This window comes from Nycticebus coucang, chromosome 9 (genome assembly GCF_027406575.1).
Source record: "Nycticebus coucang isolate mNycCou1 chromosome 9, mNycCou1.pri, whole genome shotgun sequence".
In the NCBI taxonomy this organism is placed as follows: domain Eukaryota; kingdom Metazoa; phylum Chordata; class Mammalia; order Primates; family Lorisidae; genus Nycticebus; species Nycticebus coucang.
Genome location: NC_069788.1, coordinates 76616315 through 76760493, shown reverse-complemented (window position 1 = coordinate 76760493; position 144179 = coordinate 76616315). Strand labels below are relative to the sequence as shown.

At 42.0% G+C, this 144179-nt stretch overlaps 3 protein-coding genes, 2 non-coding genes and 2 pseudogenes across 6 annotated transcripts; 4 read left to right on the top strand and 3 right to left on the bottom strand.

Moving 5' to 3' along the window:
* Positions 1-15231: 15231 nt before the first annotated feature.
* LOC128594748 (tRNA-splicing endonuclease subunit Sen15-like) lies at positions 15232-20459 on the bottom strand (annotated as a pseudogene).
* A 1490-nt stretch (positions 20460-21949) lies between these two features.
* On the top strand, positions 21950-24336 carry LOC128594203 (vacuolar protein sorting-associated protein 35-like; annotated as a pseudogene).
* A 15041-nt stretch (positions 24337-39377) lies between these two features.
* Positions 39378-85599, top strand: RIPK1 (receptor interacting serine/threonine kinase 1). Of its 2 annotated transcripts, none has more exons than XM_053602290.1 (11): positions 39378-39477; positions 50984-51193; positions 52336-52492; positions 54704-54841; positions 56693-56921; positions 60366-60512; positions 66610-66686; positions 74640-74730; positions 75811-76380; positions 80579-80725; positions 82879-85599. In XM_053602290.1, the coding sequence occupies exons 2-11, from the start codon at positions 51042-51044 to the stop codon at positions 83163-83165; spliced, it is 1995 nt and encodes a 664-aa protein (XP_053458265.1). In that variant the 5' UTR covers positions 39378-39477; positions 50984-51041; the 3' UTR covers positions 83166-85599. The 2 variants fall into 2 exon arrangements, with proteins under 2 accessions (XP_053458265.1, XP_053458266.1); XM_053602291.1 differs by lacking the exon at positions 39378-39477 and adding an exon at positions 42150-42472.
* LOC128595266 (small nucleolar RNA U13) lies at positions 69883-69986 on the top strand. The gene has a single exon (XR_008382903.1). It is a non-coding gene; the product is annotated as a small nucleolar RNA U13 (small nucleolar RNA).
* Positions 85600-88700: 3101 nt separating the features above from the next.
* Positions 88701-122273, top strand: BPHL (biphenyl hydrolase like). Its single transcript, XM_053601864.1, has 7 exons — positions 88701-88938; positions 100502-100605; positions 103832-103998; positions 105313-105466; positions 108486-108617; positions 111536-111659; positions 121959-122273. The coding sequence occupies exons 1-7, from the start codon at positions 88841-88843 to the stop codon at positions 122044-122046; spliced, it is 867 nt and encodes a 288-aa protein (XP_053457839.1). The 5' UTR covers positions 88701-88840; the 3' UTR covers positions 122047-122273.
* Positions 114684-114788, bottom strand: LOC128595265 (small nucleolar RNA U13). Its single transcript, XR_008382902.1, has one exon. It is a non-coding gene; the product is annotated as a small nucleolar RNA U13 (small nucleolar RNA).
* An 821-nt stretch (positions 122274-123094) lies between the features above and the next one.
* LOC128593649 (tubulin beta-2A chain) lies at positions 123095-126990 on the bottom strand. Its single transcript, XM_053601863.1, has 4 exons — positions 126850-126990; positions 125519-125627; positions 125064-125174; positions 123095-124346 (listed from the first exon to the last, which is right to left on the bottom strand). The coding sequence occupies exons 1-4, from the start codon at positions 126904-126906 to the stop codon at positions 123286-123288; spliced, it is 1338 nt and encodes a 445-aa protein (XP_053457838.1). The 5' UTR covers positions 126907-126990; the 3' UTR covers positions 123095-123285.
* Between the last annotated feature and the right edge of the window lie 17189 nt (positions 126991-144179).

Sequence of the window (144179 nt, the reverse complement as noted above, 5' to 3'; positions counted from 1 at the left end):
CCAGCATCATTTTCTAATTAGAACACTAAGGAGTATAGGCATGGGTGGCATATTTCTTAAACTGATCAAAGCTATCTATGACAAACCCACAGCTAATATTTTACTGAATGGAGTAAAACTGAAAGCTTTTCCTCTTAGAACTGGAACAAGATAAGGTTGTCCTCTGTCACCATTACTATTCAACATAGTCCTGGAAGTTCTAGCCAATACAATTAGAAAAGACAAGAAAATAAAGGGCATCCGAATGGGAGCAGAGGAGGTCAAACTCTCCCTTTTTGCTGATGATATTATCTTATATTAGAGAACCCTAAAGACTCATCCATAAGACTCTTGGAAGTCATCAAAAAATACAGTAATGTCTCAGGATATAAAATCAATGTCCACAAGTCAGTTGCCTTTGTATATGCCAAGAACAGCCAAGATGAGAAGCTAATTAAGGACACAACTCCCTTTACCATAGCCCCAAAGAAAATGAAATACTTAGGAATATACCTAACAAAAGAGGTGAAGGACCTCCATAAAGAAAATTATGAAACCCTATAAAAGGATATAGCACAGGACATTAACAAATAGAAGAACAGTCTACGGCCATACCACCCTGAACGCGCCCGATCTCGTCTGATCTCGGAAGCTAAGCAGGGTCGGGCCTGGTTAGTACTTGGATGGGAGAACAAATAGAAGAACATACCATGCTCATGGCCGGGAAGAATCAACATTGTTTAAATGTCTACACTTCCCAGAGCAATTTACTGATTCAACGCCATCCCTATTAAAATGCCAACATCCTACTTTAAAGTCTTGGAAAAAATGATTCTGCATTTTTTATGGAACCATAAAAAACCCCCGTATAGCTAAGATAGTTCTTAGTAGTAAAAACAAAGCTGGTATGGTGATACCAGATTTTAGGCTGATTACAAGGCCACACTGGTCAAGACACTGATACTGGTACAAAAAAAGAGAAATAGACATTTGGAATCGAATAGAAAACCAGGAAATGAAACCAACAACTTACAGTCACCTAATCTTTGATAAAGCAAACAAGAGCATCCACTGGGGGAAAGACTCCCTATTGAATAAATGGTGTTGGGAGAACTGGATATCCACATGTAAAAGACTGAAACTGGACCCACACCTTTCCCCACTCACAAAAATTGATTCAAGATGGATAAAGGAATTAAATTTAAGGTATGAAACAATAAAAATCTTCAAAGAAAGCATAGGAAAAACACTGGAAGATACTGGCCTGGGGAAAGACTTCATGAAGAAGACTGCCATGGCAATTGCAACAACAACAAAAATAAACAAATGGGACTTCATTAAACTGAAAAGCTTCTGTACAGCTAAGGAGACAACAACAAAAACAAATAGACAACCTACACAATGGGAAAGGATATTTGCATATTTTCAATCAGAGAAAAGCTTGATAACTAGGATCTATAGAGAATTCAATTTAATCCACATGAAAAAAGCCAACAACCCCATATATCAAAGGGCAAGAGACATGAATAGAACCCTCTCTAAAGAAGACAGACAGATAGCTAACAAACATATGAAAAAATTTTCATCCCTATCTTTTAGAGAAATGCAAATAAAACCACACTGAGATACCATTTAACCCCAGCAAGAATGGCCCACATCACAAAATCTCAAAACTGCAGATGTTGGCATGGATGTGGAGAGAAGGGAACACTTTTACACTGCTGGTGGGACTGCAAACTAGTACAACCTTTTTGGAAGGACGTATAGAGAAACCTCAAAGCACTCAAGCTAGACCTCCCATTTGATCCTGCAATCCCATTACTGGGCATCTACCCAGAAGGAAAAAAATACTTTTATCATAAGGACACTTGCACTAGACTATTTATTGCAGCTCAATTTACAATCGCCAAAATGTGGAAACAGCCTAAATGCCCACCAACCCAGGAATGGATTAACAAACTGTGGTATATGTACACCATGGAATACTATTCAGCCATTAAAAAAGTGGAGACTTTACATCCTTTGAATTAACCTGGATGGAAATGGAAGGCATTATTCTTAGTAAAGCATCACAAGAATGGAGAAGCATGGGAGCCACGATCGGCACCTTCCCAGACCTCTAGAAGAGCTGCGCCCGCCTGTACTCCAGTAAGAGCGGCACTGGGACCAACTACCCCCCCACTGGGCCTCCCCACCAGCCACACAACCCCACATCCTCCCTCCCATACTCTCCCTGCCTCCACACACGCTTGCTCACCTGCCCAGGGACTCTGGTAATTGCCTGCCCTCCAGAGCCCTCCTTGCATCTGCATGGAGCCCTTCTCCTGGCCAGAGACTGCTGGAGCCTTGGGCCCTCTGTGCCAAAGTCACTGGGTGCCAGGCACTCCCAGACCGTGTGCACCACCTCCTGCCCTGTTGCTAGATCCGGTCGCACACCTGAGAGTCTCCCACAACCAGAACTCCCTGGCTGGGGCAGCCCCAGAGGAGCTACACAGGGTCACTCCCTACAAAGATCCAGCAACAATAGAGGGATCCTGCTGGGGTCTAATCTTGGAGAGACATCTCCCCAACTCTAAGGATGGCCAGAAGTAACGGTGAAAAACAATCATGAGGAAAAATCAACGGAAAAACTCTGGCAATATGAATAATCAGAGTAGATCAACTCCCTCAAGGAACAATGGGGCAGACACAGCACAAGATCCCATGCAAAAACAAATAGCTAAGATGTCAGAAATCGAATTCAGAATCTGGGTAGCAAATAAGATCAAATTAGAATTCCAAGCAGTAACCCAAAAGATGTCTGAAGAATTCAACGAATTCAAAGACCAAATGACCAAAGATTTTGACACACTGAGACAAGAAGTTGCAGCCCTCAAAGATCTGAGAAACACAGTAGAATTCCTCAGTAGGGAATGGAGCAAGCAGAAGAAAGGATTTTTGCAATTGAAGACAAAGCTTTCAAATGCTCCCAAACTATCAAAGAGGAAGAGAAATGAAGGGCAAAAACAGATCACTGTCTCAGAGAGCTCTGGGATAATTCGAAGAAAACCAATATTCGTCTTATAGGGATCCCCCAAAGCGACGAAGTGGCTTCACAAGGCACAGAGTCTCTTCTCCATGAGATTATGAAAGAGAACTTTCCAGACATGCCAGGAGATTCTGAAATTCAGATAGCAGAGAGTTTCAGAACTCCAGCATGACTCAACCCAAATAAGACATCCCCCAGACACATCATAATCAATTTCACTAAAGTTAATATGAAGGAGAAAATTCTGAAAGCAGCCAGACGAAAGAAAACCATTACCTACAAGGGGAAGAATATTAGAATGACTGCAGATCTCTCTGCTGAAACCTTTCAAGCTAGAAGAGGATGGTCATCGACTTTTAATCTCCTAAAACAAAATAACTTTCAACCCATTTCCTGTACCCAACTAAACTGAGTTTCATTTATGATGGAGAAATTAAATACTTTAATGACATTCACATGTTGAAGAAATTTGCCACAACTAAACCAGCTCTCCAGGATATTCTCAGACCTATCCTCCATAAAGACCAGTGTAATCCTCCACCACAAAAGTAAACCCACCCAGAAAATTTTGATCAAATTCCAACTTCCACAGTCGTAAAAGGATTAAAAATGTCCACCAGACTCTTGAAAGGCTAATCAATATCTCAGTTAATGTGAATGGTTTAAATTGTTCTCTAAAGAGGCACAGGTTGGTTGACTACATACAAAAACTCAAAAATATCTGCTGCATACAAGAATCTCATCTTACATTAAATGACAAATATAGACTCAAGGTGAAGGGATGGTTATCTATACTACAGGCAAATAAAAAAGCAGAAAAAAGCAGGCATTGCAATCCTATTCGCAGATGCAATAGGCTTTAAACCAACCAAAATAAGGAAGGATAAGAATGGACACTTCATATTTGTTAAAGGTAATACTCAATATGATGAGATTTCAATTATTATTTATGCACCCAACCAGAACACACCTCAATTTATAAGAGAAACTCTAACAGACATGAGCAACTTGATTTCCTTCAGTTCCATAGTAGTTAGAGATTGTAACACCCCTTTAACAGTGCTGGATAGATCCTCAAAAAAAAGCTAAGCAAAGAAATTTTAGATTTAAGCTTAACCATTCAACATATAGACTTATGAGACATCTACAGAACATTTCATCCCAACAAAAAGAAAACACATTCTTCTCATCAGCCCATGGAACATACTCCAAAATCAACCACATCCTGGGCCACAAATCGAACCTCACCAAATTTAAAAAAATAGAAATTATTCCTTGCATCTTCTCAGACCATCATGGAATAAAAGTTGAACTCAATAACAACAGGAATCTGCATACCCATTCAAGTTATTTTATGGAAGCGAAATAACCTTATGCTCAAGGATAGATGGGTTATAGACAAGGTTAAGAAGGAAATCATCAAATTTTTGGAACAGAACAACAATGAAAACAAGAATACTGGGATACTGCAAAGGCAGTCCTAAGAGAGAAATTTATAGCACTGCAAGCCTTCCTCAAGCAAATGGAAAGAGAGGAGTTAATAACTTAACGGGACATCTCAAGCAACTAGGGAAGGAAGAACATTCCAACCCCAAACCCAGCAGAAGAAAAGAAATAACCAAAATCAGAGCAGAATTAAATGAAGTTGAAAAGAAAAGAATTATACAAAAGATCAATAAATCCAAAAGTTGGTTTTTTGAAAAGATCAATAAAATAGATAAACCTTTGGCCAAAGTAACCAGGAAAAAAAAAAAAAAAGTAAAAACTCTAATTTCATCAGTCAGAAATGGTAAAGATGAAATAACAGCAGACCCCTCAGAAATTCAAAAAATCTTTAATGAATATTACAAGAAGCTTTACTCTCAGAAATATGAAAATCTGAAAGAAATTGACCAATTCTTGGAAGTACGCCACCTACCAAGACTTAGCCAGAATAAAGTGGAAATTTTGAACAGGCCTATATCAAGTTCTGAAATAGCATCAACTATACAAAATCTCCCTAAAAAGAAAAGCCCAGGACCAGATGGCTTTACGTCAGAATTCTACCAAACCTTTAAAGAGAACTAGTACCTATATTACTAAACCTCTTCCAAAATACAGAAAAAGAAGGAATATGACCCAACATATTCTATGAAGCAAACATCACCTTGATCCCTAAACTAGGGAAAGACCCAACAAGTAAAGAAAATTATAGACCAATATCATGAATGAATACTGATGCAAAAATACTCAATAAGATCCTAACAAACAGAATCCAACAATACATCAAAAAAATTATACACATGACCAAGTGGGATTTATCCCAGGCTCTCAAGGCTGGTTCAATATACATAAATCTATAAATGTAATTCAGCACATAAACAAACTAAAAAACAAAGACCATATGATTCTCTCAATTGATGCAGAAAAAGTTTTGATAATATCCAACATCCCTTCATATACAGAACACTTAAGAAAATTGGTATAAAAGGGACATTTCTTAAATTAATAGAGGCCATCTACAGCAAAACCACAGCCAATATCATACTGAATGGATCTAAATTGTAATCATTTCCACTTGGATGAGGAACCAGTCAAGGTTGCCCATTGTCTCCATTGCTCTTTAACATTGTAATGTAAGTTTTGGCCATTGCAATTAGGGAAGAAAAGGCAATCAAGAGTATCCACATAGGGTCAGAAGAGATCAAACTTTCACTCTTCGCAGATGACGTGATCATATATCTGGAAAACACTAGGGATTCTAGTACAAAACTTTTAGAAGTGATCAAGAAATACAGCAATGTCTCAGGCTACAAAATCAACACCCATAAATCTGTAGCCTTTGTATATACCAACAATAGCCAAGCCGAAAAAAAAAAGTCAAGGACTCTATTCCTTTCACAGTAGTGCCAAAGAAGATGAAATATTTGGAAGTTTATCTAACAAAGGACATGAAAGATTTCTATAAAGAGAACTATGAAACTTTAAGAAAAGAAATAGCTGAAGATGTTAACAAATGGAAAAACATACCATGCTCATGGCTGGGAATAATCAACATAGTTAAAATGTCTATACTACCCAAAGCAACATATGATTTTAATGCAATTCCTATCAAAGCTCCATTGTCATATTTTAAAGATCTTGAAAAAATAATACTTTGTTTAGATAGAAGCAGAAAGAACCTCGAATAGCCAAAACATTACTCAGAAATAAAAACAAAGCAAGAGGAATCATGCTACCAGACCTGAGATTGTATTACAAATTGATAGTGGTCAAAACAGCATGGTACTGGCACAAAAACAGAGAAGTAGATGTCTGGAACAGAATAGAGAACCAAGAGATGAATCTAGCTACTTACCAATATTTGATCTTTGACAAGCCAATTAAAAACATTCAGTGGGGAAAAGATTCCCTATTTAACAAATGGTGCTGGGTAAACTGGCTGGCGATCTGTAAAAGACTGAAACTGGACCCACGTCTTTCACGATTAACTAAGATAGACTCTCACTGGATAAAAGACTTAAACTTAAGACATGAAACTATAAAAATACTTGAAGAAAGTGCAGGGAAAACTCTTGGAGGAATCGGCCTGGGTGAATATTTTATGAGGAGGACTCCCCAGGCAATTGAAGCAGTATCAAAAATACACTACTGGGACCTGATCAAATTAAAATCTTCTGCACAGCCAAGAACATAGTAAGTAAAGCAAGCAGAAAGCCCTCAGAATGGGAGAAAATATTTGCAGGTTATACATCTGATAAAGGTTTAATAACCAGAATCCACAGAAAACTCAAACGTATTAGCAAGAAAAGAACAAGTGATCCCATCTCAGGGTGGGCAAAGGACTTGAAGAGAAACTTCTCTGTAGAAGACAGATGCACGATCTACAGACATATGAAAAAAAGCTCATCATCCTTAATCATCAGAGAAATGCAAATCAAAACTACTTTGAGATATCATCTAACCCCAGTAAGAGTAGCCCACATAACAAAATCCTAAAACCAGAAATGTTGGCATGGATGTGGAGAAAAGGGCATACTTCTACACTGCTCGTGAGAACGCACACTAATACATTCCTTCTGGAAGGATGTTTGGAGAATACTTAGAGATCTAAAAATAGACCTGCCATTCGATCCTATAATTCCTTTACTAGGTATATACCCAGAAGACCAAAGAGCATAATATAACAAAGACATCTGTACCAGAATGTTTACTGTAGCCCAATTCATAATTGCTAAGTCATGGAAGAAGCTCAAGTGCCCATCGACCCATGAATGGACCAGCAAATTGTGGTACATATATACCATGGAATATTATGCAGCCTTATAGAAAGATGGAGACTTTACCCCTTTCATGTTTACATGGATGGAGCTGGAACATATTCTTCTTAGCAAAGTATCTCAGGAATGGAAGAAAAAGTATCCAATGTACTCATTCCTACTATGAAGCTAAATTATAGCTTTCACATGAAGGCTATAACCCAACTATAGCACAAAACTATGGGGAAAGGGCCAAGGAAGGGGAAGGGAGGGGGGAGGTTATGGTCGATGGAGGGTAATGGGTGGGGCCACACCTACAGTGCATCTTAGAATGGGTACAGGCGAACCTTACTAAATGCAGAATACAAATGCCTACATAGAATAAGAAAATGCCATGAAGGCTATGTTGAAGAGTTTGATGAGAATATTTCAGATTGTATATGAAACCAGCAAATTGTACCCCTTGATTGCACAAATGCACACATCTATAATTTAACAATAAAAAAAAAAGAATGGAGAAGCATGAATCGTTTGTTCTCAATTTTGATATGAGAACAATTAAAGACAATTAAGGTCACGGTGGGGGTGGGATAAGGGGAGACCAGAGAGAGAAAGAAGGAGGGTGGGTTGGGGAAAGGAAGAGCAAAGAGACGGAAGGAAGGAGGGGGATGGGGCCTTGGTGTTTGCCACACCTTTTGGGGGCAAGACAAAATTGTAAGAGGGATTTTACTAACAAATGCAATCAGTGTAACCTGGTTTATTGTACCCTCAATGAATCCCCAACAACAAAAAAAAAGAAAAAAGGTACAAGCAGAGGCGGAGCAAGATGGTGGCCAAGTAACGGCTTCCTTGCATCTGGGCACCGTGAGTCTGGGGAGATAGGACTCCAGGCATCTCTGGCTGGTGGGATCTGCCTATCATCACCCCTGCGAGGATACAGGGAGTCAGCGAGAGACTTCTGGACCCCAAGAGGAGAACTAAAACAGTGGAAAACCGGCAAGTGGTCGTGTGTGTTCAATCCGTCTAAACTGGCTCGCAACTGTAAGTTCAGTAGCAGTGAGACTGCAAACCAGAAAGGCCTTACCTGTGAACTGTTTTGGTGTGTTTGGACTTGGCACTCAGTTGAACTGCCTTGGGGAGAGCCTGAGCGGGATGTGGAGAACTTTGGCTGTTGTCTAGGGCCCCAGTCTGAGCTGCTGAGCCAGACGGAGCTAATAGTGTTTGGCTGTGGGTCACAGGGAGCCATTGTGAGCGATCTGCCCCGGCAAGCTCCGCCCTCAGGGTCCCAGAGCTCGAATTGGGTGGGAGCTGGTAACCCAGCTAGGAAGTAGCCTAAGGGCGGGGTCTGAGCTGCCATGCAGTCCTAACCCTCAGGGGCAGAGTGAGACCAGTTTTGGCACACTGGGTAAGTGGATAGCCACTTCAGCAGTGATTCCAGAGACAAGCACTCTTCTGGGAAGCTGCTCAGCAAGTGAACAAGTTCAAAGTGCCTTTTAAGTGGGCTGAAGAGAGATTTAGGGTGTCTACCTGCTGGGGTTTGAGAAATCAGCAGCCTCCAGTCGTATCAGAACTGTGATTAACATCTCATACCCCAGAAGACCGCATGTTGCCCAGACAATATTCAATAACATATACATACCTCTTTGTTTCTGGTTGTGTGTGTGTGTGTTTTTTTTTTTTTTTTTTTTGGTTTGGTTGTTTTTTTTGTTTATTTTGATGTTGTTTTGTCTTTTAAGTTCAACCTTTTCCATACAGATCCTTTTTCTTTCTCAATTTTTCTAGTTTAATTATAATTTCCCATTGCTGTCTTTTTCAATAATTAGAACTTCATTTTTGCTAGTGTTTCTACCACTATTATTTGGTTTTTCACCCAATAATATCCCGTAAAGTTTTCTGTTTGCTTGTTTTGGTTTGATTTATAGCATTTTTGTCTTTCCTCTCTACTTGGTGGAGGTGGGGTACTGTGTCTGATCAGGTTAGCAAAGAGCTGCTGACCTCAAGGGAACCACCCAACTGGGCACCCCAAGAAGGTGGTTTTTTTTTAAGGTTGTGTCAAAATATCCTACTGTACACCTATATTGCTCTGTCTCCCTCTTTCTGTGCCTCTCTTCTTTTTGTCAATATTCCTTTTACGCACCCGCTCTCCTTTCTCTATTTTTCTTTGTTTTTCTTATCACTCGGTCCTCCTTTCTTTCATCCCTTTTTTGCTCTTCAAGCTTCTCACACTTCTGGTCCTGTAACCTTTAGCCCACAGGCACGAGAACTTAAAGAGCAGGAGGAAGTGAAAAGAAAATTAGGGCAAGGAAACGGATAAAAGAAATCACTCATGAGGAAGAATCAGCAGAAAACTCCAGGCAACATGAAGAACCAGTCCAGAACATCCCCGCCAAGGGACCATGAGGTAGCTACTACAGATGATTCCACCTATAAAGAAATGTTAGGAATGACAGAAATGGAATTTAGAATACACATGATGAAAACAATGAAAGAAATGATGGAAACAATGAAGGAAATTGCTAATAAAGTAGAAAATAACCCAAAGGAAATCCAAAAACAGAATCAAATAAGAGATGAACGATATGAAGAATATAAAAAGGATATAGCACAGCTGAAGGAACTGAAACAGTCAATTAGGAAACTTAAAGATGGAATGGAAAGTATCAGCAACAGGTTAGACCATGCAGAAGAAAGAATTTCAGAGGTAGAAGACAAAGTTCTTGAGATAACTCAGATAGTAAAAAAGGCAGAAACGAAGAGAGAGAAAGCAGAACGTTCACTGTCAGAATTATGGGACTTTATGAAGCGTTCCAACATACGAGTTATAGGAATTCCAGAAGGGGAAGAAGAATGCCCCAGAGGAATGGAAGCCATACTAGAGAATATTATAAAAGAAAATTTCCCAAATATCACCAAAGATTCTGACACACTGCTTTCAGAGGGCTATCGGACCCCAGGTCGCCTCAACTCTAACCGAGCTTCTCCAAGACACATTGTGATGAACCTGTCCAAAGTCAAGACAAAAGAAAAGATTCTGCAAGCTGCCAGGAGTAAGTGCCAGTTGACCTACAGGGGCAAATCCATCAGAGTGACCGCAGACTTCTCTAATGAAACTTTCCAAGCAAGAAGACAATGGTCATCTACCTTTAATCTACTTAAACAGAACAATTTCCAGCCCAGAATTCTGTACCCTGATAAGCTAAGCTTCAAAATTCACGGAGAAATCAAATCACTTACGGATATACAAACATTGAGGAAATTCGCCACAACAAGACCAGCTCTATAGGAAATACTTCAACCTGTTCTGCACACTGACCACCACAATGGATCAGCAGCAAAGTAAGAACTCAGAAATTAAAGGACAGAACCTAACCTCCACACTGATGCAAAAAATTAAACTAAGCAATGGACTCTCACCAAATAAGACGAATAGAATACTACCACACTTATCAATTATCTCAATAAATGTGAATGGCTTGAATTCTCCACTGAAGAGACATAGATTGGCTGACTGGATTAAAAAACACAAGCCATCTATTTGCTGTCTGCAAGAAACACACCTGGCTTCAAAATACAAATTAAAGCTCCAAGTCAATGGTTGGAAGACAATTTTTCAGGCAAATGGAATTCAGAAGAAAAGAGGAGTTGCAATCTTATTTTCAGATACATGTGGATTTAAAGCAACTAAAGTCAAAAAAGACAAAGATGGTCACTTTATATTGGTCAAGAGAAAAATACAACAAGAAGACATTTCAATTCTAAATATTTATGCACCCAATTTAAATGCTCCCAGATTCTTGAAACAGACCTTACTCAGTATGAGCAATATGATATCTGATAATACCATAATAACAGGGGACTTTAACACTCTTCTCTCAGATCTGGACAGATCCTCTAAACAGAAATTAAACAAAGATATAAGAGATTTCAATGAGACCCTAGAACAACTGTGCTTGATAGACGCATATAGAACACTCCACCCCAAAGATAAAGAATATACATTCTTCTCATCACCCCATGGAACATTCTCCAAAATTGATCATATCCTGGGACACAAAACAAATATCAACAGAATCAAAAGAATTGAAATTTTACCTTGTATCTTCTCAGACCATAAGGCACTAAAGGTGGAACTCAACTCTAACAAAAATGCTCGACCCCACCCAAAGGTATGGAAATTAAACAATCTTCTGTTGAATAACAGATGGGTGAAGGAAGAAAGAAAACAGGAAATCATTAACTTCCTTGAGCATAACAACACTGAAGACACAAGCTACCAAAACCTGTGGGATACTGCAAAAGCAGTTTTGAGAGGAAAATTCATCGCTTTAGATGCCTACATTTGAAAAACAGAAAGAGAGCGCATCAACAATCTCACAAGAGATCTTATGGAATTGGAAAAAGAAGAACAATCTAAGCCTAAACTCAGTAGAAGAAAAGAAATATCCAAAATCAAATCAGAGATCAATGAAATTGAAAACAAAAGAATCATTCAGAAAATTAATGAAACAAGGAGTTGGTTTTTTGAAAAAATAAATAAAATGGATAAACCATTGGCCAGACTAACGAGGAATAGAAAAGTAAAATCTCTAGTAACCTCAATCAGAAATGATAAAGGGGAAATAACAATTGATCCCACAGAGATACAAAAGATCATCTCTGAATACTACCAGAAACTCTATGCCCAGAAATTTGACAATCTGAAGGAAATGGATCAATATTTGGAATCACACCCTCTCCCTAGACTCAGCCAGGAAAAAATAGAGCTCCTGAACAGACCAATTTCAAGCACTGAGATCAAAGAAACAATAAAAAATCTTCCAAACAAAAAATGCCCTGGTCCAGATGGCTTCACTCCAGAATTCTATCAAACCTTCAAGGAAGAGCTTATTCCTGTACTGCAGAAATTATTCCAAAAAATTGAGGAAGAAGGAATCTTCCCCAACACATTCTATGAAGCAAACATCACCCTGATACCAAAACCAGGAAAAGACCCAAACAAAAAGGAGAATTTCAGACCAATCTCACTCATGAATATAGATGCAAAAATCCTCAACAAAATCCTGGCCAATAGATTACAGCTTATCATCAAAAAAGTCATTCATCATGATCAAGTAGGCTTCATCCCAGGGATGCAAGGCTGGTTTAACATACGCAAGTCTATAAACATTATCCACCATATTAACAGAGGCAAAAATAAAGATCACATGATCCTCTCAATAGATGCAGAAAAAGCATTTGATAAAATCCAGCATCCTTTTCTAATTAGAACACTGAAGAGTATAGGCATAGGTGGCACATTTCTAAAACTGATTGAAGCTATCTATGACAAACCCACAGCCAATATTTTACTGAATGGAGTAAATCTGAAAGCTTTTCCTCTTAGAACTGGAACCAGACAAGGTTGTCCTCTGTCACCTTTACTATTCAACGTAGTGCTGGAAGTTCTAGCCAATACAATTAGGCAAGACAAGGAAATAAAGGGAATCTACATGGGAGCAGAGGATGTCGAACTCTCCCTCTTTGCTGATGACATGATCTTATACTTAGAGAACCCCAAAGACTCAACCACAAGGCTCCTAGAAGTCATCAAAAAATACAGTAATGTTTCAGGATATAAAATCAATGTCCACAAGTCAGTAGCCTTTGTATACACCAATAACAGTCAAGATGAGAAGCTAATTAAGGACACAACTCCCTTCACCATAGTTTCAAAGAAAATGAAATACCTAGGAATATACCTAACGAAGGAGGTGAAGGACCTCTATAAAGAAAACTATGAAATCCTCAGAAAGGAAATAGCAGAGGATATTAACAAATGGAAGAATATACCATGCTCATGGATGGGAAGAATCAACATTGTTAAAATGTCTATACTTCCCAAAGCAATCTACCTATTCAATGCCATTCCTATCAAAATACCAACATCGTACTTTCAAGATTTGGAAAAAATGATTCTGCGTTTTGTATGGAACTGGAAAAAAACCTGTATAGCTAAGGCAGTTCTTAGAAGAAAAATAAAGCTGGGGGCATCAGCATACCAGATTTTAGTCTGTACTACAAAGCCATAGTGGTCAAGACAGCATGGTACTGGCACAAAGACAGAGACATAGACACTTGGAATCAAATTGAAAACCAAGAAATGAAACTAACATCTTACAACCACCTAATCTTCGATAAGCCAAACAAAAACATACCTTGGGGGAAAGACTCCCTATTCAATAAATGGTGTTGGGAGAACTGGATGTCTACATGTAAAAGACTGAAAGTGGACCCACACCTTTCCCCTCTCACAAAAATTGATTCAAAATGGATAAAGGACTTAAATTTAAGGTGTGAAACAATAAAAATCCTCAAAGAAAGCATAGGAAAAAACTGGAAGATATTGGCCTGGGGAAAGACTTCATGAAGAAGACTGCCATGGCGATTACAACAACAACAAAAATAAACAAATGGGACTTCATTAAACTGAAAAGCTTCTGTACGGCTAAGGAGACAATAACCAAAGCAAAGAGACAACCTACACAATGGGAAAGGATATTTGCATATTTTCAATCAGACAAAAGCTTGATAACTAGGATCTATAGAGAACTCAAATTAATCCACATGGAAAAAGCCAACAACCCCATATATCAATGGGCAAGAGACATGAATAGAATTTTCTCTAAAGATGACAGACGAATGGCTAACAAACACATGAAAAAATGTTCATCATCTCTATATATTAGAGAAATGCAAATCAAAACAACCCTGAGATATCATCTAACCCCAGTGAGAATGGCCCACATCACAAAATCTCAAAACTTCAGATGCTGTTCAGAATCATGGCTGTCTCTCACACAAAGTGTGCCAACCCACTGGGCCCACTATAAATTCAGCTTTCTTTCTATTGTCTTTATTTTCCTCATTCCCTCATCACTACTGAGCATTGGGACACTCACAGGTTGTGTGGGGTCTGGCTCCCTATGCTGAGATATAGAAATATTGGGTTAGTAAGGGAAGCAATGATGTGCTAGAACCCCAAGATGCCAGAGTCCAGGTGCTCTGTCTCCATGATGCTCACAGTGCAGCCAGCAACATGAATAAAGAGAATTCCTAACTAAAAAAAAAAAAAAAAAAAAAAAAAAAACTTCAGATGCTGGCATGGATGTGGAGAGAAGGGAACACTTTTACACTGCTGGTGGGACTGCAAACTAGTACAACCTTTCTGGAAGGAAGTTTGGAGAAACCTCAAAGCACTCAAGCTAGACTTCCCATTTGATCCTGCAATCCCATTACTGGGCATCTACCCAGAAGGAAAAAAATCCTTTTATCATAAGGACACTTGTACTAGACTGTTTATTGCAGCTCAATTTACAATCGCCAAAATGTGGAAACAGCCTAAATGCCCACCAACCCAGGAATCGATTAACAAGCTGTGGTATATGTACACCATGGAATACTATTCAGCCATTAAAAAAAATGGAGACTTTACATCCTTCGTATTAACCTGGATGGAAGTGGAAGACATTATTCTTAGTAAAGCATCACAAGAATGGAGAAGCATGAATCCTATGTACTCAATTCTGATATGAGGACAATTAATGACAATTAAGTTTATGGGGGGGAAAGCAGAAAGAGGGACGGAGGGAGAGGGGTGGGTCCTTGGTGTGTGTCATACTTTATGGGGGCAAGACATGATTGCAAGAGGGACTTTACCTAACAATTGCAATCAGTGTAACCTGGCTTATTGTACCCTCAATGTATCCCCAACAATAAAAAAAAAAAAAAAAGAAAGTTCTACAAGCAACTACTCTGTATTTTTGAAGAAAAAATTTCTTGTATCTGGGGAAGTTTTATTCTGAAGAAAAAAAATATTCTGGAATTGGAAAGTCAACCTTGACTAGTCAACCTGCACAATCTAAGTCAACGCTGACTAGTCATCTCTGGAATAAAAGATGAAGCAGGTGGATCAGTCTCAAATGCAATCTTGTATGAATAAAATATGCATCAGGAAGTAGAGAGGTCATCTTCTAAGGAAATATTCTGATGGTCTGGCAGCCTAAATCCATCAGTAAGTTTAGAATAGACTGTTGTAGAATCAGATTCCACTATGGCCAAAGTAAAAGACATCGGCAAATCAGGATCACCTTGCAATTTTCGTGATGCCTTCAGGATCTCTCTTATCCTGCTATGGTTGCAGGAAGCAGTAACAGAGGTTGGCGCTACAGTCTGTAACCCTGCCCTCCTGTCTCAGTGCCCACAAGGCAAATGAGCTGGGGTTCTGGTAATCCCACACAGTTCACTTCATGCCAACTTTTACTCTCCATAAGGTCCAGGTAAACCAAAAATGCTACATAAACTTGGCTGGAATCTCCTATAGCTAATTCCATCATTTCTAAATACTTAGGGTGGGAACCCATCCAGGCGTCCTTGGAGGCCCACGAGTGAGCGCCGCTACCACCACGAAGGCTGCCCGGCCCCAGCCCGCTGCAGCCGGGGACCGGCTCGGAATCACTGCCTTCTTCCCAGCTGGCAGGTGCGGCACGCCCAAACAAACATATTTTTAAGATGTAAGGAGATGCCCCCCTTTCTTGTGGAAGAGATAGGGCTAAATTCCCATACTATGTGACCAGGGTGTTGGGTGGATAAGTCTGCAATGCTATGAAATCTCCAATCTGTGTAGGAAGAAGCTATGTGACCAAAACGGAGCCCAAGCCAACCATGGCTTGACAGCTAACAGCAAAGCAAGAAGGCCTTGGTTTTAAAGGAATGTTCTGAAAGTCTCCTAAATTGCATGAAACTCCATTTTTTTCTGCCTCAGAAGATTAAGTGTTGTGTCAGTTCCTATCAGAAAGTAGAATCTCTACTTCCAAGAAGTCAGGTTATTTCAAGCCTGCTGCCATTGCCTTGTCATTTGTCTAACTCTGAAAGCAAACTTTTTTCCAAGAATTATCTCATGAGGACCTCTGTACTCCTGTTATACCCTGCAGAATATTTCATTATTTTATGTAAGTTTTTATCTCACTGATGACCCCAGCTTAGGCCCAACAGCACCATGAGGATGTTAGTAAACTCTTCATAAACCATTCTAGATAAAAGCAGCACAATTTCCACTTTGAATTGTTGGCTAAATAAATTTAAATCCCTTCTTTGCTCAATGCATGTAAAATATCACAAGTGTTTGCATACAAAGTAGATCCAATGAACGACTCAAAAAAAAAAAGAAAAAAGAAGACAGAGGAATGCCTAGCAAATATATGAAAAAATGCTCATCATCCCTAATTATTAGATAAATGCAAATTAAAACCACTCTGAGATATCACCTAACCCCAGCGAGAATGGCCTATATCACAAAATCTCAAAACTGCAGATGCTGGTGTGGATGTGGAGAGAAAGGAATACTTTTACACTGCTGGTGGGACTGCAAACTAATACAACTTTTTTGGAAGGAAGTATGGAGAAATATCAAAGATCTCAACATAGGCCTACCATTTGATCCTGCAATCCCATTACTGGGCACCTATCCAGAAGGAAAAAAACACTTTTATTATAAAGACACTTGTACTAGGCTATTTATCACAGCCCAATTTGCAATTGTCAAAATGTGGAAGCAACCTAAATATCCTTCAACCCAAGAATGGATTGGTAAGCTGTGGTACATGTGTACCATGGAATATTATTCAGCCATAAAAAATGGAGATTTTGAAGCATTTGTACTAACCTGGATAGAGGTGGAACACATTATTCTTAGTGAAGCATCACAGGAATAGAGAAGTATGAATCCTATGTATTCAACTTTGATATGAGGACAATTAGTGACAATTAATGACATGATGGGTCATGGGGGAAGGGGAGACCAGATAGAGAAGGAGGGAGGGGGTGAGGGAAAAGAAAAGAATAAAGAAAAGAAGATAGTGTCTAATTCTCACATAAATTGGATTTAATTTTGACCAAAGTGTATTACTTAAACATTAATTTTTAATTCAACTTGTTAATATGTTGTATAGGATATTGCATCCTCATTTATAAGTGACATATGTGTGTAATTTCCCCCTTATAATAATATATTTCTCCAATTTTAATATCAGATGTACCCAGATCAAGTGGAATGATTTTGAAGTATTTCTTCTTTTTCTATTGTCTATAAGATTTGGCATGATCTGTTGTTCAAAATTATCTTTTACTTTTATTTATAAATATTAGTTGTCTATTTTTTGAGACTTAAAAAATAAGAAGAAGAAGTTAACTGATGAATCCATACTGAATCTCAGAGTCAAAGCATTCTATAATAGACATACTCTTATTTGATAATGTGAATGTTACTTTCTTTGCATTATTATTATTATTGCTTAATATTTCAATATAGCAACTGTCTGATTCCTTTTCTGAATGTATTTATGTTCGTTCATTCTTTACGAGGTTTTTGTTTCTAGTCCTTATCTTAAACATTGTTATTGTTATTAAATTTTAAGCCTTTTTAATTTTGTGAAGGCAAAAAAATGGAAAACTAATAAACACATGTATATGTAAAAATAAAAGAAAAAGAAAAAAAGATTTGATTCTGGTATAGCTAAAGACACAAGTAAAGCAAAAAGACAACCTTCAGAACGAGAAAAGATATTTGCATATCTGAATATGACAAAAGGTTGTTAACTAGAATCTACAGAGAACTCAAATTAAACAACAAACGAGCAAACAAAGAAAAAAAAAGAGTAAACAGTCTCATCTACCACTGGGCAAGAGATATGAACAGAACCTTCTCTGAGGAAGACAGACAAATAGTTTACAAACATTTGAAAAAAATACTCATTGTCCCTGATCATCAGAGCAATGGAAATCAAAACCACCCTGAGATGTCACCTTAGCCCAGTGAAAATTGCCCATATCACGAACTCTGAAAGCTGCAGATGCTAGCATGGATTTGAGAAGGGAACACTTTTACATTGTTGGTGGGACTACAAACTAGTACAACCTGTTTGGAAGAAAGTATGGAAAATCCTTAAAGCACTCAAATTAGACCTCCCATTTTATCCTGCCATCCCTCTACTAGGCATCTACTCAGAAGAAAAAGAAATCATTTTATTATAAGGACATTTGAACTAGATTGTTTATTGCAGCTCAATTTACAATCACTAAAATGTGGAAACCTAAATGCCCATCAACCCAGGAATGGATTAACAAACTGTGGTATATGTATACCATGGGATATTCACCCATTAAAAAAGATGGAGACTTTACATCTTTTGTATTAACCTGGATGGTGTTGAAATGTATTTTTCTTAGTAAAGTATCACAAGAATGGAGAAACAAGAATCCAATGTACACGATACTAATAGGAAGCCAGTAGACAATTTAATGCATGCTGATGTAAGAGAAAAACTCAAATCAATTCAAGAGGAGGGGGGATAAGGGAGAGGGGAGAGGGTGGGGGATGGATGCGCTCCTACTTAATGGGCACAATGTTAGGGTGTATGGCACACCTCTTGGGGCCATGACACAATTATAATGTTTGTACAAGTGCAAACATTGTAACCTAATTCTTGGTTATCCTCAAATTAACATGAAACAATAATAATAAAAAAAGAATTGATTCTGAACATAGAAATTCAGCCAGAATTGGGAAGTGATAACATATTTTGTCCAATTTTTATCTCTGTGAAAATTGACTCATTGCATCCTTTTAGATGGAGTTGAGGACTGAAAACTTTGTACTGTGTTTTCTGCTGTATGGCAGATTATCACCTCCGTGTAGATAATAAATGCTAAGAAGAGTCCAGTATCTCAAGATCTGGCTATCCTGGAACTACTTCGTGAAGGATGGTGGAGGTGGAGGAGGGGTGGCATTATTTCTAGGAGGAGCATGAGTCTAGTTAGAAGGGAGATTGGCTAGTGGTTCTACCAACTGAAGTGAACAGTGAATTTCAGGTTTCTCTCACTACAGGAATCTGCCTTCTCTTTTTACTAATCCTTTCACCATAATGTGTTCCTGCCCTGATCAGAAATCAGAAAAGTTGTAGCTCCCTTAATTATAAGAAAAGTTTTATATTCTGGATATTTTGTCCTCACATGAAGAGGAGTTTGTTTCAGTTAACTGCTTTTTAATCCTTTCTTATCCTAAGGAGATGCAAGCTGAAGTATCCAGTGGTTTAGCAAATATGTGCATATGTGTGTAGAATAAGAGAAAGATAATGCAAATGTGACAAAGTGCTCACAATCATGAGTCTAAGTAGAGGGTACTCACTGTACTAGTCCTGCAACTTCTCTTTAGGTTTGAAATTTTTCAAACCTTTTGATTCCATTGATACATACAATAAGGATGAATTTCAGAAACATTTTTCTTTCTTTTTTTTTTTGTAGAGACAGAGTCTCACTGTACTGCCCTCGGGTAGAGTGCCATGGCGTCACACGGCTCACAGCAACCTCTAACTCTTGGGCTTACGTGATTCTCTTGCCTCAGCCTCCCGAGCAGCTGGGACTACAGGCACCCGCCACAACGCCCGGCTATTTTTTTGTTATAGTTTGGCCGGGGCTGGGTTTGAACCCGCCACCCTCGGCATATGGGGCCGGCGCCCTACTCACTGAGCCACAGGCGCCGCCCCAGAAACATTTTTCTAAGTCAAAGAAGCCAGACACAAAGAACTACATACCATAAAGGATTCTATTTATAGGGCATTATGGAAACAAATAAGCACAACAAACAGAAAAAGTCTAGTTATCAATTTTATAAATACTCTAGAAACCAACGGAAAAGTAGAAAGTCTAAGTAAAGAAATGGAAGATATAAAAAAAGAAACAAATGGAAATTTTAGAACTGAAAAATACAACAACCAAACTGAGTTTAAAATCTCAAACTCCAAACATAAAGTTAAAAAAATACATATCTAAATATATCATACCAAAACAAACAAAAATAAACATAAAGAAAAACCCTTGAAAACAACTGAAGAAAATATATGTATTACCTACAGGGGAACAACAATTGAAATGCTATAGATTTCTCCTCAGAAACCATTTATCTCAATAATAGCTAGACCTAGAGATAGAAAATCATCAAGGAGATGAAATAAGTGGAAGATATCAGCCAACTAGATGTTTCAAGCCAACTCGAAAAATCATCAGGGAGCTGAAATAACTGGAAAATACCATCAGCCAGCTAGATTATAACACTCCAGCCAACAATGGCAGAATACGCATTCTTTTCAAGCACAGGAGGAAAATTTACCAAGATAGACCATATTCTTTGTCATGACAAATTTAGAAAAATTGGAATCATACAATATATGCTCTTTGACCATAATAAAATTAAATCAGAAATCAATAAAAGAAAGACAATAGAAAAAATCACTACACACTTATAAATGATTTATGGGTCAAAGAGGAAGACTTAAGAGAAATAAAATATTTTTAACTGAGTGAAAATGCAAATACAACATGTAAAAATGTATGATCTCGTACATTTTTGCAACCAATGTAGTTGCAACAGCATTGCAACAAAAGCAATGCTACAGGGAAATTTATTGCATTAAAATGCTTACATTAAAAAAGAAGGAAAGTCTTGAATCAATAATATAAGCTTCCACCTTCAGAAACAGGAAAAAGTAGAGTAAAACACACCTGACATAGGCAGAGGGGAGGAAATAACAGGTAGTAGGAGGCAATGAAATTGAAAACAGAAAACGGTAGAGAAAATCAATGAAACTCTGAGGTGATTCTTTGAAAAAAATCAATGAAACTGCTAAATCTCTACAAATACTAATAAAGCAAGAAAAAGGAAAAGACACAAATTATCAATATTAGGAATTAAAGAAGGGATATAATTACAGATCTGGCATTAAAAAACTAATAAGCCAATAAAAAGAATACCATGAACATCTCTATGCATATACACTTCAGATGAAATGAACCAGGTCCTTGAAAATTACAAGCTTCTAAAACATGTCCAAGTTGAAAGAGACAATTTAAATTGTACTATGACTACTGAAGAAATTGAATGTATAGTTAAAAGCCTTCCCCTCCCCCCCCAAAAGACTCCAGGGGTATATAGTTTTACTGGTGAATTCTACAATTGTTTAAATTAGAAAAAAACATACATCTCATAAATCTCTTCCAGAAAATAGGAAAGGAACAGTTCCTTTTATTTTATGAGGCTAGCACTACCTTGATAGCAAAATCAAATATAGGATGAAAAAGAAAATTATGGACCACTGTATCTATAGAGCACTATACCACCATATGTTTTTGGACATAAATGCAGAAATCCTCAACAAAAAATTTGTAAATCAGATCCAGCAAAGTATAAAACAAATAATACATCATGGCATAAAGGAATTTATTCCAGAAATGCAAGTATGGTTCAATATTTGAATATCAATCAATGTAATCCACTATAGAAAAGGAAGAAAAACCATATGATTATATTAATTGAGGCAGAAAAAGCACTTGACAAAAATGTAATGTCCATTCATGGGAAAAAACAAAACCTCTCAGCAAGTTTGGAATAGAAAGAAACTTCCTCAATCTGATAATAAACACCAAAAAACCTTTAGCTAACACTATACTTTTCCCAAAAAATCAAGAAAAAGGCAAGGAGTCCATTTCAACTAGTCAGTGTACTGAAAAGGAAAAGAAATAAAATGCAGACAGACTGGAAAGAAAGGCACTGTTCCTATTTGCAGATTCTATGGTCGCCTATATAAAAGTTTTGGAGAGGCTCTGGGGAGTCGCCATGCCTACAACACAGCAGTCACCTCAGGATGAGCAGGAAAAGCTCTTGGATGAAGCTATCCAGGCTGTGAAGGTCCAATCATTCCAGACGAAGAGATGCTTGGATAAAAACAAGCTCATGGATGCTCTGAAACATGCTTCTAATATGCTTGGTGAATTCCAGACCTCCATGTTATCACCAAAGAGCTACTGTGAACTTTGTATGGCTGTTTCTGATGAGCTGCACTACTTAGAGGTCTACCTGACCAATGAGTTTGCTAAAGGAAGAAAAGTGGCAGATCTCTATGAACTTGTACAGTATGCTGGAAACATTATCCTAAGGTTTTATCTATTGATCACCATTGGAGTTGTGTATGTCAAGTCCTTTCCTCGGTCCAGGAAAGATACTTTGAAAGATTTGGTAGAAATGTGCTGTGGTGTGCAGCATCCCTTGAGGGGACTGTTTCTTCGGAATTATCTTCTTCAGTGTACCAGAAATGTCTTACCAGATGAAGGAGAGTCAACAGATGAAGAAACAACTGGTGCTATAAGTGATTCCATGGATTTTGTACTACTGAACTTTGCAGAAATGAACAAGCTATGGGTGCAAATGCAGCATGAGGGACATAGCCGAGATAGAGAAAAAAAAGAGAACGAGAAAGACTAGAGCTGAGAATTTGGCTGGGAACAAATTTGGTGCACCTCAGTCAGTTGAAGGTGTAAATGTAGAACGTTACAAACAGATTGTTTTGACTGGCATCTTGGAGCAAGTTGTGAATTGCAGAGATGCTCTGGCTCAAGAGTATCTCATGGAATGTATTATTCAGGTTTTTCCTGATGAATTCCACCTCCAGACTTTGAATCCTTTTCTTCAGGCCTGTGCTGAGTTACACCAAAATGTAAACGTGAAAAACATAATCATTGCTTTAATTGATAGATTAGCTTTATTTGCTCACCGTGAAGATGGACCTGGAATCCCAGCAGATGTTAAACTTTTTGACATATTTTCACAGCAGGTTGCTACAGTGATACAGTCTAGACAAGACATGCCTTCAGAGGATGTTGTATCTTTACAAGTCTCTCTCATTAATCTTGCCATGAAATGTTACCCTGATCATGTGGACTATGTTGATAAAGTTCTGGAAACAACAGTGGAGATATTTGATAAGCTCAACCTTGAACATATTGCTACCAGCAGTGCAGTTTCAAAGGAGCTCACCAGACTATTGAAGGTACCTGTTGACACTTACAACAATATTTTAACAGTCTTAAAATTAAAACATTTCCACCCACTCTTTGAGTACTTTGACTATGAGTCCAGAAAAAGCATGAGTTGTTATGTACTTAGCAATGTTCTGGATTATAACACAGAAATTGTCTCTCAAGACCAGGTGGATTCTATAATGAATTTGGTGTCCACGTTGATTCAAGATCAGCCAGTTCAGCCTGTAGAAGACCCTGATCCAGAAGACTTTGCTGATGAGCAGTTTTGTGGGCCAATTCATTCACCTTCTGAGATCTGAGGACGCTGAGCAGCAGTACTTGATTTTAAACACAGCACGAAAACATTTTGGAGCTGGTGGAAATCAATGGATTTGCTTCACGCTGCCACCTTTGGTATTTGCGGCATACCAGCTGGCTTTTCCATACAAAGAGAATTCTAAAATGGATGACAAATGGGAAAAGAAGTGCCAGAAGATTTTTTTAATTTGCTCACCAGACTATCAGTGCTTTGATCAAAGCAGAGTTGGCAGAATTACCCTTAAGAATTTTTCTTCAAGGAGCTCTAGCAGATGGAGAAATTGGCTTTGAAAATCATGAAACAGTAGCTTATGAATTTATGTCCCAGGCATTTTCTCTGAATGAAGATGAAATCAGTGATTCCAAAGCACAGCTGGCTGCCATCACCTTGATCATTGGTACTTTAGAAAGGATGAAGTGCTTCAGTGAAGAGAATCACGAGCCATTGAGGACTCAGTGTGCACTTGAGTGCTTCCAAACTGCTGAAGAAACTTGATCCGAGCCGTGCTGTGAGCACCTGTGCACATCTCTTCTGGTCTGGTAGAAACACAGACAAAAATGGAGAGGAGCTTCACAGAGGCAAGAGAGTAATGGAGTGCCTAAAGAAAGCTCTAAAAATAGCAGATCAGTGCATGGACCTCTCTCTAAAAAGGCAGCTTTTTATAGAAATTCTGAACAGATACATCTATTTTTATGAAAAGGAAAATGATGCGGTAACAATTCAGGTTTTAAATCAGCTTATCCAAAAATTAGAGAAGACCTCCCAAATCTTGAATCTAGTGAAGAAACAGAGCAGATTAACATTTTCATGATACACTAGAGCATTTGCGCTTGAGGTGGGAATCACCAGAATCTGAGGGGCCAATTTATGAAGGTCTCAACCTTTAAAAAGATAACAGCTCACCATACTACTTTCCATGTATATCCAGAAAGGGTTTTATTATACTAGGTTTCCCTTCCATAGATTGTGCCTTTCAGAAATGCTGAGGTGGGTTTCCTATTTCTTACCTGTGATGTGGCTTACCCAGCACCTCCAGACACTCACATGCAGGACCTTAATAAAGTCATTCACTTCGTAAGTGTCCAAGTCTTACCCAAGTAAGACTGATCACCCAAGTAACATGACTCACCTGCCATTTAAAATTCCTGTGATGTGTAAAAGCAAAAACAAAACCACTCAGCTACTAATGAAGCTCTCTTTCCTTTATTTTTCTGTTTTGTTTCATTACTGATTGTATGTTTTCTTCATTATTGGGAAGAATTCACCCAAAAGTGTCTGTCTCTTTGTTCTCTAGTCCAATTTGAGAATAATTTAGAGGAAAGGAATACTGTATGTGAAATTCAGCTTGGTCTTCTTCCTAATGCAGGATTAGGCCATGTGTAATATTTGCCCTGTAACCTGAACATATTAATGCATGTTTGAGAATTTTAAAGGACCATGGTCAAAATCAGTTGCTATATTTTGCATATTTGGATTCATCCTTTAGGAACTTATGTTAAACTCTGGACATATTTATCAAAATAATTTGATTCTAAATAGTATAAAATGGAAATGTGATTTTATATAATTTATGTATACCATTCATTACTGTGAATTTAGAGGGCAATGCATCACAATTATCATGATTTTTTTTTTTTGCACCAGTGAAACAATAAAGTTGCTCTTAACAATTAAAAAAAAAAATAACAGTTTTGGGCAGCGCCTGTGGCTCAAGGAGTAGGGTGCCGGTCCCATATGCCGGAGGTGGCGGGTTCAAACCTAGCCCCGGCCAAAAACCACAAAAAAAAAAAATAATAATAATAACAGTTTTGAAGGATTATACAAAAAAACCAACAAACCTTCTAGAATTAATAACAGAGTTTAGCGAGGTCACAAGATACAAAGTCAATGAACAAAGGCAAATTGTACTTTTATATATTAGCAATGTACAATTGGAAACCAGAATTAAAGTAATAAAATTCATAATAGGCTTTCAAATAAATAATCTCATAAAATGTACACATTTCTCTGAGCCGAAAGCTAAAAAAACAGCTGATAAAAGAAACTAAAGATCTAAATCAGTGGTTCTCAACCTTCCTAATGCTGTGGCCCTTTAATACAGTTCCTGTGGGCTACCACCTACAGGTTGAGAACAGCTGATCTAAATAAATGAAGAAATAAGCCATGGCTTAGAAGAATCAATATTGAAGAAATACAGTTAACAGCATCCTTTCTGATTCACATATGCAAGTTTCAACTTGCTTGGCTTACTGGTGTGCTGACAGGGCTTCATTTGGGTCCAACTGTGCAATTTTATGTTTGTCTTTTGTATCTCAAAACTTTCATAATGACCCACGTAGAAGCAAGATCAATGAAACAGAGTAGAAAGAGGAGCAACTGAAAGGAATAGATCCATGCAAATATAGCAACTCATTTTTTAGAGCCCTTTTAAAAATTAGACTTTCTTTTTTACAACAGCTTAAATTTATGTTTTAAAAACAGAGTATAGGGGCGGGGCCTGTGGCTCAGTCCGTAAGGCACCGGCCCCATATACTGAGGGTGGCGGGTTCAAACCCGGCCCCGGCTGAACTGCAACCAAAAAATAGCTGGGCGTTGTGGCGGGCGCCTGTAGTCCCAGCTACTTGGGAGGCTGAGGCAAGAGAATCACTTAAGCCCAGGAGTTGGAGGTTGCTGTGAGCTGTGTGAGGCCACGGCACCCTACCAAGGGCGATAAAGTGAAACTCTGTCTCTACAAAAAAAAAAAAAAAAGAGAGAGTATAGAGAATTTTTGATATACTATATACTCCCTCTTACAATTTTCCCCATGACTACCTTACTCTTCCTATAGTTAATAAACCAATATTGATACATTATTATTAACTAAAATCCATAGTTTATTCAGATTTCCTTGGTTTTTATGTAACGCCTTTTTTACAGTTAAAGGATTCCATTCATGATACCATATCACATTTGTTTGTCATATCTCCTTAGGCTTCTTCTATCTGTGACAATTTCTCAGAAATTCCTGGGTTTTGATGACTATGTGTCAGTTTTGAAGATCGCTGGTCATGTATATTTAAAATGTGGAATAACCCATGTAAATATACATGATCACTGGTCATGTATATTTAAAATGATAGGAATATCCCACATAGAAAGATTCAGATGTTCTGGATCTTTCTTGTCATTGGGGATATGAATTTTGGGTGGAGGATCACCGAGGTAAAGTGCCATTTTCATCACACCATGCCAAGGATGCGTATTTTATTAAAAGATATACTTCTATTGACATTGACCTTGATTAGCCAACTTAAATCATTATAAAGTTTCTCTTCTTTCTACACTGAATTCTTTGGAAGGAAGCCACTTTGCAAAGCCCACACTTAAGGAGTGGGAGTAATGCTGTCCCTCCTTTAGAGTAGAATGTCTACATAATTTATTTGGATTTTTTCTTTTTGAGACAGGGTCTCACTGTGCTGCCTGAGCTGGAGAGCAGTGTCATCATTACAGCTCACTAAAACCTTGAACTTCTGGGATGAAGCAATCTTTTTTTTTTTGCAGTTTTTGGTGGGGCTGGGTTTGAACCCACCACCTCAAGCATATGGGGCCCACACCCTACCCCTTTGAGCCACAAGCACTGCCCTGGAATGAAGCAATCTTTCTGCCTCAACTTCCTGAGTGGCTGTGACAACAGGCACTCCACCCCCACCCCCCACACACACCCAGCTAATTTTTCTATTTTTTGTAGAGATGGGGTCTTGTTATGCTGCTCAGGCTGATCTTGAACTTCTAGCCTTAAGGGATCCTCTCAGCTCAGACACCCAAAGTGCTAGGATTACAGGCATGGCCCACCACACCTGCCCTGGAATTCTTCTTCATAGGAGATTGGTCTTTTCTCTCCCATTTATTTATTTATTCATTAAATCAATCAAACAATCATTTATTGACATCAATATGGATTCATGGATATTTATTTTACACTTTAGTTTACAATTCCATGCTACTTTATTCATTTTTTTGTTTAAAATGTCAAAGCTTTGGCCATTGGGAATCTTTTCAGTTGGCTCCTGTGTTCCTTTGACTTACCACCATCCATGTGGAGTTTTGTTTTTGGTGTTCTTCGGCTTTTTCTTTTTTGAGCACTCTTTCTTACTTTTTGGTACTCCAAGATGCTCCAGGCTTATTCTATATTTTTCTTGCCCCGTTTCTGGAGTCAGTCATTTCTCTAAGAAGTCCTGGTTCCTTTTATTGGAGAATGGTGTTAGAAACCCAGATCTGGAGTCTAAGTGTGCTTTTTGCTACTATATTGTCATTTTTTCCCAGACTTTTTCAACTGGTAGAGCAAAGAAATATATGTGTGTATACCAACCCATTCATATACACATATCTCTAAATATTTCTATATGGACTCATCTGTAGATATATTTGGTTTTTTTTCTTACTTTGTTAGCAGTTATTATTATCTTGTTACAAAATACATATTGGGTAATATCCTCTGTGCCTAAGGACTCAATACCTCGGCCCACGGATCCCATCCACCTGAGGTCCTGCCACCACACTATCAGAAGCCTGTATTTTAGGTTCTTATTGATGTCTCCAACTCTACTCCCTTCTATATGGATCATTCTAGCCCCCTCCTCTTGCTTATCTATAAATTCCCACTCCAATGATAAGAAAGAAACTCGGCCTCCACTATGCGCTATGTATTTTTTTTTTTTTTTTTTGTAGAGACAGAGTCTCACTTTATGGCCCTCGGTAGAGTGCCGTGGCCTCACACAGCTCACAGCAACCTCCAACTCCTGGGCTTAAGCGATTCTCTTGCCTCAGCCTCCCGAGTAGCTGGGACTACAGGCGCTCGCCGCGCTATGTATTTTTTAATGACATTATACATGTATAGCAGTATCAGAAATGTTAACTTGTGCCCAACTTTAACAGCTTGTTATTAAAGATAGAACAACTTTATCAACTAAAGCACAATATTTATATGCAGCTCCTTTTGTCTTTAGCCACATATCCTCCACTCATTTCTGAAGTTACTTAGATCAGCACGCTTTCCTCTATCCCCTTCAGTACAGTTGTTTCATACATTTGTAATGGTTAGAGTCTCTTGTCACAGTCTACGCTTTTTTTTTTTCTGGGACTTCAGAACTCCTAAACCATGATTTAAAAATTTGCCTACATTAAGGTTCATTCTACATGTAGTAAAGTTCTATAGGTTTTAACAAATGAATAATGTTATATGTCTACCATTACACTATTACAGAGAATAGTTTTTGCCATACTAAAATTCCCTGGCACTCCATCTCAACCCAAATTCCTTAGCAACCACTGATCTTTTTACTATCTCTATAGTTTTGCCTCTTCCATGTGATGTAATTGTAGCCTTTTCTGAATGGCTTTTTTTTAACTTGGTAATTTGCTTTTAAGGTTCCTTCATGTCTTTTCAAGGCTTGATAGATCATTTCTTCTTATCACTGAAAAATGTACTATTACAAAATGTACTACAGTTCATCCACTCACCTAGTGAAGCTCATCTTGGTTGCTTCCAGTTTTTTCTTGTTGTTGTTTTTGCTTTTAAAAGACAGAGTCTTGTGCCCCATGCCAGAGCAAACTGGCCCTGAACCATTGCCTGGCTTCTACTCAAAGGCTGCTAGCACTGAAGTGGGTTGTACAGTGGAAAGAAGAAGAAAAAAAAAAGAACCCCCCCCCCCCAAAAAAAAAGAGTTTCATTTTGTTGCTCTAGGCTAGAGTACCCTAGGGTCATTACTTGTAGCAAGTCTGAATTCCTGGGCTCAAGCGATACTCTTGCTTCAGTCTTGCAAGTCACTGGGACTACAGGTGCCCCCCACCATGCCTGTCTAGTTTTTGTATTTTTAGTAGAGACAGGATCTCCCTCTTGCTCAGGCTAGTCTCGAACTCCTGAACTCAAGCAATCCACTTGCCTAGGCCTTCCAGAGTACTAGGATAACAGGTGTGAGCCACTATTCTCGGCTGGTTGCCTCCAGTTTTTGGCAATTATGAATGAAGTTTCTATAAACATTCATGGGTGGGTGTTTGTGTAGATATGTTTTTGACTCATTTGGGTACCAAAAAATGTTGCTGGATTACAGGTAACACTATGTGTTTAGCTTTGTAAGAAACTGGCAAACTGTTTTCCAAAGTGGCTGTACCATATTACCCTCCTACCAGTCATTACTGAGAGTTCTCTTTTCCCCCACATTATCACCAGAATTGGTGTTAGGGTTTTTTCAACCATTCTAATAGGTGTGTAGTGATGAGTACAATTAGTAAACAACTCATTGTTTTAATTTGTAATTCCCTACTGACAAATGATGTTGAGAACCTTTTCATATGCTTATTTACAACCTGCACATCTTCTTTGGTGAGTTGTCTGTTCTGAAGGCTTACCCATTTTTTTAGTTGGACCATTTGTTTATTTGTTGACTTTTACGAGTTTATTTTTGTATATTTGAAATATAAATCTTTTATCAGATATGTACTTTGCAACTATTTTCTCCCAGTCGGGTGGCGCCTGTGGCTCAGTCGGTAGGGCGCCGGCCCCATATACCGAGGGTGGCGGGTTCAAACCCGGCCCCGGCTGAACTGCAACCAAAAAATAGCCGGGCGTTGTGGCGGGCGCCTGTGGTCCCAGCTACTCGGGAGGCTGAGGCAAGAGAATCGCTTAAGCCCAGGAGTTGGAGGTTGCTCTGAGCTGTGTGAGGCCACGGCACTCTACCGAGGGCCATAAAGTGAGACTCTGTCTCTAAAAAAAAAAAGAACAACAAAAAAAAAATAAATAAAAAATATATATATATATTTTCTCCCAGTCTGTGAAATATCTTTTCAATCTCCTAATAGCGTCTTTCTAGAGCAGAAGATTTTCCTTTCAATAATCTAATTTATCAATTTTTCTGTCATGGATCATACTTTTTTTTTTTTTGAGACAGAGTCTCACTTTGTCACCCTCAGTAGAATACCTTGACGTCACAGCGCACAGCAACCTCAAACTCTTGGCTTCAAATGATTTTCTTACCTCAGCCTCCCAAGTAGCTGGGACTACAGGAGTCTGCCTCTCTAAAAATAGTCCAATGTTATCTCTCCCTGATTCAGGCTGGTCTGGAACTTGTCAGCTTAGGCAATTCACCCACCTCCACTGCCAGAGTGCTAGGATTAACAGATATGAGCCACGGCGCCTGACCTGGATCATACTTTTGGTGTTGTATCTAAAAACTTACTGCCTCTGAGTGAAGGCTTTCTTAAATAAATAAATAATAAATAATAAAAACTAATTGTTAAACTCAAGATCTCCTATGTTTTCTCTAGAAGTTTCATAGTTTCAAATTTTGAATGATTTGATTCAAATCATTTTGAAAATTGATCATTTTCAAATCATTGATTTGAAAATTATGATTAATTTTGAATTAATTTTTTGTGAAATATATATGGCCTGTGTCTAGATTCATTCTCATTTCTTTTCTCTTTCCCTCCCTTCCTTCTTCTTCTTCTTTTTTTTGCATATGGATGCCCATTTGCTCCTGTGCAGTTTGTTGAAGACTATCCTTTCTCTATTAAATTGCCTTTTCTCCTTTGTCCAAAGATCAGTTCACTATGTTTTTGTGAACATTTCTGGAAGCTCTATTTATCTGTGTGTCTTTTCTTTCACCAAAATTATACTCTCTTAATCTTTGTAGTAAGTTTTGAAGTCAGATAATGCCAATCATTCAGCTTTGTTCTCCAGTATTGTGTTGACTATTCTGAGTTTTTTAGAATCAGTTTCTCAATAGCCGCAAAATAGCTTGATGGGATTTTCATCTTAATAATAAATAGTCTTCCAATCCATGAATACAGAATCTCTACTTATTTAGATCTACTTTAATTCCTTTCATTAGCCTTTTGCAGTTTTCCACATACAGATCCTTAGATACATGTATTTCATTAGATTTATACCTATTTTTTATGTTAATGTAAATGGTATTGTGTTTTAAATTTCAAATTTCAATTTTTCATTGCTGGTATGAAGGAGAGTAATTGACTTAGGTATATTAACTCTGTGTCCTGCAACCTTGCTGTAATCATGAATTACTCCCAGGAAGGTCCTTTTTTTTTTCCTCTGCTGTTTTGTTCTTTAAAAACCAATTCTTTGAAATTTTCTATACAGAGAATTATGTCATCTGGAAACAAAGATTTATTTCTCTCTTTCCAATCTGTATGCTTTTTATTATATTTCCTGTTCTTGTTTTATTGCACTAGCTACGATTTCCAGTACCATTTTGAATAGGAGTAGTGAAAAAGGATGTACCTTGTTCTTTCTTTTATGAGAAAATCATCATCTGGTTTCTCACCATTGATTATGATGTTAGCTGCAGGATTTTATAAATTTCCTTAATCAAAATGAGGAAGTTTCCTTCAATCCCTAGTTGGCCAAGAATTTATTATAAATGAGTGCTAGATTTTCTCAAATGTTTTTTCTGTTGTTTTCACTTGTTTTTTCTGTCAATTGATATGATCAAGTGATTTTTCTTCTTTAGCCTATTGATAGGGTAGATTACATGTATTGATTTTCAAATGTGAACTGGCATTGTATACCTGGAATAAATTTCACTTGATCCTGGCATAATGCACAAGTTTACAATTTCTCTTGTTATTATTTTTATTGTTACTATTATTCTATATAACAACATATGTACGTTATTATTATTATGATTTTTTTTTTTTTAAGAGACAGCGTCTCACTATGTAGCCCAAGCTGGTCTCAAACCCCTGGTCTCAAGTGATTCTCCTGCCTCAGCCTCCAAAATTCCTAGGATTACAAGCCTAAGCCACCACACCCAGCCTGGTTTTCTTTGTGTATATTTGTGTTAGGTTAGGCAGGTAGTTGGACATGAGCAGGATGGATGGTGGATACAGTTAGGCTATTTTTGACTGGCTTGGGTCAGGTTGACCTGAGCTATTGTGGGGATGGGGCTAATAGAGACCTTGCAGGTGGGTTATTCTGGGGGACTGATTAATATCCTAGGGATTTTCTGACATGGACAGATAGACACGAGTTGTTAGGAGAACATGTCATGGAAACAGAGTTGATCAAGACTATGGGAAGTTCTAAGAAGCAACTGGTACCTCTTAAAAGTTGTGTATAAAATCTGAGCACTGAGATTTTCATGTCTGCGGTTGCTAGAAAGGGGCCTGGCTTACTATCCATGCCATTAAAATAAACTTTTTCTTTCTTGCTGAAACTTTACTTGGTCTTGCTCTCTTCAACTACTTTGGCAACTACCTTGAACCGTCACTGCACCACCCTAACATTTGTGTGTGTGTGTGTGTGTGTGTGTGTGTGTGTGTGTGTGTGTGTGTTTGGTAATAGCCATTTTAATGGGTGTTAAAGTGGTATTACATGGTGATTTTTTTTTTCGTTGAGACAGAGCCTCAAGCTGTCCCCCTGGGTTAGAGTGCCGTGCCATCACATTTCACAGCAATCTCCAACTCCTGGGCTTAACCGAGTCTTCTGCCTCTGCCTCCCAAGTAGCTGGGACCACAAGCACCCACCACAATGCCTGGCTATTTTTTGGTTGCAGCCATCATTGTTGTTTGGCGGGCCTGGGCTGGATTCGAACCCACCAGCTCAGGTTTATTAGCCACTTGAGCCACAGGCGCCAAGCCTTACATGGTGATTTTGATTTGCATTTCCCTAATGACTAATGATGTTGAATATCTTTTCATGTGTTAACTGGCCGTTTCTGTATCTTCTTTGGAGAAGTTTTCTGTTTTTTTTTTGTAGAGATAGAGTCTCACTTTTATGGCCCTCGGTAGAGTGCCGTGGCATCACACAGCTTACAGCAACCTCCAACTCCTGGGCTTAAGCAATTCTCTTGCCTCAGCCTCTCAAGTAGCTGGGACTACAGGCACCCGCCACAACGCCCAGCTATTTTTTGGTTGCAGTTCAGCCGGGGCCAGATTTGAACCCGCCACCCACGGTATATGGGGCCGGTGCCTTACTGACTGAGCCACAGGCGCTGCCCTCTGTTTTGTTGTTGAATGGTAAGAGTGCTCTCCCTCCTCCCCATACATAATAGAACCTCCATTGTTGATCATCTCCCTACATCAATGTAATTTTCATAGACCAGATCTATACCACATGTACTCTTCTACTGAGTATATTGATATATTGACCATCTCTGTAAATTGTATCTTGCCCACTTGGATTATGCCTCACAATATTAATTTACCCTCTATAATTAGACCAATTAAGTCCACTCTACACCAATGGGTAAAAGGTGTGGCCTTTGCCTATTAGTTGTATTATTTTTCCATTATGAAAAGTTCCTTTTTCCTGTCTTATTTATTACTATCTGTTAGATTAGGCCTAATGTCCTATTGTTTATTATGTGTAGCAGACTTTTTCAATGTGAAGGACTGGTCTGATTTGTAGGTAAATGCTACAATTACTGAAATTTTTTACAGTTAATAGGGACATGATGGCCCAAAGGAAAGAACTAAAAGATCTGACATTGAAGGAAAAGGTTATCGTCTACATTTTCCGGAAAGCAATAGCCAAAGAAAGATGGCAGAACATGTTGGTGTTATCAAGACCACAGTTAGCAACATCCAGAAATGTAAACACGATTTCCTAGAGAGATATGATTAGGAAAGTGAAGACCTACAGTGAAAAGGAGGAAAATTTCCCTAGATTAAGTGAATGAAACCACATTAAGCTGGTTCAAACAAATGAGGCCAATTAACACCTAAATTTCTGGCTGAGGATCAAGAAATTGCTAAAACATTCGTACAGCAATTCAGGGTGGCAGATTTCCAAGAATCATATGGTTGTCTTAAGAAATTTAAACTGTGATATGAGATCTCTCAGAAACTGTTGCATGGTGAATCTAATGAAGTTCCAGTACAAGTTGTGGAAAAAAAGTTCCTGGATTTCACCAGAGGCTTCAAAGATGACATCTTTAATGCTGATGAGCGTGGACTCTTTTTCAAGGAGTTGCCTGATAAAGGGTGACAAACGTAAGAGCAGAAAACTTTCCAAAGGAGCCTCCTCATAAAGGGTGACAAATATAAGAGCAGAAAATTCTCCAAAGAACCTTTCACAGTTCTCAACCAGAGGGAAACTAAAGTCCTTGGCGACTTTATAAATTGGCAAAGTCAAGCACATTCAAGACTGTTAAGCCCAAAGATCTCCCTGTCTCTTGGAGATCAAACAAATGCACATGGATGACTGATGCTTTATTTGAGGGGTGGGTAGAAGGTATTGACCAATAAATGAAAAAGAAATGGTCTATTCTACTGACAGTTGACAACTGTCCTGGCTACCAGCAAGTGAATCATCTTCCAGATGTGACAATGAAATTTCTGCCTCCATACATGACTTCAAAAATCCAACCTCTTGACCAAGGCATCATCAAAACATTTAAAGTGCACCACCATGCCCAGCTCCTACAGTGCGTAATTACTAAAACACAAACCCACAGTCTGCTTGTGGGAGTATCATCTATTGCATCAGTTAATGCTCTGGATCTTGTCATCTGGATCAGTTCTGCTTAGAATAAAGTTACAGAAATGATGTAAAAGTGTTTCAAGAAAGTTGGATTTGTCAAAACTAAAGAGCATGATGTTTTGGTCCCATTAGACAGTCCATCTCCCACGGCAGAATATGAAGAAGTAGACTTTGAAGGTTTGGCTGCAATGGATGATGAGGTGGCAACCTGCAATGAAACCTACCCAGAAGCAATTTTCCAAGTAATATTCACCGAAGTACAGACCAGTATAAAAGTGCACAAAGGAGCTAATGAAGTGGAAGAAACGAGGATGACAGTCTGGTGGGGACCACAGGCACTGAGATGAGGAATTGCCCTGGAGGTGATGGGTTGCAATGGGGAGTTATTGCATGGGCAAGGTCCAGGGAAGATTCCCGGGGCTGCAATTGTGAGTGGAGCTGGGAAGGGGGAGTGGGATTAACCCTGTAATGGGGGTGGGGTCTTGTAAGTGGGATAAGCAGTGTTTGCCAAAACCCTCAGGTGAATTTGAAATGAGTACACGATGGCCAGAGATGGAGGCTGTGAGGGGGAGTGAGGTTGAGGCCAGAGCAGGGTGGGTGGCCATGGAGTAGCCATTTCAGTTTCAATAGGAGGGCTCATGGTTAGGGCCAGGGGAGCTTCAAGGGAGTAGTCAAGGAATCAAGACAGTGCTCTCCTCTCAGAATGCCGTGTGTGTGTGTGCGTGTGCGTGTTTTCCCAAGGCTTTCTTGTAGTTCGGTTTGCATTTTCATGAGCACCAGCTCATCAGTGTGGAGTGGCTGCAGGGAGACCAGAGGCTCTGGAGGAAGTCTGGATGGCCCAGACTAGACACAGGACCAGAAGTGCACAGTCTGGAGAGTGACTTGGAGGTAGAAGGTAGGCCTTGGTGATGGGGAGGGGAGGGGTAGGGGGACAAGGGAGAGATGGCAAGGAGTCAGGAAGGTCTCCCGGAGTCTCAGGGGAACAGCTGGGGGAGTGAGGGTCTCATTTCCAAGGACACTGGGGACTGTGGCCTGGAGGTGGTGGCAGAGGTGTGCTGGGTTTTAGTTGTGTGGCCAGCAGACCTGTCTGCTTAAATTCATACTTTTTTCTCCACTGATTTCACAGGTAGTGCCTCCTTGTTCTTGCAGGCCTTATTGCCTCACTTTCTACTCTTTTTTTCTTGCCCTTCTATTCCAGTACCCTACAGGGGAGAGTCCTCTGTGCACAGTGTACTCACAGGGCTTTTGGTGGGACTAAAGAGTAAAGTTCCTGAACCCATGTTTCTGAATTAGCAAGAACATTGTAAACAAACCAAAAAACCTAAAACAACACACAATTGTTTCAGCCCCACTTCTGGTGTTTGAAGATGACATGATGTCTGGAGGATAGCAAAGTTTGGAACTCTGATTTCAACCCTGGGCTTGGGCTGTCCATCTGGGAGGGAGGGTGCTCAGCAGGAAAGCTGACTGGTTCTCCCCAGCTGGCCAGGGCCTACTGAGCAGCCACTGGGGGGGTGAGAGCTCCTTGCCTCATAGCTATCTATGTTTGAATCTGATTTAGCATCTCGCTATCTTTTGTGTATCAGGTGAAAAATAGGGAGGCCACAGTCTGGTGTCCAGTTGAAAATTTCACAAGGACTCTTCATAAAACGCAGGCAAAACAGCATATCTCTAGACCAGGATAGAAAACATAGGGTTTTATGAGTCTGGAATTCCTCCTTCTCAGATGGGTGGAGCTGGTCCTTACCGGAAAAGGATCAGAGTTCACTGATTATCACTGTCCTGTGTCAGTGCATGGTCCAAGTACCGTTTCTGTACTCCCTGCATCCGTCTGGCAGATGAGTTGGTTCTGTTTTTGGCCGGGGCTGGGTTTAAACCTGCCACCTCCAGCATATGGGGTCAGCACCCTACTCCTTTGAGCCACAGGTGCCACCCTGAGTAGAGGACGTTTTTAAAGACACAGAAAACTTCAGGTGTTTCCTCTGTTCTATATTCCCCACTCTCAGTTTACTTTCTATATCACAGGAGGAGGGCAACGCTGTTTCCAGTACTTCCACAGAATTGGAGCGCTATTTTAGGTGGAAGGTTTACACATGTGTGTACATATCATTGTAACACTGTGGGAATATATTTACAAGGTGAAATAGTAAAAAACAACTGTGCCAGTGAGGAGTGACAAAATGGACAGTTGTCTTGGACACAATGTCTATATTTTATTTTTTTGAGACAGAGTGAGACTCTGTAGTTGAGTGCAGTGGTGTCATAGCTCACAGCAACCTCAAACTCTTGGGCTCAAGTGGTCCCCTTACCTCAGCCTCCCAAGTAGCTGGGACTATAGGAGCCTACCACATCCAGCTACTTTTCCTATTTTTAGTAGAGACAGCCTTGCACTGCTCAAGTTGGTCTGGAACTCCTGAGCTTAAGGGATCCACCTGCCTCACTCAGCCTCCCAGAGTATAGGTGTGAGCCACTGCATCCTGCCTGCCATTACCATTTTAAAGATCTCTGTCAAGACAACCCTTCACATAACGTGTTTTATGCTCCCATAAGCATTTCCTCTGCCTTGGCCATGGTCCTCCTAGGGGCAAAGAGAAAGCCTGTGGTCAGGTAAGCTGGCCCCATTGCCCAGGAGGGAGGAATGGCCTGCAACATGTGTTCAATCACCAGCTTCACACTCCAGAAGTGCTGAGGGAACAGGACGGCCCTGGTGCCTGTGTGTGTACACACCAGTTCAGGGAGGTAGGATCAAAAGGGGAAGAAAGTGCAAAGGGGAAAGGAGATGAAGAATTTGCCCCACTGAGATATTTTTTTGTAGGGAGAGTTTCCTCAGTTAATAACTTGGATAAGACTGTCAAAATTTTGTCCTTGTATTTTATCTATGTTTAGGAAATGTTACTGGAAATGATTTGAAACATAAGATCAATTTTTTTGCAGAAAGACACTTTGTAACTGCAAATATTAATTGGTGAGGAAGGCTACTACCTGTTTCAAGCCATTTCTTTCTTTTTTTTTTTTTTTGAGACAGAGCCTCGAGCTGTTGCCCTGGGTAGAGTGCTGTCGCATCACAGCTCACAGCAACCTCCAACTTCTGGGCTTAAGCAATTCTCTTGCCTCAGCCTCCCAAGTAGCTGGGACTACAGGCGCCTGCCACAATGCCCGGCTATTTTTTGGTTGTAGTTGTCATTGTTGTTTGGCAGGCCTGGGCTGCCTCCAGCAATGGTGTATGTGGCTGGCGCCTCAGCCACTTGAAGTACAGGCACCAAGCCTGTTTCAAGCCATTTCTATACTGACATATCTTCCTTGCTAGGTGAGGGTATAAACAGAAGTATGAAAAGAAGAGTGCAAAGGCATGCTCTTCCTTACAGGTAAAGACTGTAAATGAGCTGATTAGCTTAACATACATCCAGTGAACCTCTGGAAATGATTCAGAATCAGTATCTGTCCCCAGGGGCTTCTAAAGAGGAGAGGAAACACATGCCTGAGATGAAACCTAAAAGCTGTGGCATCTCTGAGCTTGGACCCCTGAACATACGTTCACTGTAGCAGTGTTACTCAGTGCTGTTCTTTGTATGACTGGGGTATCTCACAGAGGAAGAGGAAATCTGGACACAAATCGATGCAGAGGGATGGCCACGAGAAGTCAAGCAAGAAGGTGGCCAGTTATAATTCAGGGAGGGAGGACAGGAACAGATTTTTTCGTCACAGCCTTCAGAAGAAGACAACCCTGCTGACACCTTGAGCCTCAGTCTGAGCGTGGAGCTGGCACAACGAGGGGAGTGGGAGACCGGGAGGGCGGTTCCTGATGACGTCAGGAACTGCTGCACCACCTCCCTGAAGTCGTCCCTGCCTGTGAACGGCAGGACGTCCTGCCGTCTGACTTAAGTGTCTGCCTCCAGCACCGCGGCCGACAGACCTGTGGATGGAGAAGGGCTCAAGGACCAGGAGCGAGGACTGCATCCGGGTCCAGGACTAGTACTAATGTATGGGGGGGAGGGAGCTAGAACAAACACTTTGGTTCTAACGAAATCTCTCATATACACAAGACAAGAAGCGTGGAATACAGACTCCAGTGATCTTCCGGTCTGTCACTCTACCTTCGCTTCCAGGGAGTGGAAATCACCAGGGCTCCGGGGCTTTCTTCTCCTCCTTCTGTCCTACTTCCTGTTTCTTAGTACTGCGGGCTTCCGGCCTGCTTTCCTTTGGAGGTCAGTTTCAGGAGAATTTCCCTTTCAGAATTCGGTCTCGCAGTCCCCCAGGACACTGTGGGCTACGAGCCTTTTTTTCCGCTTTAGAACTCTCCGGTCGGAATCTGGTTGCAGAGGAAGTTCACACTGCGCTGCGGGCACCGTCTGCCGCCCCTCCCCCGCTCCGCCCAAGACTACCCCCGTCCTCCGGCCACGCCCACCCGGGTGTCGGTGACGCAGGCGTGGCACCGTACCGGATTACATAAAAGACCGCAATACAAGGAGAGAGCTAAGGAGCGCACTTGCTTGGTTGGCTCCTGAGTCTCTGAGCGCGGCAACCAAGGCAGCGGTGGTGTTGAACGAAGGTAGCTGATGGGGGCGACCCTGCGCAGGGTGGGGACCGGGGACTCGAGGTTTGAGCTTTAGCTCCCGCGGTTTGTTGCTGAGAGAAGGGACGAGGACAGAAGCGCAAGCCGCGCACCAGGAGAGCCCAAGCGGGAGGCGCCGTCTCAGGTGTAGAAATGGCCTTTATCGGGCGGTTGCTGGTCAGCGGGGCTGTGCCCTGGGAGCGCCCCAGAGCTGCGCGGCGCGATGCCCAGCGAGCCGCAGACGCTGTCCTTCCTCCTCCCGCCGCCGCTGAGCCGGCCTGGGTCCTCAGCCGGTGTCCGCGTCCCCACATACCGGCACTGTTTTCTCACCGCTTCTCTCTCAGGGATCTACAAAATGACGTCTGTCCAACCTCTTCTTTGTGTTTTTACAATCTCCAATTGCAAATTCGGGCACCTTTTACCTATTCTCATTTTTTCAATAATGCAGCTAACCCGATGGAACCCTTCCTTGTTCCTGAGCACCCTTCCAGGGCCTTGGCATCAGCGGTGCCAAGCACAATCCTTGCTTTCAGAACGTCCAGTCTGGTGGGGGAACACAGGCACTGAGATGAGGAATTGTAATGGGGGCGATGGGTCCTCTTAGGAGCTGTTTCGTGGACGGGGTTCTTCTGAGGCTGCAATTGCCAGTGGAACTAAGAAGGGGGAGGACGATTAACCCTGTGACAGGGGTGGGGACTTGGAAGTGAAATAAGCAGTGTTTGCCAAGGCTCTGAAGTGAATTTGAAATGGGTGCCAGGATGGCCAGAGGTGGAGAAGCCATTTCAGTAGGGTACCATCAAGCTCATCCTTAGGGTCAGGGGAGGGTCAAGGGGAGCAGTAAAAAGATTAAGACCCACTCCTCTCTTAGGAGGCTGTGTGTGTGTGTGTGTGTGTGTGTGTGTGTGTTGTCCCAAGGTGCTCCAGTGGTTCTGTCTGCATTTTCCTGGGCTGATTACCGGGGGAGTGGCTGCAGGGAGACCAGAGGCTCTGGAGGGAAGCTTGCCTGGCTCAGACAGGGTTAGGGCTGGAGAGAGACTTGGGGGCAGAAAGCAGGCCTTGGTGATGGGTGTGGGGGGACAAGGGAAAGATGGAAAGGAGTCAGGGAAGTCTCCCAGGGTCTCAGGCTAGCAGTTAGGGTAGTGAAGGTCTCATTTCCAAGGACACTGGGAACTGTGGCCTGGAGGTGGTGGCAGAAATCTGCTGGGTTTCAGGTGTGTGGCTAGCAGACCTGTCTGCTTTATTCACACTTTGGCCTCCACTAGCTTTACAGATAGTGCCTCCTTGTTCTTGCTGGTTTTACTGCCTAACTTTTTACTGTTCTTTTTTTGTCTTTCTGTTCTCATAGCCTATAAAGATGAGTCCCTTCTTTGCAGGCAGTCTTCTCTCATGCCTTTTGGTGGGCCTAGTGCTCTCAAATCTGTTTTGAAGTCAGCAAGGACATTAAAGAAAATGAAGCAACAACAGTTCATCTCAGCCCCACTTCCAGTGTTTGAAAGTGACATGGTATGCAGGATAGTGATGTGCAGGAACTCTTTTTATCTTTCCCATTAGAATGTAAGCTCTTTGAAGGGAGTGTACAGATTTGTGTGTTTGAGTCTTCAGTGCCTAGAGTAGTAATAGGTGCTCAGTAAATATTTACTGAAGGAATGAATTCCTTTTTGTACCACTCATATCTATCCCAGACACACTTTTTATTATTTTTTTTTTTTGAGAGTCTTATTTTGTTGCCCTCAGTAGAGTGCTATGGTGTCATAGCTCACAGTAATCTCAAACTCTTTGGGCTCAAGTGATTCTCTTGTGGCAGCCTCCCAAGTAGCTGGGACTACAGGCGCCCACAACGCTGGGCTATTTTTTGGAGATGGGGTTTTGCTTTTGCTCAGGCTGGTCTCAAACTTGTGAGCTCAATCTACCTGCTTCTGCCTCCCAGAGTGCTAGGATTACAGGTATGAGCCACTGCACCTGGCCCCAGATGTACTCCTATCTAGTACCTGTTTGGCATAAAGGAGATAGATTTGTTTAATGAATAGGTATCCCTTTATTCTCTTTTCATATGTCTAGATCTTTTTTAAAAGTAATCAATAGACGTTATGTTTTAGCGCTGTTTAAGTTTTACAGCAAAATTGAAGGGTAAGAATATATGCCCTCCTATACCTATCCTGTCCCCTAAAGCCTCCCCTACCACAAACATCCTGTACCAGTATGGTACATTTGTTAGAACTGATGAACTAATACAGATACCTTATTGTCAGTCGAAGTTCAGAGTGTATTTTAGGTTTCACTCTTTGTGTTGTACAATCTATATACCTTTGGCAAATGTATCAAGACATGTATCTACCATTGTTATATCACACTATACTGCCCTAAAAATCTCCTGTAATCCATCTATTCATCCCTTCCTCCCTATAACCACTCCCTGCCCTGCAACTACAAATCTTTTTACTGTCTCCATAGTTTGGTCTTCTCCAATATGCACATAGTTGGAATTATACATTACATTGTCTTTTCAGATTGGCTTTCCTCACTTAGAAACATACTCTTAAGATTCCACTATGAGATGCCCATGCTAACCCAGGAGCTCTGAATCCTCCCAGGTAACCCACCCAGTGCATTCTGCTTGGCCAAGCGGCCTTCCCTGCGCGGCAGAGGTTTCTGTTTCCTCTTTTCTTTAGGCCTGCCGATTCACCTGAAAACAAAAAACGCGCTCCTCTAGGTGCCAGGAGAGCTCCAGGATTAAAACCCAAGAGCGCGGCCCCGCAGGCGGCGGGGCGGGCGCTCTCACAGGCCTCCTCTCAGGCGGGAGCTAGGGGAGGAGGCAGAGCCAGCAGTCCACGCCCCCCAGCTGACAGCACTCCACGAAGACGTGCAGCCACCCGAACGGCCTCACGGAGCGTGGCTGTCGCGGTGGGCCTACGCCTTGGGGCGCCAGAGCACACCTCGTCCGAACGAAACCGAAGGACCGCGGTTGGACCGCAGGGTGACGGAACCCGGCGCGGTGAGCGGGCGGGCGCGGGGCGGCCACTCCCAAACCCAGATCCCGGTGACTTTCCTCGTCCGGGCTTGGGTGCCCTCCCCCAGCCCGTCCCGCGAGGCTGCCGCGGCGTCTGAGCAAATCCTAACTCTCCTACCACCGCTTCTTCCTTCACTCCGGCCTCGGGCCATCTGGCGCAGAAACGAAAGTAATTTGTGGGTGCGTCTGTGCCGAGGCCTAGCCGCCGCCAGGATCCCCGGCAGTCCGCTTCCCGGAAGCAGCGTGCGTGCGGGGGGCGGGGTCCGCGCCGTTTCCGGAAGTCGAGCTGCTGGCGGGAACCCTTGTGCCTTTTGTTGTGGAATATCTAGGCGCAAGTCCGGAGCGGGGCGAAGTCCTGCCCTCGATCCACGTCTGTGGTGTGACAGTGTAATAGACGCTTCGTTGCTAATGTCCTTGTTGTCTTGGCAGGGATGACCTGTCGTTTTTGCAGTATGTTATTAAGAAAAAAGTAGTGCTTGCTCTCGCCATAACAGAGTTACGTCCTGGAATGGCACTTTTTATCAATCCTTGGAAGTGGCTATTCAGTACTGCACTTGGGGCCGCAGCAGGTTGTGAAGAACATCAAAAGCATTCCCGCATGTTCTTAGATGTCACCTGGCAAATGGAAAAAGAGCAGTCAATAGAGCTGAAGGGATAAATGTCCTAACCCTAAGAGGCTTCTTTGGTTGTCGGTTGCATTTGCGTTTATGAAGTGCTACAGAGTCTCTCTTCAGGATATCAAAGAGGCTAGGCTGCGTCCTTTTCTCCTAAGCATTCGACAGAGTTTAATAAGAATGTGTAGAGGGGAGGATGTCTGGGATCATTTTTTTGTCTCTTGCTGATCATTTGTTTGTTCCTATGTCAGAGCTCTGGTTTGTCTTGGGCAATGCAATGCACGAGGCTATTCAAATGAAGGTCTTTATGTCTTTGGACCACTACTAATTCTTTCCTGATTTACACTTTAAGAAACCAAGGCATGTAGTGAACTTTGACATGTACAATGACGTATTAGGCATGTACATTTTGTGACTGCCAGGAAGGTGTATTGAGTAAGGAGGAAATTGTGATCAGTTATAAATGTGGCATACTGCAGTTATTTTTTTTGTTGTTGTTGTTAAAGAGACAGAATCTCACCTTATCGCCGTCGGTAGAGTGCTGTGGCATCACAGCTCACGACAACCTCCAACTCCTGGGCTTAGGCGATTCTCTTGCCTCAGCCTCCCAAGTAGCTGGGACCACCGGCGCCCGCCTGAACGCCCGGTTATTTTTGGTTTCAATTTGGCCGGGGCCCTACCCACTGAGCCACAGGCACCGCCTTACTGCCGCTGGTTTATAAGCCAAAAGTGAAGAGTAGGTTTGTTTTAAATGAAACCTGGAGTGTACCATCATTATTTGTACTGATAAAACAGCAAAAACAAATTCTTCATTTTCATTTTCCTCTATCTGAGGCAGTATGTTGAGCCCCAGAAATACATTGTACTTTCAGGGCTGTGAATTTGGCTGAGTATTAAGAAGAATTCTTGAAATACCAACATACAAACTGGACAAACTACTGTGTGGTGCTTGTTAATCCATATTATTAATCCATATTATTCCATGATATGAAATTTGAAAAATATGTATAACTTTCCATGCTTTGATTGGATGTTATATTTTGGCAAAAATAGTTGACTATATTATCTGTAGAATAATGATTTTGAACCATATATTTCCTGTTTTTAAAATTTTGTCCATTCCTCTTGTGTCTGATTGTTGCATACTCGTTTAATATAGATGAGTAAGGCTGTAAGCTTGGGTTTTTTCATCTGGATTTTTCCAAAGACAGAAAATGTTTGCTGTCTACAGAGATAGAATGTGTTAGTGAACTGAGAGTGAAAGTTTAAATGACAAAGGTTTGATTCCAGAATCTACCACCTTAGGTGAATCATTTAACTACAAATCTTAATTTCTTCATTTGTAAAATTTACAGATAAAGTTTACAGATCATAGTGTGTTCATGGAGGTGATAATACTTGTTTAAACTCTTTTTCAGTCTGTCTCTTGCTGAGCATTGGCTCCCTATTTTTTTTTTTTTTATGGCAAGCATGAAACAAAGTTTATTGAGAAGGAGAAAGCAAGGTTTATACAGTAAGTGCAAGGTATAGGCTTACAGAGCAAGACATGTTTTCCATAGTCAGCACATGGTTCCCCATTGTCACAATAAAGAAAAGGCCTATTGGCCCTTTTTTGCTCAGAGCTCTTGTTTATCTTGGCAAAGCATCCAGCTGCTATAATCAAAGAACCTTGAAGAAGTTCTTTAGTCACTTGGATACCTGAGTAAAATTGGATCTCCATTAGCAAGGAAGAAAGGGCAGTGACAGGTAGGCAACCAACATTTTCTATCACACTCTTGTTATGCATGGCCATCATGTAGAAATAGGAGCAAGTCAGTTAGAATATTGATGTAGACTTACCCTGCCTTAGAAAGTAATATGTGAAATTTCTTGGAATTTTTCATTAATTTCAGTAGGAAAAAAGTCACTTCCCTGACTCCTTGAGTTAATGTCCATTTATTCAAAAACATTAACAAATTCCATTAAAATGTATACAATTATGTATTAGTTGAAATTAGTTAATATAACAGGCCAGCATGCCTTCATTAATTACTCTGTATTATGGCTATATAACCTCCCTAAATTCAGTGTTTCTGTAGCTCTTGGGTATCCTTCACTAAACTACAAACAAAGGCCTTCCTAAGATACACATATTCAGTATATAAAGTTGAATTGTTCATGGGGGAAAAGAGTGAGGAAGAAGAGTAAAAAAAGAAATTATTAGAAACCGAATGATAAGATTAAGATCTTACTAAACTAGAATTGCAGGGTTATAAGAAGAACTGACTCTGGTCATGAACTGAGCTCACAAAGTCTGGCAGACCCACCTGGAGGCCTCCTTCCCCTAAGTTCCACTGCACACAGGAGGCACTGTGAGTCCTATTAGGTTTTGACAAATTCAACAAAGTTTAGGGGACGTGGCCTGGACTGAAGGAGAGATACCGAATAGAACTCGTCAGGGCATGTGTAGTTCTTTCCTATTTCCTTACTGTTAGCATTTAAAAAAAAATGTTATTAAACTTTCTTAAACAGCATTATTTTGATACTGCTAGACATATTTCAGAGTATGGGTGAGCCATAACTTACCCTCTCCTCTGTACTTGTTAATTATTTTGCATGCTTTTGCTGTTCTATATAATGTTACCAGGAACATCCTTGTGCATAATCTTTATCAGGATCTCTGATTTAATTCCTTAAAGAACTATTGAGTCAAGGAATTATTCCTTTCAAAAAATATAACTTTTTTTTTTTTTTTGTGGTTTTTGGCCGGGGCTGGGTTTGAACCCGCCACCTCCGGCATATGGGACTGGCGCCCTACTCCTTGAGCCACTTTTGAGACAGAGTGTCACTATGTCACCCTCTGTAGAGTGCTGTGGCGTCATAGGTCACAGCAACCTCAAACTCTTGGGCTTAAGCAATTCTCTTGCCTCAGCCTCCCAAGTAGCTGGGACTACAGGCACCCCCACAACACCTGGCTAGTTTTTTCTTGTTGCAGTTGTCATTGTTGTTTAGCTGGCCCAGGCTGGGTTTGAACCCACCAGCCTGGGCGTATGTGGCCGGCGTCCTACCCACTAAGCTACAGGCACCACCCCAAAAATATAATTTTTATAAACTGAATTTGTGTTTATTATAGAAAATTTGGAACATATAGTAAATGTGTAAAAAAGAAAATACAGATAACCCTACAATCTAGATATAATTGTTGTTAACATTTTGATGTCTTTCTCTGTGTCTGTTTTCTGTACATATATCTGTATCAGCATCTATGTCTATACACACAGATATATACATATAGGTATTTATTATTCTTACATATTTATTCCTTGAAAACACTTTTGAAAGGCTATATAATCTGTCATATGAATGTCCTGTAATTCATTTAAATACATCCTTTATTTTTAGACAGTCTAATTTAGTTCTTTTTAAAAAATAGTTATCCGTTTAATGATCAGCTGCCATATGTCAGGATCTGTTAGCCACTGGAGATAATACACAGGACAGTTTCCTGCCTTCTGTGAGCTTCATGAGAAACATTTCTCAAATTCCAGCTGTCTTAACTGTTTCGGGGGGGAACATACTTGGTACTGTGAAAATGTTTAATGGGAAGAGTTAGGATGGCCTCTCTCAAGAAATGACAGTTGGCTGAGACCAGAAGAGTGAGTACATCTAGTCAGGCGAGAGGTTGGGGGAAGAAGGTTCCCTAGGAGGGTGACAGCAGAAGGGTGGGACAAATTAGAACATGTGGTAGGGAAGACGTGATGTCGTGTGCTCCTGTGGATTTACAACAAATGGAAAAGGAGGATTAAAGTCAATGTTCTGTCTTTTATGCCTTCTGTCCTCCACTCACCCCCATCTCGAGTCAGTAGAGACCTGCTGAGCAGAGTGATGCCAGCTGCACACTGAGGCATTCTCAAAGCCTGGGTGGGTGGCTGGACCAACCAGAGCCATAAAGTAGGCAACAAAGACGTTTTCACAGAAAGGTATTTCTTTTTCTCATACAACCTAGCAGTTCTGTAAGGCTGTCATTATTTCATTTTGCAGATGAGGAAATGGAGGCTTAAGTAAGTTCCCTAAGGTTACAGGGCTAGTGAGTCACAGAGCTAGAGTTCATGTGCAGGAGAAGGCTCCCGTGCCCTGCCTTCTGTGCCTCCTCACCCTAGTCGCTCAGTTTTCATACCTTTACCCTGGCAGCCTCCTTCACCCCTCCCCCTGCTTCATCTCACGTTGCACTTCTTTCCAGAGGGCACTTCCTCTTGTTTGGCAACGTCTTCCATCATTGTCGGGAAGGTAGCCATAAAGGCTGCTACTCACCTGCCAGGCTGGGCCAGCCACAGCCTTTGGATGCTGTGTAGAGGCTGGTGCCCTGAGCAGTAGGCCACTGAACAAGACTACTTTAGGAACTCCCCTCTCCTCATGGTACTTTTTATTCTTTAAGTCCTTGCCCTCCAACATTTTATTATGACAACATCAAAGTGCAAAATGTGAAAGGTTTTCTAGTGAACTCCCCGACACCTCTCATCAGTATCATCTTACGCTCTTGCTTCATCACGTAGCCGTCCATCTCCTTCCCCGTGCGTCTGTCCATCACTCTGTCTGATGCGTTGATGCATGTCCAATGCTTACCTTTAACTAGGGTTCCATATGTTTACAGGTTTTTCTTTTGGTGTAAAATGTCCCTGCAATTAAGAGTACATTGGGGAATATCGACAAATGTAATGCACTCATACCACAGAGCATCACCAGCACCCCAGAAAGTTCCCTCCTGCCCCACCCCACTCACCTGTCACCTTGCCCATGGGCAGCCAGTATTCTTTTTCCAACACATTAGTTATGACTGTTCTGGAACTTAATGCAAATGGAGTTATATACTATATATTCTTTTGTATAGGGCTTCTTTCACTCAGTGCTATGTTTTTTGTATTTCATTCATGCTGTTTTGTGTATGAGTAATTCATTTTTATTCCTGAGTAGTATCCTCTTGTGTTAATACACCGGAGATTTATTTTTTTATTTTTTTATTTTTTTGTAGAGACAGAGTCTCACTTTATGGCCCTTGGTAAAGTGCCGTGGCCTCACACAGCTCACAGCAACCTCCAACTCCTGGGCTTAAGCGATTCTCTTGCTTCAGCCTCCCGAGTAGCTGGGACTACAGGCGCCCGCCACAACGCCCGGCTACGGAGATTTATTTTTCCTACCCATTCTCTTATTGATGGGCAATTGTTTCCAGTTTGGCACTGTTGTGAATAAAGTTCTATGAACAGGTACAAGTCTGTTTGGACACAGGTTTTCATTTCTCTAGGAACTGGAATTGCTGAGTCATATAAAGTATTTTTAATCTTATAAGCAAAGTATATGCATTATGACATGTAAGATATGTAGGTATTCTTTTGATGGCCTTTCAAATTTTGATGAGTACTTTATGCCCTGTCGAGTGTTATTTTTCACTGTATTGAGATTGAGGTATTTCTGGAATATAAAGCATCCATAGTTGCCCTTTTACCCTTCTACTTGAAACCCAGACATGCCCACTGATGTGTGAGTACACTGTCCCCCCCAGTATGTCCTTTTGGTATGCATGGAGTTTCTCTTTTGCTACAAAGCTCTTTGCTAGTCTTTTGTCCAAAATGATTATACCATTTTATACTCCTACCAAAAATGTGTGAGAATTCTGGTCGCTTCCCAGCTTTACCAGTGTTTGGTGCTGTTAGTTTTAAAACTTTTGAATATCCTGGTAGGTGTGTGGTGGTGTCTCATTGTGATTTCCCATGGATTTTTATTCTTTATTTTAGTTTGGGGAAAATGAATGAATGGAAGAAAAGAAGGGAAGAAGGATGAAGCAAATAGTTCTATTTTTTGAGATCTGACATCGCATACTTCAGAGTACTGATGGACAAGTTGTCTAAATTCTCAGCCTTTTTTTACATCTTCCTATTCCTCTTAGAGAATGCATTGCCCTTTTTATGTTCACATTCCCTTTTTTGTTCATAATTGTTGTAAACATTTATTTTCTAATGCTATTCAGTAGCTCATTTACCTGAAGTTCTTTGGTGCCTAGCACTGCCGTTTATTGTCTCTGCTGGCTATGGCTCATGGTAAATTTTTTCATTTGTGTTTTATAATTTTGGAAAGAGAAATCATGTTAAAGTAGGTTTTATTTATGAGAATCCTGGCTGGCCTGGCATTGTGTTTGCTTTAACCTTATAACCTCGGGATATCATCAGCCCATGACCATTTCCTATATAAAAGTTCTTAGTTTGGGTGGGAGGTCCTGGGCATCCTCTTTATGAGCTTCACTTCAAAGCTGAAATCTATCTGAAGACAGGTTCAAGGTTATGCATTTACATGGACTTTTTATTAATACTCCATGCCCAGTTTAAGGCAAATATGTTTGTTGGTAAGCTGCTTCTTTTCTGCTCATTCTTTCATGGAGGGGTAGCATATAGAGCAGTGCCAGGTTAAGTGGGGAGTCTTCATTCTAGCCCTCTTTTCTTTCTTTCTTTTTTTTTTTTGTGATTTTTGGCCAGGGCTGGGTTTGAACCTGCCACCTCCAGCATATGGGACCAGCACACTACTCCTTTGAGCCATAGGCTCCATCCTCCAGCCCTCTTTTCTTTTTTTTTTTACTTTATATTATATTTGTTTATTTATTTATTTATTTTTTTATTAAATCATAGCTGTGTATATTGATATGATCATGGGGCATCATACACTAACTTCAGAGACCGTTTGACACATTTTCATCACAATGGTTAACATAGCCTTCCTGGCATTATTATCTCAGTTACTGTGCCAAGACATTTACATTCCACATTTACCAAGTTTCGCATATACCCCTGTAAGATGCACCACAGGTGTAATCCCACCAATCCCCTTCCGTCTACCCACCATCTTTAATCATCAGAGAAATGCAAATCAAAACTACTTTGAGATATCATCTAACTCCAGTGAGACTAGTCTATATCACAAAATCTCAAGACCAGAGATGTTGGCGTGGATGTGGAAAAAAGGGAACACTTCTGCACTGCTGGTGGGAATGCAAATTAATACATTTCTTTTGGAAAGATATATGGAGAACACTTAGAGATCTAAAAATAGATCTGCCATTCAATCCTGTAATTCCTCTGCTGGGCATATACCCAGAAGACCAAAAATCACACCATAACAAAGATATTTGTACCAGAATGTTTATTGCAGCCCTATTCATAATTGCTAAGTCATGGAAAAAGCCCAAGTGCCCATCGATCCACGAATGGATTAATAAATTGTGGTATATGTACACCATGGAATATTATGCAGCCTTAAAGAAAGATGGAGACTTTACCTCTTTCATGTTTACATGGATGGAGCTGGAACATATTCTTCTTAGTAAAGTATCTCAAGAATGGAAGAAAATGTACCCAATGTACTCAGCCCTACTATGAAACTAATTTGGGGCTTTCACATGAAAGCTATAACCCAGCCCTCTTTTCTTAAATGCTCTGATCTCAGCTTCTGTCCCTGGCAAGGCATTAAGCCCTGACTTCTGGATGGCGAGATTGACAGTGCCCCACAGGGCTGCCACATGGGCCACTACTCACCTCTGGTGCTCTATTCTTTTTTTTTTTTTCTGTTCCTAGAATTCTTTTCTTTCCTGTTGTGCATTTGAATCGATGTTTGTATTGTGTTATCCACCACGTATAGGTTCTTTGTAGCAGGAGGGTTTTTAAGATTTTCTAATGTTCCATATTTCCAAAAATGACAAGTCTGAAGGAATAAAAAGCATAGTCTTCTGTGAGTCTTAGAAATATAAAAAGTGGCTCTTTTTAGAGTCTATTCTCAGAAAAACAAAGGCACACCAAGCATTTGGCGGAACTTTACAAAAGCATATGTTTTTGCCCTGAGAGAGCCTCTGTTTTCTTTACAGGGTACAGCTCTGAGAGGAAAAAAAAGTATAATTTTGAGCATTCAGAAGGCAACCAGACATGTCTTTGGATGACATTAAGATGAAATCCAGTGACTTCCTGAAGAAGGAAGATCTGGACAGCGGAGGTTTTGGGAAGGTGTCCTTGTGTATCCACAGAACCCATGGACTAGTGATAATGAAAAAGGTGTACACAGGGCCCAAGCGCACTGAGTGAGTTGGGAGCAGAGGTGGGTGGGCCTGCCTCTGAGCTGGCCCTGGAAAGTGGCTGTTGTGGAGGTGTGGGTCAGTGTGGGGATGAGACTGCTGGTGTTAGAATGAGACAGACCCTGGTGGGATGTCAGGGGTAACGATGATGCTCGTTATTATCACTGATGGGGATTCTGAGGCTGAATGAAAAGCTCATGGCTAATAAATAATGGAAAAGAAATGAAGAGGAAGAAAATTGAAAAAGACAAAAAGGTAAGGGTGGTGAGGGAGGCAGACAAGAAGTTGGGGAAGGTATCAGTGAAGACAGATTTATACGCTTCACTTTTTTTTTTTTTGGAGACAGAATCTCAAGCTGTCACCTTGGATAAAATGCCGTGGTGTCACAGCTCATAGCAATCTCCAACTCTTGGGCTTAAGCGATTCTCTTGCCTCAGCCTCCCAAGTAGCTGGGACTACAGGCGCCTGCCGCAACACTGGCTATTTTATTGTTGCAGTTGTCGTTGTTGTTGAGCTGGCCCTGGACGGGTTCAAACCCGCCAGCCTCTGTGCATGCAGCCGGCACCATTACTGCTGTGCTATGGACGCAGAGCCTCACTTCACATTTTTGGTGAGGACCAGTTCTAAGTGAAAAAAAGAAAAGAAAAGAAAGAAAGAAAGGCAGTTCGTTCCTGAGAAGTTCTAAAAATCTGTTTAAAGCCATCAGTGGAGTGATTGTACCTCTCTCCCTCCTTATCAGAATGGTTAGGAGAGAGGCTATGTTTTTTATTGTACTATCCAACACAATCTTTTTTAACTTTTAGAGACAGGATCTCACTCTATTGCCCACGCCGGAGTGCAGGGGTACAGTCATAGCTCATTGTAACCTCAAACTCCTGCAGGCTGTATTATTGCTATTCATGTACTTTTTCATTCATTCATCCTTTTGTTTAGTTTTCTTCAGCATTTAATCCTACTTATAGAGCAGGAGGGCTATAAAGATGAACAGGAAACCACTCTGCCTTCCAAGGCTCGTGTTGAGCCTGGAAGAGATCAGAACATACCCAGGAGTATGACTAAAGTATGTGCAGTATGATGCCTTGGAGACACAGGCAGGGCTCTGCGGTGCTGGGTCTGCGTGGCTCAGCATGGCTACTTTCTGCCCACAGGTACAATGAGTCCCTTCTTGAGGAGGGCAAGATGATGAACAGACTGAGGCATAGTCGGGTGGTGAAGCTCCTGGGCATCATCATTGAAGAAGGAAACTACTGCCTGGTCATGGAGTTTATGGAGAAGGGCAACCTGATGAGTGTTCTGAAATCTGAGGTACGGAGTCTCTGCTACATTCCTGTGCCCAGTGGGCAGGCCAGCTGTCTACTACACTGCCCCTGTGCTGTTCATTTGTGACTCGCTGCTATAAAATGATCCCTTTGTGAATTCACTGAGTAGTTTGGATTTTCTGAAGTCAGTCCCTTGTTAAATTTTCCTTGCATTTCACTGCCCTGAGGGTGGTATCCATTGTCTCATTCTTGTTGACAGTCCTCTGTATCACACACAATGTTGTCTTAGTACTGAGGTTGGCTATTTACCATACTCGTCAACCACTCTGCAATCCATGATCCAGAGCTAGTCCCTGTCTGCCTGAAGCACATCATCTAAAGTATGATACATGCACAGTGGATGACATTTAAATATGGGTTGATTGATGAAGGCATCTATACTGTAAATGACTGTGACAAATATGGATTAGTTGCATATAATAGACATGAATATAAGACAAGATAGAGTATCAGTGTTTGTAATTTGATACTGTTCCAGAAACTTTTAGGTTAAGTGTAGAACGTTAGTGGCAACAACATTGGATAAGATTTAAAGCAGGAATATAAAAATTGTTTTTTCTGCTCGTTTTATCTGCGTTCATCATACTATTGATTCCTTTAACACTCTTTAAAAAGTTTATGTGCCTATTAAGATGAAGAGCTCCTGGGGGTTTCTCAGGAATCAATAGCCAGTATGATTGAGGCAGGTAAAAGGAACAAATAGTGGTGTGGTGTGATGGTGCTTTGATAGATATACTCATTGTCAGCTGTGGAGTGCAGATGAGAGGTACCTACCCAGCCAAAATAGACAGGAGACAGTAGGTGTTTTTGAAGCAGAGAGTTAGGGAGTAAGTGTTCTAGGCAGAGAGAATGGCTTAGAGAGTCTGCTAAATTTGAGGAACTGTAGATCACTGGAGTTGGCCAGAGCAAAGATTATATGTGCAAAGTGGTGGATTATGACTGCCTTTATGGCAAATACTCCCCCTTTTCCACCTTCTCCTCACCCCACCATTGCCAAGTCAACAAACATCTCTTCTAGATACCTTCTGGGAAGAATAAGATTGATTGATTATAATGATTTTTGATCAGATTGCTTTCTTCTTCCGAACTAGCTAAGATCCACTGTTAGAATATGTGGGCATTTTGATTGGGAGAGAAGTCATTCAGACTTGGAGGCATCCTGCAGGATTGGCAGGGATCAGGTGCACCAGTTTGGGCTCAGCAAGAAGTCAGGAGGACCTGAAACAGAGAAGCAGAAAGGGGTTGGGAAGGGAACCAACTTTGCTTGCTTCAAATTTTTTCCTAAGTCCAAAGATATACCAAGGAAGAAGGGGAAAAAAAATCTTTTCTGCTATTTTCTGTACAGTGGAGATCAAGCTATTAATACTGTAGTTTACCTATGCTGTGTCCTAAATATGGCTTGAGGGATAGACTTGGGAATCTGACTTCTATCATTAAAATTGTTTTCCTATTAACCAATAACCAATATATAATACAGTTTTAGGAAACATCCTATTAAGTCTGGCTTTTCAGACTTAAACAAAACTAAAATTTAAACACTATAATAGAAACTGGAATTGTTTGTATTAATACTGATGTTCACATAACTAGAATAATTATTAGTACAAGGAGCCTGAGACTGTACAAAGATCTGAAGTAAATTCACTTCATCATATTTTTACCATCATGTTTATCCTAGATTAATTTTTACATGGCTGTAATCAGTATGAACATGTTCCTTTGTATTCTTTTTTCTATTAATATTATTTCACATGCTCATTTCTATGACATTTTTCACATATTCAAAATAAATATACCATTATATCATAATGAGTATACCACACAAAATGTTTGTTTGTGTATTTATTCATCCATTCATTCAACAAACATTCCAGGTACCATCCGAGGTACTAATGACACAATCCTAAATGATAAAAATCATGTATGTTTGTGTTCTTAAAGAGCTTGATTTTATAGCTTTTTATATGTTACCAGATTGGCATGGAATTTCTGTTTTTACAGTGACAAAATACAATGCACTTAGTCCCTAGAATGAAATCACTATTGTTTCACAATGACGGCAGTGCTCAGAGCATCTGTCCTGTCCTCAGGTTAGATCCGCCGCTGTATCCTAGTCTGGGATTTTTATTCCTGTGAATCAGTTGCTTTGGTTTATTTAATTACCTATCTGTTTCATAGACTTATATCCCCTTTTTAGATCAGTATCCCACTTTCTGTAAAAGGAAGGATAATTGTGGAGACCATTGAAGGAATGTGCTACTTACATGGAGAAGGTGTGATACACAAGGACCTGAAGCCTGAAAACATCCTGGTTGATAGTGACTTCCACATTAAGGTAAACCATAATCCATAGGCTTCTAGGAGGATGGCTAATGTTTGCTTTTAATTCTCCACTGTAAATTCATTCTCATAGATGGTAGGTGATGAAGACCTGGTTCAGCTTTTAACTGGTGTTGGTGATGCCAACAGGCTCTATCAAGTTTTAAAAGAAAAATGCATTCTTAATGAAGTTAGGAGGTAACGGTCAGGATCTAACTCTGGGGAGGAGTGGCATTGATTGGGGTAGAGAACCACTCTTTCCTAGAGTATGTTTTCCTCCTGTTGGACTTGAGATGGAAACATTCAAGACGTACCTTGTTCACCTTGGGATGGGCCATTTTCCTGAGCAAGACTCCCCTCCTTGGGAAATGCAGAGGCATGTAAAGGTGTGTACAGGAAACCTGAGAATTCAGATATGGCCTGAGAGATCAATACTGAGTTCTCCATGTCACCATCAAAAACCTCTATTTTGAAATTTGGCTGATTCGTGGTTATTATGTGTTGACTTCCATCTGCATTTAAAAAAATCACTTGATCTTAGCCAAAAGGCCAAGCAGCGATTGCACTTAAAAAATCAATTTTCTTTTCTTTTTTTTTTTTTTTTTATAGAGACAGAGTCTCACTGTACCACCCTCGGGTAAAGTGCCGTGGCGTCACACGGCTCACAGCAACCTCTAACTCTTGGGCTTACGCGATTCTCTTGCCTCAGCCTCCCGAGCAGCTGGGACTACAGGCGCCCGCCACAACGCCCGGCTATTTTTTGGTTGCAGTTTGGCCGGGGCTGGGTTTCTATTCATAAATCTCTTTTCATTGTAGTAAAAGGAATAAGGGAAAGGGATGTGTCTGTTGTTCATCCAAAGGCAACGTTTAACTAGGGGAATGTTACACCTGATTAGCTTTGGCAGCAGGAGAATATAAGCATGAGAATATGAAAGGGGAAGTGACATTAAGTGGAGAACTTGGCCTCCTGCTTACCCAGGTGTCCTTCTCTACAAAGAAGATTCTGCTTCTCTACTTTGTACTAATTTGGGACAGACTTTTTTCCTCTCTGTCTTTAAAGAAGGTTCTTTCTTTAAATCTTTAACTTATCTCTTATATTCTAGGTTAGAATTTGTGAATTTTAGATAACCATGTGCCAAAATGGATCCCCAAATGCTTGCTTGGATTCCTAGAGGCAGATGTGAAACTGCCAGCTTTGGTTTCTTCTTAACCGGATGTTTCTGGCATTTTGTTCTGCTTCCTCCATCTCTGTTCTATGTCTGACCTTGGTATTTTCCTCTCTGCTTTTTTGTCTGTTTTTCTCCTCCTTCCCATCCCATCTTCTCTTAGGTTCAGTCTACCAGCTCAAAACAAGCAGCACCACAGTCCTTTATCCTCTGTATGTCTTTGGGATCCTTGGAAATTCGCATCATGGGCCTCTGGACGCCATTTGGGGAAGTGGAAGGTGTAGTGCCTGGTCACCATCAGCTACATAAATCTGCAGAGAAGAAAGTACCATTCTTCCTCCTAGCCCCATAAATAGCTGAAAAACATACACAGAGTAAATGAGGGATTTAGATAAACATGCTTTATTGTTGTTGTTAACGCAAAAATATCTTCTGCTTTTCCCCTTCTCTATTGTTGTGTAAGAATTGAGATACCAGAGTTTCACATGACCATTTCTTTGGGGAAATTTTCCAGACAGCTGAGGAAACATAAAGTTTCTATGAGCCTATTCAGAAGTAGGTGTTTTCAACCTGCCCAATGCTGCCATTCCTGAAAATTCACTGTACCTGACAATATATTGTATGAGCCCAAAAGTTAAAGCCAAATCTAATTTGCTTATAGCCTTCACAGAACAATCCCATTGCCTTGGTCTCTTTTGCAGATAGCAGATCTTGGTGCTGCTTCTTTTAAGACGTGGAGCAGACTGACAAAAGAGGAGCACAATGAGCAGAAGAAAGTGAACAGCACCTGTAAGAAAAATGGAGGCACCCTCTTCTACATGGCCCCGGAGCACCTGAATGACATCAATGCAAAGCCCACAGAGAAGTCTGACGTGTACAGCTTTGCCATAGTGCTTTGGGCAATATTTGCAAATAAGGAGCCATATGAAAGTAAGACATATATAGAGAAGTGAGATTTGGGTACTAATTAACATTGTTACACGAAATAATGGACTTCAGTGAGATCAGTTAAGATGTATTAATTTCTTTTTTTTTTGGACAGAGTCCCACTCTGTTACCCCAGGCTAGAGTACTGTAGTATCGTAGCTCACAGCAACCTCAAACTCCTGGGTTCCAGTGAGCCTCCTGCCTCAGCCTCCCGAGTGCTGGGACCACAGTGCCTGCCACAATGCCTAGCTAATTTTTCCATTTTTAGTAGAGACATAGTCTCACTTTTGCTCAGGATGGTCTTGGACTCCTGACCTCAAGCAATCCTCCTACCTTGGCCTCTCAGAGTGCTATAATTACAGGCCTACTTGTTTATTTAATGTCAGTCTTACCCACTGACATGAGTTCCATGAGGACCAGGATCACATCTGATTTATTCACTACTGTCTTCTCAGTGTCTACATACGCAGTATCTGTAACATAATAGAGGCTCAGCAAATTTTTATTGAATGAATGAATTCTAGTTTAGCAATCAGAGATTACAAAATGAATAGAAGCCTCCGTTGTGCACTGAAGCCTGGGAGGAGGTGTGAAATTCCATAGATCTTCCTGGAGAGGAAGATTTGATTGTTTCTGCTGTTGAGGACTTAGCCTTTCACACTGCCATACATATGCTTCATACTTTAACTCATTCAATTACTCTCTCATTGAAGAGTTACATTTTTTGCAGTCTTGACTGTGGGCAATTTAGTCAATGTTGGAATTATAAAGATAAGTAAGTTGTAGCTTGTGCAGGAAAACTGGGACAGTCTTCAGTTTATTTAGTGCATAAACTAATAGACATTTTCTTTTGGTAATTATCACATTCTTTTTGGGTAATTAGCAACATCCATGGTTTAACAATCATTTCTTTGCAAATGCCTCTTAAAATCTCTGTCTCTGGTCCTGGCCCAGATATTCACTAGCCCAGATCCATCCCATGCAGCAGAGAAGCCTCCAAAACAGCATCCCCCAAACAAGTCCAGGTTCTCAACACTCTCCTTGCAGTTCAGCCCTCTTCACTCCTCTTTGTTGGATCAGAAATTGCATCTTCACCAAGTTGCCCAGCCAGGAGCCTTTACCATCTTTCAAGACTCAACCTTGCCCTTCCTCATCCACATTCACTCAAACTTCAAAACCTGTGAATTTAAGATATACACACACACACATATATACACGTGTGTGTGTGTATATATATATATATATATATGTATATGTACATCAAGATGCATCTTCAGACTTGGCACCTGTGGCTCAAGCGGCTAAGGTGGCAGCCACATACACCTGAGCTGGCGAGTTCAAATCCCGGTCCCACAAAACAACAGTGATGGCTGAACCAAAATATAGCCAGGCGTTGTGGCAGGCACCTGTGGTCTCAGCTTCTTGGGAGGTGGAGGCAGGAGAATCGCTTAAGCCCAGGAGTTTGAGGTTGCTGTGAACTGTGAGGGTGACAGCTTGAGGCTCTGTCTCAAAAAAAAAAAAAAAAAAAAAAAGTTGCATCTTCAACCTGTCCACCTCTCTCTGCCCTTCACTGGCCTCTGATTAATTCTGGACCCTCCTCATTTCTGTTTCAGGCTCCTCCAGAGGTCCACTGTCCCTGTGGCAGCCAAAATGACCATCCTAAAAAGCAAATGTGACCCTCTCACTCAGCTATTGAAAATCCTCTCTAGACTGCCCATGGCCTTCAGAATAAAGTTTAAATTCCCCAGGTGGAATATGAAGTCCTTCAGGACCTGTCCTTCATTCTCTAGCCTTATCCCTTCCCCTCCTCCCTTGTCAGTGCGTTACGCAGAGCGAGCGTGTGCCATACTGGAGGCATCATGATTTCTGTAACTTCCAGTCTATTCATACTCCCTGCCTGGAATCCTCCCCTCGAGTCCTCCTTCCCATTTTGGATCTGACCATTAGGCAAGTGGATATCTAGGCCAGGACCACAGACAGAGATTTAAAAGATATCTGCAAACAGATGCTCTTTACCTGCTAATTTTTCTGGACTCAATAAAGCGTTCACAGACCTTCCATTCTAGTCACAGCTATGTTACCAGAACCCCTGTACTTCTTCTTGAATAGCAATTATCACTTTTTATTTTATTTAATTTTATTTATTTATTTATTTTTGGAGACAGAATCTTAGTTTGCCGTCCTCAGTAGAGTGCTATGTCGTCATAGCTCACAGCAACCTCAAACTTTTGGGCTCAAGCGATTTTTTTGCCTCAGTCTCCTAAGGAGTTGGGACAACACTCAGGTTTCTCTTCAGATAGTATAAATCTTTCTCCTTTTACCAAGTAGCTGGGACTACAGGTGCCCACCACCATGCCCAGCTGTTTTTTTGAGACGAGGTCTTGCTCTGGCTCAGGCTGGTCTGGAACCTGTGAGCTCAGGCAATCCACCTTCCTCAGCCTTCCAAGTGCTAGGATTATAGGCATGTGCCACCATGCCCGGTCTCACTTTGTGTTTTAAATCACTCTCATTAAATTGAACTCCATAAAGGCAAGGGCTGTATATGTATTTGCCTTTGTATTAAAATCCAGGGCTCAGTGCCTATAGCTCAGCGGCTAGGGCATCAGCCACATACCACCAGGGCTGGCAGGTTCAAACCAGCCCGGGCCCGCCAAACAACAATGACAACTACAACAACAACAACAACAAATAGCCGGGCGTTGTGGTAGGTGCCTGTAGTCCTAGCTACTTGGGAGGCTGAGGCAAGAGAATCGTTTAAGCCTAAGAGTTTGAGGTTGCTATGAGCTGTGATGCCGCAGCACTCTACTGAGGGCGATATAGTGAGACTCTGTCTCAAAAAATAAAAATAAATAAAAATAAGCTGGGCGCTTAAGGCTCAAGTGGCTAAGGTGCCAGTCACATACACCTGAGCTGGTGGGTTCGAATCCAGCCCAGGCCTGGCAAACAACAAGGACGGCTACAACCAAAAAAATAGCCAGGTGTTGGGGGCAGGCGCCTGTAGTCCCAGCTAGTCGAGAAGCTGAGGCAAGAGAATCGCTTGAGCTCAGGAGTTGGAGGTTGCTGTGAGCTGTGATGCCACGACACTCTACTACCCATGGTGACAGCTTGAGGCTCTGTCTCAAAAAATAAAAGAAATAAAATCCAGGGCAAGCCATTGCCTTTACCCACATAATCCATTTGTCCTATCTACCAGCAGGTAGCCTTCTTAAGAAGTGAATTTTGTCTTTGATCTGCAGACATTTAAATGCTGTTTGATCATCTCTGCAATGGAAGATGTCAGCTCTTTGTCACAAAGCCATTCCTACCCTACGGAATGAGGCAGCTATACTGCAAGCACAGCCTAGGCAGAGACAGATTAGCAATCTCGTCCAAATTCTTTCACCTTCCTGTCTGGGAGAGGGCGGACCTGAAAGGAAGGCTCACCCTAGGCTCCTCTTTGCTTTCTAGATGCTCTCTGTGAGCAGCAGCTGATTGTGTGCATCCAGAAGGGGAACAGGCCAGACATAAGGGACATCAAGCACTGCCCACAGAAGGTCATCGGACTCATGGAGCTCTGCTGGGAAGCAAATCCGGAAGCTCGGCCGACATTTCCTGGTAATGACATTTTTCCTGACTTTGTAAGATGTAGCCTATGTGGTGATTTTTCTAGTAAGATATCAGGACCTTGGTTTGAGCCTTCAAAAAGCTGAGTTCCACTTTACTTGTAGATTCAAACTGATCTTGTGGATTTCAAATATTTCATTCAATGAAAAGATGCCATCTTTCTTAAAAGCATGAAGGCACATAGGCCTTCTTGTTCCTTTTTTTGTAATTAACTTTTAAAATTATGTTAACATACCCATACCATTAAATTTAACATTGTAACACTTTTTTAAGTGTATAGGTCTGTAGCATCGAGTACAGTCACACTATTGTGTGGCCATCACCACCACCCATCTTTGGGGCTTCCAAACTGAAACTCTGTCCTCGTTAACCAATAACTCCGCTCTCCTCTCCCCTAGCCCCTGCGCCCATTCTACTCCATCTGTCCCTGTGAATTTGGCTACCCTGGGTACCTCACATGGGTGGAATCATACAGTTTTCATCCTTTTGTGTCTTATTTCAATTACTGTAATGTCCTCAAAGTTCATCCATGTTGTATTATCTCTCTCTTTTTTTACTTTTATTAAGTCATATACACATAGGTATTATCTCTTTTTAAGGGTGAATAATATTCCACTGTGTAGATAGATCACTTGCTTTTATCCATTCATCTATCTATGGGCACTTGGGTTACTTCCACAAGCCTTCTCATTCCTTAGCTTCTGGTCCTTCTTTCCCCTCCCCTGGTTTAGCTAATATCTTTATTTTTTTGAGACAGAGAAATCTGAAAGAAATCAGGTGAGCAAAAAAGATATGGTAGGAAGGCACCAAGGAGCCTACAAAGTATTTTGCCCTTGTTTTTCTGCTATGAGAAATAGAAATGCCCTGCCCACCACTACCACCAAGGCATTAGAGTGGTGCTTTGATTTAATTGTGCATTTGCTTATGTGCTCAGTCAGCATTAATCTTCTCCTGCCTTAGTATCGTCTTTCATGCTTTTTTCACTTTCAAATATTAAAGTTCTCATTATAAGGCAATTGTAATAAATTCATATGCAATTATAAGAAATAATGCAAGGAAATCACATGGATTCTTTATTCGCATTCCCCTTGTGAAATCACAGTAAGATATTGATATCAATACTGTCAGATACAGAACATTTCCATCACCACAAGGATCCCCTGTGCTGCCCAAAGGGTAGCCTGTTGGTGTGAATGTCAGTGCTGCAGAAGGACAGCCTTGTAGCCTTCGCCGGTAAGCTTACTCCTGTAATGTTAAGAAATGAGGGCAAGAAACAGACTACACAGCATGGGATGGTGTGTAGCAAAGTTTTTTATTCGGGGATCTGATTTTATACACTTCTAGTCACGTACACACTTAATTTATCATCTGTTAGTTTTACCATTACTTCATTTTATTTATGTGAAATTAACTTGTAAGGAAATATCTTGTTATCACATCAATCACTTTTGTAGTAAACATTCTTTTCTAGACACTGACTAATCTCTTGGGCAGGTATCTAAATAAAAATCATAAGGAAGAAAGCAGCTACAGGGGAACAGAGTTAATAGAAGAGTACCTTCAAGTGTTCACTCAGTTTACTCAGCATGAAGTAACGGCTGTATCTCTCTTCAGGGCAGAGCATCTATAGACCTCTGACAATATGTTTTTAACATACGTCAACCCTCTGGCCCGTATCTCTGAGGAAGGGCAGCATGCCCTTTGGCCTCAGGCTTAACGGGGTGCACAACTTTAGAGAATTGGCTGGTGGAATTTTAACTCCAGGCAAGTTAACTCTGTGTGTGCCTCAGGGGGGCCCAGGTCCCTTAAGCCTCTGTAAGAAAAGCAAGCCGTTTTAAACTCACACTGAGTTCACTTTGTGTGCTTGATGTAGGATATGTTTATTTCTAAATATTATCCTACAGTAGACACACCCATGCCCCTTCTGACCCTACCCTACTCAACCCCAAACAACCACTAGGTACCTGGTTCTCTAGTTCTATAATTCTGATATTTCAAGAATGTTCCATAAATGGAATCATACAATATGTAACCTTTGGAGACTGGCTGTTTTCCTTTCAGCATGAGTCTCTGCAGATTTGTCTTGATTGTGGTTGTATAACAGTAATTCATTCCTTTTTATTGCCGTGCAATATTCCGTAGTATGAATGTACCACTTGGAACTAGCACTGCTGAAATATTCATGCACATGTTTTTGTGTGAATATAAGTCTTCATTTCTCTGAAATAAATACCCAAGAGTATAATAGCTAGGTTGTATGGTAGTTTCACATATAGTTTTGGTTTTTTTTTAAGAAATTGACAAAATTTGTCCAGAATGGATGTACCATTTTATATTCAGTGTGTGTGGGATCCAGTTTCTCTGCATCCTTGCCAGCATTTGGTACCTGGGCCACCCAATCTTCTGCCCAGCCAACTACAACTTTGGGTGTTCTTATTACCCTTTCCCTCAAATCTGGTAATTCATTCATAGAACCAGAACTCGCAACATTTACATGTGTTTCCCCTTTTATGGTAATACCCTGTTTTCCCTGAAAATAAGACAGTGTCTTATATTAAGGTGTGCTCCAAAGATGTGCTAGGTCTTATTTTCGGGGACGTCTTATCTTTCCTGTGAGTAGGTCTTATTTTCGGAGGATGTCTTATTTTCGAGGAAACAGGGTAGATACAACTCAGAAAGAGCCAACTGGAAGAGATACTTAAAACAAGGTACAGGAGGGTGTGTGTGTGCATAGCTTGAATGCCCCATACAGGCACTCCTCCCACCCAGGGCTTCTGTGTGTTTACCAACCTAGAAGCTTGCCAGACTCCTTTTAGGTAGGGTTTTTTTTTGTTTTGTTTTTGTTTTTGAGACAATCTCACTATGTCGCCCTCAGTAGAGTGCTGTGGCATCACAGCTCACAGCAACCTCCAACTCTTGGGCTTAATTCTCTTGCCTCAGCCTCCCAAGTAGCTGGGATTACAGGTGCCCACCACAACACCCCACTATTAGGTAGGGGTTTTTATGGAAGTTTGGTTATGTAGACATGACTGACTGAGTCAATGGCCATTGGTAAATGAACTTAATCTCTAGCCCCTCTCCCCTCCCTGGAGGTCAAGGGGTGGTGCTTCAACTTTCAACCTAATCAAGGTTTCTGATGAACAGCTCCCATCCTAAAGCTACCTAGCCAGGACCCCTCACCTCTACCCAAAAGACACTCTTATCATATTAAGATCGTAGCAACTGCCTGTCGTGAACCAAATTTGGGACAAAGATCAAATATTTACCTTTTATTATACAGTGTGTTTTCTTTCTTTCACCTTGATTTTCCAAGGTGTTTTCTTTTATTGATTCCTTTCTGTTTAAAGAACTTCCTTTACCCATTCTTTTAGGGTATGTCTGATGTCAAGAAAATATCTTAATTTTCCTCTGAGAAGATCTTATCTCTCCTTCATTTTGGAAAGATATTTTTTGCTGGGTGTAAGATTGTGTGTTTGAAGTTCTTTTCTTTCAGTACTTGAAAAGGATTGTGCCTCTGGCCTTTGTGGTTTCCATTGAGAAATCCTCTGTCATACTAATTTTTTTTTTTTTTTCCTTATAGGTAAGGCATTATTTTTCCCCAGCTGCTTTCAAGATTTTTTATTTGCCTTTATTTTTCAGAGGTTTAATTATTATTATTATTATTATTTTTTGGATTTTGGCCAGGGCTAGGTTTGAACCCGCCACCTCTCGCATATGGGACCGGCGCCCTACTCCTTGAGCCACAGGCACTGCCCCAGAGGTTTAATTATTATTTGTCTTGGTGTGGATTTCTTTGGGTTTATTTTGTTTAGGATTTGCTTAGCTTCTTGAATCCATAGGTTATGCCTCTTGCCGAATTTAGGAAACTTTCATTTATTATTTGTATGAGTACTTTTTTAGCCCCACTCTTTCTTCTCTCTTTCTATAATTCAGATGACATTAAAACCTAGATCTTTTGTTACAGTCTCCCCAGGTCCCTGAGGCTCTATACATTTTTTTCTCAGTTATTAATTTTCTCTCTTGTTCAGAATGGGACATTTCTATTATTGTCTTCCAGTTAACTCATTTTTCTCTGACCCTTCCATTCCACTGTTGAGTCTGTCTACTGAGCTTTTAATTTTGGTTATTGTACTTTTTTTAGCTCTAAAATGTATATCCTCTATTTGCTGAGACTTTTCTATTTTTTTATTTGTTTCAAGCAGGTGTATAATTGCTTATTGAACCATTTTTATCATGGCTGCTTTAAAATCTTTGGCAATCTTAACATGTGGTCACCTTGGTATTGGCAGCCATTGATTATAATTTTTTGTTCAGTTTGGGATTTTTCTGGTTCTTAGTATAATTTGTGTTTTTTTCTATTGAAACTTGTGCATTTCCGTACTATGTTTGGAATTCTGGATCTTCTTTAAGCCTTCTGTTTTAGCTGAACTTTTCTAACATTGCCCTGGCAAGAGAAGGGTGGCTGCCACCTTCTTAGTGCCAGGTAGATGTAGAAGATCAGGTTATGCACTTAGGCCCCATTCATACCCAAGTCGGAGGGCTCCTCTTCACTGCTGGTCACGGTGAGAGTTCTGGCAGAGTCTGTATAGACTTCCACTGAAGGATGTGCCTCATTGCCAGTGGACAGAGTTGAAAGTCCTGGCTCTCTACTAGGCCTCTTCTTACACTTCCCCAGTGGAGAGATGATGGGGTATCTTGTTACTGCTATGTGGAATGCAAGTTAAAGCTACCCTGTGGTCTGTTGATACCAGGGGAGTGGAAGGGCTCATCACCTGCTGGAAGGCAGGACAGTCTTGGCTTCCTGTTTGGCCTTCTCTGTCATTATCCTGGTGGGGTACTGGGGTGTCTTGTTAATATCATATGAGGTTGGAAACCTAAGCTCTCTACTTGGCCTTAGCTGGTGCAGGCATGGGTAGAGCCACACGTCTTTTTCTCTGCTTGTTGGCTAGAATAGAGTGGTTATTGACTAAGGTTTTCTCCCATCCAAGTATCAACCAGACCCTATCCTGCTTAGCTTCCAAGATTAGATGAAATTGGGTGCATTCAGGGTGTTATGGCTGTTGACTGACTAAAGGTTTTCTGTCTTCATAGGCTGCCCTTGCTTACTTCTTCGGCTAGAAAGAACGGGATTTTGATGGGGCTTTTTTCGTCTGTGCCTAATGATAGTTCCAGGTTTTCCTTTTCAACACCACATCTGGGAAATATGAAGCAAAGAGAAAATCCAGTGAACTCACTATCATTTGTTTCTTCAGATCCTGAGGTCTCCAGTTAGTCTGCCTTTTCTCCTTCTTTCAGAGTCTCTGTATGTTCATTTTATATATAATTTATCTAGAGTTTTTTATTGTACTCAGCAGAAGAAATAAGAAAAAGTATGTACACTCTGTCTTCCTGGAGCTAGAAGTTTTTCTTTTTTTTAAGGCTAATAGCTCTAACCCATTATACCAAATCCTTATTCTGAGTGTTCCATCCTATCATAAATTTGGTAACAGAGGGACATAAACATGGAGTTTACCTGCCCTTATTCACATGGAGGTTGACTCTCATAAGGTAGGGCTGGTAGGCCTTGTGCCACAACCAGAGAAACTATTATACGTGCTGTCAGGGCCAGGATTAGCCTATCCCTTGTTCTATCCTCCTGATTGTTAGTCTCATTAGTGTCTTTATTAGATTTGGAATTTAAATTTTTATTTTAATGCTTTACCCACTTCAGATTGCGGTAAGTAATGCAAAGACAGTAGCTTGTTAATATATATATATTTTTTGAGACAGAGTCTCACTAAGTCTCCCTGGATAGAGTGCTGTGGTATCACAGCTCACAGCAACCCCAAACTCTTGGGCTTAAGCGAATCTCTTGTCTCAGCCTCCCAAGTAGCTGGGACTACAGGCGCCCGCCACAATGCCTGGCTATTTTTTGGTTGTAGTTGTCATTGTTGTTTGTCAGGCCTGGCCTGGATTCGAACCCACCAGCTCTGGTGTATGTGGCTGGCGCCCTAGCTGCTGAGCTACAGTTGTGAGCCAGATTGTTAATATTTTAATTTTCTTTTAGCAAATAATTAAGAAACTTAATGGACAATTTTTTTTCATATAGGCATTGAAGAAATATTTAAGCCTTTTTATTTAAGTCAATTACAAGAAAAGGTAGAAGAGGATGTGAAGAGTTTAAAGGTAGGTAACGTAGCAGATGCTCAGACTACTAACATACTGAAACGTGTTTTATCAATCATGGAAAACAAAGCAATGTAATTTATTATCACGTTTAAGGTAAGCTAGCTTGGTGAATGCATAAAACAAAATGAGCAATGTAGGGAAATATCATTATATTGGCATACTGGGCTAATTTCTTCATCAAAATGGATGAAATGAGAGAAAATATATATAGTAACATGGAAACAACAGCACAAGATCACTGGGAAAAAAAATGGAAGTACTGTAAGTGGATCAGTCATTTTTAAGAATTCATGAAAGACAACAACAGAATTCTATCTGCCGAGACATGTAACAGGGAAAAAACAATACTCACCCAAAACATAATGCAGAGGAAGACATGCTAGAGACGTGATTCCTGTCTCAGCATACAGGAGTGACAGCACAATCACCAGGGACGCTGACAGGTAGAGTCATTTGGGAACTACCTTTATGTTATTTAGAAAAGTTGGCTTCTCCCCTAACCTCCCTTGTGCTAACTAACAGACGGCAGCAGCAACTGCCAAAGGCTGAAGTGGTAAATTGGTGTCTGGGGTCACAGGTGTGTAATCCCCGGTACCAACTAACTAACCAGGAGGAACACAGCCCCCCCGTTCCCCTTATACACTCTAGAATTGAGCTACTGCCATAACTCTTTCAGTAACATACCCCATAATCATGAAAGGGAGACTACAGTAAGTAAAACAGGCAAGCTGAGACTTTAAAATACAAAAGAAGGCCAGTGCAGTGGCTTACGCCTCTAATCCTACCACTGTGGGAGGCTGAGGTGGGTGGATCGCTTGAGCTCAGGAGTTCAAGACCAGACTGAGCAAGAGTAAAAGTCCGTCTCTACTAAAAATAGAAAAATTAGCTGGACTTAATGCTGGTAATCCTAGCACTCTGGGAAACCAAGGCTGGAGGATCCCTGAGCTCAGGAGTTCTAGACCAGCCAGATCAAGAGTGAGACCCTATCTCTACTAAAAATAGGAAAATTAGCAGGGTGTTATAGCACACACCCGTAGTCCCAGCTACTTGGGAGGCTAAGGCAAGAGGATCAGTTGAGCCCAAAAGTTGGAGGTTGCTGTGAGCTATGATGCTATGGCACTCTAGCTGGGCCAACAGAGTGAGACTCTGTCTCAAAAAAATAAAGAGAAAAAAATACAAAAGAAGAGAAGAATCAAGCAAGGTAGACACCAAGGCAAAAAAGCATTACCACAAATGATCAGGAATATTTCATAGTGCTAAAAGATTTAATTCATAAGAAAGGTATAAAAACTTTAAATATGAACATACCCTTAATAACAGGCCTCAACATATACACAGGAAAAGTTAAAATTCAAAGCGCAAAGCCAAATTCACAATCCACAGTCATAGTTAGAGATTTTAAGACAAATCTCCTTTTAATTGACACAAAAGACAAAATTGGTAAAGATATAGAAGACTTAAAGAACAGGATTAATATACTTGACCTTATGGAAACATATAAAACACTGCATTTAATTAGGACCGAATCCCTGCCATTAAAGGCTTTTCAAAAATTGAACTTGTACTGGGTTAAAAAACAAAACAAGGCTTTACCAACTTAAAGGGACCGTAATAGTATAAAGAATGTTCTCCGACTATATTTTAACTATGCTAGAAATTAATGAAAAAAATAATTAGAAAACCCCCATGTGGTTTTTCTAATTACTTTTACCTGGGTACAGTGGCTAACACCTGTGATCTGAATGACTTGGGAGGCTGAGGCAAGAGGATTGCTTGAGCCCAGAAGTTTGAGGCTACAGTGAGCTACGTCATACCACTGTATTCCAGCCTGGGCCGCAAAGCAAGACCCCATCTCTTTACGAAGGAGGGGAAGGAAAGTTGGTTGAAGTTAGGCAGGGCAGGGCAGAAGGTAAGGTTGGTTGAAGGAAGGTAGGTTTAAGGAAAGTTTGAGGAAGGTAAGGAAGGTGGAAAGAAAGAGGAGGGGAGGGGAGGAGCAGAGAGGAAGGGGAGAAGAGGAGAGGGGGCGGGAGAGGTGGGTAGGAGGGAGGGAGGAAAGAAGGAAGGAAGGAAGGTTTTAAATACCTCTTGGGTCAAAAAAAATCACAATAGAATTCAGAAATACTTTTAACTGAAGGCTAACAAAAAATCTGCATATTAAAAATTATAAAATGTATTTCGCAAAGGAGTACTTAGTAGTATAACCTTAAATACATATATTAGAATATTAAGGCTTAGAGCTATAGCTTAGTGGTTAGGGCGATGGCCATATACACTGGAGCCGGCAGGTTTGAACCTGGCCCGGGCCTGCTAAAACAACAATGAAAACTATAACAACAACAAAAAAATAGCCAGGCACATGGCGGGCAACTGTAGTCTCAGCTACTTGGGAGGCTGAGGCAAGAGAATCGCTTAAGCCCAAGGGTTTGAGGTTGCTGTGAGCTGTAACACCACAATACTCTAACCAGGGTGACATAGTGGGATTCTGTTTCAAAAAAAAAAAAAAAGAAAATTAATTAGCCAATCATTTATCTGAAGAAGATAGCAAAATAAATTTAGAGGAAGTAGAAGTAAATAATAAGGAAAAAAGCACAAAAACATAGAAAACAGCCAATAGAGAACTAAAAAAGCCAAATGTTGGTTCTCTGAAAAGGCTAAAATTGACTAATTGAGACTGACAGAAAAACAAAGACAAGATTGAAATAATGAATTAGGAGGTATTATTACAGGTCCTATAGACATCAAATGATAATAAGAAATATTAAGGGCTGGACACAGTGGCTCACACCTGTAATCCTAGCATGGAGGCTGAGGTGGGTGAATTGCTTGAGTTATGGAGTTCCAGACCAACCTGAGCAAAAGCAAGACCCTGTCTCTACTAAAAGTAGAAAAACCAACCAGGTGTTGTGGCAGGTGCCTGTCGTCCAAGCTACTCTGGAAGCTGAGGCAAGAGAATCATTTGTGCCCAAGAGTTTGAGGTTGCTGTGAGCTATGCCGCCATGGCACTCTACCCAGGGTGACAAAGTGAGACTGTCTCAAAAAAATAAGAAAAAAGAAGATATTAGGGACTTTTTGCTAATTAATTTTAAAACTTAGATAAAATGGAACAATTTCTAGAAAAAGTATAACTTAACAAAACTGACTCAGGAATAGAAACCTTAATTATTCCTGTAACTATGAAGAGAATCAGCGATCAATCTTTTTGTAGTTTATAAGCATGATGATTAGGTGTTTACATGTGTGTGTGAGACAGGCCTCCCTCAAATCTTGTTATAACACTGGCATATTACCCATCTGAGGTGAAAAGAAAAAAAAAAAAGAATCAGTGATCAAAAAATCTTTCCACAGAGAAAAATCTCACAACCAGATAGCTTATCAGTGATTTCTACCAAACACTCAATGAAGACATTATCCCAATCTTATGTATGTATTTGTCCAGATAACAGAAAAGAGAAAACTCCACCAAACTCATTTTGCGCTAGCATAATCTTAATTCCCAAAACTGGAAAAGAAGGTGCAAGAAAGGAAAATTATTGTTTAATAGTATAAATGTTATTTAACAATATAGACATAAAATCTTAATTAACAGTATATGTGTAAAAATCCTAAATAAAATACTATAAACAAACTGAGTCCATCAATGGACAAAAAACCAAGTTGGGTTTATTTCATTCAAGAACTCAAAGTTAGTTTAACTTTAGGAAAATTTGTCATTATAATTCATTCTATTATCTTATTAAATGAGAAACAAAATCTTTTCAAGAGATTCAAAAAAACTGTTGATAAAATGCAATATTTATTCATGATACAAAAGTATTAGCAACTCAGAAAACAATTTCTTATCTGATGATAAGGTATCATGAAACAACCACAGCAAATATTGTACTTACTAACAAAATGTTAACAGCTTTCCTTTGAGCTAATACATGAGACAAGGATACTTTGCACCCTCATTTCTGGTGAGCATAGCCACAGAATGGGAGAGGCAAGCTGCAACACACATGTAACTGATAAGGGACTTGGGTGCATACAGAAATCTCTTAATCAAAAAGAAAAAGAAGGGCAACCCAAATAAAACATGGACAGAATATTTGAATAGGTCCTTCCCCCCAAAGAATATTCAGACAGGCAATCAGGAAATGCAAATTAAAACCACAATGAGGTAATGTTTCTACAGATCGGTAAACATGGCAAAACATTTCTAAAGGACTTGAAATGTGTTTATGGATGGAAAGACTTGATACACTAATGCTGTCAGTTGTCTCCCAAATCATTTATAAATGGACTGCAATCTTAATTAAAAGCCCAATCACATTCTCTATGGAATTCAACAGGCTGATTCTTAAATTTGTATGAAATAAAAAATGTACAAAGATAGCCAAGAAAATTCTGAAGAAGGGCATTAGAACAATATGCTATGATGGTAAATTTAATGAAATAGGTTATAATAGAAAAGAAGAGTCTTTTGCAGGTTGGGCTCTCAGAAGCAGTCCCCAGTTGGAGATCTGGGTAGACAGAAGGAACAGGAAACAGAGATGGGCAGGGGACCTCAAAAGGCAGTCAAGCCTGACAGAGAGCATTGGCCACCTCACAGGTGGGAGAACTGAGCAAGTGTTGCCTCTGGGGTTTGTCCCTGGTCAGACTCTCAACGGCCAGGGCTTTTTATACTCTCCCCTTTCAATGACTGGGTGTGGCTGAAAGCTCACAGCTGCTGGCAGTTTGCTGACTCATCTCCTTCCTTGTAAGGCGGCAGCAAGGTCCTTTGACAGGAAGACTGGGAGACACCTCTGTGTTTACTACAAAGCTTAAAAGTGGTCCGTGTATGTTTCTTAAGCTACACACAGATTCACAAGGCAGAAAAAGATCAATGTGTTGGACCTCATGGAAATGAAAAGATGGTTGAAAAGGAGAAATTGTGTGTAGCGAAGTATTAATATCCAGAATATTTGATGTGGTACCTACAAATAAAAAACAAAAATGACCCAAAAGAAAAAAATTAGGCAAAGAACATAGACAATTTGAAAAAGAAACATATTGACCAAGAAATTTTTAAAAAGATATTTGGCCTTGCTAACAGAGTAAAGCAAAATGAATCAATAATAATTTTTCATCCGTTAGATTGATATTTTTGGAAGATTGGTAGTATCAAGTGTTGGTGAAAATGAAAAATAACAAGCAGTGTCGTGCAGTATTGGTGAGAGTATAAATTGGTGAAGTTCACTGAAATTTGAAGCATCTATTGAACTTAAAAGCATATAACTTTTGCTACAGTTATACTTTGAGTCTATTCACTTTTGTGCTTAAAGAAGTAGCTTAAGTTCTTTGCACCTTAGTATGTAAGAGTAAAAAATTGGGAACAACCCAGATGTCCATAAGTAGATGCCCTAAAGTATGACTCATTTAAGCCATAGAATACTACAGGGTGTCCCAAAGGTTACACACGGGGAAAATGGGAAATTGTAACTCAATATGCCTTTATTTACAAAATAGTCATTATGAAATTTTACAAATAGGTGGCCAACACATTTACCCTATGTTCCAAAATATGGAAGTTTTGAGAGCCAACCTGATATCACGGGTGGAAAATAGCACCTTTGCTTTCTGAAAGCTCACTGTACATAAACTGTTCCCTTCACAAAATTATTAAAAATGTTATATAAAATTATCTTCAGGCTATATGTATAAGGTGTATGCGAAATATAAATAAGGCAGGGTGTGGTGGTTCACACCTCTAATCCCAACACTTTGAGAGACTGAGGCAGGAGGATCGCTTGGGGCTTGGAGTTTGAGACCATCCTGGGCAACTTAACAAGACCCCATCTCTATTTAAATTAAAAAGAGAAAGGAAACAAATGAATTTCATGTTTAAACTTGGGTCTCATTCCCAAGATATCTCATTATGTATATGCACATATTCCAAAATAAAAAAATTGGAATCCAATATACTTCTAATCCAAAGCATTTCAGATAAAAGATATTACTTATTCATTCATCTGTTGATGGATGCTTGGGTTGTTTACATCTTTTGGCTGTTGTGAATAATGCTTCTACGAACATTGGTGTACCAATATCATTCCCTGTTTTTAATTTTTGGGGGTATATAGGAGTAGAGAAGTGCAAGATCATATGGTAATTCTATGTTTAACTTTTGAAGAGCCATCAAGCTTTTTGAAGAGCCAAAAAAACAGTTATTTTTTTATATAGCCATTCTAATGAATGTGCTGCAGTATCTCATGGTGGTTTTGACTTCCATTTCCCTGATGGCCAGTGGTGTTGAGGATCTTTTCATGTGCTTATTGGCCATTTGTATATCTTCTTTGGAGAAATGGCTATTCGAGTCCTTTACCCATTTTTGAATTGGATTGTATGTTTTTTGTGGTTAAAGTGTAGGAATTATTTCTGTATTTTACATATTCATCCTTTTCAGACCTATATGATTTACAATATTTTCCCATTATGTGGGTTGTCTTTTCACTCTGTTAGTAGTGTCCTTTGATGTACAGCAGGTTTTCATTTTGATGTAGTCCAGTTATTTTTTTTTTTTATTGTTGGGGATTCATTAAGGGTACAATAAGCCAGGTTACACTGATTGCAATTGTTAGGTAAAGTCCCTCTTGCAATCATGTCTTGTCCCCATAAACTGTGACGCACACCAAGGCCCTACCCCCCTCCCTCCTTCCCTCTTTGTTTCCCCCCCCATAACCATAATTGTCATTAATTGTCCTCATATCAAAATTGAGTACATAGGATTCATGCTTCTCCATTCTTGTGATGCTTTGCTAAGAATAATGTCTTCCACGTCCATCCAGGAGGAAGTCTCCATTTTTTTAATGGCTGAATAGTATTCCATGGTATACATACACCACAGCTTGTTAATCCATTCCTGGGTCGGTGGGCATTTAGGCTGTTTCCACATTTTGGCGATTGTAAATTGAGCTGCAATAAACAGTCTTGATAACTAGGATCTATAGAGAACTCAAATTAATCCACATGAAAAAAGCCAACAATCCCATATATCAATGGGCAAGAGACATGAATAGAACTTTCTCTAAAGACGACAGACGAATGGCTAACAAACACATGAAAAAATGTTCATCATCTCTATATATTAGAGAAATGCAAATCAAAACAACCCTGAGATATCATCTAACCCCAGTGAGAATGGCCGACATCACAAAATCTCAAAACTGCAGATGCTGGCATGGATGTGGAGAGAAGGGAACACTTTTACACTGCTGGTGGGACTGCAAACTAGTACAACCTTTCTGGAAGGAAGTATGGAGAAACCTCAAAGCACTCAAGCTAGACCTCCCATTTGATCCTGCAATCCCATTGCTGGGCATCTACCCAGAAGGAAAAAAATCCTTTTATCATAAGGACACTTGTAGTCCAGTTATTTTTGTTACTTGTGTTTTTAGTGTCATATCCAAGAAATCATTACCAAGACCAATGTAATAAAGATTTCTCCTTTTCTTCTAAGAGTTTTATAGTTTTAGCTCTTACATTAAGTCTTTAATCTATTTTGAGTTAATATTAATATATGTGTATGGTACAAAGTAAGGGTCCACCTTCATCTTTTTGAATGTGTATATTCAGTTTTCACCATTGAACAGTCTTGGCAGCCTTGCCAAAAGTCAGTGGACCACATATGGGAGAATTCATTTCTGGGCTCTTTATTCTGTTCTGTTAAATGTTGGTCTTTATGCCAGTACTACACCATTTTGATTTCTATAACTTTGTGGAAAGTTTTGAAATCAGGAACTTTGAGTCCAACTTTGTTCTCCTTTTTTTAGGATGCTTTTGGCTATTTGGGGGAAACTTTCTTTATATTTACCACTTGTAAGATCTGTATGAAATTTCTGCCTTCTGAAAAGAATTCTTCTCATTATAATTTTATGGAACTGAATATTTTCTGCTGTGTACTGAAGTATGTATTTATGCTCCTAATTATAGAAAGAGTATCCGGACCGAAATGAAGTTGTGAAGAGAATGGAGTCTCTCCAACTTGATTGTGTGGCACTACCTCCAAGCAGGTCAAATTCAGGTAACTTACACTATGGTCAACATCTATTTATTCGTTCATTTCTTTAGTGGACTTTTTTTTTTTTTTTTTTTTTAGAGACAGAGTCTCACTTTATCGCCCTGGGTAGAGTGCCGTGGTGTCACAGCTCACAGCAACCTCCAACTTCTGGGCTTAGGTGATTCTCTTGCCTCAGCCTCCCAAGTAGCTGGGACTACAGGCGCCCACAACACCTGGCTATTTTTTGTTGTAGTTTGGCCGGGGTCAGGTTTGAACCTCCACCCTCAGTATATGGAGCCGGTCTCGTACCCACTGAGCCACAGGCGCCACCCTTATTCATTTATTTCTTTAGCTCATTCATTTACTCTACTCTCTGAAAAACTATTCAGGACCATATGGAAACAGAAGAAATGGTCCTGTTCCGAAACCTGTTCATTGTCCTGAACACAAGAGGCTTAATATATCTGATAGGGAGAAAGTGTCGATTGAGGAGAAAGAAGGGGACACATGTGGGAGCAAAGTCCCTGAGGAGGTTGGAGGTGACGAGATTTGGAGCACAAGCAGAGAGGCCAGCCTCAGAGTCAAGCAGGGATACTTCTGTCATTACAATAAAAATAAAGATGGAGTATATGATATTGAAGCCACTATTAGCTATCTGGTCTGGGGCAAACTACTTAACCTTTTCTAAACCTCACCCATCAAATCATATAATTGCTCCCATTCTCAGAGGACTTTTAAAAAATGAGAGAATCCGTGGAAAGTGCTGAGAACAGACCAGCTGTGCTTCTTATTTTCTACCTGAATCACGGCCAAGGAGACAGCCTTCTTCTCTGCTCCAACTCAAGTCCCTTTCCTCCTTGGTCATCCCTGCGACACTCACCATTTTTTCTTTTTGCTTGTTATAATTTACCTAGTGCTCTCTCGCTGCCAGTTAGGGGTTCCTACTTGTTATCCACAAAGCTTGGCAGAAGAAGACCATCTCCTAAATGCTTTTTATTTGTCTCTTACTTATTGTCAGTATATTGATTCATGCTGGTGCTCAGGTTTTATTTTACTTTTTACTGTTTTATGAAACCTATTCCAACGTTGATCTTTCCTTCTCAGCCACAGAGCAACCCGGTTCCCTGCACAGTTCCCAGGGACTCGAGGTGGGTCCTGTGGAAGAGTCCTGGTTTGCTTCTTCCCTGGAGCACCAGCAAGAAGAGACCGTCCCCAGCCTGCAGAGTAAACTCCAGGAGGAAGCCAACTATCATCTTTATGGCAGTCGCATGGACAGGCAGACGAAACAGCAGCCGAAACCAAATGTGCCTTACAACAGAGAGGAGGAAAAGAGACGAAGGGTCTCCCATGACCCTTTTGCACGGCAAAGATCTTATGAGAATGTTCAGAATGCAGGGGTAAAAGGCCTTGCTTACTCCAGTGCACCCAGTCATGGTAATGCAATGCACCAGGCATCGGGGCTAACCAGCCAGCCCCAAGTACCATACTGGAACAATGGATTATATAATCTACATGGTTTTGGAACAAGACCATTGGATCCAGGAACAGTAGGTCCAAGATCTTGGTATGGGCCAAATTTAAACCATATATCTGGTCTATACAAGACTCCAGTGCCTGAGACCAACCTGCTAGGAAACACACCCACCATTCCAGTCACCTCCCTGCTGCCAACAGGTAAACAGACCTTTAATAGTGAAAACCTTACCTTTTAAAAATTTTTTCTAAAAACAAAGCATTTATCAGCTCTGTTGCAGACTATGAGTTATAATGGGGAAAAAGGGCAAGTTCAGAGTCTTTAGCTACCAGATGCATCTTGCCACTGTGGAATGAGCTCTGTGAGACCACTTGGCTGAGAATATTTCAGTATGGGTGTAGGATTCATGGCAGCTGCCCACAAGCTTTAGGTGACAGGTGCCCACCTTATGACTAGTGGGCATCTTCAACAGTAACCTGAATTGCATAGCAGTCCCATTGTACCTAATCTCTGGTAACCAGAAAGATGCCTGCTTGTAAGGCTTTATCTTGCTTGCTGTTTTTTGAAAGTAAGAACTAAATTTGGAAATTTTCACTTCTCATCTTATATAGGATGAAGACTGCCATTTGTGATAAAAAGATGTTCTTTCAATTTCCCTGTTTGTGTCAGGTGAAGTAAAAGCTAGGCAATAGTAGTTACTGACAGTCTAGAATGGAAGTAATTTAATTTCTAGCATCATTATTGAATATACTCACCAATACTATATTAACTACTTGAATGGTATCTATAAGGGTACTCGTCTATATCCTGGAAATCTTGAAATCAACTTGGATAGAGGCTAGATAGAGGAAGCTTTGAGAACTTAGTCACATTTTCTTTCAAAGAGGCCAAATTCTCTAAATTCTTCATAAGGAAACATTCTATATTCTGGATTTTTTTCTGTACTGTTTTTGATTTTTTTAAATTTAATTTTTTAAAAAATTTTTTAATAAATCATAAACACATAGATCATGTATACATTAATGCATTTATGGGGTACAATGTGCTGATTTCATATAGAATTAGGAACGCTTACATCACTCTCGTTAATATATACCTCATCTCATTTACTTACTGTGTTAAGACATTTATACTCTATACTATAGATCTGACATGTACCCTTGCATTGAAATTAGCTGAGTATAGGGGTGTGTGCATATATTTCTTCACTTTGATGAAGTAGCTCCCAGGAACATTACTTTTCATTCAGTGTGCTGCTATAAGTGAGGTTGGAAAAGGAAAGCTCATTGGACTGAGAGTTAGGAAATCAAGTTCTAGTCCTGTGTGTGCCCCTTGCTATCAGGGTGACTTTGCACATATTGTTTTGCCTCTCCAGAGTCGTTACCCTCAGTTATAAATGAAAACGTTACAACCAAAATGTGTATATTGCAAGCTCTCAGCTGTTTCTTTGTTTCTGTTGCTTTGTTTCACAACTTTTATGGTTTTCCCAGCAGTCAGATTTGGGTAGGAATGCAGCGGAAAGCACTGATTCAAAAACACAAGCTTCAGGGTAGAGAAAGATGGGGCAGAATCCTGGCTGGAGTCTTGAGCTGTCTGATCTAACTTCTGTGTAAGCCTGTGGTGAACACAGACTCAGTTAACATAGAGTCAGTGTAAGCTGGAGTCGGTGGGCTAGGAGGGCTAAGCGGGGTAAGGCAGTTCAACACCATGGCTGACAGCATACCCAGTAGTGTGCGATCCCAGGTAGCTGTCTGTTATCATTACTGAAACGAAGAACACTTACAAAGACAAAACCTTGAGAGTTGGAGTGCACCGTGGAGCCTGTTGCCAGGGATTCTTTAGTAGGATTCCAACGACCTCAGTTTCAGCAGCTTCATAAACCACCCAGAATAATACACAGATACTGAGTGTGTGCACCACCCATTTCTTACACCTTTCAGTAGAGAAGGCCCCTAGTTTTCTTCATCAGACAAAATGCAACAAAGTGAGTGTGGTATCTGGTTCACAGATGTGACTAAGTTCTCAAAGCTCCCTCTACCCAGCCTCTACCCAAGTTCATTTCAAGTGGGCTTTCTTGGGCCAAGTGTGCTGACCAGAGTTACCTAGAGTTACCTCCACCTTCTCTCTCCTACGGACACACCAAATATTCTTTTTTTTTTTTTTTTTTTTACAGTTATAATCTTTATTTTTTTTTATTAAATCATAGCTGTATACATTAATGTGATCATGGGGCACCATACACTGGTTTTATAGACCATTTGACACATTTTCATCACACTGGTTAACATAGCCTTCCTGACATTTTTTTAGTTATTGTGTTCCAAATATTCTTTAATGACAGAACTAACATCTGGCAAGTTCAACTCAGCATGGATGTCACTGAGCATGTGCCTTATACCAGGTCCTAGGCCAGCAAGTGCAAGGAATACAAAAACATGGGGTTTCTGCCCTCTCAGGACCTGTGTGCTCATAAAGAAGTCAGAGCAGCCTAGGGCACAGCACTGAGTCTAGGATTATGGTGCGGCTCATGGAAGGAGGTAGAATTTGTGCAGGGCTGTTTCTGTTGTTTTGTTTCACAACTTTTATGGTTTTCCAGCAGTCAGATTTGGGCAGGAAGGCAGCAGAAACTCACAAGTAGGGAGAACTGATGGGGAGAAGGCAGGCCAGGCAGAGGGAACAGCTTGCAAAGGCAGATCAGCATATTAATGCATCAGCAGGAAACCTGGCAGGATGTTGTCTCTAGAGTGAGAAAGAGGGAGGAGAGAGAAGAAGAGAAAAGAGAGAGAGAGAGTTTGAGGGAAAGTGGTGGCTGGATTTGAATACTGAGCTATGAGAGGTTTGGGTGTGGCCATCCACAGGAAGAGGACCTTAACAGACGTTCAGGAAGTAGGATCCTGCTGGGAAATGTGGCTGAGCCCTGGTGTGTTGTTCATCCACCTCTACTTTCTGATTTACGGGAGCCACTTTTTTTTAAATTGCAGTACAATACATATAACATAAAACTTACCATTTTAACCTTTTTTTTTTTTAAATTTAGAGACAGTCTCACTATGTCACCCTGGGTAGAGTACTCTGGTATCACAGCTCACAGCAACCTCAAACTCTTGGGCTTAAGAGCTTCTCTTGCGGGGCGGCGCCTGTGGCTCAGTCGGTAAGGCGCCGGCCCCATATACCGAGGGTGGCGGGTTCAAACCCGGCCCCGGCTGAACTGCAAAACCAAAAAATATCTGGGCGTTGTGGCGGGCGCCTGTAGTCCCAGCTACTTGGGAGGCTGGGGCAAGAGAATCGCTTAAGCCCAGGAGTTGGAGGTTGCTGTGAGCTGTGTGATGCCACGGCACTCTACCGAGGGCCATAAAGTGAGACTCTGTCTCTACAAAAAAAAAAAAAAAAGAGCTTCTCTTGCCTCAGCCTCCCAAGTAGCTAGGACTACAGGTGCCCGTCACAACATCTGGCTATTTTTAGAGACATGGTCACACTCTTGCTCAGGCTGGTCTCGAACCTGTGAGCTCAGGCAATCCACCTGCCTCATCCAGAGTGCTAGGATTACAGGCCTAAGCTGCCTCGCCGGGCCCAATTTTAACAATTTTTCAACACAGTCAGTGGCATTACTTACATTCACATGCAACCATTGCCACCATCCATCTCCAGGACTTTTTCATTTTCCCAAACTGAAACTCTTCCCATTAAATACCACGTCTCCATCCTCCTTCCTAGACCCTGACGCCATTCTACCTGCTTTCATTTTGAATCTGAGTTTATGAGGTACCTGATATGAGTGGAATCGTGTGGTAGTTGTCTTGTCACTGGCTTTCTTCATTTAGCACATGCCCTCAAGATTGATGCATGTTGTAGCATGTGACAGGATTACCTTGCTTTGTAAGGCTGAATCATATCCCATTGTGCTTATGTACCACATTTTGCTTGTCTGTTGATGGCCACTTGGGTCTGCCCTTTTTGCTATTTTGAATAATGCTATCATGAATGTAAATGTACAGATATTTCCTGAAGACTCTGCTTCCAGTTCTTTTGGGTATATACCCAGCAATGGGATTGCTGGATCATGCAGCAATTCTATTTTTAATTTTTTAGGACCCTCTATGCTGTTTTCTATAGCAGCTGCACCCTTCCGTGTTCCCACCAGTAGTACACAGGGTACCGTCTTCTCCACATCCTTGCAACACTAATTATTTTCTAATTTTTGGTAGTAGCCATTCTAATATAAGAGGTAAGTTAGCCACATTTTAAAGAAGGAAATTTTAAAGAGTGGATAATTAGGATAATTAATTTAATATTTATAGTAAAGCCCTGCTTTTTTTTTTTTTTTTACCATGCTGTATTTTTCTTCTTGCTTTTGCTCTACTTGTAGAAGTGCTTAGCGGTATGTTTCTCTCTATTCAGATGAGTCTATAAAATACACCGTATTGAATAGTACTGGCGTTCAGTTTGGAGCCTACAATTATATGGAGATTGGTGGAGTGGGTTCATCACTATCAGACAGCATGAACTTGAAAGAGGAGCCACCTTCTAAGTACCAACGTATCTTTGGTAAGTTGCCCCTGAAGGACCCAATGTGTAGCAACCTTGAACTTTCTTATTTGTTGAGAGGGATATGGTGGAATCTTAAAATTTCTCTGATGATTGTTTCTGAAAGTTTTTCCATGTGAAAACTTTCCCCATCAAAGGGGACTCTACAAAAGATAGAAGGCTATGCCCTCAACAGTACTTCTGTCATAAAAACAAGAGTGCTGTCTCTTATAGGGTTCTATAATACAGACCGCTAACGTTAACCCCAAAATACAGTATGGGAAGAGTAGTCACGAGGCCAAAACAATGTGATTAACCCTGGAATTGGCAATTTTTTTTCTATAGGGGCCAGGTAATAAGTATGTTAGGATTTGCTTGGCTTTGTGGTCTGTCTTGGAGCTACTCACCTTTGTCATTGTAGTGCGAAAGCAACCACAGACCACGGGTAATGAATGAGTATGGCCGTGTTCCAATAAAATTTATTTCAAAGCAGGCAGAGGGCCAGATTTGGCCCACAAGCCATAGCCTGCCAATCCCTGATCAAACCCATTTGAAGGATAGCCTTTAAAATATCTAGAACATCCCAGGGATGTTAAAAGCAAAAAGAATATCTAGAACAGAGAATCTGAACTGAGATTCTGAACTTTTGAGGAGCCACGGGTACTTGTGAGAATCTGATAAAATGCAGGAACCCTCTCCTAAAGAAATATTGGCAAAATTTGGCAAGTATCTTGGGAAATTCTTTGACTGCTGACATCCATTGGTAGCAACAGAGTTTGCATTATAGGGGGTAAGGAAAGAATGGGAGTTGGGCAGGGGGAAATGAGATGCCTTTTTCCTTCCTTTATTTTTCTTGGGTCTTGCTCTGTTACTCGGATGAAGTGCGATGGCACAATCGTAGCTCATTTGTAACTTCCAACTCCTGGGCTTAAGCCATCCTCCTACTTCAGCCTCCTGAGTAGGTGGGACTGCAGGCTCACACCACTATGCCTGACAAATTTTTATTATAACTGGGTTTTTTTGTTTTTTTTTTGGTTTGTTTGTTTTTTAGAGGAAGGGTCTCACTTCCTCTAAAAGGCCCAGGCTGATCTCCAATTCTTAGGCTCAAGCAATCCTCCTGCCTCAGCCTCCCTGAGTGCTGAGATCACAGGTGTGAGCCACCACTCCTGACTGTCTTTTTCTTTGTATTTAATTTACTGAGATAGACTGAGGATCAAGGAATATGGTCTGTTTGTTGTAATTGTTTATATTTGTATTTGTTTCTTTTTATTAATTATTTTTATGAAAGGCTAAGACTAGGGAACCAGTGGAAAGAGAGGTTATGACCATAGGTGAAGAGAGGGCATCTGGGGAGAAGGGAAGGGAAGGGATTGGTCCAAAAATGGACCTTAAAGAGTATAAATACCTCATCCCTTGAAAGACAGGGAAGGCTTGTAATTAAATGAGCTTATATTTGATGGTCTCAATTTCTCCAATTAAGAAAGTGAACTGTTGGGTGAGGTGGTTAGGAGTTGGAAGCCTTTGACTCTGGCCAGATGGAAGTGGAAAATATTCAAAGGCGCAAAAATGGTGTTTTTTTCCCTTTATATCTGGAGAGGTGTAAGATAAACAGGGCCACTGGCAAATTATGGAGCACCCAGCCTAGTAGCTATGTAGGGGTTTTGTTCCCAAAGCCATCTACTAGGAACAAGAACTGGTGCCCTATTCTAATTCACACACAGATTCCATGTGGGCTAGGAGGCTTGTGAAATGTCTTCCATTGAGTCAGCAGTTATATAATTAAGAAGTTATCTTTTTCGGGCGGCGCCTGTGGCTCAGTCGGTAAGGCGCCGGCCCCATATACTGAGGGTGGCGGGTTCAAACCCGGCCCCCGGCCAAACTGCAACCAAAAAATAGCCAGGCGTTGTGGCCGGCGCCTGTAGTCCCAGCTACTCGGGAGGCTGAGGCAAGAGAATCGCTTAAGCCCAGGAGTTGGAGGTTGCTGTGAGCTGTGTGAGGCCACGGCACTCTACTGAGGGCCATAAAGTGAGACTCTGTCTCTACAAAAAAAAAAAAAGAAGTTATCTTTTTCACTGTCTTCTAGTACTGTTCACTTAGGGTTTTCAGCAATTCAGGAAGCTAGAATGTTCATAGGGGTTAGAGATTGATAACTTTCTGTCTTTTCTATTTGACAGAGAATACCACTACTCTGACTGATAAACACCTGGAACCAGTCAGGGAAAATCTGGGAAAGCAATGGAAAAACTGTGCCCGTAAACTGGGCCTCACTCAATCTCAGATCGATGAAATTGACCATGACTATGAGCGAGATGGACTAAAAGAGAAGGTTTACCAGATGCTCCAAAAGTGGCTGATGAGGGAAGGCAGCAGGGGGGCCACAGTGGGAAAGCTGGCTTACGCACTTTTCCTATGTAATAGAACAGACATTCTGAGCCAGTTGATCTGTGTGAGCCAGAACTAATGCTGGAGTGGCATGGGCAGCAGAAGCAGACCCCTCATTTGGAGAATTACCCGTGGCCAATTTGCACTGCCTCAGAGAATTCAGAACTCTGTCCTCACTGAAATGGTCCTCTGTTTGCATAAATACTTTCTGCGTGTCATAGCTGGAGAAAGAAATCTGCATCAAACAATCCAGTTTTAGGAAAATACGAACCTCTTCATGTCCCAGCACTAATCAGAAGACCTTAATTGGGTTTAAATGAGTAGGAAGGTTATTTTCTTTCAGCTCAGCCCGTAACCTACAATTGTGCTAATCATTCAGTTTCCTAGAGTTTTATTTACGCAAGAAAAAAAAATTCAGAGTACATAAAATGAATCGAGTTTCTTATTATGTGCTCTTTTTTCTACACAGGCTCCTGCTACAACCAAAGTACTGTAAAATTCTAAGTCTTGTGCAGAATTTTTTGATATTATAACTGCAGTTCTTTAGGTTCTCAATGTCAGTATAAAGTGCTATGTCATTCACTACAGGCTTTAAGAATTACATGCAGTCTCCACTCTATTGTTATAAATTAATTTTTTAATTAATTGATTTACATTTAGTTAATTTGTAAATTAACTAAAGGGATTTTAAGGGATACTAAGGAGGGAGGAAGATGGGGAACCATCTGAATTTTTCAGGCAGTTGTTGTAAGGAATTGCTACTAATAGTGACTACTACAAAAATTCTTGATTGATTTTTTTAAAGTACTTTCCTAGCATTCTGATGCTTTCACTTAGTCTGGGTATGCTGAAGAGGGAACAGGTATGCAGGAAATGTTAATCTCTAAATGTCTGGGGATGACTAGAGCCTTGGGGATGATCGCTGTTGAGCTGCTTCCTCAGTTTATCCCAGTGTACTACAGTAACATTTTTACTTTTTTCTGTGTGCCATAAAGTCAAAAACATGGCCTCTGAATCTTCAGCATTTAATCTTGCAAAGCCAACCCAAAACCTGGGGGTTGATGAAGGAACTAGAAGAGTAGAAGACTAAAGCCAGGTGGGCCATCTGATGTCTCTGCTGGCACTTTACTAAACAGAAAGGGAATGGGCTGGGCATAGTGGTTCATGCCTGTTAATCCTAACACTCTGGGAAACGAAGGTTTTGCTGTATCCAAACAAACTCCTTGCTTGAGCTCAGGAGTTTGAAACCAGCCTGCGAGAGTGAGACTCCATTTCTACCTACAATAGAAAAACTAGCCAGGCATTGTGGTGGGCTCCTATAAATCCCAGCTACTCAGAGACTGAGTCAGGAGGATCACTTAAGCCCAAGAGTTTGAGGTTGCTATGAGCTATGATTCTGTGGCACTCTACCAAGGGCAACAAAGAGACCCTGTCTCAAGAAAAGGAATGGCTGTGTGCTTAGCTCCCTGAAGACAGGGCAAGAAGGATGCAGTCACAGTCTGGCTGTCAGCATGAACTCTGATGTCTTGGGTTGATAACAATATTGTTGGTTTTGACTCTGAATCCTCTGAAATCCAGTGGACACACACCCCTAAGGGAAATTGCAAAGGAATCTTTCTCAGCACTACTGGCACTTTAAGCCAGGTAATTCTTCCTTGTGGGGCTGTCTGCACCTTAAGATATCTAATGGCCTCTACCCATTAGATGTCAGTACTGTTCTCTTCCTCCCTCTCCTAATTGTGACAAAAATGTCTGTAGACAAGTGTTTTTTAACCTTTTTTTTATCTCATAGCACATTTGAACCTACAGTTTATCTTCTGTGGCATACTTAGGTTTAAGAGTAAAGAAAAGAACCTTGGACACATTACTTAACCTCTCTGTGCTTCAGTCTCCCTGTCTTGTACAGTGGGAATAAAACCTACCTCACAGGGTTGTTGTGGGGATTAATTGAGATAATGTCTGTAAAGTATTTAAGGTTCTTGAAGAAGGAGCTATATAAATACAAAATAATATTGCTGGGGAAAATAATAATTTTCCATAAATAAACCAACTATTGAAGATGGTTTATTTGTGGAGAAAAAAAAGAATATACTTACTGGGCTTTGAACATCTTTCAATAATTTAATTAATGATTCTTAAACATTTTCACGGGACACCCATTGAAAATCACTGCTCTGTACACTATCATGTGTTCCTTGAAAAGGCAAATTATCCTGGTGGAGAAGGGTACTACTGTAAAGTAACGATCCTCAGTTCTACCTGCATATATCCAGGCTAACTACTTAGCTGTCATACAGCGTTAGGTCATGCAGACTGAAAGGGGAATTGGAGGGGGAAAGGGTCCAGCTTTCACCAGAGGAGCCTGGGTACTTTCTTTTCTAAATGTGTCTCTTGTACCACCATCCCAATAGTGTTCTAACGTCTCTTAATCTCCAAAGAGATTAAATGATCAATGTTAAGAGATGAGAATGCACTTTTGTAAATAAACTTACAATAAAATTGTTTATTTCAACTCCAGGCCACCATTGTGACTCATTGTGATATGTGTGTTTGAAAAACTGAACAGTTTGAGATTCTCCACTGTGCCTCGACTGCTGAGTTTGCCATTTCCTATGCGTACTCCCCTTTCTCACTCCTGCTGATGACAAAGAGAAGAGAAGCTCCCAGATTATTTTGGCCCTCCTGATGAGGCCTGCAGCACAGCTGTCCTTTCCACGGTGGCTCTGAGGCCTTGCCTTCACCTCCCTATCCCTAACCACCATGCTTAACAAAGCCAAGTTTGCCTCAGAGTAGTGTAGGACCCTGCTATTCGTGGGCAGAAACCAAGTAAGCAGAATGACACAGAATAGAAAATGAGAAAAAAGACAATCCATACTGTGTTCCAAAAGATATTCACACCCACTTGTAGCCCCTACAGTCTTGATGGGCAGTTTTGACACTTGTCACTACATATGCTTTGGTCACACCCACTTGTAGCCCCTACGGTCTTGATGAGCAGTTTTGACACTTGTCGGTACATATGCTTTGGGTTTATCATGTGAAGTCGGAGCTTCAAGAATAAGAAAATATTTGAGATAATTTTTTTTTTTTTGAGACAACAGTTTCAAGCTATCAGTCGCCCTGGGTAAAGTGCCATGGCTTCATAGCTCACAGCAACCTCCAACTCTTGGGCTCAAGCGATCCACTTACCTCAGTTTTTCTATTTTTAGTAGAGAGGGGGGTCTCACTTTTTGCTCAGGCTGATCTCGAACTCATGAGTTCAAGCAATCCACCTGTCTCAGCCTCCTCAGAGTGCTGGGATTACAGGTGTCAGTCACCCTGCCCAGCCTGAGATAGTATTTTGACGTACGTTTTAATGTGTGTTACAAGGAAAAGGTTTTTCTCTAATAATAGTGTAAGGAGTATAATTATTCAAGATTTTAGAAGCAGCTGATTGCAAAGAATTCATAGGAGGCCTAATGCTACTACAGTGAGTTCTATAGTATATATAATTCAAATGCTGTGTTTTGAAATGAAGCAGGTTGAAATTCCTCCTTGCCACTCTTAAGCTGTATAACCTAGGGCTTGCTTCCTAACCTCTCTTAGCCTGTTTCCTCATCTGTAAATGAGAGGGGCAATAGCACATAAGGTTGGTGTGAAGATTAAATATGATACATCATAAAATGTCTTGCACAAAAATGGCAGTTACTTTTTTCACAGCACAAATTTTTTGCTACTCAGGAGGCTGAGGCAGGAGGATCGCTTGAGCCCAAGAGTTTGAGGTTGCAGTGATCCAGGCTGATGCTGAGGCACTCTAGCCTGGGCAACAGAGTGCGACTGTCAAAAAAAAGAAAAAAGATTTCTGAAAGTCAAATGATACTAAAATCAATTCAAACATTATATATTTCACTTTCCCTTCATGCAAGAATTACTGCGATAGATTTATGTTGAAAGTAGAATATAAACTATTTACACATTCACTATTTAGGAAAAATGTCTTTCTTATTCAAACTCCAATGTGTAAGGACAGGTAATAGAACTTCTATAGCTATAGCACTTAAAAGCACAGGACTATATGACACCAGAAGGTTCTCTTGGAAGAAAGATAATGCAATATGCAAAGAAGCTGTTGTCTTCAATAATCCAAGCCAAGGCTCCAACAGTAACCATGTACCTACTAGTTACTTGCAATAAAGATAAGGCACAATGGTAGCCAGACTTAAAGGGATAGTTGCTTTTTTGCTGCTGAGCTTCCAATTACAGATAACATCTATATCCTTTATAAACTTGAATTATATAGTAAAAAAAATTAATATGCTGGGTGTAGTGGCTCACACCTATAATCCTAGCACTCTGGGAAGCTAAAGTGGGAGTTGGAGACCACCCTGAGCAAGAGTGAAACCCCCTTCTCTACTAAAAATGGAAATCAGCCAGGTGTTGTGGAGGGTGCCTACAGTCCTGGCTACTCAGGAGGCTGAGGCAAGAGGATCACTTGAGCCCAAGAGTTTGAGGTTGCAGTGATCCAGGCTGATGCTGAGGCACTCTAGCCTGGGCAACAAAGTGACACTCTGTCAAAAAAACCAAAGAAATAATAATTGTGATAAAACACACAAAAACTTACCACTTAAGCCATTTTTAAGTGTGCAGTTCAGCGGCATGAAGTTCATTCACACTGTTGTGCAGCCATCTCCACCGTCCATCTCCGGAACTTTTTCATCTTCCCAATTTTAAAGTCCGTCCCCATTAAACACCAACTCCCCATTCTCTTCTCCCTTCCAGCAACTCTTACTCTACTTTTTGTCTCTATGATTTGACCACTTTAGATACCTCACGTGAGTGGAATCATTCAGTCTGATTTTGTGTCTGGATAACCAAAATGTGGTGTATCCATACAATGTACTATTATATAGCCTTAAAAAGGAAGGGAATTCTGACACATGCTACAACATGGATGAACTTGGAGAAAATTATCCTAAATGAAGTAGCCATTCATTTGTTGTTGGACATTTGTGTTGCTTCCACTCTTAGCTGTTGTGAATAATCCTGCTATGAACATGAGTGTGCAAATATTTCTTCAAGACACTGTTTTCAATTCTTTTGGGTATATACCCAGAATTGGAATTGCTGGATCATATGGTAATTTTATGTTTAATTTTTTGAGGAACCGCGGTACTGTTCACTACAGGGGCTACACCATTTTACATTCCCAGTAGCACTGCACAAAGGTTCCATTTTCTCCACATCTTTACCAACGCTAATTTCTGGGATTTCTGCTAGTAGCTATCCTAATGAGCATGAAGCGGTATAAAGAAAAAAATATATAGATCTCATCATCCCTAAGGAAAGGCACTTCATCCCACCGTTAGCAGCCAGCCAAAGCAGGAGTCTCCGCCTGTGGTTCCAGAGCCCCCAGCTGGACGCCCACCAGAGACAGCAGGATGGAGGGCGTCCTCGTCTCCTAGAATGGCCACGGTTACCGCAGCCATGGGCAGGAAAGGGGCGGTGTCCACTGTGACTACTACGTGGAAGCCAGAGCACCTAGAGAGGAAACTGCATGGGTGCCCGGCGCTTGCAGGACTGGCGAAATCGCGAGCGGGGTTTAGGCGGCTCCTAAGCAAGCTCTACGGGCGTGGGGCTTCCGGGCTGGCGGGCCCAGGGAGGGGCGTGGCCTCGAGGCAAGGCAGGCTGAGGGCGGGGCAGGGCTGGGCGGGTCAGGCCCAGGTCGGCTGCGGCGTACAGCGCAGGCGTGCCCTTGCGGCGGCTGGAACTCAGATCATGGCAGCTGCGCAGGGCTATAGAGGCGTGCTGCGGCTATCCCTGTCCACGCTGAAGCCTCGGATCCACATCTGGGCCGCGCCCGCGGCCGCGTTCGGGTAATGGCACCTGTCTCCTGTCGGGTAGCCTCTGCATCAGTGCACTTACGGGGCGGCAGGAGGGGCGTGCGCTGGCCGCAGGTTGGCTGGTCGGCGCGGGGAGGACCGTGGTCGTAGCCTGGGCCATCCTGTCCCTCCTTGTAATTAACTCTCATTTTACTGTTAAGGCGTAAGTCACGTGTCCCAAGTCTCCTGACTCTTATCTTTGTTTGTTAATTTCGAACTTTAATGTGCAAAAGAGTCATCTTGAGAACCTGTGAAAATTCAGACCTCTGGGCCTCGCTGTAAAGGATCTGTTGTAGGTGCGTTGAGAAGCTCGAAAAGCTGCTTCGTTTGCCCTCTCACCCTTCATTTCAGATAAAATAATTAACCACAAAAAAACTGAAATAGTCTCTGACCTGCTTCCTTGAAAGTGGGTACTGTTGGTTCCTAGAGGTGCTGAATGTAAATGTGGATGGAGCAGCGTGAAACTGCTTTGTTTTCTATACACATGCATGCATACACATATACACACACAAATGTACCTAAGGCATGTGTGCAATTAATGTTGATAGGTCGTTTCCATTGGTGACTAGGAAAAAAGTCAAACGCTAGGTAGGTGCCTGCCATTTAAAACTTTCTACTTGATCTACTGTGGAAACTTCTAGGTTGAGAACCAAATCTGGAAAGGATAAAGGGCAAATCCAACCATCTTTTAAATTTTCATATGCTTGACTAGCTCTTGAGTTTCATATCCCATTTATGTTCTTTTATTATTATTTTAGAATTATTATTAGATTTTCAAGACTATTTTGATAGATGGGAAAACATGTCAGTGGCTTCAGCTATGTAGATCAATAGTGGAAAATGCGCATTGTGGCCCAGCGAGGTGGCTCACGCCTGTCATCTTCATTTTTTTTTTTTCTTTTTTGTTGCAGTTTGGCCGGGGCCACCCTTGGCATATGGGGCCGATGTCCTACCCACTGAACCACAGGTGCCACCCACACCTGTATCTTAGCATTCTGGGAGGCTGAGGCTGGTGGATTGCTTGAACTCACATTTTTGAGACCAGCCTGAGCAAGAGCTAGACTCCTCCTCTAAAAATAGCCTGGCTGTTGAGGCAGGCACCTATAGTCCCAGCTACTCAGTATGGTGAGGCAAGAGGATTGCTTGAGCCCAAGAGTTTGAGGTTGCTGTGAGTTATGATGGCATAGCACTCTACAGAGGGCAACAAAGTGAGACTGTGTCTCAAAAAAAAAAAAAAAAAAGGCATTTTATCCTGTCTGCAGAAAGGCATTGAAATAAGGTAACAGGGATTATACCAATATCACAGTTTGGATAAGTTTGTTTAATGGTTGCAGGAAAGCCCCATCTTCCTAGCCTCACTACAGATCATTCTTCCTAAAACAGTTCTAAAAACGAGTTCCTCTGGATTTTGTACTGCCGTTTCATAAGTGCAACTGCAAGATGATATGACATGTAATCTGGGAAAATAAGCATGGGAATTGGTTAATGCTGAAACAAGGCCGCAGCCCAATGTAAGTAGGTAATAGCAAGTTACTCAACCCCTCTGAACCTCCTGCCTTGCAGTTTCTGTGAACTTTTGAAACACCAACATAAAAGGCCTGGGACATAATAAATACTGAGTAATTAGGTACAATTGGAATATCTAAATAATACATTATAAAAGTTATAAATTCATGTAAATAAAGCCCTGGGGGCAGTTAATACTTTATTGTGGCTAATAGCTACTTTGGAAAAAATAAAAGAAATAGCTGAACATATAATGCTACATTAGGACTTTAAAAGTAAGGGTGTGTCTTAGTAAGTAGCTCTCATTTTTGTCTCTGAGCAAAGTGCTGAAGAGCTGAGGCTCTAGGGTTGGCTTTGCAAATCACTAGCAGTGCCACTGGGGCAAATTCCCTGATCCTCAGTCTCTTCAGTGGTAAAATTAGGTTGAGCTTAATGTGGTCAACCTAACCTCAGAGCAAAATGAATGGGATAGGTAAAGCTCTAAATAGTGCTTGAAATAGAGTGTAACAGTTAGATTTAATTTAATTATTTGCTCTCACTCCTGCTCAGACTGGTCTCACTCCTGGACTCTAATCCTCCCAACTCAGCCTACCAGAGTGCCAGTGTGAGCCACCATGCCTGGCATCCACTCCAGAAATTCTGATGTAATGTGGCTTGAGCATCAGAGATTTGAGTTTGCCAAGTGATTCCTATCTAAGTTTGAGCCCCCTGATGAAATGGGAGGCAGGAAATGCTCTTTTAGAAAGGGCCGCAGGAGTAGCTGTGGAGACGGTGAAGGTACGATGAACTCGATGCCTTCCCCCTGCACCCCAGGGTCCCATCCCTCCCACCACTATTTCTCTTTCCTAATACTCGAAACACTGCCTAGTAGATGCTGGTAGCAGTCTATTCATCTGTCTTTCCTGCTAGCCTCCAAGCTACATGAGGGCATACCTTTAGTGCCCAGCACAAAGTAGGTGTTCAGGAAATATATGAATGAAAAGTATAGTAGAATTTTGGTGTTTTTGAAAGTAGACACTGGGGGTCTACCTAGAGTTATAGTCTCCCAGGAGTGTCCTGGGCAAGTGTGTGTTAAAATCTCCATAGGTGATTATAGGGCTCATACCTGCTTAGGAACACCTCGTTTAGAGAAGTGATTATTAGGAGGGAAGAGAGTGGTGGAAAAGACAAATTTATTTTTGTTCTTTAAATACTGGGGGGGATTTTGGTCTTGTATTTATGTGAAAATACATCAGTATTCAATAACTCTGTTTTCTTTAATATTTTTATTTTATTTTATTTTTTTTGAGACAGTCTCATTCTGTCACCTTGGGTAGAGCACCATGGCTTCATAGCTCACAGCAACTCCAAACTCTAGGGCTCAAACAATCCTTCAGCCTCCCAAGTAGCCGGGACTACAGGTGCACACCACAATCCTGGCTCAGTTTTTTTTTTTTTTTTTGAGACAGAGCCTCAAGCCCTCACCCTGGGTAGAGTGCCATGGCATCACAGATCACAGCAACCTCCAACTCCTAGGCTCAAGCAAGTCTCCTGCCTCCGCCTCCCAAGTAGCTAGGACCACAGGCGCCTGCCACAATGCCTGGCTATTATTTGAATGCAGCCATCATTGTTGTTTGGCAGCCCGGGCTGGATTCAAACCCGCTAGCTCAGGTGTATGTGGCTGGCGCCTTAGCTGCTTGAGCCACAGGCGCTAAGCTCCCGGCTCAGTTTTTTTTTTTTTTTTTAACTTTGTTTATTTATTTATTTTTTGTAGAGACAGAGTCTCACTTTATGGCCCTCGGTACAGTGCCATGGTATCACACAGCTCACAGCAACCTCCAACTCCTGGGCTTAAGCAATTCTCTTGCCTCAGCCTCCCGAGCAGTTGGGACCACAGGCACCCGCCACAATGCCCAGCTATTTTTTGGTTGCAGTTCAGCCGGGGCCGGGTTTGAACCCACCACCCTTGGTATATGGGGCCGGCGCCCTACCGACTGAGCCACAGGTGCCGCCCTATTTATTTACTTTTTATTGTTAAATCATAGCTGTGTACATTTGTGCAATCAAGGGGTACAATGTGCTGGTTTCATACACAATCTGAAATATTCCCTTCAAACTGTTCAACATAGCCTTCATGGCATTTTCTTAGTTATTGTATGTAGACGTTTGTATTCTGCATTTAGTAGGTTTTGCCTGTACCCATTCTAAGATGCACAGTAGGTGTGGTCCCAGCCATTACCCTCCCTTCACTCTGACTTCCCCCCTCCCTTCCCCTTCCTTGGCCCTTTCCCCATATTCTTGTGCTATAGTTGGGTTATAGCCTTCATATGAAAGCTATAAATTAGCTCCATAGTAGGGCTGAGTACATTGGATACTTTTTCTTCCATTCTTGAGATACTTTGCTAAGAAGAATATGTTCCAGCTCTATCCATGTAAGCATGAAAGAGGTAAAGTCTCCATCTTTCCTTAAGTCCGCATAATATTCCGTGGTATACATGTACCACAATTGCTAGTCCATTCATGGGTCGATGAGCACTTGAGCTTCTTCCATGACTTAGCAATTATGAATTGGGCTGCAATAAACATTCTAGTACAGATGTCTTTGTTATATTGTGATTTTTGGTCTTCTGGGTATATACCTAGTAAAGGACTTATAGGATCGAATGGCAGGTCTATTTTTAGATCTCTAAGTGTTCTCTAAACATCCTTCCAGAAGGAACATATTAGTGTGCATTCCCACCAGCAGTGTAGAAGTGTGCCCTTTTCTCCACATCCACGCCAACATCTCTGGTTTGGGGATTTTGTTATGTGGGCTACTCTTGCTGGGGTTAGGTGATATCTCGAAGTAGTTTTGATTTGCATTTCTCTGATGATTAAGCTTTTTTTCATGTGTCTGTAGATCGTGTGTCTGTCTTTAGAGAAGTTTCTCTTCAAGTCCTTTGCCCACGCTGAGATGGGATCACTAGTTCTTTTCTTGCTAATACGTTTGAGTTCTCTGTAGATTCTGGTTATTAAACCTTTATTGGAGGTATAACCTGCAAATATTTTTTCCATTCTGAGGGCTGTTTGCTTGCTTTACTTTCTATGTTCTTGGCTGTGCAGAAGCTTTTTAGTTTGATCAGGTCCCAGTAATGTATTTTTTTTTACTGCTTCAATTTCCTGGGGAGTCCTCCTCATAAAATATTCACCTAGGCCAATTCCTTCAAGAGTTTTCCCTGCACTTTCTTCAAGTATTTTTATAGTTTCATGTCTTAAGTTTAAATCTTTTATCCAGTGAGAGTCTATCTTAGTTAATCATGAAAGGTGTGGGTCCAGTTTCAGTCTTTTACAGATCGCCAGCCAGTTCACTGAGCACCATTTGTTAAATAGGGAATCTTTTCCCCACTGAATGTTTTTAATTGGCTTGTCAAAGATCAAATAACGGTAAGTAGCTGGATTCATCTCTTGGTTCTCTATTCTGTTCCAGACATCTACTTCTCTGCTTTTGTGCCAATACCATGTTGTTTTGATCACTATCGATTTACAATACAGTCTCAGGTCTGGTAGCGTGATTCCTCCTGCTTTGTTTTTATTGCTCAGTAATGTTTTGGATATTCAAGGTTTTTTTCTGATTCCATATAAAACCAAGTATTATTTTTTTCAAGATCTTTAAAATATGACAATGGAGCTTTGATAGGAATTGCATTAAAATTATATATTGCTTTGGGTAGTATGGACATTTTAACGATGTTGATTCTTCTCAGCCATGAGCATGGTATGTTTTTCCATTTGTTAACATCTTCAGCTATTTCTTTTCTTAAAGTTTCATGGTTCTCTTTATAGAGATCTTTCACGTCTTTTGTTAGATGAATTCCCAGATATTTCATCTTCTTTGGCACTACTGTGAAAGGAATAGAGTCCTTGACTGTTTTTTCGGCCTGGCTGTTGTTGGTATATATAAAGGCTACAGATTTATGGGTGTTGATTTTGTAGCCTGAGACATTGCTGTATTCCTTGATCACTTCTAAAAGTTGTGTAGTGGTGTTTTCCAGATATACGATCATGTCATCTGCAAAGAGTGAAAGTTTGATCTCTTCTGACCCTATGTGGATACCCTTGATCACCTTTTCTTCCCTAATTGCAATGGCTAAAACTTCCATGACAATGTTAAAGAGCAATGGAGACAATGGGCAACCTTCCCTGGTTCCTGATCTAAGTGGAAATGTTTCAATTTAACTCCGTTCAATACAATATTTGCTGTGGGTTTGCTGTAGATGGCCTCTATTAGTTTAAGAAATGTCCCTTCTATGCTAATTTTCTTAAGTGTTCTGATCATGAAGTGATGCTGGATATTATCAAAAGCGTTATCTGCATCAATTGAGAGAATTATATGGTCTTTATTTTTTAGTTTGTTGTGCTGAATTACATTTATAGATTTACATATATTGAACCAGCCTTGAGAGCCTGGGATAAATCCCCCTTGGACATGGTGTATAATTTTTTTGATGTGTTGTTGGATTCTGTTTGTTAGGATCTTATTGAGTATTTTTGAGTCAATATTCATTAGTGACATTGGTCTATAATTTTCTTTTCTTGTTGGGTCTTTCCCTGGTTTGGTTGTTTGTTTCGTAGAATGTGTTGGGTAGTATTTCTTCTTTTTCTGTATTTTGGAGGAGGTTTAGTAATATAGGTACTAGTTCTTCTTTAAAGGTTTGGTAGAATTCTGATGTAAAGCCATCTGGTCCTGGGCTTTTCTTTTTAGGGAGATTTTGTATAGTTTATGCTATTTCAGAACTTGATATAGGCCTGTTCAACATTTCCACTTTGTTCTAGCTAAGTCTTGGTAGGGGGCGTACTTCCAAGTATTGGTCGATTTCTTTCAGATTTTCATATTTCTGAGAGTAAAGTTTCTTGTAATATTCATTAAGGATTTTTGAATTTCTGAGTGGTCTGTTGTTATTTCATCGTTACCATTTCTGATTGATGAAATTAGAGATTTTACTCTTTTTTTCCTGGTTATGTTGGCCAAAGGTTTATCTATTTCATTGATCTTTCGAATTTGGATAAAGCAACTTTTGGATTTATTGAGCTGTTGTATAATTCTTTTGTTTTCAATTTCATTGAATTCTGCTCTGATTTTGGTTATTTCTTTTCTTCTGCTGGGTTTGGGATTGGAATGTTCTTCCTTCTCCAGTTGCTTGAGATGTCCCGTTAAGTTATTAACTTCCTCTCTTTCTGTTTTCTTGAGGAAGGCTTGCAGTGCTATAAATTTCCCTCTTAGGACTGCCTTTGCAGTATCCCAGAGGTTCTGATAATTCTTGTTTTCATTGTTGTTCTGTTCCAAAAATTTGGCGATTTCCTTCTTAATCTCGTCTATAACCCATCTATCCTTCAGCATAAGGTTATTTAGCTTCCATGTTCTTGTATGGGTATGCAGATTCCTGTTGTTATTGAGTTCAACTTTTATTCCATGATGGTCTGAGAAGATGCAAAGAATAATTTCTTTTTTTTAAATTTGGTGAGTTTAGATTTGTGGCCCAGGATGTGGTCGATTTTGGAGTATGTTCTGTGGGCTGAGGAGAAGAATGTGTATTCAGTTTTGTTGGGATGAAATGTTCTGTAGATGTCTGTTAAGTCCAGATGTTGAATGGTTAAGTTTAAACCTAAGATTTCTTTGCTTATCTTCTTTTTTGGAGGATCTATCCAGCACTGCTAAATGGGTGTTAAAATCTCTAACTACTATGGAACTGGAGGAAATCAAGTTGCTCATGTCTGTTAGAGTTTCTTTTATAAATTGAGGTATGTTCTGGTTGGGTGCATAAATATTAATAATTGAAATCTCATCAGATTGAGTATCACCTTTAACAAACATGAAGTGTCGGGCGGCGGCTGTGGCTCAGTGAGTAGGGCGCCGGCTCCATATGCCGAGGGTGGCGGGTTCAAACCCAGCCTTTGCCAAACTGCAACAAAAAAAATAGCCGGGTGTTGTGGCGGGTGCCTGTAGTCCCAGCTGCTTGGGAGGCTGAGGCAAGAGAATCGCGTAAGCGCAAGAGTTAGAGGTTGCTGTGAGCCGTGTGACCTCATGGCACTTTACCGAGGGCAGTACAGTGAGACTGTCTCTACAAAAAAAAAAAAACAAAACAAAACATGAAGTGTCCATCTTTATCCTTCCTTATTTTGGTTGGTTTAAAGCCTATTGCATCTGCGAATAGATTGCAACACCTGCTTTTTTCTGCTTTCCAGTTGCCTGGAGTATAGATGACCATCCCTTCACCTTGAGTCTATATTTGTCTTTTAATGCAAGATGAGATTCTTGTATGTAGCAGATGTCTGGCTTGAGTTTTTGTATCCACTCGGCCAACCTGTGCCTCTTTAGAGCACAATTTAAACCATTCACATTAACTGAGAATATTGATAAGCCTTTCGAGAGTCCGGTGGACATTTTTAATCCTTTTGTGACTGTGGAAGTTGGAATTTGATCAAAATTTTCTGGGTGGGTTTACTTTTGTGGTAGAGGATTACATTGGTCTTTATGGAGGATAGGTCTGAGAATATCCTGGAGAGCTGGTTTAGTTGTGGCAAATTTCTTCAACATGTGAATGTCATTAAAGTATTTAATTTCTCCGTCATAAATGAAATTCAGTTTAGCTGGGTACAGGATCCTGGGCTGAAAGTTATTTTGTTTTAGGAGATTAAAAGTCAATGACCATTCTCTTCTAGCTTGAAAGATTTCAGCAGAGAGATCTGCAGTTATTCTTATATTCTTCCCCTTGTAGGTAATGGTTTTTCTTTCGTCTGCTGCTTTCAGAATTTTCTCCTTCATATTAACTTTTAGTGAAATTGATTATGATATGTCTGGGGATGTCTTATTTAGGTTGAGTTCTGCTGGAGTTCTGAAACTGTCAGCTATCTGAAATTCAGAATCTCCTGGCATGTCTGGAAAGTTCTGTTTTATAATCTCATGGAGAAGACACTCTGTGCCTTGTGAAGCCACTTCATCGCTTTCAGGGATCCCTTTAAGGCAAATATTAGTTTTCTTAGAATTATCCCAGAGCTCTCTGAGAGGGTGATCTGTTTTTGCCCTCCATTTCTCTTCCTCCCCGAGAGTTTGGGAGCATTCGAAAGCTTTGTCTTCAATGTCAGAAATCCTTTCTTCGGCTTGCTCCATTCTGTTACTGAGGGAGTCTACTGTGTTTCTCAGATCTTTGAGGGCTGCAACTTCTTGTCTCAGTGTGTCAAAATCTTTGGTCATTTGGTCTTTGAATTCGTTGAATTCTTGTGACATCTTTTGGGTTAGTGCTTGGAATTCTAATTCAATCTTATTTGCTTTCCAGATTCTGAATTCGATTTCTGACATCTCAGCTATTTGTTTGTGCATAGGATTTTGTGCTGTGTCTGCCCCATTGTTCCTTGGGGGAGTTGATTTACTCTGATCATTCATATTGCCAGAGTTTTTCCTTCGATTTTGTCTCATGATTGTTTTTCACCATTGCCTCTGGCCGTCCTCAGAGTTGGGGTGGTGTCTCTTCAAGATTAGACCCTGGGGGGATCACTCTATTGTTGCTAGATCTTTGTAGGGACTGACCCTGTGTAGCTTTTCTGGGGCTGTCCCAGCCAGGGAGTTCTGGTTGTGGGAGCAGCTCCAGAGTGTGTCATCCGCAGATCTAGCAACAGGGTAGGGGATGGTGCACACAGTTCTGGGAGTGCCTGGTGCCCAGGGACTTTGGCACAGAGGGCCCAAGGCTCCAGCAGTCTCTGGCCAGGAGAACGGCTCCGCTCAGATGCACGTGGCTACCAGAGTCCCTGGCCAGGGTCTTGCTATGTTGCATAGGATGGACTCAAACTCTTAGGCTCAAGCAGTCCTCCCACCTCAGCTTCCCAAAATGCTGAGATTACAGGCATGAGCCACTGGGCCTGGCTTTTTCTTAGGTTTGAAATTAATTTGGTTTTGCTCATAAATAGTCCTTTGTGTCTTTACCTTCTTTCTTAGTAGATTGTGGACAAAGAAGATGCACCAATAAGCAAATATTTGCTGAAATGAGTCTTTATTTGTAGAGTGCATTTATTTGCCTCTATATTGGTCCTAAGCTATCTAATGCCATCCTAACCATATAGATGCATTCTTCAGAAGAATAGGATGGTAATCATAACTAAATTGGTGCTATCAGGATTGCCATTGTTCTGTGGCTTTATTATTGCTCCTCCAATTAGTGTTTCTGTAGATAATGAGCTTGTAGTTATGTCAAGCCTTATTACTACCTGATTCTGCCTTATGTTTTTCCAGACATTGTGTGTTAAGATTAGATGTACCTGTGTGCAACACATTTGTTTCTGCACTTATTTTTTTCTTACTTGAAGTTGGCTAATAAGGTGAAATAGAAGAGGAAACAAGACCTTTATTTTTTCAAATGTGCTGCATTTCAAGAATCATTCTGAGGGTGGAGGTAGGGTAGGGAGTATGTAAGAGAAAATGGAGGCAGTGGTTGATTTAAATTTACCAACAGTCCACTAGGAGAGGAGCAGCTCCTCCTGGCATCTGCCTGGCATGCCGCCATGTCCCTTCTGCATGTCACGCGGTCACCTGTCCAGTAAATTTGCGGAGAGTGGCCTTGCGTGTGCTGTATCGTGCACATCCCTGCACAGCCTCTTCCGGAGCCGCTGAAGAGGAGCTGAGGAGAGCTTGGAGGCCACCTGCCTCCATTCTGGCAGGACCACGCTGGCATTAGCCCTTCCCCAAGCAAGAGAAAGTGCTTTTGAGGTAGGGGCTTGTGGACGTGGCTATTTGACAGTCATCACAGAACTATCTCGACTTCTTACCGAGCTGAAATAGTGGTCATAGTGCAGATGGGCTTTCCTGACTCTAGCCCTCGTGCCACTGGCCAGACCACACAAGAAACTCTGCAGCAAAAGCACTGCCTGAGATGGAGGCTATAATGCCAGCCTTCTGGTTCGGACAGACTGGAGAGAAACTCAAGCATGGAAGGCAGGTGCAACATGCTTTATTTGGCTCACAGGCTCTGGTGAGCAAGCACAGGAGGTCTGCCCTTGTCCAGCACCTGGAGCTGAGTGACATAGAAAGTCCACATTCGGTGACCCACGATCCACACATATAGAAGGTGTTGTGCACCTTTATACCCAAGGGAACAATAATGGCAGCATGCCAAGTAGCAGTCACATAAGCATGACTTCACTGTACACAGTCATGGCTACCTAGGAACACAAGGCACTTTCCCATGGGTAAGAAAGCCTAAACAGCTTTCTCTTGTCCCATACCCAAGGCCATGGGTGAGAAAGCCCAAATCACTTTTGTCTGTCCCTGTAGAGGCCTTTCTTTCAGTCTCATCCTTTAGAATGCTACCAAGGCTGCTTCTAGGCCTGCTGAGGTGCTGGGGGTGGCTCCAGGCTCCTGCTTCTGATGCCCACCCTTGCACCTCACTGTGTGGAGCCCCCACGCCAGCTGCACTCGGGCACCCCCAGCTTCCAGCTCACCAGCATGGGTCATGGGCCTCTATGCCATTGCTTTCAGCAAGTCCCTCGGTGCTTCGGCAGGGTGAGCTCCAGCAGTTCAGATCTGTACTCTGGGAGGAAGATACAGACTCAGCGTCTCACTGTTCACAACAGGGAAACTGAGGCATGAACCAAAACAATCCAAGAATCTGGAGAGGGGTACTTGGAGTTGACTTACGCATGTAAAAGGGCAGTTTTGTCATATTAATTTGTACTGCTAACAATTTTCTCTTGGGGATAGGTTTGCTAAAAAACATTTACATTTTTAAAAATTGACGTAATGGTGCACATTCATGGGGTACATAGTGATGTTTAAATATATGTAACTCGTAGTGATCAGATCAGTGTGACTGACATATCCTTCATCTCAAACATTTATCACTTCTTTGTGTTGGGAACATTCAGTCCCCTCCTCCTAGCTATCTGAAAGTGTATGCTGTACAATGGTTAACTATACTCATCCTACACTACTACAAAACAGGAGGACTTACTGCTGTCATCTAGCTGTAATCTTGTATCCTTTAACAAATCCATCCCTGCCCCTTCCTTCCCCTGTGGAGATGGGTGTTTGTTTCTTTTTTTCTAGCACCTCGGTAACCTCTGGCAAAGTCACAGTGAATGGCGTTCACCTGCATTACCAGCGGACGGGCCAGGGAGAACACGCAGTCCTGCTACTTCCTGGGATGTTGGGTCTGGACATTTTTTAATGGCTTTTACATGCTCTATAATCTATGATGCATTCACAGTACTAGCTGCCAAATATTGATTATTAATTTCAGTCTTTTGCCAAAATGTTTGAAATAAGGTATGCCAGTATCACACATAAGTGATTTAGAAAAGTAGATGACTTTCTACTACATGTATTTTTTATTCCTGTAAGTGCCCAGTTTCCCCCAGTTTGGGAGGGTGCCAGGGGTAAGGAAAGGGGTGTGGGAAGAAGGAGATGAGTAAGTTACCAGTCATCCCAATTGGCCTGATGTGGAGGGGTTTTCCAGGCACTAATCCAGTTTGGATTGATCACCCTGTTGTGGTGATAATATGTTCAATTAATATAAGAGGCAAGAAAAAATGACTTTTTGGAAATCAAAATTAGATTGGCACATTACCCTATCTTGATGTATAGGGCATAATAAAGCCCACTGGATCTCAGTCTCCTTTTCAGAACAGTGGTTCAGACGCAGACAGTTCAGAGGGAATATTTCTAGTGATCCCAAGACATCACAAATTTGGTTTTAAGGGGTTAGTGTTGATTTATTTTTTATTTAGTTAAATAATTCCCTTATACATAATAATCCCTCTGTATCCATGGGGCATTGGTTCCAGGACCCTATGCAAATACAAAAATCTATAGTTACTTAAGTCCCTGCCATAAAATGGTAAAGTATTAATATTATTTTTGCACGTCTTCCTGCATATTTTAAAACATCTCTAGATTATGGATAATATTTAATACAATGTAAATGCTATGTAAATAGTTGTTATACTGTACTGCTTAGAGAATAATCATAAGAAAATAACTGCATATTCAATACAGACCGAGCCATGTTTTTTAATATTTTTTAATTCACAGTAGGTTGAATCCACAGATGTGGAACCCATGGAGATGGAAAACTGTACTTATTCCTTGGGATTTGCTTTTTGTCTTTTTAAAAGTAAAGTGCTGAAATTATTTCAGTCAGTGATGGTTCCACTTGACCTGAGTGTGGTACCATTGTAGCAGCAAGGTCTCCTTGTCTAGATAGTATTTAGGATCCTTTTTTTCTTTAAGCTATTGTAATGAAAAAGGACATTCACTCCAATGGCCAATGGAAAGCTGAAGTTATCTGTAAAGACAATAATTTCCCAGCTTAGCTTTCCATTATTTCAATATTACACTAATTATCCAGGTATAAAAAACATATTAATTTAATTTTTGTTTAAGTAAAACATGACAGCATGATTTCAAAATCAAAAAGTGGAACAGTGAGCTTCTCTCTCCTACCCCATCCCCCCTATCCCCCGTCCCCCAGCTTCTCAGGTATCATATACTGGTAACTATGCACATCTCATCTTTAAACTTTCTTTTAAGGTTTCAGTATTCTTGGCACTAGACTTCAAATGTATGCATGTGTGCCAGAAAGCAAATTCCTGGTCAGGTGCAATGGCTCACACCTGTAATCCTAGTACTCTAAGAGGCTGAGCGAGGAGGATAGCTTGAGCTCAGCAGTTCAAGACCAGCCTGGTCAAGAGCAAAACCTGTCTCTACTAAAAACAGAAAAATTAGTCAGGTGTTGTGGCAGGCATCTGTAGTCCCAGCTACTTGGGAAGCTGAGGCAGGAGGATCACTGGAGCCCAGGAGTTTGAGGTTGCTGTGAGTGAGGCAGATGCCACAGTACTCAAGCTGAGCAACAGAGTGAGACTGTCGAAGGAAGGAGAAGGAAGGAAGGGAGGACAAGCAAGGCAGGCAGAAAAGGAAGAAAGCAAAGATCTTATTATTTCTGAAATTGGTCTTTTAGATGGTTCCCTTTTTTCCTACCTTCTCCAGATCAGTTTCTCAGCAGAAGTCTCTCAGGTCAGAGATTGAAAGAAAAGCCCCCTGATCAGAGCGGTAGCTGTAGTCTGCAGATCTGTTGATTTGTTTTTGTTTGGGTTTTCTGAATGATTTTCTCATCCCAAAAAAGATATCTCTTGTCAGGAAAAATGATGAGCCTTGATAATGGTAAATGATCCTGCATCATCTTGAAGGACATTTTCTAGAATAGCCAGTTTTTCAGGGAAAGTGTTTAGTGTTCATTTGTGGCCTGAACTATGAGTCCTCAGAAATCAGCAGGCTTTACACATAAAATGCTGCTGACTTACCCTTGGACCGGGTTCTTGAGAGTGGCCCTGTATGCAGTGGGTGTGGACACTCCACCACTTACAGTGACTGGGACAGCCAGTCAAGTCCATCAAAGGCCCAGGAATATGTGGGTCACTACAAAAGTTTTGATACAGACTGTGTTATGACCCATCATTTCACTTCCAAGAAACACAGCTGACAGCGTCCTTTTTGATTCACCCATGCAAGTTTCACTTTGCTCAGCTCATCGATGTTGCTGGGAGGGCTTCATTTATTTCCATTCACATGGATTTTATGTTTCTTGATTTTTGTGTATGTCAAAATTTTCATAATGACCCATGTATCGTTTTACTTGTTAACATAAGCCATTTTGAACTGCTTTGATGAAGCAAACTGATTTCTTTCCTCCATGTCCTCCCCACATTACATGTTTTAGGTTAGCTTTATAGTTTTTAATTAAAACAATAATGTCTTCAGGGGTATTCACTTTAACTCAGTAAAAAAAAACCAAAAAACGGAATTTTAGAATTCTGCTTTGAATAATTTCAGAATTCTGCTTTGAATAACTTTGAAAACAGAATTTTTGGGTTCTGTTTTTTCTACCTGGATAATAACGGAATTTTAGAATTCTGCTTTGAACCAAATTTCATAAATTTGTTTACAGATATTACAGACATCTTTCACTTAAGTCACGTTAAGTCATTAAAAAAAAAGATAAAAGATCCCAGAAGCATATCATCTATGTAAATTTATTTCTATACAGTTTCATTAATTCTTTTGTTTAAAAAGGAAGATTCAGTAAAGAGGTATTGAAAGCACTGAAATAATACCAAGGAAGACACAGGGCCTTGGTCCTTCTCAAAATAGCCACCAGGGGGAGATGGCAGGCAGGTCTGAACCCTCCAGGAAAGGTAGTTGGCCTCTCCGTGAATGGATTGGGTAGGTCAATGCAAGATCACTTTCCTGATTGCATTCTGGGCTGACTTTGGGTAGAAACAGGCTACTTTGCCTTAAAATTGTTACTGCTTCTGTTTTCACTGTAATGTGTGGGATACAAGGAAAGCATTCACCTCAGCATAACCAGGTGGCTATTTTTAGGAAGTGGAGAGACTGATTTTGGACCTCAGCTCAAGAACCTAAATAAGCAGCTCTTCACAGTGGTCGCCTGGGATCCTCGAGGATATGGGCATTCCAGACCTCCAGATCGAGATTTCCCAGTAGACTTTTTTGAAAGGGATGCGAAAGATGCTGTTGATTTGATGAAGGTGGGTCTCTTAGGGAGGTGCCCAGGGAAGGGAGGGTGCCTGGGCTTGTCTACATTTATTTTGTTTTATTGTTCTTTCTTTCTGCAAAGGTAATATGATGGGCGTCCTATAGAAAATTCAAAGAATTCAAATTAGGTGTAAAGAAGCAAGTAGAAATAGCTCACAATCTTGCTGTCTAAAGATAACCACTACCGAGACTTTAAGGCTCTGCCTTTCTGGCCGGGATTATTACCGTATTCCACCTAACGTTTTCCCAACTTACTATTTTCATTGAACAACTTTTCAAAAAGATACTCCATGTTCATAAATGCGCATTTACATCAGTCTTGTAATAGGCGCACGTTATTCCATCATGTGGATATACTACATTATGTCTTCGCCCATCTTCTGATGGTAGCTAATTTAATTTTTAGTTGCCTTTTTTGTGTGATTATAAATAACAGTGCAGTGAACATTCTGTTATTCATGAACATTTTAGTTTTCTTCCCCCCCCCCTTTTTTTTTTTTTTTGCTGTTTTAAACCGTATTGTTGTAAACATCCTGGACTGTGCTCTTAGCACACTTGTGGGAGAGTGTCATAGGAATCCAGGAGGTAACTTGCTGGGTGATAGAAGATGTAATGTTCATTTTATATATTGCCAAATTATTATCCATAGTACTTATACTAATTGATAGTCATGGCAGCAAATAATGCTATTATTTGTTAATTCTTTACCTTTAATTTTCTTAGTCATTCTATTCTTACTTCTTGGCAGTCTCTCACAGACAGAGTAATCTTGTCCATTTTCTTGCCAAACATATTTCAGACCCTGGTCGATTCACCCAAAGACTAACATAGCTTCCCCATGACACAGTCCTCCGACAGCTCAGTGGTAGCCATTCTTACCACAGATACAGTCAGTGACTTTATCAGATGCCCTACTTCACTTCCTCCAGCAAGTCCCAAGGTTTCCTCTCTGATCTACAGAACTGTTCTCAAAGTCCTTGCTGTGGCATGCTCACACACACCACTGTATGTATTTGTCATATCTAAGTATAATTAGTCTTTGATGATTCTAGTTTTGAGATTTATCCAACCAGAAGGTGTAGTTCCCTCATAATTCAGATCCATACTATATAGGGAAGTGGAATTGTTTTTCTAACAATTATATGTATACCAAAACTAATTGAGAAAATATACTGTGCTAGGATTTTTCTTTTATTACTGATCGATACTCTGACCCCACACCTGTATTCATTCCAAACATTAGTGACCCTTGGGTTCTTTCAGCAGAGAAGCAATAACCTGTGCTTTGCATCTTGTATTTATCACAGACACTGAAGTTTAAGAAGGTCTCTTTGCTGGGATGGAGTGACGGTGGCATCACCGCACTCATTGCTGCTGCAAAATATCCCGCTTACATCCACAAGATGGTGATCTGGGGCGCCAACGCCTACGTCACTGCCGAGGATAGCGTGATTTATGACGGTGGGTTCTGCCAGTCAGAGATGCCTTGACAATGGATGACTGTCTTCTCTCCCCACTTCTTGTCTCTTATTTTGAGAAAAGTCGTATCTGCTTCCAGTTCTCAACTCTAAGTTAGGAAGAATAATGAGTTCTTAGAAAAGTGTGTAATTCAACCAGTCTGGGTTTAGAAATAAGAAGGTCTAAAGCTTTCTATTTCCAGGAGTAAACTTTTATGACTCAGGAAAAGGCTAAGTAAAAGCAATATTTCCATTTACTATTACTGATAGTGAACTTCAAGGAAGGAAGAGTTGATGTGAGGTGTTATTAATAACTTCAATGTCTATAGAAAAGGGAACATTGAATTCCAATATGAAATCTTATTGTTTTCATTAAAAGAATTTTTGTGCTATTCAGATTTTTTAAGGTTGTCCTTTGAGCTTTTCTTTAAAGTTTTTAGATACACTGAAAAATTAAATCCAGCCTGCCACCTGCTTTGTAAGGCCTGGGTACCAGCCAAGGAAGCTAGTGCTGCAAGTCACAGTGACCTGGCCTTCACTCCCAGCATTGCTTGCCCAGGGCCTGGGCTGGTGGCCACTTCATGTGAATGACCATTGGAAGTCACCAGCCACCCAGGTGTGGAACAGCAGTCAGCAACTGAAGAGTTGCTCAGCCTCCAGCAAGCTGCCCACATTGAGATGAGGCTTTCTGCAGAAGAGAAGGGTGCACCAGGATCTGGAGGATGCTAAGGCAAAAAGTGGAAACTGACTCAGGCTATCCCACTATTACTACCTGCCAGCTTGGTCCACCAGGACCCTCTTTTCCAGGCTGGTATCTTTTTGTCCCAAGTGTGATCCTAGTGGACTCCAGATGGCCCTTCCCAGGCACTTAGGATTAGGTGGGTCAGATGTTTTCCCTCCTCATCTGTAAGTATCTATGTAATGTCTTTTATTTCGCCTCTTGGCCTGCACAGCCTAAAATATTTTATCTCTGGCCCTAGAATATCCCAAGTCTAGTCTTTTTCAGCTGTTCTGAACTTTACCTGACTTGGTAGTGTTCTGTTGTACTTGGTAGTGTTCTGTTGTAAAATCTTCGTTCTTAACAGTCTTTCTGTTTTTTAAAGAAATATACAGCTCTTAAATGGTGAGTCTGATGTTGTTGCCCATGCTGACTCCGTCTTGTCCTTCCCGTGTTCCCGCGGCTGTCTGTCTGGTGCAGGGATGGTGAGTCTGATGTTGTTGCCCATGCTGACTCTGTCTTGTCCTTCCCGTGTTCCTGCGGCTGTCTGTCTGGTGCAGGGTAAGACGTTCCACTCGATTGCTGGTCTTCCCTCCCACTGCCTCTCCAACAGGCCGCCTTCGGCTCTGCCTCCCTCCCTCGTAGTATTGACTCCTCTCCACTAGATCCTCACTCTCAGCCCACAAAAGTGGGCACGCTTCCTCCTCCAGAAAGTCACTCCTCTTATCTGTGGTTAACGCCTTCCTATTCTCTCTCCTTTCCCACAGATGTATGGAAAGCACTGTCTTCATTCTCTGCTTCTCCATCTTCCCTCCTTCCTTCTTCAGTCCATTCTGGTCCGTGTCCCCTTACAGTCTACTCTGCTAAAACTGTTCTCCTTGTGATAGTTTAATCCACTGGTTTAGAAAACATACACTGTATGATATTAATTCTTTGGAATTTGATGAAGGTTTGTTTTATGCCCCAGAATATGGCCTACCTTGGTCTAAAATGAACTCATTATTACATGGCCCTTCACACACCCACCATCACTGTCCCAGTTGATGGCCCAGGGTCTGCCGGAGCATCTAAACCAGAATTACACCTCGGGGCCCAGTCCGCCTCTGCTCTCTTCATCTAATTCTGACCACATTCCTTTGGCACCATGTTCATGCTGCCTCTCAGTTATCCCCACCTCTATCCTTCTCATCAATTTCCTGATTCAGGCCCTTGGCCTCTTTCCCCTTTCCCCTCTACCCCCTTTCCCCTCCATGGGAAGAGTTTCCTGTCTAAGGGAAAAATCTGATCACTTAATTCTACTTCGGTACTTCAAACCCTTCAGTAAAGTCCAAGCAGCATGACTGGCCTTGTCTCCCCTTTCCCTCAGCCATCTGGGGCCCCTTCTTTGTGGGATAAACCGCCATTCCTGAAACAAGCTTTCCGCTTCTTGCCTCTTGGCCTTTGTTTCTGCGGACATGCTGCTTTCACCTTTGTCTCCATGTTTACATCCAGCCCTGTGAAACTTCCGGGTCCAGTTCTGCTTCCGGCCAGCTGTGCTGCTGCACCTGCCCTCCTGTTCACTTGCTTGCTGGCTTCTGCCCTCCCAGACTCAGCTCACATACCACTGCCTGCCGGAGGGAGCCCCTACCACCACTGCTCCATTTGAGCTCAGACAGCCATTCTGTCACTGATGGCAGTTGCTTTATTTCCACTGTTGCTATGAACATTTTCAGGAGGCTAAGGCAAGAGGATCATGGCCTGAGCCCAAAAGTTTGAGGTTGCTGTGAGCTACGACACCACAGCACTCTACCTAGAGCACAGAGTGAGACTGTTGGCCAATTAATTAATCAATCAATAAGAAATATGGAAAAGTTTGGGCTAAGTAATTGTGTTTATTGATTCATTATAAAGATTGTTTTAAGCTATTGTTTCTTTCCTACTGGTGAGTCAGCTATAATATAGTTTGAAGTTAGTAGTTAGCCTTTTATCCCCATATTTCTTCAGTAGCAGAAATTAGAATAATTTGTGTGTATTTCTCAATGTAGATAAAAATGCAACTCAGAAAAAAACTCCTCTTTTGCAAATAATAAACAGAGTCACTTACGATGGGCATGCAGCCTAGTGGGAGGCAGGCACTTAGCCGTGGGTACAGGAAACACTGCAGAGCAGTGGTAAGTGCCAAATGGAGCAGAGGGAGGGAGAGACGGGGGCGGTGGGGAGGCATTCCAGGCAGACACAACAGTGAGCCTAGGGCTCAGAGGTGGCCCATGATCAGATACCTTATTATGAGACTAAACTGATCTTTGTCTATACTTATGTTTTGCAGGGATCCGAGATGTTTCTAAATGGAGTGAAAGAACAAGAAAGCCTCTAGAAACCCTGTATGGGTATGACTACTTTGCCAAAACCTGTGAGAAGTGGGTGGACGGCATAGGACAGTTTAAACATCAACCAGATGGTAGGTTTGTGGATTAGGGAAGGGTTGCTTTGCTGATTAGAGAGGGAGCTTGAGTTCTTCTCCCGTGTTCCAGAGTTTCTCAGTGATTCATGAGTCCCCCCCATTACCCTTATACACTCATGTGTGAACAGAAAATACTAGTTATTGTATACAATGAAAGTTCTTGCACAATAAATCTGCCTTAGCATACAGGCAGGACTGTATATGTGAAAGTTCATATTGGTGAGTCTGAACAACAGGCTGTTCTTTTTCCCTTCTAATCCTTTGTGTGTGTGATGTGATGATAAAATGATAAAATGTGTGTGATGATAAAATATTTCTCCAGAAGCCTTGATCAGTTCCTCTTTTCTAACTCCAGAATGGATAATTAGAAATCAAACAAGGCACAATATGTATGATTTTTCCTCTTTGCTCATTTAGATGTGTCACCCCACTGGGGTGCTCCGTTACCAGGACAAAAAAGGAGGAAGTTTCTGTCATAATCTTCAGCCCCAACAGAATTAGGATGAGGAGGAAAATATTCAATTCTTTTCCCATCTTCAGAATTAAATGATATGACCTTAACCATGAATAAATGTCTCCTATTCTTTATCTGAAAAATTATTCAGATTTCTAGTAACAGTAAGAGTTGACATCTTTAAAAGAAATTTTGAATTAAAGTTAATTTTTATACAGCTATTAATGTTTATAATCTCTCATTTTTCTTTTCTTTTTTTTAATTGCTGAAAAAATAGAGTAGCTAAGATCTAATCTTGGAGTAAATTGTTACAAATTGTGATTGAAGGACCAGTTCAGTCTGTTAGTTAATCATTTCCTACATGAGTCATCTGCCATAACTTTCACAAGGAATAGGACTTTTGGAAATGTTACTCTTCTGGTTTAAGATGAGAATAGTACATATATGCCTAAGAATGATCCTGTTCAAATCCAGCAGCCACCCGTAAAAACATCTTGGAAATGTGTTTCTCTCTGCTCTTAAAACAAAAGAAATGCTATAAAACAATGTGTGAGATAGTTCTCCATTTAAGAGGGTGAATTTGTAAAATGTAAACTTTTATGCTCTTTTGAAGACAGCAATGAAAAGATAGGGAGATTTACAGGTAGAAACAGAGTTGAATCAGTAATTCAAAAGTATGTCATGATATAGAGGATCTAGCCGTATATAAACCACCTCACAGCAAGGCTGTAAGTTATCCCCCTTCTGTACTAATTAATTTGATAGAAGCTCTTCCTGAATTGGACAGACAAGTTTATGATGCTCAGTTTGGGAATTAATTGCACAGCTTTGGAGTCTGGCAGGCCTGGGCTTAAATTCTGGCTTTGACTGCCCCTGGCCTGGTGTTAGAATGGATTTGGGCAGAAGACTTAGCATCTCAAAGCTACAGTTTTCTGTCTGTGACTAGAAAAAACAATACCTACCTTATGGGCCCTGTGGCTCAGTGGGTAGGGTGCCGGCCCCATATACTTAGGGTGGCAGGTTTGAACCCAGCCCTGGCCAGCTAAAAAGCAGCAATGACAATTGCAACAAAAAATAGCCAGGCGTTGCAGCAGGCACCTGTAGTCCTAGGTACATGAGAAGCTGAGGCAAAAGAATTGCTTAAGCTCAAGAGTTGGAGGTTGCTGTGAGCTGTGACGCCATAGCACTCTACCAAGGGTGACACAGTGAGACTCTGTCTCAAACAAACAAACAAAAAAAAAACAAACCCTACCTCATAAAGCTATTGGAGAGATAAATGACATGCTATCTGTTCAGCTTTGGGGCCATACCAAGGACAAAGTAAGTCCTTTATGAGAGGTTAGTATTACTGTTATAAAAGTACTTAATGTAGAAACAATTACACCTGCTAAAACAGATATGAAGTTGTTTAAATAGTTCCTGACACAAAATGAGCACTCAGGAATATTGGTTTTCATCATCATCATTATTTAATTATACATTTGGCAAGTATGGGACAGGAGAGGGACTCTTCAGAGACCTGGAGAATTTCCCCAGTCAGCTAGTCCCCTCCTTTTCCCCTGGTCAGCTTGTCCCCTCTTTGTGTAGCAAGGGGTGACCCCTAGTTGAAGAGCAGGAAAGGCCTGAGGCCTGGGCAGGGCAGGTCAGCACTGGGGACCCTCTCTGAGCTACAATGCTTTCCCTTTGACACAGGCAGAAGGAAGGGAGGGCGGAGGTGGAATGGGCTAGCTTATGGATGCCAGGAACACAAGATAGGGCTCTCTTTATATCCTCATGACAACCCCAGGGAACTATGAGTGTCCGTGTTTGAGGCTGAAGCTTAAAGTGGGTAAAGAGCCACCAAGATCTCACAGAAGCAGGAAATAGCAGTTCAGGGACTGGAGCCCAGTTTGTACCATGATTGCCTCAGAAATGTTGTTAAAATGGGATTAAGTCCTTACAGCCTCTCAAAAGCATGTTAGGAGTATCACAGAGGCATGAGTGATGAGGAAAAGCTTCTTTACTGCATGTAAATTGCAGGTTCATTGTGAAATACATACGCCTTGAGGGCTGACTAGGGCCCTACGACCATTTGAGACATGATTTTGAGGGAAAAGCATCCCAGCTGTCAAGCACCTACCACTGTTTTGTACATTGGGCACTGCTCTTATGTAATACAAAGAGTTGTGGGGTTTTGTTTGATTGATTGTCCTACTGTTTGGTAAGAATTATAAATTTAAATCTGGCAGTGCTACTTGTTTACTAGGAAAGCTCAAAAACAAATAAACAGTAGAGAAACAGAAAAAGAAACCCAGAGAATGAGAGCTGGAAAGAACCCCAGGTACAATCAAATCCAAAGCACTGTTTGTACAGTAACAGGGAAACTGAAGACCAAGGAAGGGCCTTGCCGAGTTCTGTTTCTTCTCTCCTAGAACAGTTACACTGAAAATAAAGCAGATTCCTCGTGCCCTTTGTCCTTCAGGTAACATCTGCCGGCACTTGCTACCCCTGGTGCAGTGCCCCACCTTGATTGTGCACGGTGAGAAGGATCCTCTGGTCCCACGATTTCATGCTGACTTCATACATGAACACGTGAAAGGGTCACAGTAAGTCCAGTTTTACTGCCTTCACACTCCCTGCCCCAGAAGCCCAGAGTAAACAGGAGAAGCTACCAAAAGGGTACAAAGCCGAAGTTGGGTACACTCCCCTTCTCCCCATTTGCCAATGTCAGTCAATACTACTGCTTCATTTAGGGTACCAGGGGGGACAGGAGCCATGAACTGCAAATAACAGCAAGAAATCGGAAGGAAAGGCGTTCTCAGATAAACATCCCTCATTGTTGTTGGCAAATGTGCTAATAGGTGCTAGGTCTTAGAACATGGGCGACGGTTTAGATTTGTATCAATTGTTGTTTGGGCGACGGTTTAGATTTGTATCAATTGCTGTTAACTGAAACAACTTTATATAATTTGGGAATTTTCAGTATAGTTTGTATCCTTACAAAAATGCAAACTACCCAGTTTAAAAACAATTGCAAAACCAAAAGAGGAAAACAAATCGTCTATTGCTTGCCACCCATTAAATATTATCCTTATTAGCATTTTGTCATAGATATAATCATATTCTATTTTCAACTCTGAATCCTGCTTTTTACCTCACTTATAATTGTATTGTAAACTTTTTATTCATAGGGAACGCACCATAATGAGAAACCTGTTATTCAAAATTACTAAATACCATCCTATACCAAGCCATGTTGGTAGCTCCCTCCATTAAAGAGCGGGTACACGTCACTTGTTCTTTTGATTCTTATTTCTGCCGACTGACCTGGGACATCAGAGACTGTCAGCAGAAATGCTGTTATTCAATCCCACACACTTTTGTATGAAATAGAAGTTTATATTTTAAATACTTTGAAATAGGAGACAGCTTTTGCTGGCACTTTTATCAAGATGGAAATTCCGAGCTGAATAAGTTCCTTGTCTCCTTTCTGTGCGGTGGATCCGTATCCTGGAGGTAAAAATGAGGGGTACCTGGGAGATCAGGGACCCAGTTTGCTTTTTTAGAAAATAAACATCCACCAGATCCTCGCTACCTTCAGAGCCTGTGTATTAAGTTCACACACCTCTGACTTACTTCAGGACAAGTTGGAAAGTCTACGGAATTCTTTTGGAATCAGATTTATAAGCAACCTCTCTCTCTGCCTTCCTTTCTTCCCCTTTTACCCCGACTCTTTCCCTCCATGAGCCAGTTCCTGCTGAGAGTAGCACTGCTCTACACGGTTAGCGGTGGGCCCTGTCCTCAGAGCTGCTGCAGTCCTGCAGGGAAAGAAGGCACAGAAACGGTTCACAGCTTCCTGAGATTCTACTCTGTGACAGGTTCAATAATGGGTGTCTCTGAGAATTTTTAAATGAGGGAAAAATGCTTCTTAGTCTATAATAAAATACAGTTACCATAAATCTTTATAATTCCTATATCTATGTAGCAATTTTTTAAATTAAAAGGCATGTCTTTCTTTTACATATTTTCTCCTCTACCAGTTTAGTCATGTATCAGAAAAATACATTTGAGCGTATGTAACAAATAATCTATTTGACTGGAATGTGGAATAAGTGAAGAATAAAGGTAGAAGTTAGGTTAGGATTATATTGTAGGTAGGCATAAAGGTTTAGTGGAGAAGCTTATAAATTGATTTAGTAGGCAATGAAAGATATTTTCAAGCTAGACATTTACAAAATTATAATTCTAAGTCATGGTCATGGTACAGAATTCAAATAATATACTTACTAATCCTTCTGAAAGTTTTCTTTTTTTTTTTGTAGAGACAGAGTCTCACTTTATGGCCCTCGGTAGAGTGCCGTGGCCTCCCACAGCTCACAGCAACCTCCAACTCCTGGGCTTAGGTGATTCTCTTGCCTCAGCCTCCCGAGTAGCTGGGACTACAGGCGCCCGCCACAACGCCCAGCTATTTTTTGGTTGCAGTTTGGCCGGGGCCGGGCTTGAACCCGTCACCCTCGGTATATGGGGCCGGCGCCTTACTGACTGAGCCACAGGCGCCGCCTTTCTGAAAGTTTTCTATACCCTCTCAGTTTTTGTGTTTTCTTCTGTATTATTTGCAATGTACCGTGTGATGTTTCCATATAGCATCTTACATTTTTTTTTTTTTTTTGTAGAGACAGAGTCTCACTTTATGGCCCTCTGTAGAGTGCCATGGCCTCACACAGCTCACAGCAACCTCCAACTCCTGGGCTTAAGCGATTCTCTTGCCTCAGCCTCCCGAGCAGCTGGGACTACAGGCGCCCGCCACAACAGCATCTTACATTTTTAAAAGTATTTTATATACCATAGCTAGTTATTCTTAATGACAAACTTATGAAAAAAATTACCCATTTTACAGAGAGGAAATCAGGGCTGAGAGACATTAAGTAATCTTTCAAGGTTGCATAGCTAGTAAATAACAAATCCTCTATTTTTTTTTCTTCTCATGCAGTGCTTTTCCACCATCGCACAGCTGCCACTTATAAGCGTATTTTAAATATGATGATAGGATGCCTGCAGTAGTGTACCAGGTGACCTGATTAATCATCTTCTAGCTTCAGAAATGACAGCTTTTGCACACTGACACACACGGCAAGCATAGTGTGTGTGTGCCCTTTTATAATGAGCCAGGTTCAATAAAATTCAGCCTGCAAGAAAGTTTAATTTAGGAATTCTGTTCCAGATCCATCTCCTAGCAACAGAGTACATCAGTATTGGAGAAAAATACACCCTTGCCTTGTACATGTTCATTGTTTGAGTACACTATTTTGTGGAAGATAATTTTCTAAGAGCAATCATCTTTAGAACAAATGCATCGAGGGTAAATTGTTATTAGCAATAACTAAGACAGGTGTATTTTCTACTTACTACCTTCCTGTACTGTGAGGTCCCTTTATGTTGGGCATGAACCTAACTAGAATATGGTTGGTTTATTTTGGACCCCCCAAAGGAAGGTGGATTCCTTGATTACCAAAATCCTACTGTGTTCTGTGCACTAGGCCATCAGACAACAGAGAAGCAAGTTGATGTAGCAAACTTGCAGTGAACTTGATATTTAATTACCTTGCCAGTGTATATTTTTTTCATTACAATTTTACATTAGGTGATGTGCCAATGTCATAACAAGGTTCAAAAGAGGCACAGCTCACACATTCACGTGAACACCCAATCATCGCGTTTGTGAAGTACAAAAGGATTGCCAGGAGTATTTTCTTTTATTTTTTTGAGACAGAGTGTCACTTTGTCACCCTTGGTAGAGTGTGGCATCATAGCTCACAGCAACCTCAAACTCTTGGGCTCAAGCGATTCTCTTGCCTCAGCCGCCCACATAGCTGAGACTATAGGCACCCACTGCAACATCCGGCTATTTTTAGAGACGAGGTCTCACTCCGGCTCAGGCTGGTCTTAAACCTGTGAGCTCAGGCAATTCACCCGCCTCCGCCTCCCAGAGTACATTTTTTAATTCAACTTAAAGGCATAGTCTGTCCTTTCACAGATTTTTACCAAGAAATACATATTATGTGTGAAACAAACATCACTGCCTTTCCCTGTCAGGAAGAAGCTGAATGAAGGGTGTTGCTGCTCAGCAGACCTGCTTCCAGCTTATGTAAATTTGTGTTTGTCTCATAGTCTCTCTTGGAAGCAAAGAGGCCTTAGAGATCATTCAAGTTCATTGTGTTAGGGGGTTTTTATTGTTGTTATTGCTACTTGTTTCTATAAGGGACAAGGTCTCGTTCTATTGCCAGGCTGGAGTGCAGTGGTGTGATGACAGCACACTGCAGCCTCAAACTCGTGGGTGTAGTGATCCTCCTGCTTCAGTCCCCCAAGTAGCTAGGACTATGGGTGTGTGCCACCACACCTGGCTAACTTTTTAAATTTTCTGTAGAGATGGGATCGCAGTATGTTGCATAGGCCAATCTTAACTCCTGGCCTCAAGAAATCCTCCCACCCTGGCCTCCCAAGTAGCTGCAATTACAGGCCTGAGCCATCCTACACAGCAGGTTCAGTGATTTTAAAATACATTTTTAGATATTTGAACTCCTCCCCCTAACAGACATTTATGTGGACGTCCAAGATACAAAACACAAAATGAGGACTGCTCAGATCATAGCAGTGATGGGGAGCAGGCCTCAGCCCCGGTGCCTGTATTTGCTGTGCACAGCCCTCCCTCCTGGATGGAAAAGCACTGATGTTACCCCCACCTGCCTGGTTAACAACCCTCTGTGTGGGCATCTCCTGCCGCCAGGTGTGACATCACCCTCAAGGCCAGCCCAGCTCGCTCTCAGAGAGTTCCTAGGAGCAGCAGTTGCCCCCTTAGACTCTCTGGGGTTTGGTGTGGATAGGTCCTAGGAGGCAGTGGGGTTCAGACACTCAGAAGACAGTGTGACTACACAGCACAGTCCAGCTATGTATGTGCTCAGGATGTGGAGCAGTTAGCTAGGGCTGTCATCACAGACTACACAGACTGGGGGACTCCAACCACAGAGATTTACTTTCTCACCATTCTGGAGTTCAAGATCAAGGTGTGGGCAGGGTTGGTTCCTCCTGAGGCTTTCTGGTCAGCTTGTAGATGGCCATCTTCTCCCTGTGTCCTCACGTGGTCTCCCCTCAGAACCTGTGTCCAAATTTTCTTTTCTTATAAGGTTACCAGTCATAATGGATTAGGACCCATTCATGTGACCTCATTTCAACTTAGTTTTCTCTTTAAGGACTATCTGTCCAAATAAGGTCACACTCTGAGGTAGCAGGATTAGGATTTCAAACCTATTAGTTTGGAGTGCGGACACAAGTCAGCCCACAACAGTGTTCCTGAGGGGGTGCTCAGATCTCAGGGGTTAGAGACCTAGTACAGATCAGGTTCTGGAATCCCTCTCCATCCCTCAGCCCTTTCTTTGCCTGCCTGAGTGCTTCTCCTTCAGCCCTTACTGAAGTATGTCCTCCCCAGTGAGGCTCCCTGGGTTCCGCTGTCACCTCATACATCTTCCTGAGATCAGGCAGTTCCTTATTCTTACCTTTTCAGTGACTGCTGGCGTGGAAATGTAACTTTCTTCCTGTTGAACACTCCAACACCTGTCCAGGAGGCAGCCTAGAACATCTTAAAATACTGAGTGCATGTGGAGAGAGAACGAAAATAAGAGTGAGGCATGCAGAGGGCTGAGTCTCTGTGGCCAGGGTCCCCCAGGACTGGGTCTGAGACCTAGGCCAGGCAGGAGAGAAAGGCTAAGAGTTGGCACCTGGGGTTTGTGTCAGCTAAAGGAGAGAGTTGGGAAATGGAGCCTTGCCTGAGTTCTCAGGCAAGTGAGAACAAGACAAGACCCACTCATGTTGGGGAGGACAATCTGCTCTACTCAGTATACCAATTCAAATGTCAATCCCATCCAGTCAGTGTCTGGGATCCTGAGCAGTGTGCTTGCTTTGAACCCAGCAAGGACTCGGACCAGCCAGAATTGAGTGTAGAATAGTCACTAGCATGTCCTGTTTCTGCACCTCTGTGTCTTCATGTGCAAAATTCTAGCTTCTCAGAATTTTTTTTGAGGAATGATTGAGGAGGTATTTGTATATTTAAGACTTAGAACTCAACACACAATAGCTGCCACTTTGTAGGTGGAATGTTTGTGTGGGTGCAGGTGGGCAGGGTCCCCAGGAGATATTGGGTTACAGCTTGAAGTTAGGTCAGGGGCAAGTTCCCCTTTGTCCTAACTTTCAACACCATTATCAGTGTAGGTATCTGAGTATATTAGGGTTCTCCAGAGAAACCATCAATATGAGTGTATGTGGGTGCATGCGCACACACATACATAGAAAGAGATGTGTGTGTCATAGGAATTGACTCACACAATTATGGAGACTGACACATCCCAAGGTCTGCAGTATGAGTTGGCAAGCTGGAGACCAGGAGAGCTGAAGGTGTGGTTCTAGTTCAAGTTTGAAGGCCTGAGAACCAGGCAGGCAATGATGTAGTTCTCGTCTGAAAGCCAGCAGGCTTGATACTCAAGAAGAGAGATGTTTCAGCTTGAGTTCAAAGGCAGGAAAAAGCTTATGTCCCAAGTTGAACACTACCAGGTGGGAGGAATTCCCTCTTACTCAGCCTTTCTGTTCTCCTCAGGCTTTCAGTGGATTGGACAAGACCCACTCATGTTGGGGAGGACAATCTGTCTACTCAGTATACCAATTCAAATGTCAATCCCATCCAGAAGCACCCTCACAGACACACCCGGATAATGTTTGACAAATGTCTGGGCACCCCATAGTCCAGTCATGTTAACACATAAAATGAAACACCGTGATGGGGAAAGGCTAATAGGTGCATGCTTTTCTCCACAGAGGCACTGGCCTTGTGCTAAGTTCACTAGAGAGGGTGCCAGCAGGGATTGGACTGGGGGTGGGGTCCCTCTGTTATCCTCTATCTGGACCACAGAAAGGAGAAAAGGGCCTCTTTCAGCAACTTCCTTGCCTGAGTAAGTCAGGCCACCAGTTGTGAGATGGCCGTAGTTCTCTGAAGAAGGCCACTGGGATCTATACCACAAGCTGCAGTGCAATGAATTAACCTAGGTGAAAAAGATCCATACCAGTGACAAGGCTTTGTTTTCAGATCTGTAGAAAAATGAGGCCGGCTTCTGGGAGGGGAGGTAGGCACTGCAGGCGGGGTGGTGGCTGCCACTTCAGCTCTAGACCACGTGTTACCTGGAGGCAGTGGGCTGCCCTTCCCTCTCCTCCTGCCAGGTGACCGTTTCCTGCCATCAGAGTCCTCCTCCTCTCCAGCTGCCTGCTGCTTGGGTAGAAGGGAAAACTGTCAGCTCCAGACTCTGCTTGTGGTCACGTTGCAGAACTAACTCCAAACAGAATTAGCCAGTGCTTGCAAAGTCAAGTCCTTTGTATTTCAAAGAGGTTGACCTTTTTTCCCCAAATCTTACCCACAAAATTTATAAAAGCTCTTTGAAGGAAAGAATCTGTCAATTGGAGGTGTTGTTAGTTAACAAATGTAGATAAACTGTGTTCCCTTGAGTGAGCATTTTTTTAATGTGCTGTACATAATTAGAACCTTTAAAAGGGTTTTGGTACATTGTAAAGTGCAATACAAAGAATCATAAAATAGTAGATGTTTGTTAAGTGCGTTCTGTGTTGTGTACCTGGTATGCACAGTCTCATTTTGTCCTTGGAATAATCCTATGGGGTAGATACTGTTACTATCCCCATTTTTCAGATGTGGGATTTTGACTCAGGGAGATGATACAACCTGCCAGTGTAGATCCTGTGTTGGTCAGCCCAGACATGTCCTGACTCTGTAAACGCATCTTTCACCTGTGACAGCACTACCAAGTTACATTCAGCAGCCCCAAGAAGAAAGCTTTCATTGCAGCCTGAGGGCCTCAACTAGGATCCCACAGTCCCAGCAATTTTGAAAGGATTTGTCCTCTTCACACCATTTAAAAGCATCCATCTAGGCCAGGTGAGGTGGCTCACACTATAATCCCAGCAATTTGGGAGGCCAAGGTCCAAGGATTGTTTAAGGCCAGGAGTTTGAGACCAGCTTGAATAATATAGCAAGACTCTGTTTCTAAAAAAGAATAATAATAATAGTAACATTAATCCAACAGCTTCTGACTGTCCAGAAGCAAATAGTCCACTCCAAGCTGTTGCATTGCTGGCAAAGCAGCCTTTGAGGCAGTTTTTTCCTTTCTAATGCATGAGACATAGTAGCATTTGAAAAAGGAGCTTCTTAGGAAGACATCTGCCCTATATTCCCAAATGTCTGGTGGCCCTCAGGCTGAAAGGGGGGAGCCACACCCTCCCACCAGCTTGACCAACTGCAGAGCATGTGGCTTGCCCATTATTACCTTTTTTTACATGGGTTTTCTAGAAGGAGCAGAACGAAAAGGGAAAAGGTTTAGTTTCCGAATAAGAAGGCCTGTTGGAACCAGGTTTGGATGTCCTTGGAAGGAATGCATGAAAAAGTGACCAGCCACATTACCAACCAGTTTCATAATGGAAGAAGTCTTGGTTCAAAGAGCCAGCAGCCTACTTTGATTTCCAATTAAAGCAACAGTGCTAGGCAGTGCCTGTGGCTCAAAGGAGTAGGGCACCAGCACCATATGCCGGAGGTGGCAGGTTCAAACCCAGCCCTAGCCAAAAACTGCAAAACAACAACAACAAAAACAGTGCTTACAGACTGACTGGCAGCTTTCTGGGTTGAGAAATTAAAGTTTTATCACACTAATCCAATGTGAAGACATGCTACAGCACATTGCTTATAGCCTTGTTAATATCCGTAACTCTTGGAGTTACAGCTGGAAGTTCAGTGAAGCTGAGAAAGGTTTGAATGAGGAAGGAAAGGTAACCTCGTAAGACTAGCATCTTATCTGTGCCATCTCCACCTACCAGGACCATATCAGCAGAAGAAAAGTGAACCCTGAATTTATACTGTGGGATTAGATAGCTTCTAGTTCTTCATAAGTTGTGGCATCAGACCTCTTTTTATAAAGGTGCCAAATGCAATAAAGAACCTGCCCCAGCTGATAGGAAGTTGTCTCTAACCACTCAGAGTCCCTTTCATTTTCTACTGAGCCATGTGTTTGGCAGTGGGGGTTTCCTACTGATTTTCCTGGAGAATGTGATGGTTCTAAAACCACTCTCCATGGAGTATGTGATTGGGTCCTTTTGTTATTTGGGTAAAAACATAGGTCAACAGCAGAATTCCTGCCTTGCCTTGATGGCTGATATTTATGCCTGTCTAGTGTAGTCCTGTGCCCAAAGAGGAACACACAATTAAGTTTTTAAGTATAGTGAATCCTGTGTCACACCTAAAGGAGAAAGGTGTACTAAGGAGCTTGACATGATCCTCAAAGGCATCGTCCATCCATCCAATGTCCAGAGCAGGTCTCCTGTATTATAATGAAGGGAACCTAGTTGTTATTCCCCCAAATTTAGAGATTATTTTTGGATGAGTGTAGACAGTATTGAATGACTATAAAGAAGGGATTCACAGCTGCTGTTTTGACCTTCTTTACTCTTCAGAAACTAGCAAATCATAGCCAGATTAGGTATGTACAGAGGAAGACATCAAGTGTAGCAACCCAGCATAGTACAGATTAGAGCTTAGATATGTTCTTCTATGACCTCTCAGCATCTTGGGCAATTCTTTTCTGTTTCCTGAAAACACTTTGAGTGCACTTGCAAACCATATTCCTTGTGTAGGGCCACACTCATACTTCTTTTTTGCAGTTTTTGGCCAGGGCTGGGTTTGAACCTGCCACCTCTGGCATATGGGGCCAGCGCCCCACCCCTTTGAGCCACAGATGCTGTCCCACACTCATACTTCTTTTCTGACATTAAAATTGAATTTACCATGTTATAGTTATTGATAGCATTAACTTTTCAAGGGCCTTGGATATATGCCAACAATATGTCTTCAAGTTGATTTTCTTGGTACCTCACCATCACCCACAATGTAGCTAAGTTCCAAGTCCTCCCTAGTGCCTCCCAGTGTTGAAAGTCAGAGAATATGGTAACTGTAATCTTGCCCCAAAATAGTTCTTTTAAGGTCCAGTTTTCATTATAGACAAAATGGCTTGACCTTGTGCTTACATCCTAGAAGTGTTAACACTTGTCCTATTTCTCTGCCTTTGCAGCTAATAAATAAAATATAGAACTCAGAGAACGTTGCCTTTGTTAAATAAATTGCAAGCCAGTCCCATTTGATCAAAGTCCTGTTGAAAAGCATTGGCTTTACAAGGACAGTAAAGTTTGCCCCAATGCCAAGCCATGACAGCTGCAGCAGGGCCCTGACACAGGTCCCCACCCTCACTGGCCTAAGGAATTTTGCCATTTGTCTGGTGGTTCGTATTCAGACTTATTCAGTAATCCAAAAAAGGAAGGGTGATTTGGAACCTTGAACAGCAGACTGGTGGCGGCTGTGAATTCTGATTTGTACTTTCCTACAACATAAGATAATATCAAGAAACTCACCTGCTCTAATCCAGTGGATTCTGCACATTTCTCATCTTTCCAATCTTCTCTCTTAAAATCAACTTCATTAAAATGGATTTTATTAAGGTAACCAGCAAATCATCTTCCCCACTCTGTTTTCTAGTCAAACCATGTGTTACCTTATTCCAAATGCAATATGTGTGCCTTTGTTAAGCCATTGCCTTACAGTTAACCTCCACGGTGGTCATAAACTTCAGGGGGCTTTACCCTCCTGTCTACATTCATGGCAAGTTAATATTGCTATATTTTTTTTCCCTTAATAGTGGTCATGGCAAAAAAGTGGCCTTTTTTCACTTTAGGTTTTCATGAAATGTTGGCGAAGATAAGGGGTTTTTAAATGGCTTGTTATTGATCAAAAGTTTTTCTTCCCTTTTTTTTAGGTTGCATCTGATGCCAGAAGGCAAACACAACCTGCATTTGCGTTTTGCAAATGAATTCAACAAGTTAGCAGAAGACTTCCTACAATGAAAATGTCCCAGAGAACATTTGACTTTTGGTTCTTTATCTTGGGGCTTGATCATGTTGCTGCTTTTAGGAGCTTTTGAAACTCCTCCACTGGGTGACAGTCTTCTTCTTCCTAGGATTCCTACCCTCCCCCTCCAATCTGATTCTAATCATATAGAAATAATGACATACTAAAAACAGCCTTTATCTTCAACAGCTACAAAAATTAAATCTGATTTTTTTAACATTAAGTTATAAATGTCTGTCATTATGTTAAAAAGTAAATTCTTGCCACAATTTGCTTTATGTTCAAATAAGTTTTAGGTGGAACATTTGTACTATTTGATGTCTATAATTTTAGGACACCTTGAATGCATACTGTGCCTTTCGTCTGAGAGGTCCAAGCTTCATTTGTTTATTTGTATTTGTCACACTGTTCAAAGAGAAGTAGAAAAACAGGAGAAAATTCATCCTTCAGGTCCTTGCTGCTACAGATTCATAGAATACCAGAACAATAAAAAGTAGAAGGTTTGTTTTATCCTCAAATCATTATTCCTGGACCAATTTGAGAGATTATTCTAATACTTTGGGCCACTGAACATGAAAAAATAGGGCTGGGTGCAATGGCTCATGCCTGTATTCCTGGCACTCTAGGAGGGTGAGGTGGGGGGATTGCTTGAACCCATGAGTTCAAGACCAGCCTGAGCAAAAATTGAGACCCCATCTCTACTAAAAAATAAAAAAACTGAGGCAAGAGGACTGCTTGAGCCCAAGAATTGGAGGTTGCTATGAGCTGTGACATCATGGCACTTTAGCCAGGGCAGTAGATTGAGACTCTGTCTCAAAAAAAAAAAAAAAAAAAAAAAAAATACATATATATATATATATACACACACACGTATGTATATATGTATATTTTCATCTTTTTTTACTAAAAGTGCAGGAATACTAGTAAATGAAAGCATAAGTCATATATTGCTGTTAATATTAAACCTTGAAATATTATTCTTAAGTAGCATTTAGTGAAAGAATAAAAATTACCTGATGTGAGAATATAGACCACAAGGTTTTATACACATGCTTTTTTATTAGTATAGATATCTTAACAGACAATACTGTAATCTTTAGAGGAATTCCACATTATTACATCAACAGTGTGAATTTATAACAGAGGCAAAACTGAGCACCATAGTATACAAATAAAAAGACCATGCTGAGGACAACAGAAGTTCACTAAGGATGCACAACTGATTGGACAGGTTCTTAAGCCTCGTCCTCGCCCTCCTCCTCCTCGAACTCCCCCTGTTCATCAGCCGTGGCGTCCTGGTACTGCTGGTACTCGGACACCAGGTCATTCATGTTGCTCTCGGCCTCGGTGAACTCCATCTCGTCCATGCCCTCGCCCGTGTACCAGTGCAGGAAGGCCTTGCGCCGGAACATGGCCGTGAACTGCTCCGAGATGCGCTTGAACAGCTCCTGGATGGCCGTGCTGTTGCCGATGAAGGTGGCCGACATCTTGAGGCCGCGGGGTGGGATGTCACACACGGCCGTCTTCACGTTGTTGGGGATCCACTCGACGAAGTAGCTGCTGTTCTTGTTCTGCACGTTGAGCATCTGCTCGTCCACCTCCTTCATGGACATGCGGCCCCGGAAGATGGCAGCCACGGTCAGGTAGCGGCCGTGGCGGGGGTCGCAGGCGGCCATCATGTTCTTGGAGTCGAACATCTGCTGGGTGAGCTCGGGCACCGTCAGGGCGCGGTACTGCTGGCTGCCCCGGCTGGTCAGGGGCGCGAAGCCGGGCATGAAGAAGTGCAGGCGCGGGAAGGGCACCATGTTCACGGCCAGCTTGCGCAGGTCTGCGTTCAGCTGGCCCGGGAAGCGCAGGCAGGTGGTGACCCCGCTCATGGTGGCCGACACCAGGTGGTTGAGGTCCCCGTACGTGGGGGTGGTCAGCTTCAGGGTGCGGAAGCAGATGTCATACAGGGCCTCGTTGTCAATGGAGTAGGTTTCATCTGTGTTTTCCACCAGCTGGTGGACGGAGAGAGTGGCGTTGTAGGGCTCGACTACCGTGTCTGACACCTTGGGCGAGGGCATGACGCTGAAGGTGTTCATGATGCGGTCTGGATACTCCTCCCGGATCTTGCTGATGAGCAGGGTGCCCATGCCGGACCCGGTGCCGCCCCCCAGCGAGTGCGTCAGCTGGAAGCCCTGGAGACAGTCACAGCTTTCTGACTCCTTCCTGACCACGTCCAGGACGGAGTCTACCAACTCGGCTCCCTCTGTGTAGTGGCCCTTTGCCCAGTTATTTCCGGCTCCACTCTGGCCTGCCCGAGGGAAAAGGGAATGTTAGACCGTAAAACATAAGGAATTTCACATTTGGTCATTTTGACTGTGAAGACGAAGGTAGGCTCAGTCTTAGCATGGCAGATTCTTCTTGTTTACACATTATTTACCTAAAATTTTCTTCTATATATCAGTGACCCACAAAAACAAGGGAGATAATAAAATACAAAGTAAATTTAGTTCATATGAGGCTATTAGGTGAAAAAGAGGGTTAAAAAACCTAATGGGCTTTAAAACATATGCATTTTAAACATTCACATTCTAAAACACTTAAGTTAAGTACAATTAGCCAGGATGTGATCAGAAAAAATGGCCCTGAGCAGTTGTCTAAACCTCTGGTCATTCTCTGTGCTTTGACCTGGGGCTCCTTGAAGTGGTTCTCTGTTGTCACTGATCCTTTGATACCACCTGTAGCCTATTAAGCCCTGTTTAATGCTTTTCTGATTCTTCTCTCCCTTCAGAGGCTGCTTTGTACTGGGAGGGGGGCAGGAGCCCCTGCTGGCTGACATTGATCTCTGAAGCATCCAGAGAGTGGCCAGAGCCATGACCACCCATAGACTGTGTGGTGACACGCCACGACTCAGGGCTGCCTATGGACACAGTCTCACCTGGGCACTGAACACTAAAAATGGGCCTTGGACAGCTGGTGGGAAGAAGGTGAGTCATTGGGCCAGTTCCCATTGGTGGTGACTACATACCGAACACAAAGTTGTCTGGCCTGAAGATCTGGCCAAATGGCCCGGACCTGACGGAGTCCATGGTGCCTGGCTCCAGATCCACCAGAATGGCCCGAGGTACGTATTTGTTACCTGAGGAAACAAGAGCTTTTTTAGACCTGTAGTTGGCAGAGGACCGTTGGGCAGGGCTGTGTTCTCTGGATCTCACAGCAGAACTCATTAGAGAAAATTCCAGCATCTGAGACAAAAGGAGATCAGGGGAGCTTTCTGCTTGTGAGAAAAGGGAGATAGTGAGCATGCTCAATCATGCGGAACAGGCAGGAGTCCTAAGGAGGCATAAAGTGCATCTTTCCAGCAGCTGGCATTTTAAATGAATATGTAAGAAGCATGACTTGGTCATCTGTATGTTCCTAGGACACTTCATCTGCCACAGAATGGAAAGCAAGGTGACTGGGTGAGCACATCCCAACACTCACCAGCAGCCTCATTGTAGTACACGTTGATTCTTTCCAGCTGCAAGTCACTGTCTCCATGGTAACTGCCTGTGGGGTCGATCCCATGCTCATCACTGATGACCTCCCAAAACTGAAATGAAAGAAGAATCACATCATGGTGTGACATCCTAAATGTCACCAAGGATGATCTTATCTTCCTGCCATGATCTTGGAATAGCAGCCACTGCAGTCAGATCGTTTCTTATCCCAGAGACCAAGGAGCTGCACGACCCTTTTTCCTGCAGCAGCTGCTGCTAGGGGCTTAGAAATCCGCAGAGCATCGGCCATATTATGGTGACAGACTGGAAGGCTGGGAGGACATGGGAAGAGGAGGGGGCATAGCAGATTCCCTTCTGGGGAAGGGGTGGTGTTGCGAAGGCTGGGGGAGGTTCTGTTACCTCAGCCAGGGCTGAGTGTGGCTCCATCCCAGCTCATGGATGGGTCCTGGCAGGACTGAGGACAGGTGGACCCCACCCAGTGGCTGTCTCCAGGAATCAGTGTCTCCTGGCACAGACCCCCTGCAGCCCTCTAACAGCATGCCACTGACCACAGTAGGGATTGGGCAGGAAAGGGCAGACAAGAGCCAGGGCAGCAGTGGAAGGAGCTGGCCATCATGAGGACTCTGACTCCATTGTGAGTTTGCAGCAGGAGAGGGGGCAGGGAGGCTGGGGTGGGCAATATGGCGGTTTTGAAAGAGACCATGTCCTTGCACAGGCTCCCGCCCACACCCATGCACCAGGGCCACTGCTGCATCCCTACCATGGTCGGTAATTACAGCCCCCACCAATGCAGTCACCTGCTGCCTGGCAGAGGGGAAACGACAGCATCACGTTATATGTCATCACGTCTAGACGATGCCTGTGTAAAGAAATTGATCTAACACCCTCGCGTGTGAGACCCGAAGGAAAACCTCTATAACATCTGTCAGACCAGTGACACTGCATTTTTTCATTCAAACGACACAAAATATACAAATTAAATTTCACATGAGGGTACCGGATAAATATGACCGTAGCCCCGATCCACAATTTAGAGACTATTACACCCAAGGTAATGCTAAGTGCAGCCTGCAGAAAGGTTGAGTGTGAAGGATATTTAAAAGGCCCTGATTAAAGACACACACAGCTGCGTCGCCGCGGGCATCGTGGCAGGTCGAGCAGCTTCTTGGGCTCCACCCCGCGGCCTCGCCGCAGAATGTGCCACACCGGCAGTCTAGCACTGTAGCAGCCTCCCCCGAGCCCCCGCCCCCGCCCCGGCCAGCACCTTCGGCACCCCCAACCCCGGCCTGCGGCCCCTCCCGGCGGCGCGCCCACCTTGGCGCCGATCTGGTTGCCGCACTGGCCTGCCTGGATGTGCACGATCTCGCGCATGGTGCCGGTTGCGGAGCGGGTGGAGGCGCTGGTCCTCGGAGCAGTGAATGCGAAGAGGACCGGCGAGCTCAGCAGCACAGAGACTGACATCTGCCGCCTCCAGCTCCACCTTATATACTAGGGTCCCGCCCCGCAGTGACGTCATGGTGGGCGGGCCTGCGGCAGTGGGGGTGGCCTGCGCGGCTGCCACACCGCAAGGGGGAGCTGGGGTGTGGTGCGCTGTGCTGGGGCGCCCTGGCTAGTGGCTGGGTCCGGGTGGGCTCCTAGCCCTGACATTCAGCGGAAAAAAGCAGTGGCCAGGCTTTGGATGGAGCCAGCTGGCCGCCCCCTCCCCGCTGTATGGGTGAGGCCGCCCCTTCTCCGATCTGTGAGCAGCCCTGGGTCCTTCTGGCTCGCCGCAGTCCCCATCCTACCCTGCCTACTATGGCCGCTAGAAAGCGGCGGACCCTGGAACCAGGGAGTAAGACTGCCTCCAAACAGGGTCCTTGCCTCTGGGGGTGGGGGAGAGGCATCGAGGACCCTTTTGGAGTGGAGAGCCTAGAACCGAAGCTACATTTTCCGTGAGGTGTCCAGCTATTCGCTTAGGTTTCCTGCATCTGGGCAGGGTCCTGGACTCCGGGCCTAGTTTTTTTCATTCCGAGTGGGAAATTGAGGCGAGTATAAACGCCAGGAGTGAGCGCAGCGCAGAGAGGAGTGAGGGCGCTCTGGAGGAGCTATGGGCAACTGTCTTAAAGTAAATCGAGGACGGCGGGGTGGGCAGCTTTTCACCTCTGCATGGAAGGAAGATGATCAGTTTGAGAGACGCTTATTGCTGGATTTGTCATGTGTCTCCTTTGGGCTCTTGAGTACTTGGCCTCTTAAATGCAGAAAATTCTGCATGGGTGTGTGGGAGAGTGGGAGGGGGAGAGGGGGAGAGAGAAGGAGGGGAAGGAGTTGATGTGTTAATGTGTTAGCTAGCGTCAGAGCGCGTTAACTATCTTAGGTCATCTAATCCTCACAACTTTACAGAGCTGCCCTGTCCAGTTCTGTTGCCTCCAGCCACATGTGGCTATTGAACCCTTGAGTTGAAATGTGCTGTAAATGTAAAATCCACACCGGATTTCATGGACTCTGTAATCTAAAATAATGTAAAATATTCTATTAATAATTTTTAAATATTGACCACTTGTCAAAATAATGTTTTAGATACATTGTGTTAAACAGCATATTTTTTGAAGTTAATTCCACTTTTCTAACTTTCAAAATCGTGTCTACTAGAAAATTTAAAATTACATATGTGATTCACATTTGCTGCTCACATTATGCATATTTCTTTTGACAAGCCCTTGTTGAGTAAGCATTATTACCACCCCACCTCCACAGCTCAGAAATCAAGGCTGAAAGACCTGACCAGTCACAAAGCTGGTAACTGAAGGAATCTCAATTCTTTGTACCAGGAGAAGCCAGGTGAGTTTTAAAGGCTTGGGTAGGATGCAGACTTGGCGAAGATGACCCTGCACAGTGGGCTAGGTAACTGGGGCCTGGGGACTGCCTTGTTTCACAGTCCATTCCAAATATAATATGATGATAATTATAGGTGCCCCGGAGCTGGCTCTGTGAGTAGGAAATGAAAAACTACATGTGAAAGCCAGTTGAGTTTATGGAACAAAAATGCCTCCATAAAACCCAAGGTGATGCCATCATTAGAAATATGAATCCCATTTGCCATGTTAATAGTCTGTCTACACCCACGGTAAAAACTAAAAGTCAGTATCTGTGAGTAGCCCCTGGGGCCCATTTGTGTCTGCATCTCCCCAGCTTTAGGAAGCCTAGATCTCCCAGCATGAGAGTATGCTGGTGCCTGGTACCTCCTCTTGTGGTGGGGATGGATTTTTTTTTAGAATTTCTCCCTCTCTCTTCCCTGCCCTGCTGCTAGGCCCTACTGGACAGCCTGTCCCACTGGTGCTATTCACAGGCTCTCAGAGCTTGGCCTCCATGTTCCCCTGACTCCTACCTCAACTCCCACATCTTGGCTCTTCACTACCAGCTGGAGCTGCTCCAGAGAATTGCTTTTCTCTGTGTAATTTCACTGATAACACAGTTCCACAATGATTTTCTGGAGATAACTGCTTCTTGGTCTTTGTGTTTTAATTCAAGGGGGAAATTTTAGGCCCTGTAGGAACAAGGGATGAGACCTAGAAGGGACAATACTGGAGACATAGGGATCCTTAGCAGTGGGCGTTTCCTACCTGGAGAGCACCAGATGGGCCTGTGGAATGTGCCACACTGCTGCATCCCAGCTTGGCCCTTTAGCAGGTCCCTAATCTCCCTGAGCCTCTGCTACCACATCTGAAAAATGGGAACTGGGTTTTTGTTATGTTGCAAAGATACTAGGTGCTGTCTGTGAACTGAACATTTAGTGAACACACAATAAGTAAATGACAGTGTTTATTAGTGCAGTTCCAGGCCCCTAAAGACTGTCTGCTCTGTGGATTACTGGCAGGGAAATTTCTTCCTAAGAGGGCAGCTTCCTGCTCAACAAATGCCCAGCCTGCCTGCTCTCTGGCTATCTCCTCCCCTGGCACCACCCCTGACAGCTACTGGTTAAATGTGCACTGCACATTTTTAAATAATGCCTGCCCTGCCTAAAGCGACTCATCTGTGGCTGTAAGTTCCTGCTCTCCTCCCTCAGAGTAGACACCCAAACCTGTCAGGCTGTCTGAAAGCCACGTTATTCTGTATAACACAGATGCAGATAATAACAGAAGGAAATGGAACCAACTAGTTTTCCCCTCCCCAAAGCTGTTGAAGAGCTTTGGGAAAACGTTTTCTTCCCCCACTCTCTCCTTTTATCTATTTTTCTTTGTGCTAAAAAGGAACAGCTCCTCTTGCTGTTGGGGCTGCTGGGGCTGTTGGGCAGGGAGATGGGGAAGGGGACCCACATCAGCCAGCCACCAGTCACTTCCTGCTTTAGACCTGATGAGGCCACAGTGTTTGAGCTCCACCACTCCTACCCTGAAGGCATTGTGGGGTGATGGCAAAATTCAGACTAGAGAGTATGTTCCCAGTAGAAGGCTATTTTTTCCAAAAGGATTTGGGAACTTACCTTTCTTTCTTTCTTTCCTTCCTTCTTTTTTTTTTTTTTTTCTTGAGACAGAGTCTCAAGCTGTTGCCCTGAGTAGAGTGCCATGGCGTCACAGCTCACAGCAACCTCCAACTCTTAGGCTTAAGTAATGCCCTTGCCTCAGCCTCCCAAGTAGCTGGGACTACAAGCGCTTGCCACAATGCCCTGCTATTTATTTATTATTTTTTTTTATTGTAGTTGTCATTGTTGTGTGGTGGTCCCAGCGAGCTCCGGTGTATGTGGCTGGTACCCTAGCTGCTTGAGCTACAGGCAGGGAGCAGAGCTTACCATTCTTTCTGCCTGCCCCGCCCCCTCTCCTGCCTTCAGAAGGCCCAACAGGAATGGTTCTGATGAGAACGTTCTAGTGAAACATGCTCTGTGAATATGTGATGTTAAGACAATACTACTGTTAATGCCATCTCTAAAGGTGACAGGTATGATGAAGTTGAAATAGATTTAGTTGGTCCAAGTAATGGGGACTTGGGCTTTTTACCCCAGTTTCCTCTGCAGAATAATAAAAACACAAAAATCCCAGCAATAAAATTGTCTCAATTTTTATGGAACAGTTTCACATCCTATTTGTTTGTGCCCTCAGAACAAGCCCAGGGAACTAGGCATCTCCAACTTCTCTTTCCTATGAAACTCACCTAATGCAGCCCTGCCTGCTACTTTTTAAAAAATCATCTCTTTATGAAAATGGAGGAGTTTTATGTAAAGCATTTAAGGTACGAGCAGTCTAAACTCCAATTTAATGTACTTTTAAAATACCAGCCCCATCAAAGTTTGCAAATGTTTGCATCAGATGACAATAATAATTTAGAGTTAACAACATATGGTAATGTTTTTTTCAGTTATTTTCTGGAATGTGCCATATCCCAGAATTTCCCATTTTTATTACAATTATTTGGGCCTTTCAAAACTGAAGATACCATTCCTGGTCAGATGTCAAATTCTTATTAAGTGCTTTCCCCAAATAAACTGTATATAAATATACATATTTGCATACAGTGTACACGTGAATTACATGTGCATATATTTTATACTTATTTTACACATATGCATATACATAATATAAATTTAGAAAATTTAGAAAGTGCTAAAGACCGCAAGTCTATCTTTCTACTATTCCCTAGATTTTTTTCCTCACTGTTCATATTTAATGTCTTGTCTTCCTCTTTGTTTTTCCTATTCTTAGTTGTTTAGTTTTTTGTTGGTTCCTTTGTGACACAATTTTAATTATTTTTGCTTCTAACATTAAGAAGAAATACTATACTTTCTTTGCCATGATTTAAATCAGACACAGTCTCACAAATCTTCAGATGTATGTTACCTACTCCCAACTCCTACCACTCTCCTCCTGATCTAGAGTATCTGGACCATACCAAATTCTCTGAGCAAACTCTCTCTGCTCCTCATGGCTCCTAACAGACTGAAATGAATCCTCCCCTGAACTTAACACCCTCCCGCCAATTCCTTGACTGATGAAGAGCACAGGCCCTAGAAGTTGATGACAAATACTTACACTGCCACTTATTAGCTGTGTGATGTGGGATAAGTTACTTAACTTCTCTGTGCCTCCCTTGCTTTATTTGTAAAGTGGGAATAATGATAGTATCCACCTCCTGGAGTTGTAATAAAGCCTGCAATGTGTGAAAGCACTTAGAATACCACTTGCCCTACACTAAGTTCTATATCTTAGCTATTACAATTGGTTTATTATTCCCTCCCTTACTTCCTGGAGCTATTCTCTTTAAATCAGAACTCAACTCCAGTGTCTCTCCGTGAGCTCCTATCAAGCAGAAATGATCCCCCCTCTTGCCCTGTGCTGTTTGGAGGCAGCTTCCCTAATGTTCACCCTTAAACCCTGAAGTGCCCATGGTAAGGAAAGCTAGTCCTGCAGAAATGGACGAGCAGCGGAATTGCTAAACTCTGAGGTGAGGCACCACGTGCGTGCCCTGCTCGCAGCCAGACCACCTTCTCTCCCAGGTTTTCAAGCTGTGGCAGGCACCGGTAGACACGAAGAACCCAGGAGAGCCCGTTCCCATCCAACTTTCCTCGCCACCTCTCTCTGGTCTAGGCTTTCTTCACACTTCACCAAGATCTGGGTTGCCAAGGAATTTGGGTGGGGCCGGCCACGCTGCCTTCCATCTGCCACGTGGGTGCAGAAAAAGCACTGGACATTTCTCTCTAAAGCTCCCGGAGCTTACAGTCCGTTCTGATTCACTTTCAAGGCAAACAGCAGTTACGGAAAAGATGACGTCAATATTTTCCTGCGGGTGGTGAGAGAGTCAGGTTGTCCAGAGCTTAACAACCCTGTCTTGTGCGGAGTGTGAGGACGCGAGACTTATCGCCCCCTGGCGCCTGGCCTCGCAGCGCCACCCTCCCTGCCGGGTCTGTCCTGGCTTCTGCCAGATTCCTGGCACTGCACAGACCCGCCAGGGCTTCCAGCCCCTAAGGCAGAAGCTGCTGCCCTGCCCGCTGCCAGCTCTCAAGATCACTCTTTTCGTGGAGCAACAACCAAACACCATAGAGCTCGTGAAATACTGGGGTGGGGTGGGGGAGCATTTGAAATAGGAAATGTCTTTAAAAAAAGAAAAAACTATAAGGGATATTGATGTACGTTTTTTAAAAAGTGCTTATTGGGCCTAGAACATTTAAGTTATGGGTCAATCCTGTCTCCTAGGGGGAGCTTCAGAGAAATCCCTATCGTTCCTGGTTCCAAGATTGCCTCCTTATTTCCCAACTAAATACCAGAAACATTGACTGTGTAGAAATACTGCTACTTGTTTACAATCAGTGATTATTTATGCCTAATTGTTATGTAGTCCAACAATAGAAAAAGACATTTTAATATAGAGTGGATTAATTTTGTTAAATTATTTGATGCCATGAAATTTTGTTACTGCTAATGTGACATCCTGCCTATATTTATGTATACAAAAGTCTGACAATTAAGTTCATGAACTCATCCTAGAAAAAGTGCTACATACCTCATTGTTGAGTATCTCTACAATCACTTTAGAATACTCCCCTTGGGAAGCCATGCACCAATGCCAGCACCTAGTCCACTCTTAAAAGGAATTTTGAGACTCTTTTTCTGAAATGGCCATCAAAGCTATTATCATATTACCCTTAATGTCTTGAATGTCTTCACAATGTCTTCCTTTCAACGTTTCCTTTATCTTCAGGTAAAGAAAAACGTCATTGGGGGCCAGATCAGGTGAGTAGGGAGGGTGTCCCAATAAAGTTATTTGTTTCCGAGCTAAAAACTCCCTCACAGACAGTGCAGTGTGAGCTGGTGCATTGTCATAATGCAAGAGCAGTGAGTTGTTGGCCAAGATTTTCAGTTAAGATTTTCCCATTTCTCTATCAATGTTTGCTTGGTCTGCTAGCCTTTTCACAGTCAGCCAATAATTTTGACACATAACTTGATGAATTTTTGCAATGTTTTGTCACTTATGCTCATTGCTGGCTGCCTTGACCTCTCTTCATCAGTGACACTTTCTCTCCCCTCAGAAAAACATTTAATCCATTTGTACACTGCCATTTTCTTCATGGCATTATCCCCATAAAATTGGTCTGATATGACCCAGATTTTACTTCCCCTCTTGCCAAGTTTAACAGTAAATATAATATTTGTTCATTGCTCTAATTCAAGCTCCAATATTCTGGTGAAGCCACACAAAAATGCGCAACAAATGATATACCAAGGTTATAAAACCTTACTGAATTGTCTGTACAGTGCTGCCAACACAAGCACATGGTGGTAAGTTCATGAACTTAATTATACTGGGGCTAACTGGAAGGAATACTTGTTATTTCCTCTCTTTAAACTTTCCAGCAACATTAATTTTACCATAAGGACAGTACTGGTCTTCCAGATCTAAGAAAATATTTGAAGACATACAAATATAAAAAGAAAACAACTGTAATAGTAAAATTAATAAATGTTTAAATAACTATAGAATACATGTCAATTAGTCAAATGCCATTCAACTTTTACATCATAACATTTAAACTACAATTAATATAAAAGTTAACAAATAGAAATTTATCTGATATGAGGTGTGATGGTTTCTCCAAAAGTAAGAGTACCAAGTACCTACAGGGCTCTCCAACTCTCTCTATTTATCACCCACCATTTAGTATTATTTTCTGATTACAAAGAAATGAGTAGATTTTTTTAAATAACTGGACAAAAGAGGAGATTAAAGAAGATGGAGACAAATATGTGAGAGAGACTTCATCTGAGATAGGTTTAATAAGAGGGATTTTATAATGCTGTGAAAATTGAAAGAGGGAAGGGATTTACCTCCTGTTCATTGTTAACATGCCCAGTTAACTTGGAGGAAATCAGAGATGTTGGGCGGACATTCTCCTCACTGGCCAGCAGGGGGCTCATAGACCAAGAGCAGCTTAGTTGCTGCGTGAGTGTTGGGAGAAAAGGAGAGAGTAAGACCTTTTGGTGAATGATAGGATTGAGAAGTAATGTGCAACCAGATGTGTTTCAAAATTAAAAATTTGTTAATCATGAATACATGTATGCTGACATTATCTACAGATGACTTTTAAGGTTAGGTAGTTTTGTAATTAGTGAGGCATAATCAGTCCCATTGAGATGCCAATACTGACTCTGTGAGTAGTAAACCACAAATTGTTTTTCCTCTGCTCTCACACCACAACAACCAACACAGAAAACTTTTATGAACAGATGTATAGGGGTATTTCCCCACACACCAGGAAAGCAAGGAATTCTGCAAGCAATACTTACTGGGTATCCTCCAATTCAATTTTGACACTGTCTCCCTGGAGATAACATCAGATCTCACAGATTAGGAGCTCAGTCCCCAAGTCTGCCCCTCCTCCTTCAGATGCCAATCACAAGTCCTAAGTTTTTTATCTGGGCATCTGACTGGCTGGCTATAAATCAGGGATCCCATACCTGCTCCTTGGGTTTAATTAATTTGCTAGAGTAGCTCACAGAATTCAGAAAAACACTCCTGTTTACCAGTTTATTGTAAAGAATATTACAAAGAATACAGATGAAGAGATGCACAGGGTGAGGCATGGGAGAAGGGATATGGAGCTTCCTGGGCACACTTCCATCCTGGAACCCCCACGTGTTCAGACACCTGGAGGCTCTCCAAACCCAATCCTCTGGGGATTTTATGGAGGCTTCATTCCCTTTTATGGAAGGATAATTGATTAAACCACTGGCTAACTGTGATCAGGTTAACCTTCAGTCTCTCTCCCCTCCTCCAAGGTTGGTGGGTAGGCTGAAAGTTCCAACCCTGTTGCCTTATTCTTTCTGGTAAGCAGCCCCCCCATGTCCCCCGCAACCTGGAGTTACCTAGGGGCTGCCAGCCACTCATCAATCATTAGCACACAAAATAACATCAATTTTGGAGAGTCTAAAGATTCAAGAAATTGTATGTTAGGAAATAAGGTCAAAGACCAAACAAATATTTCACACTGACCTTAGAGAAATGAAGCTGAGGCCTTTCACAGTAAGGAAAGCACAGACCAAGGATGGGAAGACAGAGGGAGGCCAAAGGCCAAGGCCAGCAGCCCATGTTCTGGATTAGCCAATGAGCTGCCAAATCTGACCAGAGTTTATGGTGGGAATCAAATCTAAGGTGCCATCTTAGATCTAGCTGAAAGGGCTTAATGGGGAAGCAAACAAGAAAGCCAGGACACACATGTTGGAGGTGAGTTAGAATGAGACCCCAGCTCTGTAGGGCTGATTCAGAAAATTTTAGATTGCTATTCTCAGTTCAGCCAGAGCTACATTTCCACTGTAGCTACTTCAGTTGCAAATTGAATTTACTGAATCAGAACTAGTTCTCAGTGCAATTGTAAGGTGGTTACATTTCCTTTTTGATTCGTTTTCCACCTCTTGCTACTCTTCCCCATTTTGGGCACAGAGGCACCACCCCCTTAAAGTTAGTACCACAGAATAATTTAATACCAATCAGTTAAGGCCTTATGCTGATGAGTGAGTATATTAACTCTCCCAAGGAGGTTTATAGAAAACATAGACTTCATGATTAAAGGAATCTTAAGATCATAATTAAAAAATTAAAAGATATTCCAAGATACGTCTACCTTGGTTTCCCTTTGCAGAACCCATGACAAGTTACATTAGCCTATCCTTGAACACCTCCCTCAACAAGGTGCTTATTACAGAACCAATTATTGTAAACTTGTGCGACAAGCACCTTATATATATATTTAATTTAAACCTCAAAATAACCCTCTAAAGTGGGCAAAATAAAACCATTTTCTGCATAAAGAAACTAAGGCTCAGATATTGAAATACTTGACTAAGGCCATATAGTTAGTAAGTAGAAAAACTCAGGTTCATCCTGTGCCAAAGACCATGGTTTTCCCCTTCCCCAAACAGCCCATGTGTGGTAGACAGAATTCTAAGATGGCCCAAGATTTAACTGGCCCAGGGATATACATACTTTTTCCTAGTTGTTCAATCAAACACAAATCAAGGCATTGCTGTGATGGGATTTTGCAGAAGTCATTAAGTTTCCAAAAGGTGACTTTAACGTAAGGCTATTGTCTGGGTGGGGCTACCTAATCACCCAACTTCTTTGAACCTCTTTGAAGCAGAGGATTCTGATGACCATGAAGGAGAGTTTTCCCTGTCATGGGAAGGACTGTGTGTTAGGAAGCAGCCTCTGATCAACAGCCAGCCAGAAAATGGGGTTCCTCAGACCTCAAGGAACTACGTCATGCTGTGCACCTACACCAGGGTAGAAGAGGCCCCTGAGCTCCTCATGGGAGTGCAGCCCGGGCTGGTCAGGCAAACAAGGACCTGCCAGGTCCTGCTAGACTCCTGACCCACTGAAATGATAAGGAGATCGTGTTGTTTTAACCTGCTGAGTTTGTGGTAACTTGCTACCAGCAATAGAGAACTAATGTGTGATTTCTTTGATGAGCAATTCAAGTCAGGTCTCCTGAAGCAGACCCTGAGAGGAGGATGTGAGGGAAGGCTGATGAGAGTGGTGTCCATCCTGCAAAGTATTGGAAAGATCATGGGGAATGAGCTGGGAAAGGGAAAGAGGTCAAATCAGAGAGCAGGCTGCTAGGTGAACAGTAAGGGCCTCACCTGGGGGCATCTTTAAGGGACTAGTTTGAACTTCACTCAAAGTTGTTCCACCTGAGTGGCAGGGAAGTTGGGCAATTTAACCTCCAATCTATCAATGACTAGGGCCTCCTTTCAAATGGGGCTTACCTAGTTGGACAAATGAGCCCTGGGGCAGGTCACAATTGTTCACAGTAGAAAGTCATCGTGTTTGGCAGTGCAAGGGCCAGAGGCACATGGTGGGGCCAGCAGTGTCTGCTACAAAGGACTTCTTCAGGCAGTTCCTCTATACCAACTGACATGTGGCCTTTAGCCATTGGCTCTAGAGTGGCCCCTTGGCTAATCTATGTGTCTTCTGCAGACTGTCTTTCAGATGTCTGTGATTTTTATGGTGCTCTGGAGCTCTCAGCAATAGCTAATCATCTCTGATCCCTCCTTGGACTCTGATGAAGCAAGATTTTGAATACAGTATAATCTAGACAGGCACTGGATTTAGAAATGAATGAAAAGACCAAAGATTTTCTCACTAGTTTGCTTGTCTTTGTTTGGAAGCAGTAACGCTGCAGATCTGATCACGTCAGCGGCGGGGCAGCCTCATCATGTAGCAGGAAACCTGTCTTCAGCCTCATCATGTAGCAGGCTACCTGTCTTCAGAGGCGAGGGAAGGTTAAAGAAGTTGCAAGGTACTATCTAGGCCCAGCACATACCAAGGGAAGGATATACAGATAACAGAGACATCTTCTACAGTAGAGGTAGAAGTGTTACAGACTGTTTGGCTAATGCCTATACAGAGTGGCCAGGACAGATCTTTAGCTCCGCTTTTATTCTCTTGCCTCATTCAGGCTGGTGAATCATATTGAAGCCATCTTTGTGCAGCTGCTAAAAACATTTCACTCTCCCTGCTCCTCTGCTCTTGGTATTTGGATGCTAGGCAACAACATGGCATCTGCTGGGTGAATTTGGGCACCATCAGGGCATGGAACTGCTGGCTGCTATGGCTGGTCCGGGGACACATAAGCTAGGCATGAAGAAGTGCAGGCAGGGGAAGGGCACCATGTTCATGGTCAGCTTGTGCAAGTCTGCATTCACCTGGCCCAGGAATTGCAGGCAGGTGGTGACTCCCCTCCTGGGGGCCCATACCAGGTGGCTGAGGTTCCTGTCAGCTTCTAAGTATGTGAACAGATGTTGAAGAGGGCCTCATTGTCAACATGGCATGTTTCACTGGTGTTTTCCACCAGCTGGTGGATGGACAGGATGGTGTGGCAGGGCTCGACCACCATGTCTGATCCCTATGTATCAGTGTCTCTCAAAAACCCAGGGGATCAAAATAAAATAAGACAAATGTGGTTTTATAAATCGAGTAAATCAAAATAAAATAAAACAAATATAAGGCTATTAAGATGATAGGGTTAAAAAAATTAATGGATCAGATTTTTTTAAAGGGGTATTTGTTTTTCATAGCAGGTAGAAACAAGTTAACTTGCATTGCTGTGTGAGATAGGTTGGGCTGAGGGATTGCCCCAGTGTTTGGAACATTTAAGTCATTATGCAGATTAGTAAACATCAACTAGAGAGAAAACAAAAGAAAGAAAACTCAATGGATTTTAAAATACATGCATCTTAAACATTGACTTTCCACCAATACTCAGTTCAGATACAAATGCCAGGATGTGATTAACAGAAAAAATGGCCCTAAGCAGTTGTCTCAACCTCTGGTCATTCCCTGTGTTTTGACAGGAGCTCCTTGAAGTGGTTCCCTGTTGTCGCTGATCCTTTGATACCACCTGTAGCCAATTAAGGCTTTGATGCTTTTCTGACTCTTTCTTCCCTCCCTTCAGAGGCTGCTTTGTACTGGGAGGGGTGTAGCCTCTGCTGGCTGACAGTGATCTCTGAGGCATCCAGAGAGAGGCCAGAGCCATGACCACCCCTGGACTGGGCGGTTACAGGCTGCCTGTGGACAAAATCTGACCTGGGCACCGAACACTAAAATGTGTTTTCCACAGCTGTTGGGAAGAAGGTGAGTCATCGGGCCAGTTCCCATTGGTGGTGACTACATACCAAACACAAAGTTGTCTAGCCTGAAGATCTGGCCAAATGGCCCGACCTGACGGAGTCCATGGTGCCTGGCTCCAGATCCATCAGGATGGCCCAAGGTACGTATTTGTTACCTGAGGAAACAAGAGCTTTTTTAGACCTGTAGTTGGCAGAGGACCCTTGGGCAGGGTTCTCTGGGGCTCTCACAGCAGAGCCCATTAGAGAAAATGAGAAAAGGGAGATTGTGAGCATGCTCAATCATGCGGAACAGGCAGGAGTCCTAAGGAGCATAAAGTGCATCTTTCCAGCAGCTGGCATTTTAAATGAATATGTAAGAAGCATGACTTGGTCATCTGTATGTTCCTAGGACACTTCATCTGCCACAGAATGGAAAGCAAGGTGACTGGGTGAGCACATCCCAACACTCACCAGCAGCCTCATTGTAGTACACGTTGATTCTTTCCAGCTGCAAGTCACTGTCTCCATGGTAACTGCCTGTGGGGTCGATCCCATGCTCATCACTGATGACCTCCCAAAACTGAAATGAAAGAAGAATCACATCATGGTGTGACATCCTAAATGTCACCAAGGATGATCTTATCTTCCTGCCATGATCTTGGAACAGCAGCCACTGCAGTCAGATGGTTTCTTATCCTAGACCAGCAGTTCTCAACCTGTGGGTCACGACCCACAGGAACTGTATTAAAGGGCCGCAGCATTAGGAAGGTTGAGAACCACTGCCCTAGACAGAGACCAAGGAGCTGCACGACCCTATTTCCTGCAGCAGCTGCTGCTAGGGGCTTAGAAATCCGCAGAGCATCGGCCATATTGTGGTGACAGACTGGAAGGCTGGGAGGACATGGGAAGAGGAGGGGGCATAGCAGATTCCCTTCTGGGGAAGGGGTGGTGTTGTGAAGGCTGGGCGAGGTTCTGTTACCTCAGACAGGGCTGAGTGTGGCTCCATCCCAGCTCATGGATGGGTCCTGGAAGGACAGAAGACAGGTGGACCCCACCCAGTGGCTGCCTCCAGGAATCAGTGTCTCCTGGCACAGACCCCCTGCAGCCCTCTAACAGCATGCCACTGACCACAGTAGGGATTGGGCAGGGAATGGGCAGGGAAGGGCAGACAGGAGCCTGTGCAGCAGGGGAAGGAGCTGGCCATGATGAGGGCTCTGACTCCATTGTGAGTCAGGACAGGGGGCAGGAAAGCTGAGGTGAGCAATATGGCGGTTTTGAAAGAGACTATGTCCTTGCACATGTGCCTGCCCTCAGCCATGCACCAGGGCCGCTGCTGCCTCCCCACCGTGGTTGGTAATGATAGCCCCCACCAATGCAGTCACCTGCTGGGAAACAAGAGAATCACATTGTATGTCATTATATCTACATGGTGCTCTTGTAAGGGAACTGATCTAACACCCTCATGTGTGAACCTATGGTCAAATAAAAACAAATCTACACATGTGACAGAACTAATCAAAAAGACCATTGCAATAAGGTGAATGCTCTGGTCTTACTGATCTGCAAGCATCTGCAATCAAAGGCTTGTCTTTAATTGGGACAGGTGCACAGGCCTCAGAGGAACTTTATTGGAGAGGAGAGTAAATGGGTGGGCGTAAGCAAAATCAGGTCACTTCAACAGGAAATCTTTTTCTGTAGTCAGCAGATTCTGAGACTGATTTATTAGGGGGACAGTATATACCTGAGTGCTTGGGGGAAGCCATACTTCATGAGCCTGACCAATGTTTGGTGAAGCTAAGTTAGTGGTTGAGAAATCAGCAGCTGTGAGCATGTGCTCCTTCCTGTTTCAGACAGACACACCCTGTCGTTCAATGCTGGGAGAGATGGAATAGCCTTTATTATGGGTTGAGGTTGTTTCCATTGCATGTCAGGGCTGGCCTTCATGTTTCATTGGCCCCGAAGAGATAGCTGTGTAACAGAAGTAAAAGTCTGAAAAAGGGCAAAATGTATTACAAGTGGTCTCTTTAATGCCCTCCCACCACACACACTTTTTGGGAATTAGAACCTGAATTCCTGCCTGAAGTCCGTGATCAGAGAGGCAGGGCAGTGTCCTTTGTTATATGTACCATAGGAGATGGCTTGATGGAACTGTCCAGGCAGAGGTCACAAGATCATCTTCACTGGAGATGCTATAGTTAAACAGCAATACCCCAAAGCTGAAAACTTTATTTATTTATTTAAGACAGTCTCACCTTGTCACCCTTGGTAGAGTGCCATCATAGCTCACAGCAACCTCTGACTCTTAGGCTCAAGGAATTCTCTTACCTTAGTCTCCCAAGTAGCTGGGACTACAGGTGCCCACCACAACGCCTAGCTTTTTTTTTTTTTTTTTTTTTTTTAAGAGACAGAATCTCACTCTGGCTCAAGCTGGTCTTGAGCTCCTGAGCTTAGGCAATCAACCTGCCTCAGCCTCTGAGAGTGCTAGGATTACAGGCATGAGCCACCATGAAAACTCACTTTAAAAGCTCTGTATTTCTGCTCATGGAGAGGATGCTGGTACTTAAGTCATGAATCTGACATCCTCCTCATTTTCCAGCAAATTAATAACCTTCTCTTTCCTTCTCTTTAAACCATTTTTGTCTTCCTTCTTTGTTCAGCCACAAAGACAAGTATAAAGCTTTCTGTAACAGAATTTGGTGTTCCTGGTTGGGCTCATTGGTGACCCAGTGACTGCTACTGCCACTGTGGCTGGAAGAGGTGGGGAGCAGCCCTGGGTCAAGCCACGGGTATTCACTTGCAGGAGGGCTGTCTTTTGGGGTTGAGAGAATGAGGGACACTCCTAGAAGGTGCTGGAGCTATTTATCTCCAGGGAACTCTGGTTTCTCTTTCTCCGAATTAGACATACCTCCAACCAACATGAACTTTTTTGAGGACAGGAAAATGGATTTGGGAAGTGTGACGACACCTCAGCCATTTTTCCTGAGTTCCCCAGTGTGCACACCAATACCTTGATACCTTTCCAGCTTTGTGGCAAGGCATTTCTCTGTAGGGGTAGAAGTCATGGTTGAGTGAACCAAGGAACTTGGGAAATTCATTCCCCTGGGGATTAGGAAATGTTGATTCTTGTGTGAGAACTTGATTCTTATCTGTGTGGTCCTCATTTGTTTGGTAAGGCCTTGGTATGTGAGACTGTTTGCCTTGGGAATTCCCTGTATTATCTACTTGCGTTCATTGTAGTTGTTTGTCAACATGGGAGGCCCCAGTTCTATTCCATCTGAAAGCCCCATGTGGAGAATTCTGGCTAACTGGCCAACTTACAGCTGTAAGTCCATGTTTAAAAGAGAAATGTTGCTATTGTAGTCCAGTGTACATGCTGGAGTGTGAGGAGAAGAGGCCCATGAATATAATCTTAAATTAGCATGTTGTCTTAAAGGTGGAAATATTTTATCAAAGTTCAGGTACAGATTCCATATGTACAATCTTTCGTACAATTACATAATAAAGGAGGTAAAAGGCCATATGATAAAATTGGGGAGGGATTAACCAGGTTGGATCTCATGGGCCCACTCCCCTGCCATCAGCTCCCCCACCCACTGGAGAAGGCACCATAGGTTTGGGGGTGCTTAAGCTTGTGCTGCTAGATCCACCATGGCCCCTGATGTAGTGGTCATGGGATGCACTAATAGGAGGAGCTTTCGCTCTGCCAGAGCTCTGAGGCTGACCTAGGAAGAAACCCTGCACTGAACCAGGTCTGGGACAACTGCCATTGCCGTTGCCACCACCTTGGCACCTTGAAAGGAGCAAGGGAGGGCATGACTGGTACCAATTCTTTGCTCCCTCACCCACTAGGTTATGATTCCAGGAATGGGAATGGTCTCTTCTTCTAAGACCTAGCAGAGAACTCAATTTGGCCAGAGGTCACCCATGTGGCAGGGCAATTTCCATTATGGCAATATCACAGAGGGGGCTTGAATGTGCTAGGACAATTGGCAGGGTATTATCGGATTTATACAAATTAGGATACTAACACAGGCATAAATGTTTTTTTTTTTTTTTTTGTAGAGACAGAATCTCACTGTACCGCCCTCGGGTAGAGTGCCGTGGCGTCACACGGCTCACAGCAACCTCTAACTCTTGGGCTTACGCGATTCTCTTGCCTCAGCCTCCCGAGCAGCTGGGACTACAGGCGCCCGCCACAACGCCCGGCTATTTTTTTGTTGCAGTTTGGCCGGGGCTGGGTTTGAACCCGCCACCCTCGGCATATGGGGCCGGCGCCCTACTCACTGAGCCACAGGCGCCGCCCCAGGCATAAATGTTGTGAGAATAAATCATTACTAAAATTGTATTCTGGCAGGCCTCTCAAGTGCTGAGACAGAGTTTAAATGAGGCCAAATAATCATAATAAAAAGCTAATGAAGACCCTTTGAATTTTGGAATGTATCAATCAGAAATATTGGAAATATACAGATGCAGATCTGGGGGCCTCTGAAAATATGTGCATGATTAATATGACTTTTATAGGGCAGAGTGCTCCAGATACACAGAGGAAGCTGTAGCATGTGGAAGGGGCAACTGGCATGAACCCTTCATAGCTTACTGATACCACCTCTAATGCACATAATGGTAGGAAAGAACAGAAACTGAAACCTATGGGTGTTCTTTTAGCAGTGCCAACCAAGAATCCTTCAAGACAATCAAAAGGAAAGGGTGGAAAAGTCATCCCTGGTTGGAGTACAACTGGTGTACTTTTATAAAAAGGAAGGACATTGGAAAGAGTACTGGTCCAAATTGCAAAGGGCTCCAGGTAATAAGAAACCCTTAGAGGAGCACATAGTTTTTTGGGTTGAGGAGTTAATGAGGAAGGAGGAGACCTAGGGCTTCATGCTTCACTAGTGGCTCCAATCCAAATATCCCCTCCCCCCCGACCCCCAGGAGCCCCAGGTACAATGAACAGTGGAGACTGACTCAATTAGCAGGCCTTTTAATTGGCACAGGAGTGCCACCTCCACCACACTGCATGGACAGAAGCAGCCTGGGGTCTCTCCCTTGGCTGCCATCCCAGCAGCCAACACTAGCTGCACA

Coding starts and splice junctions, on each gene's coding strand:
- RIPK1 (XM_053602290.1), top strand. CDS start 51,042: ATGTCTTTGGATGACATTAAGATGAAATCCAGTGACTTCCTGAAGAAG. Junction 56,922..60,365: donor AAATAAGGAGCCATATGAAA/GTAAGACATATA, acceptor TTTGCTTTCTAG/ATGCTCTCTGTGAGCAGCAG. Junction 60,513..66,609: donor AGCTCGGCCGACATTTCCTG/GTAATGACATTT, acceptor TTTTTCATATAG/GCATTGAAGAAATATTTAAG.
- BPHL (XM_053601864.1), top strand. CDS start 88,841: ATGGCAGCTGCGCAGGGCTATAGAGGCGTGCTGCGGCTATCCCTGTCC. Junction 100,606..103,831: donor GCTACTTCCTGGGATGTTGG/GTCTGGACATTT, acceptor GGCTATTTTTAG/GAAGTGGAGAGACTGATTTT. Junction 111,660..121,958: donor GAACACGTGAAAGGGTCACA/GTAAGTCCAGTT, acceptor CCTTTTTTTTAG/GTTGCATCTGATGCCAGAAG.
- LOC128593649 (XM_053601863.1), bottom strand. CDS start 126,906: ATGCGCGAGATCGTGCACATCCAGGCAGGCCAGTGCGGCAACCAGATC. Junction 125,628..126,849: donor GCAACCAGATCGGCGCCAAG/GTGGGCGCGCCG, acceptor CTTTCATTTCAG/TTTTGGGAGGTCATCAGTGA. Junction 124,347..125,063: donor GCCAGACAACTTTGTGTTCG/GTATGTAGTCAC, acceptor TCCCTCGGGCAG/GCCAGAGTGGAGCCGGAAAT.